Source organism: Syngnathus floridae, unplaced genomic scaffold (genome assembly GCF_059516105.1).
Source record: "Syngnathus floridae isolate MCC-2025c unplaced genomic scaffold, RoL_Sflo_1.0 HiC_scaffold_91, whole genome shotgun sequence".
Lineage (NCBI taxonomy): Eukaryota > Metazoa > Chordata > Actinopteri > Syngnathiformes > Syngnathidae > Syngnathus > Syngnathus floridae.
Genome location: NW_028284119.1, coordinates 1 through 109,642, shown reverse-complemented (window position 1 = coordinate 109,642; position 109,642 = coordinate 1). Strand labels below are relative to the sequence as shown.

Genomic DNA, 109,642 nt, shown 5'->3' with positions numbered 1-109,642 from the left:
AAGGTTTCCTGGCGACAGCGAGCGCGGCGCTGCCGTACGTGCACCGAGTCGCCTGCCTGAATACCTTGGACAAGTCGTCGATGATGTGCCGCTGCTCCACAACTTGAAGGAACTCCATTTCACCGTCCTGCTGGCCGCAACCGCGGTCCAGGTCATTGAGCGAACTAGGCCTTCTCTGTGGAACACAAATGCAGTGGACTCTGTTGGCACGCCGCCGTTGTCCGCGTCGACTTACCAAGCTTGCCATCTCCTCGTTCTCCTGGGTGACAAAGCGCACTTTGTTTTCAAGGCGACACAGCACCAGCGAGAGTTCTTCATTCTTCCTGCTCAGGCGTTTGTTTTTGTACAGGAGTGGCAGAAACTGGCTTTCTGTTTCTCTCAGTCGCTTTAGCTGCAAGCATGAAGTGCGGGATGTGAAAGACGCACAACACGCGGGCCAGAACGTATCCATTCCTTTTGCATCGGTTTGAACGGAATCGTGGCTTTGGCTCCCAATAAAAGACATCTACCAGGCAACCGACTCGCCGCGCCGCTCAACTAATAAGCAAGCGCAATGGGTGCCTCGCTGGATGGCGCGCATCAAACGTAGCGCAAACCTTCAAGCGTGCCGTCAATAAATTACCAGTTCATTGCGCTCTTCAGAAAGCAGGGCGTTTCGATCCTCCAGTTTCCTGATGACTGCGCTGAGCTCAGCGATTTTCAGATGAAACCGTCGCGTGTCCCGATCCTCCTGAGACTGAAAACGCCCCGCAACACACACACACAAGCACTCGTTCAAAGTTCAAAACTGTTTTTGTGCTACCTTCCTCCAGCAACGAACTAAGTCATGCGTACTGCAAGTGTGTGATGAGGTGGCTTACGCAATGAAGAGGATTGCTAGTAGCGGCGTTGACCCCACTTCCAGGGTAGTTTAGGCCCGCCCTTTGGGAATCCCTCAGGGCAGCGATCTGCTGCTCGGCAGCCTGAGTCTGCAGCTGAAGGCGGTGGACGTGGCCGGCCCCAGGGCTTCATCCAAAACACTAACCGCTCTGTCTTTCAGCTTGATCTCATCCGTCTGGATGTACAAACGGGGAGCGCTCAGGCAGGCGGGCAAACTCATTTGCCAGAATTGTGACAAAAACAAAGAGAGCAACCGGCCAATTTTTTTCTTGAATCGACTAGAACACCTTTGCTGTGACAAAAGCGAAGCGAGCAACCGGACATTTTCTTCTTGTGAAATAGAATAGAATAGAATGCCTTAGGTGTCATTGCACTGCAGGTATACAACGAAATTGGGAACATAGCCACGCACCGCGCATCTGATCAGTCCTACCAGTCGGCGGATCTCCCTCTCGCAGTCTCTCTTGGTTCGGCTCAGCTCCTCCCGATGCTGGTGATGAGCCGATCGGAGCTCGGCCGCTCGGGACTGCCAGGCCTGCTGGGCCGCTGCCAGGGCTTCTTCCGCGCTCCTGGTGGAGGCGACACCGCTCGGTCTCCCGACACCGCCGCGTCTCCTCCACCTCCGCCAGCAAAGCGCCCCCCCTCCTCACCTGAGCAGACATTGCGCCACACCGGGCCGTTGAGACCGCAACGGAGCGCCGCGACGCTTACTGGGGACAAGCTACACAATACGGTAGCGGCCGCATCGAAGCCCGACGTGGCGTGCGGATAGTCAGACACGGATAGAGCGGATCACCTTGTCCATGGAGCCGTCCCTCAGGCTGAGGACCAAGGCATTCAGTCGCTGGATCTCTCCATCTTTGATTTTGATCACTCTCATCAGCTCCATTTCATGCTGCCGCAGTAATGTCTCCCTGGTAATGGCTAACTCTTTCTGCTTCTCCTCATGGAGTTTGCTTTTGAGTTCCGTCATGGCGGCGGTGGCACGGTGGTGCTCCGCCCGCAGGTCCTGACTTCTCTCTCTCTCCAGACAGCTGACCTGACATGACTTAGACTTAGACAAACTTTATTGTCATCTTGTCTGCACATGGTGCATACAAAACGAAATTCCGTTGCATACGTCTTACAACAAAGTAGTGATATTGCAGTTGAATAGAAGTAACATACCCTATGAAAATATATATATATACATATATACTATATATATATATATATATATATATATATATATATATTAAAAATAAGTATAAAGTGCAGCAGTGATAATTATGCAATAGTGCAAGTAGGCAAAACAGTATTCAAGAGTGTGCAGAGGAATGCTAAACCATGTATTAAACTTCTATTTAAAGGGTTTATACAAGTTCAGTAAAGTTGGTAGTGCGAGATAGTGCAAGATAGAGGTCCGTAGTGTCATAAAGTACAGTTCTGTGAATGTGTGATGCAGAGTTCAGTTTAGAGCTCAACAGTTCTAGTGTTCAACAGTCTGATGACAGCAGGGAAAAAGCTGTTGCAGAACCTGGTGGACCTGCAGCGGATGCTGCAAACCTCTTCCCAGAGGGCAGCAGGGAGAACAGTCCATGGTGGGGGTGTGATGGGTCATTGATGATGTTACGGGCACGGGACATGCAGCGCTGAGATGAAATGTCCTGAATGGAGGGAAGAGGAGCCCCTATGATCCTCTCTGCTGTCCTCACCACTCTCCTCACGTTCTTCCAATCGGAGGCGGTGCAGCCTCCACACCACACAGAGAGACAGCTTGTCAGAATGCTCTCTATGGTGCTCCTGTAGAACGTCCTCATGATGGGTGGGGGCAGGTGGGCTCTCCTCATCCTCCGCAGGAAGTACAAGCGCTTCTGTGCCCTCTTGACCAGTGCCGTAGTGTTCATAGTCCAGGTGAGGTCTTCTGTGATGTGGACCCCCAGGAATTTGGTGGTGCTGACCACCTCCACAGCTGAGCTGTTGATGATCAGTGGAGCGTGGTGAGGCTGTTTTTTCCTGAAGTCGACGATGATCTCCTTCATCTTCTCCTCATTCAGGATCAGGCTGTTTTCTCTGCACCAGCCCACCAGCTGCTCCACCTCCTCTCTGTAGTCCAGGTCGTTGTTGTCTCTGATGAGCCCCACCACCGTTGTGTCGTCTGCTGACTTCACGATGTGATTGGTGGTGAACCTGAGGACGCAGTCGTGTGTCATCAGGGTGCACAGCAGGGGGCTCAGGACGCAGCCCTGAAGGGAGCCTGTGCTGAGGGTGATGACATCAGAGGTGTTCTGTCCGACCCGGACTGACTGAGGTCTGTTGGTGAGGAAGTCTAGCAGCCAGTTGCGAAGGGGGGTGTTGAAGCCCAGGTGTTCCAATTTTCCTACCAGATGCTGTGGGATGATGGTGTTAAACGCTGAGCTGAAGTCCAGGAACAGCCTCCGCACATGGGTGTTCTTCTCCTCCAGGTGAGCCAGGCTCAGGTGAAGAACGGAGGAGATGGCGTCCTGAGTGGAGCGGTTTTGCCGGTCGGCAAACTGGAACGGGTCAAATAATAGGGGGAGTCTGGAAACGATGTGACCTTTAAGCAGCCTTTCGAAGCACTTCATCATAACCGGAGTCAGTGCAACAGGCCGGTAATCATTAAATGAGGTGATTTGAGGTTTCTTCGGCACCGGAATGATGGAGGCAGTCTTAAAGCACGCCGGCACTGTGGCTTGGCCCAGCGAGGTGTTAAAAATGTCTGTGATGACCCCAGCCAGATGACTTGCACATTCCCTGAACACACGCCCAGGAATGTTGTCGGGGCCAGGGGCCTTACAGGGGTTGACTCTCCTCAGGGTCTTCAACACATCGGCGGAGTCAAGGCAGAGTACCTCCTCTTCCTGATGGGGGACAGTTTTAACTGCTGGAGTGCCGTTTAGTGCCTCGAACCTCCCAAAGAAGTTATTTAGACCATTTAGAAAGTCAGCATCAACTACACCCACCGGGGGGGGGGGAGGGTGAGTTGTAGTCTGTAATCGCCCGTATGCCTTGCCACATACTCCTGATGTTTTTGACGTCGTGGAAACGATCCTGAAATTTTCGACTGCGGTCTCGCTTCGCTATCCTGATGGCACGGTTCAAGTTGGCTCTCGCTGTCCTCAGTGTCTCCTTGTCGCCAGACTTGAAGGCAGAGTTCCGCGCTCGTAGCGTTTGACGTACCTCCTCAGTCATCCAGGGTCGTTGGTTGCCCCGGGTGATGATATTCTTAGTGGTGCTGACGTCCTCGGTGCATTTGTTGATGTAGGCTGACACAGTCATGGCACACGCATGTCTAATCTACATCGGGAAAACTGGGAGGGAGGGAGGCAGGCAGGGAGGCAGGCAGGGAGGCAGGCAGGGAGGCAGGCAGTGTCTGTCTGTTGAGGTTTTCACCTTGTTCTTCTCCTGCTGAAGTTCTAACTGGACGTCCATCAGTTTGGTTCTCAGCTCGTCATTGGCGGCCTGAAGGGCGTCCGTTCGCTCCGCCTTGGCCCGCCCTGCCGGAGCTCGTTTGGACATCTCTTACTCGAGTCTCGCCCGGTCGTCAGTCAGAGATCACAACATTTGTACCTGGAGAGCACAAACGCAGCGCTGTTTTCCACTGGCTTCGAACTCAACTTCAATCGGTACCGTAACTTACAACATCATAAACATAGAACTAGCTTGACTTATTCATTGAATAAATGCATTTGGTTCTTCAAAACTGCATCACGCAACATAGCGTGACCGAGACGGCCGTTATCCACCTGCGTGAAGTTATTTGGTGAAATGAATGAGATGTTTAAGACACCATCGTTCTGTCTCTATGTAGATGAAGGTAAATAATCGATTGCTGAAGGTCCAAAGGTGTTGTGATAAACAAATAAACATATTAGTGATTAGTGACATATTTGTGATAAACATATTAGGCAGGATAATCACATATGTTAACGTGACTGCCCACACTGTATTTATTTATGGTTATTTGTTAAATCGAGTACTGTTAGACATGAAATAGGAAGTGTTTAACATAAATGGAAGACGAAAGGGGTACTCACCATTGTAGCTCCTGCTGGTCAATGATACGAGCCTCTTCTTGCAGTGGAAAACATACAGCCAACAAACACCGTGGAACCTAAAGGAATGAAATTAAACATTAACATTTAGCCTCAACCAACATTCACAGATACAACGCAACGCAAACTACACAAACGTAAATCTTTTTAAACACAATGAGTTGTACTTACCGTGTACGCTCTAGACGGTCCACTTGCAAGCGGAAAATAAAGATATTTCTGTTGATAATCGTCGTGTTTGTATCCGGTGTCTCGCTCAAGGCCATTGCGCCCACAGATTTGAATTTTGGCGAGAGTTCAGCCTATTGACGTCATTTCCGCGGTGTAATACCCGCATATCTGAAACGGCAAAGTTAAGAGTAGAGTTAAATAAAGTTTTTAGTCAACGCAATAATTTACAACCGTTGACCAGTCGAAATAATCGTCGAAATTTGGCGTCTGTGGCTGGAAGCAGACGCCGAGTTCGACATTCCTCCCAAACGCCACACTCCCTCGCTTTTCAGGGCTAAAAAAAAACAGTTGTAATTACCTTGTACGCTCTAGACGGTCAAGTTGCAAGCTGAAAACAAAAATATTTGCCTTGTTAGTCATCGTGTTACTAACAGCTGTGTCTTGTTTGCCAGAACTGCCGCTTTCCTACTTCCTGTTGCAAGCCACGCCCACGGATTATAATTTTGCCGTGAGTTCCGCCTATTGACGTCATGTCCGCGTCACATGACTGCGACGTAATATTATCTAAAACTGTTTGTGCGGTATTGTGTTGTTCTGTGCGGTATTGTGTTATTCTGTGCGGCGTCGTGTTGTTCTGTGCGGCGTCGTGTTGTTCAGTGCGACGTCGTGTTGTTCAGTGCGGCATGGTGTTGTTCAGTGCGGCATGGTGTTGTTCAGTGCGGCATGGTGTTGTTCAGTGCGGCATAATGTTGTTCAGTGCGGCATAATGTTGTTCAGTGCGGCATGGTGTTGTTCAGTGCGGCATGGTGTTGTTCAGTGCGGCATGGTGTTGTTCAGTGCGGCATAGCGTTGTTCAGTGCGCCATAATGTTGTTCAGTGCGGCATGGTGTTGTTCAGTGCGGGATGGTGTTGTTCAGTGCGGGATGGTGTTGTTCAGTGCGGCACGGTGTTGTTCAATGCGGCATGGTGTTGTTCAGTGCGGGATGGTGTTGTTCAGTGCGGCATGGTGTTGTTCAGTGCGGCATAATGTTGTTCAGTGCGGCATGGTGTTGTTCAGTGCGGCATGGTGTTGTTCAGTGCGGCATGGTGTTGTTCAGTGCGGCATGGTGTTGTTCAGTGCGGAATGGTGTTGTTCAGTGCGGCATGGTGTTGTTCAGTCCGGGATGGTGTTGTTCAATGCGGGATCGTGTTGTTCAGTGCGGGGTGGTGTTGTTCAGTGCGGGATGGTGTTGTTCAGTGCGGCATGGTGTTGTTCAATGCGGCATGGTGTTGTTCAGTGCGGGATGGTGTTGTTCATTGCGGCATGGTGTTGTTCAGTGCGGCATGGTGTTGTTCAGTGCGGCATGGTGTTGTTCAGTGCGGCATGGTGTTGTTCAGTGCGGCATAATGTTGTTCAGTGCGGCATGGTGTTGTTCAGTGTGGAAAGGTGTTGTTCAGTGCAGGATGGTGTTGTTCAGTGCGGCATGGTGTTGTTCAATGCAGGATCGTGTTGTTCAGTGCAGCATAATGTTGTTCAGTGCAGCATGGTGTTGTTCAGTGCGGCATGGTGTTGTTCAATGCGGCATGGTGTTGTTCACTGCGGGATGGTGTTGTTCAATGCGGGATCGTGTTGTTCAGTGCGGCATAATGTTGTTCAGTGCAGCATGGTGTTGTTCAGTGCGGCATGGTGTTGTTCAGTGCGACATAATAATGTTTAGTGCGGCATAATGTTGTTCAGTGCGGCATAATGTTGTTCAGTGCGGCATGGTGTTGTTCAGTGCGGCATGGTGTTGTTCAGTGCGGCATGGTGTTGTTCAGTGCAGGATGGTGTTGTTCAGTGCGGCATGGTGTTGTTCAATGCGGCATGGTGTTGTTCAGTGCGGGATGGTGTTGTTCAGTGCAGGATGGTGTTGTTCAGTGCGGCATGGTGTTGTTCAGTGCGGAATGGTGTTGTTCAGTGCGGCATGGTGTTGTTCAGTGCGGCATGGTGTTGTTCAGTGCAGGATGGTGTTGTTCAATGCGGGATCGTGTTGTTCAGTGCGGCATGGTGTTGTTCAGTGCGGCATGGTGTTGTTCAGTGCGGCATAATGTTGTTCAGTGCGGCATGGTGTTGTTCAGTGCGGCATGGTGTTGTTCAGTGCGGCATGGTGTTGTTCAGTGCGGCATGGTGTTGTCCAGTGCGGCATAATGTTGTCCAGTGCGCCATAATGTTGTTCAGTGCGGCATGGTGTTGTTTAGTGCGGGATGGTGTTGTTCAGTGCAGGATGGTGTTGTTCAGTGCGGCATGGTGTTGTTCAATGCGGCATGGTGTTGTTCAGTGCGGGATGGTGTTGTTCAGTGCGGCATGGTGTTGTTCAGTGCGGCATAATGTTGTTCAGTGCGGCATGGTGTTGTTCAGTGCGGCATGGTGTTGTTCAGTGCGGCATGGTGTTGTTCAGTGCGGCATGGTGTTGTTCAGTGCGGAATGGTGTTGTTCAGTGCGGCATGGTGTTGTTCAGTGCGGGATGGTGTTGTTCAATGCGGGATCGTGTTGTTCAGTGCGGGGTGGTGTTGTTCAGTGCAGGATGGTGTTGTTCAGTGCAGGATGGTGTTGTTCAGTGCGGCATGGTGTTGTTCAATGCAGGATCGTGTTGTTCAGTGCAGCATAATGTTGTTCAGTGCAGCATGGTGTTGTTCAGTGCGGCATGGTGTTGTTCAATGCGGCATGGTGTTGTTCAGTGCGGGATGGTGTTGTTCAGTGCGGCATGGTGTTTTTCAGTGCGGCATAATGTTGTTCAGTGCGGCATGGTGTTGTTCAGTGCGGCATGGTGTTGTTCAGTGCAGGATGGTGTTGTTCAGTGCGGCATGGTGTTGTTCAATGCAGGATCGTGTTGTTCAGTGCAGCATAATGTTGTTCAGTGCAGCATGGTGTTGTTCAGTGCGGCATGGTGTTGTTCAATGCGGCATGGTGTTGTTCACTGCGGGATGGTGTTGTTCAATGCGGGATCGTGTTGTTCAGTGCGGCATAATGTTGTTCAGTGCAGCATGGTGTTGTTCAGTGCGGCATGGTGTTGTTCAGTGCGACATAATGTTGTTTAGTGCGGCATAATGTTGTTCAGTGCGGCATAATGTTGTTCAGTGCGGCATGGTGTTGTTCAGTGCGGCATGGTGTTGTTCAGTGCGGCATGGTGTTGTTCAGTGCAGGATGGTGTTGTTCAGTGCGGCATGGTGTTGTTTAATGCGGCATGGTGTTGTTCAGTGCGGGATGGTGTTGTTCAGTGCAGGATGGTGTCGTTCAGTGCGGCATGGTGTTGTTCAGTGCGGAATGGTGTTGTTCAGTGCGGCATGGTGTTGTTCAGTGCGGCATGGTGTTGTTCAGTGCAGGATGGTGTTGTTCAATGCGGGATCGTGTTGTTCAGTGCGGCATGGTGTTGTTCAGTGCGGCATGGTGTTGTTCAGTGCGGCATAATGTTGTTCAGTGCGGCATGGTGTTGTTCAGTGCGGCATGGTGTTGTTCAGTGCGGCATGGTGTTGTTCAGTGCGGCATGGTGTTGTTCAGTGCGGCATAATGTTGTCCAGTGCGCCATAATGTTGTTCAGTGCGGCATGGTGTTGTTTAGTGCGGGATGGTGTTGTTCAGTGCAGGATGGTGTTGTTCAGTGCGGCATGGTGTTGTTCAATGCGGCATGGTGTTGTTCAGTGCGGGATGGTGTTGTTCAGTGCGGCATGGTGTTGTTCAGTGCGGCATAATGTTGTTCAGTTCGGCATGGTGTTGTTCAGTGCGGCATGGTGTTGTTCAGTGCGGCATGGTGTTGTTCAGTGCGGCATGGTGTTGTTCAGTGCGGAATGGTGTTGTTCAGTGCGGCATGGTGTTGTTCAGTGCCGGATGGTGTTCAATGCGGGATCGTGTTGTTCAGTGCGGGGTGGTGTTGTTCAGTGCAGGATGGTGTTGTTCAGTGCAGGATGGTGTTGTTCAGTGCGGCATGGTGTTGTTCAATGCAGGATCGTGTTGTTCAGTGCAGCATAATGTTGTTCAGTGCAGCATGGTGTTGTTCAGTGCGGCATGGTGTTGTTCAATGCGGCATGGTGTTGTTCACTGCGGGATGGTGTTGTTCAATGCGGGATCGTGTTGTTCAGTGCGGCATAATGTTGTTCAGTGCAGCATGGTGTTGTTCAGTGCGGCATGGTGTTGTTCAGTGCGACATAATGTTGTTTAGTGCGGCATAATGTTGTTCAGTGCGGCATAATGTTGTTCAGTGCGGCATGGTGTTGTTCAGTGCGGCATGGTGTTGTTCAGTGCGGCATGGTGTTGTTCAGTGCAGGATGGTGTTGTTCAGTGCGGCATGGTGTTGTTTAATGCGGCATGGTGTTGTTCAGTGCGGGATGGTGTTGTTCAGTGCAGGATGGTGTCGTTCAGTGCGGCATGGTGTTGTTCAGTGCGGAATGGTGTTGTTCAGTGCGGCATGGTGTTGTTCAGTGCGGCATGGTGTTGTTCAGTGCAGGATGGTGTTGTTCAATGCGGGATCGTGTTGTTCAGTGCGGCATGGTGTTGTTCAGTGCGGCATGGTGTTGTTCAGTGCGGCATAATGTTGTTCAGTGCGGCATGGTGTTGTTCAGTGCGGCATGGTGTTGTTCAGTGCGGCATGGTGTTGTTCAGTGCGGCATGGTGTTGTTCAGTGCGGCATAATGTTGTCCAGTGCGCCATAATGTTGTTCAGTGCGGCATGGTGTTGTTTAGTGCGGGATGGTGTTGTTCAGTGCAGGATGGTGTTGTTCAGTGCGGCATGGTGTTGTTCAATGCGGCATGGTGTTGTTCAGTGCGGGATGGTGTTGTTCAGTGCGGCATGGTGTTGTTCAGTGCGGCATAATGTTGTTCAGTGCGGCATGGTGTTGTTCAGTGCGGCATGGTGTTGTTCAGTGCGGCATGGTGTTGTTCAGTGCGGCATGGTGTTGTTCAGTGCGGAATGGTGTTGTTCAGTGCGGCATGGTGTTGTTCAGTGCGGGATGGTGTTCAATGCGGGATCGTGTTGTTCAGTGCGGGGTGGTGTTGTTCAGTGCAGGATGGTGTTGTTCAGTGCAGGATGGTGTTGTTCAGTGCGGCATGGTGTTGTTCAATGCAGGATCGTGTTGTTCAGTGCAGCATAATGTTGTTCAGTGCAGCATGGTGTTGTTCAGTGCGGCATGGTGTTGTTCAATGCGGCATGGTGTTGTTCACTGCGGGATGGTGTTGTTCAATGCGGGATCGTGTTGTTCAGTGCGGCATAATGTTGTTCAGTGCAGCATGGTGTTGTTCAGTGCGGCATGGTGTTGTTCAGTGCGACATAATGTTGTTTAGTGCGGCATAATGTTGTTCAGTGCGGCATAATGTTGTTCAGTGCGGCATGGTGTTGTTCAGTGCGGCATGGTGTTGTTCAGTGCGGCATGGTGTTGTTCAGTGCAGGATGGTGTTGTTCAGTGCGGCATGGTGTTGTTTAATGCGGCATGGTGTTGTTCAGTGCGGGATGGTGTTGTTCAGTGCAGGATGGTGTCGTTCAGTGCGGCATGGTGTTGTTCAGTGCGGAATGGTGTTGTTCAGTGCGGCATGGTGTTGTTCAGTGTGGCATGGTGTTGTTCAGTGCAGGATGGTGTTGTTCAATGCGGGATCGTGTTGTTCAGTGCGGCATGGTGTTGTTCAGTGCGGCATGGTGTTGTTCAGTGCGGCATAATGTTGTTCAGTGCGGCATGGTGTTGTTCAGTGCGGCATGGTGTTGTTCAGTGCGGCATGGTGTTGTTCAGTGCGGCATGGTGTTGTTCAGTGCGGCATAATGTTGTCCAGTGCGCCATAATGTTGTTCAGTGCGGCATGGTGTTGTTTAGTGCGGGATGGTGTTGTTCAGTGCAGGATGGTGTTGTTCAGTGCGGCATGGTGTTGTTCAATTCGGCATGGTGTTGTTCAGTGCGGGATGGTGTTGTTCAGTGCGGCATGGTGTTGTTCAGTGCGGCATAATGTTGTTCAGTGCGGCATGGTGTTGTTCAGTGCGGCATGGTGTTGTTCAGTGCGGCATGGTGTTGTTCAGTGCGGCATGGTGTTGTTCAGTGCGGAATGGTGTTGTTCAGTGCGGCATGGTGTTGTTCAGTGTGGGATGGTGTTCAATGCGGGATCGTGTTGTTCAGTGCGGGGTGGTGTTGTTCAGTGCAGGATGGTGTTGTTCAGTGCAGGATGGTGTTGTTCAGTGCGGCATGGTGTTGTTCAATGCAGGATCGTGTTGTTCAGTGCAGCATAATGTTGTTCAGTGCAGCATGGTGTTGTTCAGTGCGGCATGGTGTTGTTCAGTGCGGCATGGTGTTGTTCAGTGCGGCGTAATGTTGTTCAGTGCGGCATGGTGTTGTTCAGTGCGGAATGGTGTTGTTCAGTGCGGCATGGTGTTGTTCAGTGCAGGATGGTGTTGTTCAGTGCGGCATGGTGTTGCTCAGTGCGGCATGGTGTTGTTCAGTGCGGGATGGTGTTGTTCATTGCGGCATGGTGTTGTTCAGTGCGGCATGGTGTTGTTCAGTGCGGCATGGTGTTGTTCAGTGCGGCATAATGTTGTTCAGTGCGCCATAATGTTGTTCAGTGCGGCATGGTGTTGTTCAGTGCGGGATGGTGTTGTTCAGTGCAGGATGGTGTTGTTCAGTGCGGCATGGTGTTGTTCAGTGCGGCATAATGTTGTTCAGTGCGGCATAATGTTGTTCAGTGCGGCATAATGTTGTTCAGTGCGGGATGGTGTTGTTCATTGCGGCATGGTGTTGTTCAGTGCGGCATGGTGTTGTTCAGTGCGGCATGGTGTTGTTCAGTGCGGGATGGTGTTGTTCAGTGCAGGATGGTGTTGTTCAGTGCGGCATGGTGTTGTTCAGTGCGGCATGGTGTTGTTCATTTCGGCATAATGTTGTTCAGTGCGGCATAATGTTGTTTAGTGCGGCATGGTGTTGTTCAGTGCGGGATGGTGTTGTTCAGTGCGTTATAATGTTGTTCAGTGCGGCATGGTGTTGTTCAGTGCGGCATGGTGTTGTTCAGTGCGGCATGGTGTTGTTCAGTGCGGCATAATGTTGTTCAGTGCGGCATAATGTTGTTCAGTGCGGCATGGTGTTGTTCAGTGCGGGATGGTGTTGTTCAGTGCGGGATGGTGTTGTTCAGTGCGGCATGGTGTTCAATGCGGAATGGTGTTGTTCAGTGCAGGATGGTGTTGTTCAGTGCGGCATGGTGTTGTTCAGTGCGGCATAATGTTGTTCAGTGCGGCATGGTGTTGTTCAGTGCGGCATGGTGTTGTTCAGTGCGGCATGGTGTTGTTCAGTGCGGCATAATGTTGTTCAGTGCGGCATGGTGTTGTTCAGTGCGGCATGGTGTTGTTCAGTGCGGCATAATGTTCAGTGCGGCATAATGTTGTTCAGTGCGGCATGGTGTTGTTCAGTGCGGGATGGTGTTGTTCAGTGCAGGATGGTGTTGTTCAGTGCGGCATGGTGTTCAGTGCGGGATGGTGTCTTTCAGTGCGGCATGGTGTCGTTCAGTGCGGCATGGTGTCGTTCAGTGCGGCATGGTGTCTTTCAGTGCGGCATGGTGTCGTTCAGTGAGGCATGGTGTTGTTCAGTGCGGCATGGTGTTGTTTAGTGCGGCATGGTGTTGTTCAGTGCGGGATGGTGTTGTTCAGTGTGGCATGGTGTTCAGTGCGGCATGGTGTTGTTCAGTGCGGTATCGTGTTGTTCAGTGCGGTATCGTGTTTCTCAGTGCGGTATCGTGTTGTTCAGTGCAGTATCGTTGTGTTGTTCGTATTGTGTTTAACACTTAGCCTCTAACACTTAGCCTCTAACACTTAGCCTCTAGCATCTAGAAGGTAAATAAATAGGAAGGAAGGACTCACCGGTGACGTCTTCGCCCACGTCCAAGCGTTGTACTTTGTATTTTCATCCTTCTGACAGTGGAAAACATAGCCAACAAACACCGTGGAACCTAAACGAATGAAAGAAAACTATCATTTGGCCACAACCAACATTCACAGATACAACACAATGTGACGTGCGGGGTTGAGGTTAAAGGTTGAGTGAAGGGCCCTCGTTTTAAACTACTTTTTTGAAAAGGATTGGGAACAAGTAAGACGTATTTAATTTATTTAATGGGAAGTAGTAAGAGCTATTGAATTTAATCTATGTATTATATTCTATTGTATTGTATTCTGTTGTATTCTTTTGGATTGTATTCACACTAACCCCACTAAAACTTCAGCCCACAAAAACTCGCCTCTGGCGCCTAGCCTCTGGCACTTAGCCTCTAACACTTAGCCTTTAACACTTAGCCTTTAACACTTAGCCTTTAACACTTAGCCTAGAAGGTGAATAAATAGGGTTAAAGGTTGAGTGAAGGGACCTCGTTTTAAACTACTTTTTTGTAAAGGAGTGGGAACAAGTAAGACGTATTTAATTTATTTAATGGGAAGTAGTAAGACTTATTAAATTTATTTAATCTACTTTTCTTCCCAGGCAAAATTTGATGTGCTGCAATTCCAAATTTCCAAAGTGAATGAAGGAATGAAGTCCTTTAAATTATGATTTTGTATAAATACTAGGCATTAACACAAAATCGACGGCACAAAATGGGCAGACTTTACTTGTTTGAAAAGGACTGGTTACAAGACAGACTTTTTTAATTTATTTAATGGGAAGAAGACTTATTTAGTTTAATTGATCTATTTTTGTTCCCTGGCAAAATTCGATTTGCTGCAATTCCAAATTTCCAAAGTGAATGAAGGAAAGAAGTCGTTTAAATTATGATTTTGTTTAAATACTAGGCATAGACACAAAATCTACGGCACAAAATGGGCAGACTTTACTTGTTTGAAGAGGACTGGTTACAAGACAGACTTTTCTGATTTATTTAATGGGAAGAGGACTTATTTAGTTTATTTAATCTATTTTTGTTCCCTGGCAAAATTGGATTTGCTGAAATTGTATTTTGCCAAATCTTGCCTTGAGACCTGATAGGAAGTATTAAACGCTTAGTTAAATCAATACAAGTTGGTAATAAGAGCGAGTAATGTTGGTTGAACCGATGAATGAAGGTTGAAAGCAATTTAAATTATGACTTTGTATAAATACTAGATATTAACAGAACATCTACTGCGCGAAATGGGCAGAGTTTACTTGTTTGAGAAGGAGTGGCTTATTCAAAACTAAGATTTATTTAATCTGTTTGTTCCCAGGCAAAATTGGATGTGATGCAATTCCAAATTTCACCACATGATGGTGCCCAATTTTGACTTCATAGGACATATTAAACACTTAGCTTGTTATTATGTTCAAGGTAATCAGATTTGTTTATTATTCTAATGGCCTCTTCAAAACTATTCTGGATTACTACTTTGGATCTATTCTACATTACTTGGCAACAACATACTCTAACAGATTAGGCAGTATAATCATATCTGTTAACTTGAGAGTGCCCACACTCAATCTACTTATCGTGATGTGTTAAATCAATTACTGTTAGACATTATTTGTCTGATAATCTACCAAATCTTTGAATTGAAGAATTTGTGATTTAATTAATAGCTTGTTGTTATGTTAAGGGTAATCAGACTTGTATATAATTCTAATGGCCTTCTTTTGAAAACTATTCTGAATTACAACTTTGGATCTTATATTACTTTGCAACAATCTACTCCGTGACAGATTAGGCAGTATAATCACATATGTTAACTTCAGTGCCCACACTGTATTTATTTATGGTTATTTGTTAAATCAAGTACTGTTAGACATGAAATAGGAAGTGTTTAACATAAATGTTATGGCTACTCACCATTGTAGCTCGCTCCTGGTCAATGATACGAGCCTCTTCTTGCAGTGGAAAACTTGCAGCCAACAAACACCGTGGAACCTAAAGGAATGAAATTAAACATTAACATTTCGCCTCGACCAATTTTCACACGTACAACTCAACGCGGCTACACTTCTGCTATTACAAACGTAAATCTCCTTAAACACAATGAGTGTTACTTACCGTGTACGCTCTAGACGGTCCAGTTGCAAGCAGAAAATAAAGATATTTCTGTTGATAATCGTCGCTGCTCAGTGGCTCACGGCCATCGCGCCAACAGATTTGAATTTTGGCGGAGGTTCGGGCAATTACGTCATATCCACGGCACATGACTGCGACGTAATACCCGCTTATCTGAAACGGCAGTTAAAAGTAGAGTTACATCAAGTTTTCTTGGAACCTAAACGAATGAAAGAAAACTATCATTTGGCCACAACCAACATTCACAGATACAACACAACGTGCGGGGTTGGGGTTAAAGATTGAGTGAAGGGCCCTCGTTTTAAACTACTGTTTTGAAAAGGAGTGGGAACAAGTAAGACGTATTTAATTTATTTAATGGGAAGTAGTAAGACTTATTAAATTTATTTAATCTACTTTTCTTCCCAGGCAAAATTTGATGTGCTGCAATTCCAAATTTCCAAAGTGAATGAAGGAATGAAGTCCTTTAAATTATGATTTTGTATAAATACTAGGCATTAACACAAAATCGACGGCACAAAATGGGCAGACTTTACTTGTTTGAAAAGGACTGGTTACAAGACAGACTTTTTTAATTTATTTAATGGGAAGAAGACTTATTTAGTTTAATTGATCTATTTTTGTTCCCTGCCAAAATTCGATTTGCTGCAATTCCAAATTTCCAAAGTGAATGAAGGAAAGAAGTCGTTTAAATTATGATTTTGTTTAAATACTAGGCATAGACACAAAATCTACGGCACAAAATGGGCAGACTTTACTTGTTTGAAGAGGACTGGTTACAAGACAGACTTTTCTGATTTATTTAATGGGAAGAGGACTTATTTAGTTTATTTAATCTATTTTTGTTCCCTGGCAAAATTGGATTTGCTGAAATTGTATTTTGCCAAATCTCGATTTGAGACCTGATAGGAAGTATTAAACGCTTAGTTAAATCAATACAAGTTGGTAATAAGAGCGAGTAATGTTGGTTGAACTGATGAATGAAGGTTGAAAGCAATTTAAATTATGACTTTGTATAAATACTAGATATTAACAGAACATCTACTGCGCAAAATGGGCAGAGTTTACTTGTTTGAGAAGGAGTGGCTTATTCAAAACTAAGATTTATGTAATCTGTTTGTTCCCAGGCAAAATTGGATGTGATGCAATTCCAAATTTCACCACATGATGGTGCCCAATTTTGACTTCATAGGACATATTAAACACTTAGCTTGTTATTATGTTCAAGGTAATCAGATTTGTTTATCATTCTAATGGCCTCTTCAAAACTATTCTGGATTACTACTTTGGATCTATTCTACATTACTTGGCAACAACATACTCTGTAACAGATTAGGCAGTATAATCACATATGTTAACTTGAGAGTGCCCACACTCAATCTACTTATCGTGATGTGTTAAATCAATTACTGTTAGACATTATTTGTCTGATAATCTACCAAATCTTTGAATTGAAGAATTTGTGATTTAATTAATAGCTTGTTCAGGGTAATCAGACTTGTATATAATTCTAATGGCCTTCTTTTGAAAACTATTCTGAATTACAACTTTGGATCTTATATTACTTTGCAACAATCTACTCCGTGACAGATTAGGCAGTATAATCACATATGTTAACTTCAGTGCCCACACTGTATTTATTTATGGTTATTTGTTAAATCAAGTACTGTTAGACATGAAATAGGAAGTGTTTAACATAAATGTTATGGCTACTCACCATTGTAGCTCGCTCCTGGTCAATGATACGAGCCTCTTCTTGCAGTGGAAAACTTGCAGCCAACAAACACCGTGGAACCTAAAGGAATGAAATTAAACATTAACATTTCGCCTCGACCAATTTTCACACGTACAACGCAACGCGGCTACACTTCTGCTATTACAAACGTAAATCTCCTTAAACACAATGAGTGTTACTTACCGTGTACGCTCTAGACGGTCCAGTTGCAAGCAGAAAATAAAGATATTTCTGTTGATAATCGTCGCTGCTCAGTGGCTCACGGCCATCGCGCCAACAGATTTGAATTTTGGCGGAGGTTCGGGCAATTACGTCATATCCGCGGCATTTGACTGCGACGTAATACCCGCTTATCTGAAACGGCAGTTAAAAGTAGAGTTACATCAAGTTTTCTTGGAACCTAAACGAATGAAAGAAAACTATCATTTGGCCACAACCAACATTCACAGATACAACACAACGTGCGGGGTTGAGGTTAAAGATTGAGTGAAGGGCCCTCGTTTTAAACTACTGTTTTGAAAAGGAGTGGGAACAAGTAAGACGTATTTAATTTATTTAATGGGAAGTAGTAAGACTTATTAAATTTATTTAATCTACTTTTCTTCCCAGGCAAAATTTGATGTGCTGCAATTCCAAATTTCCAAAGTGAATGAAGGAATGAAGTCCTTTAAATTATGATTTTGTATAAATACTAGGCATTAACACAAAATCGACGGCACAAAATGGGCAGACTTTACTTGTTTGAAAAGGACTGGTTACAAGACAGACTTTTTTAATTTATTTAATGGGAAGAAGACTTATTTAGTTTAATTGATCTATTTTTGTTCCCTGCCAAAATTCGATTTGCTGCAATTCCAAATTTCCAAAGTGAATGAAGGAAAGAAGTCGTTTAAATTATGATTTTGTTTAAATACTAGGCATAGATACAAAATCTACGGCACAAAATGGGCAGACTTTACTTGTTTGAAGAGGACTGGTTACAAGACAGACTTTTCTGATTTATTTAATGGGAAGAGGACTTATTTAGTTTATTTAATCTATTTTTGTTCCCTGGCAAAATTGGATTTGCTGAAATTGTATTTTGCCAAATCTCGATTTGAGACCTGATAGGAAGTATTAAACGCTTAGTTAAATCAATACAAGTTGGTAAGAAGAGCGAGTAATGTTGGTTGAACCGATGAATGAAGGTTGAAAGCAATTTAAATTATGACTTTGTATAAATACTAGATATTAACAGAACATCTACTGCGCAAAATGGGCAGAGTTTACTTGTTTGAGAAGGAGTGGCTTATTCAAAACTAAGATTTATGTAATCTGTTTGTTCCCAGGCAAAATTGGATGTGATGCAATTCCAAATTTCACCACATGATGGTGCCCAATTTTGACTTCATAGGACATATTAAACACTTAGCTTGTTATTATGTTCAAGGTAATCAGATTTGTTTATCATTCTAATGGCCTCTTCAAAACTATTCTGGATTACTACTTTGGATCTATTCTACATTACTTGGCAACAACATACTCTGTAACAGATTAGGCAGTATAATCACATAGGTTAACTTGAGAGTGCCCACACTCAATCTACTTATCGTGATGTGTTAAATCAATTACTGTTAGACATTATTTGTCTGATAATCTACCAAATCTTTGAATTGAAGAATTTGTGATTTAATTAATAGCTTGTTCGGGGTAATCAGACTTGTATATAATTCTAATGGCCTTCTTTTGAAAACTATTCTGAATTACAACTTTGGATCTTATATTACTTTGCAACAATCTACTCGGTGACAGATTAGGCAGTATAATCACATATGTTAACTTCAGTGCCCACACTGTATTTATTTATGGTTATTTGTTAAATCAAGTACTGTTAAACATGAAATAGGAAGTGTTTAACATAAATGTTATGGCTACTCACCATTGTAGCTCGCTCCTGGTCAATGATATGAGCCTCTTCTTGCAGTGGAAAACTTGCAGCCAACAAACACCGTGGAACCTAAAGGAATGAAATTAAACATTAACATTTCGCCCGGACCAACATTCACACGTACAACGCAACGCGGCTACACTTCTGCTATTACAAACGTAAATCTCCTTAAACACAACGAGTGTTACTTACCGTGTACGCTCTAGGCAAAATTGGATGTGATGCAATTCCAAATCTATCTGAAACGGCAGTTAAAAGTAGAGTTACATCAAGTTTTCTTTTTTAATCAACACAATCATTTACAACCGTTGACCAGAAAGAATCGTCGAAATTCGACGTCCCCCACAAACGCCACGCTCACTCGCTTTTCAGGGCAACAAAAGTACTTCTTTTTAAAAACGATGAGTTGTACTTACCGTGTACGCTCTGGACGGTCCAGTTGCAAGCAGAAAATAAAAATATTTCTCTTGTTAGTCGTATGTTACCATCCGCTGTGTCTTTGTCAACATCGCCGCCATTTTCCTACTTCCTGCTGCGAGCCACGCCCACGGATTTAAATTTGGGCGGAAGCTCTTTCCATTGGCGTCGTTTTCGCGTATAGCAAATCCGATTGGTTGGGAAGGGGGCACGGTTATGCAGCCGAGGAGTCCTGTGATCGGTGGGATGTAAAGTAGGCGTCGACGTCACGTCCGCGTCACGTGACCACGACGTGGCAGACGTCAAATAGCAACCGCTGTTTTGTTTAGTAGACTTACAGTTGTTATGCATTGACATAATGGCGCACACACCAAATAGATTTAAATAAATTAAATAATTCTTCTGCCCACTCTCTTTTAAACAAGTTAACTCTCCCCGCGGATTTGAATTCCGGCGAAAGTTACGCCCATCGACGTCACGTATGTCACGTGACCACGACGTGGCAGATGTCATATAGCAACCGCTGTTTTGTTTAGTAGATTTACAGTTGTTATGCATTGGCATAATGGTGTGCACTCAAAATAGATTTAAATAAATTAAATATTTCTTCTGCCCACTCTCTTTTAAACAAGTTAACTCTCCCCGCGGATTTGAATTCCGGCGAAAGTTACGCCCATCGACGTCACGTATGTCACGTGACCACGACGTGGCAGATGTCATATAGCAACCGCTGTTTTGTTTAGTAGATTTACAGTTGTTATGCATTGGCATAATGGTGTGCACTCAAAATAGATTTAAATAAATTAAATATTTCTTCTGCCTACTCCCTTTTAAACAAGTTAACTCTGCCCACGTCCATTGACGTCTTGTCTGCGTCACGTGACCACGACGTAGCGACGTCATATAGTAACCGCTGTTTTGACCAGTAGACTTAGTTATTATGCGTTGACATAATGGCGCACTGGTTAGCATGGCCACCTCTTAAGCATGATGATGCGGGTTCGACGCCTGATCAATGTTAGCATGGAGTGAGCTGAAGTGCATGGCGCTGAAGATTTGAATCTTTGAAATGCGCTGAGGTCTGACATATCAGGCAGAATGGTTTGCCATCACGTTCAACAAAAAATAGAAACTTTCCCACTCTGATTAAAACGTCCTGTGTTCATCTACGTATTTTCGTTTTGCTGTGCATCTTTTCCCTGCCATTTCGAGAGCCCAATTGACACTCATAGTTTAAAGAAATGTGTTTGCCCATCCTACTTTGTGGAATTTCACCACATGCGCTTTTGACCAAAATACCAAATTGAACTCAAGTGAAGCCAACACGCACAACCCCCCCCCCCCCCCCCCACACACACACACTTATTTGCACCTTTGAAAAGACACCGTATTGCCGCAGATGTGGCAAAGAGTACTTTTGGGCATCTGAGACGGAAGGATGTCCAAAGCATCACGTCACCTGCTCTGGTAGGCATGGTGGTGGGACGTTGAGGTCAACCGCTTTGGGGTTGGCTGACTCTTTGATCGCAGGATGCCACACACTTGAAGACAGAAGCAGAAAAGCAGAGCTAAATGCAAAATGTACTCACCGGTGACTCCAATTTTTTTCCCCCCTGAAGAAACAGCTGGACGGGTGGCCCCGGCTGGCCAGTGGGACTCTTGTTATTCTGACCCTTTTTAGTGCGCGTTTGGGGCAACAACCGTTTTTTGTGGCGCTCTCTTCTGGTTCAAAAGTGCCCTGCATGTGAATTTGCTTTTCCTGCCTTCTGATTGGATGAGCGCCGGTGTGACGCGGTGCCTCTGTCACCGTGGCGGGGGGTATACGTTGGCATCGGAGCGTCTGCCAACGTCTGAGACCGGCTGGCAGTGTATCGGAGGTGTCGAGTGCGGTGCCGCTGGAGCTCACTCACCAGCTGGTGTTAGGGCCACAGAATGAAGGCCAAGGAGAAGAATAGAAAGAGAAACAGAAACTTCTCCTCCAATTGTTTGATTTGTCTCTTCTGAGCTTCGATGAATTCTTTCAGCTCTTTGTTCCTCTAGGACGGACAAATGGAAAGTGGCATTCAAAAGCCAGTAAGCGTGCAAGTAAGTGCCGGGCTGGCTTTGGGCCCTTACCTGTTGCGCGCTGTGCAGCAGATCCATTCTCTCTTGGAGGATGCAAGCGTCGCGCTCCCTCAACTCGCACATCAGGGCTCGCTTCCATTGGTCCACGGCGCTCCTAAGCTCTTCTCTCTGATCCGCCGTCAGCACGTCATTCACGCCAGCGTGGCTGGCTTTTTCGCCGTCCGTGGCGGGGCAGTCCCGCTGCGGTAGCGCCTCGTACAACATGGCCTCCAGCTCCAGGATCCTCTGGGCCGCAATCCTCGTCCATCAGTGGTCCGGCGGGAGATTTGAGGGCGGCTTACCTTATGAGCCTGGTCCATGGAACACTTCCTGAAGTCCAACTCTTCATCCAGGTAGCCCTTCTGCTTGCAGAACATATCCTAGCACAGCTCAAGGTCAGAATTGTTGGGGCACATTGCCGGAGTTCCCCTTGGCTGATGTCGCGTGTCTGTCTACCTTCTCACTTTCAATGTCCAACATCTTCTGTTGAAGTGCTGACTTGGTCACTTTGATGTATTCTAACCACTGAGGAAAGGCTGCTGTCACATAAGCAGAATGCGAGAGCGTGCGTGGACGTGCGCGTTACCTTCTCGGCTAGGGTGAGAAGGGTCCTGGCGTGAATCACGACCACCTGCTCCTCGTTGGTGAGATTCTGCAAGAGCCCAAAGGCACAGCGTCAACAAGCTTCTTTCAGCGCAAAGCCTTCCAAAAGTCACATTTGAGCCGCCGAGTCTCGTGGAGTGCGAACATAAGGAGTTCGACATACACTTACGGCGTTATAGCCCAGGATGTCCAGCTTCTTCATCAGATCACTGATGACGATGTCCGGGGGAAAGGCGCAAGGAGCAATGTAAGGTGTTCTGGGACCTCGGGTTAAGGTTAGGGTTGCGAGGGACGCCTTACGTACGCTCACGCCCTCGGCCTCGCAGTAGATCTGCAAAGGGCTGAGGCCGTCTGGGAAACGGACTTGCAGAAACTTCAAGACGGGGGAGCGCCACTCCCTCTCCTGAAAGGCAGAGGCATGCATCCGTCCGTCCGTCCGTCCGTCCGTCCGTCACATCTCTGGCCTCAACACGCTTGTGCGAGTCTTCCCACCTCCAGCTCCAGGATGCGGAACTCAAGCAGTTCGTTTTGGTCTCGGATATCCTGGATGTGCTCTTTCAGACGCGCTTCTTCCGCCTCCATCCGCCTGACCTGAAAAGACAGTCAGACCTCATCTGCGGGGCTTCCCGACAGGTGTGACGCCAAGCGACTCCGCCCAGCGCCTTTCTTTCCGTCACCTTTTCGGCCAACTGCTGATTGCTCTGACGCAGCAGCTGCTTCTCCTCCACCCACTTGACATTCTAGAAGAGACAAACGCGTGGACAGCTTTGGAATGTTGTGTCATTTTCATCCACAAATTCTTTGGTTGACTGGAAAATGACATTTGCTTTTCTCCGCATTTTCCCAGCCACGTTCGGGGGGGGGGGGGGGGGGGGGGTTGGTCCAGTAATGCCAGACGGATGAGTGACTGAAGAATGTAGCTATTTTGTCTGAGAAAAAGGTGTGCTCATTGATGAGCTTACCTGTCCTTGTTGCTTCAGCGCTGACTCCAGATCTGCTACTCTGCTTTGATAGTGACCCATTTCTACCATCAGCTTTTCTCTGGTCTGAAAGGAGGAGGAGGGAGGCTCCTCCTCCTCCTTTCAGACCAGAGAACACCCGAGGCTGGGTGAGAACGGGGAGGCTGCGACCCGGCCGGGGGTTGCGGGAAGGGGCGCCACCTTGATCTCCTTCTCGGCGTCGTAGTCCCCTTTCGCTGGTCTGGGCTAGCAGAGCGTAGGCTCGTTGCAGCGCTTGATATTCTTGCGTCAGCTGGCGGTAGCGAAGCTCCGCCTCTTCATGCACACACCAATGCAACACAGCACTAGTACCAGAATCAGTCAGACCGGCGACAAAGCACCCGCGACGCAAAGACGAGTCCGATTCCAGGCTGAAGAGGAATGTTTGGTGCCAATACGCTGGCAGAAATGGCGGGCTACCTCTTCGGGTTCCGTGTCGGGGGTTCTGTCGGTGTGAAAAGACAAGGACGATCCGTCCGAGTCCACCAACACGTCTTCGTCGTAGCCGTAAAATGTTTCGATGACCTGCGGGCGCGGAAGCGAACATCTCTCTGAACAAACTGAAGCGACACCTCACGATGAATCGACGAGAGGAACGATAGCGAGAAAAAGGCCATTTCATCTTGCGCAACACCAAGCAGCCGCAAACAAACAGACTCACCTTGCAGGACCTCACGCTTTGTTCCTCCTCAGAGATTCTCGACGTCGGTATCGTAGCAGCAAATCTCTCTCCTGTCGACACAAATAATCCGCCTTTGAGATTCTTTGGATGCAAAGGGAACGAACGGCTCCGGCGCAGAAACAAACGCGACTCACAATGACATTTCTGACATGAGCTCCTGTCTCCAGAGCCTGAAAAACACGTCACCGGCGATGATTGGAGGGACGCTCGTCTTTTCCAAAAGTGACAACTACAGGGTGTGTCAGGGTTTTCCAGATTATCTTTATCGTATCATTGTGTTGCTTTGACTTTGACTGCGACCTGTAATAAATAATATTATTTATCCCTTATTTATCCCTATCGCTTATCCCTTCCTACACAAAGTCGTAAAACACCCCTTGCTATGTTTTGACTAGAGGTCAAGGGCTTCCTCTATTCAATCCACTCTTACACCCACCCTGTTTCTCTTAATTAAAATGCTCGTGCAGGAGCCGAGAGTCAGACTTCATTCGTACAACGGATGGACTCTCCACCTGCAGGTGTCCAAAAGAACTTACTTGTCTCCCGTGTGGTTCTTGCAAAATAAGTTGGAGCGAGCGCAACTCTAACAGGGTGCATTTTGCCACTAGCTGCCTACGGACAATGACGTCGCGCTCGCGGCTCATGGTTGACGGGCTGAGCAGCCGGGCAAGTCCGTCGTTTTCAGCGCACAGCGAGTGGCAAAGGCGCTGACAAAACGGGAGCTTTGAGCTGCTGAAAACGGCAAAACAAGTCTAAAGCGTGTTCAAACGCGTGCGCACAATGCTCCTGCTTGAAAGGTCGGAATTTAAGGGGCCAATTTTTTGGATGGCGGCCGCCGGCCAAGCTTTGGACGGAAAAGGTTTCCTGGCGACAGCGAGCGAGCGCGGCGCTGCCGTACGTGCACCGAGTCGCCTGCCTGAAGACCTTGGACAAGTCGTCGATGATGTGCCGCTGCTCCACAACTTGAAGGAACTCCATTTCACCGTCCTGCTGGCCGCAACCGCGGTCCAGGTCATTGAGCGAACTAGGCCTTCTCTGTGGAACACAAATGCAGTGGACTCTGTTGGCACGCCGCCGTTGTCCGCGTCGACTTACCAAGCTTGCCATCTCCTCGTTCTCCTGGGTGACAAAGCGCACTTTGTTTTCAAGGCGACACAGCACCAGCGAGAGTTCTTCATTCTTCCTGCTCAGGCGTTTGTTTTTGTACAGGAGTGGCAGAAACTGGCTTTCTGTTTCTCTCAGTCGCTTTAGCTGCAAGCATGAAGTGCGGGATGTGAAAGACGCACAACACGCGGGCCAGAACGTATCCATTCCTTTTGCATCGGTTTGAACGGAATCGTGGCTTTGGCTCCCAATAAAAGACATCTACCAGGCAACCGACTCGCCGCGCCGCTCAACTAATAAGCAAGCGCAATGGGTGCCTCGCTGGATGGCGCGCATCAAACGTAGCGCAAACCTTCAAGCGTGCCGTCAATAAATTACCAGTTCATTGCGCTCTTCAGAAAGCAGGGCGTTTCGATCCTCCAGTTTCCTGATGACTGCGCTGAGCTCAGCGATTTTCAGATGAAACCGTCGCGTGTCCCGATCCTCCTGAGACTGAAAACGCCCCGCAACACACACACACAAGCACTCGTTCAAAGTTCAAAACTGTTTTTGTGCTACCTTCCTCCAGCAACGAACTAAGTCATGCGTACTGCAAGTGTGTGATGAGGTGGCTTACGCAATGAAGAGGATTGCTAGTAGCGGCGTTGACCCCACTTCCAGGGTAGTTTAGGCCCGCCCTTTGGGAATCCCTCAGGGCAGCGATCTGCTGCTCGGCAGCCTGAGTCTGCAGCTGAAGGCGGTGGACGTGGCCGGCCCCAGGGCTTCATCCAAAACACTAACCGCTCTGTCTTTCAGCTTGATCTCATCCGTCTGGATGTACAAACGGGGAGCGCTCAGGCAGGCGGGCAAACTCATTTGCCAGAATTGTGACAAAAACAAAGAGAGCAACCGGCCAATTTTTTTCTTGAATCGACTAGAACACCTTTGCTGTGACAAAAGCGAAGCGAGCAACCGGACATTTTCTTCTTGTGAAATAGAATAGAATAGAATGCCTTAGGTGTCATTGCACTGCAGGTATACAACGAAATTGGGAACATAGCCACGCACCGCGCATCTGATCAGTCCTACCAGTCGGCGGATCTCCCTCTCGCAGTCTCTCTTGGTTCGGCTCAGCTCCTCCCGATGCTGGTGATGAGCCGATCGGAGCTCGGCCGCTCGGGACTGCCAGGCCTGCTGGGCCGCTGCCAGGGCTTCTTCCGCGCTCCTGGTGGAGGCGACACCGCTCGGTCTCCCGACACCGCCGCGTCTCCTCCACCTCCGCCAGCAAAGCGCCCCCCCTCCTCACCTGAGCAGACATTGCGCCACACCGGGCCGTTGAGACCGCAACGGAGCGCCGCGACGCTTACTGGGGACAAGCTACACAATACGGTAGCGCCGCATCGAAGCCCGACGTGGCGTGCCGATAGTCAGACACGGATAGAGCGGATCACCTTGTCCATGGAGCCGTCCCTCAGGCTGAGGACCAAGGCATTCAGTCGCTGGATCTCTCCATCTTTGATTTTGATCACTCTCATCAGCTCCATTTCATGCTGCCGCAGTAATGTCTCCCTGGTAATGGCTAACTCTTTCTGCTTCTCCTCATGGAGTTTGCTTTTGAGTTCCGTCATGGCGGCGGTGGCACGGTGGTGCTCCGCCCGCAGGTCCTGACTTCTCTCTCTCTCCAGACAGCTGACCTGACATGACTTAGACTTAGACTTAGACAAACTTTATTGTCATCTTGTCTGCACATGGTGCATACAAAACGAAATTCCGTTGCATACGTCTTACAACAAAGTAGTGATATTGCAGTTGAATAGAAGTAACATACCCTATGAAAATATATATATATACATATATACTATATATATATATATATATATATATATATATTAAAAATAAGTATAAAGTGCAGCAGTGATAATTATGCAATAGTGCAAGTAGGCAAAACAGTATTCAAGAGTGTGCAGAGGAATGCTAAACCATGTATTAAACTTCTATTTAAAGGGTTTATACAAGTTCAGTAAAGTTGGTAGTGCGAGATAGTGCAAGATAGAGGTCCGTAGTGTCATAAAGTACAGTTCTGTGAATGTGTGATGCAGAGTTCAGTTTAGAGCTCAACAGTTCTAGTGTTCAACAGTCTGATGACAGCAGGGAAAAAGCTGTTGCAGAACCTGGTGGACCTGCAGCGGATGCTGCAAACCTCTTCCCAGAGGGCAGCAGGGAGAACAGTCCATGGTGGGGGTGTGATGGGTCATTGATGATGTTACGGGCACGGGACATGCAGCGCTGAGATGAAATGTCCTGAATGGAGGGAAGAGGAGCCCCTATGATCCTCTCTGCTGTCCTCACCACTCTCCTCACGTTCTTCCAATCGGAGGCGGTGCAGCCTCCACACCACACAGAGAGACAGCTTGTCAGAATGCTCTCTATGGTGCTCCTGTAGAACGTCCTCATGATGGGTGGGGGCAGGTGGGCTCTCCTCATCCTCCGCAGGAAGTACAAGCGCTTCTGTGCCCTCTTGACCAGTGCCGTAGTGTTCATAGTCCAGGTGAGGTCTTCTGTGATGTGGACCCCCAGGAATTTGGTGGTGCTGACCACCTCCACAGCTGAGCTGTTGATGATCAGTGGAGCGTGGTGAGGCTGTTTTTTCCTGAAGTCGACGATGATCTCCTTCATCTTCTCCTCATTCAGGATCAGGCTGTTTTCTCTGCACCAGCCCACCAGCTGCTCCACCTCCTCTCTGTAGTCCAGGTCGTTGTTGTCTCTGATGAGCCCCACCACCGTTGTGTCGTCTGCTGACTTCACGATGTGATTGGTGGTGAACCTGAGGACGCAGTCGTGTGTCATCAGGGTGCACAGCAGGGGGCTCAGGACGCAGCCCTGAAGGGAGCCTGTGCTGAGGGTGATGACATCAGAGGTGTTCTGTCCGACCCGGACTGACTGAGGTCTGTTGGTGAGGAAGTCTAGCAGCCAGTTGCGAAGGGGGGTGTTGAAGCCCAGGTGTTCCAATTTTCCTACCAGATGCTGTGGGATGATGGTGTTAAACGCTGAGCTGAAGTCCAGGAACAGCCTCCGCACATGGGTGTTCTTCTCCTCCAGGTGAGCCAGGCTCAGGTGAAGAACGGAGGAGATGGCGTCCTGAGTGGAGCGGTTTTGCCGGTCGGCAAACTGGAACGGGTCAAATAATAGGGGGAGTCTGGAAACGATGTGACCTTTAAGCAGCCTTTCGAAGCACTTCATCATAACCGGAGTCAGTGCAACAGGCCGGTAATCATTAAATGAGGTGATTTGAGGTTTCTTCGGCACCGGAATGATGGAGGCAGTCTTAAAGCACGCCGGCACTGTGGCTTGGCCCAGCGAGGTGTTAAAAATGTCTGTGATGACCCCAGCCAGATGACTTGCACATTCCCTGAACACACGCCCAGGAATGTTGTCGGGGCCAGGGGCCTTACAGGGGTTGACTCTCCTCAGGGTCTTCAACACATCGGCGGAGTCAAGGCAGAGTACCTCCTCTTCCTGATGGGGGACAGTTTTAACTGCTGGAGTGCCGTTTAGTGCCTCGAACCTCCCAAAGAAGTTATTTAGACCATTTAGAAAGTCAGCATCAACTACACCCACCGGGGGGGGGGAGGGTGAGTTGTAGTCTGTAATCGCCCGTATGCCTTGCCACATACTCCTGATGTTTTTGACGTCGTGGAAACGATCCTGAAATTTTCGACTGCGGTCTCGCTTCGCTATCCTGATGGCACGGTTCAAGTTGGCTCTCGCTGTCCTCAGTGTCTCCTTGTCGCCAGACTTGAAGGCAGAGTTCCGCGCTCGTAGCGTTTGACGTACCTCCTCAGTCATCCAGGGTCGTTGGTTGCCCCGGGTGATGATATTCTTAGTGGTGCTGACGTCCTCGGTGCATTTGTTGATGTAGGCTGACACAGTCATGGCACACGCATGTCTAATCTACATCGGGAAAACTGGGAGGGAGGGAGGCAGGCAGGGAGGCAGGCAGGGAGGCAGGCAGGGAGGCAGGCAGTGTCTGTCTGTTGAGGTTTTCACCTTGTTCTTCTCCTGCTGAAGTTCTAACTGGACGTCCATCAGTTTGGTTCTCAGCTCGTCATTGGCGGCCTGAAGGGCGTCCGTTCGCTCCGCCTTGGCCCGCCCTGCCGGAGCTCGTTTGGACATCTCTTACTCGAGTCTCGCCCGGTCGTCAGTCAGAGATCACAACATTTGTACCTGGAGAGCACAAACGCAGCGCTGTTTTCCACTGGCTTCGAACTCAACTTCAATCGGTACCGTAACTTACAACATCATAAACATAGAACTAGCTTGACTTATTCATTGAATAAATGCATTTGGTTCTTCAAAACTGCATCACGCAACATAGCGTGACCGAGACGGCCGTTATCCACCTGCGTGAAGTTATTTGGTGAAATGAATGAGATGTTTAAGACACCATCGTTCTGTCTCTATGTAGATGAAGGTAAATAATCGATTGCTGAAGGTCCAAAGGTGTTGTGATAAACAAATAAACATATTAGTGATTAGTGACATATTTGTGATAAACATATTAGGCAGGATAATCACATATGTTAACGTGACTGCCCACACTGTATTTATTTATGGTTATTTGTTAAATCGAGTACTGTTAGACATGAAATAGGAAGTGTTTAACATAAATGGAAGACGAAAGGGGTACTCACCATTGTAGCTCCTGCTGGTCAATGATACGAGCCTCTTCTTGCAGTGGAAAACATACAGCCAACAAACACCGTGGAACCTAAAGGAATGAAATTAAACATTAACATTTAGCCTCAACCAACATTCACAGATACAACGCAACGCAAACTACACAAACGTAAATCTTTTTAAACACAATGAGTTGTACTTACCGTGTACGCTCTAGACGGTCCACTTGCAAGCGGAAAATAAAGATATTTCTGTTGATAATCGTCGTGTTTGTATCCGGTGTCTCGCTCAAGGCCATTGCGCCCACAGATTTGAATTTTGGCGAGAGTTCAGCCTATTGACGTCATTTCCGCGGTGTAATACCCGCATATCTGAAACGGCAAAGTTAAGAGTAGAGTTAAATAAAGTTTTTAGTCAACGCAATAATTTACAACCGTTGACCAGTCGAAATAATCGTCGAAATTTGGCGTCTGTGGCTGGAAGCAGACGCCGAGTTCGACATTCCTCCCAAACGCCACACTCCCTCGCTTTTCAGGGCTAAAAAAAAACAGTTGTAATTACCTTGTACGCTCTAGACGGTCAAGTTGCAAGCTGAAAACAAAAATATTTGCCTTGTTAGTCATCGTGTTACTAACAGCTGTGTCTTGTTTGCCAGAACTGCCGCTTTCCTACTTCCTGTTGCAAGCCACGCCCACGGATTATAATTTTGCCGTGAGTTCCGCCTATTGACGTCATGTCCGCGTCACATGACTGCGACGTAATATTATCTAAAACTGTTTGTGCGGTATTGTGTTGTTCTGTGCGGTATTGTGTTATTCTGTGCGGCGTCGTGTTGTTCTGTGCGGCGTCGTGTTGTTCAGTGCGACGTCGTGTTGTTCAGTGCGGCATGGTGTTGTTCAGTGCGGCATGGTGTTGTTCAGTGCGGCATGGTGTTGTTCAGTGCGGCATAATGTTGTTCAGTGCGGCATAATGTTGTTCAGTGCGGCATGGTGTTGTTCAGTGCGGCATGGTGTTGTTCAGTGCGGCATGGTGTTGTTCAGTGCGGCATAGCGTTGTTCAGTGCGCCATAATGTTGTTCAGTGCGGCATGGTGTTGTTCAGTGCGGGATGGTGTTGTTCAGTGCGGGATGGTGTTGTTCAGTGCGGCACGGTGTTGTTCAATGCGGCATGGTGTTGTTCAGTGCGGGATGGTGTTGTTCAGTGCGGCATGGTGTTGTTCAGTGCGGCATAATGTTGTTCAGTGCGGCATGGTGTTGTTCAGTGCGGCATGGTGTTGTTCAGTGCGGCATGGTGTTGTTCAGTGCGGCATGGTGTTGTTCAGTGCGGAATGGTGTTGTTCAGTGCGGCATGGTGTTGTTCAGTCCGGGATGGTGTTGTTCAATGCGGGATCGTGTTGTTCAGTGCGGGGTGGTGTTGTTCAGTGCGGGATGGTGTTGTTCAGTGCGGCATGGTGTTGTTCAATGCGGCATGGTGTTGTTCAGTGTGGGATGGTGTTGTTCATTGCGGCATGGTGTTGTTCAGTGCGGCATGGTGTTGTTCAGTGCGGCATGGTGTTGTTCAGTGCGGCATGGTGTTGTTCAGTGCGGCATAATGTTGTTCAGTGCGGCATGGTGTTGTTCAGTGTGGAAAGGTGTTGTTCAGTGCAGGATGGTGTTGTTCAGTGCGGCATGGTGTTGTTCAATGCAGGATCGTGTTGTTCAGTGCAGCATAATGTTGTTCAGTGCAGCATGGTGTTGTTCAGTGCGGCATGGTGTTGTTCAATGCGGCATGGTGTTGTTCACTGCGGGATGGTGTTGTTCAATGCGGGATCGTGTTGTTCAGTGCGGCATAATGTTGTTCAGTGCAGCATGGTGTTGTTCAGTGCGGCATGGTGTTGTTCAGTGCGACATAATGTTGTTTAGTGCGGCATAATGTTGTTCAGTGCGGCATAATGTTGTTCAGTGCGGCATGGTGTTGTTCAGTGCGGCATGGTGTTGTTCAGTGCGGCATGGTGTTGTTCAGTGCAGGATGGTGTTGTTCAGTGCGGCATGGTGTTGTTCAATGCGGCATGGTGTTGTTCAGTGCGGGATGGTGTTGTTCAGTGCAGGATGGTGTTGTTCAGTGCGGCATGGTGTTGTTCAGTGCGGAATGGTGTTGTTCAGTGCGGCATGGTGTTGTTCAGTGCGGCATGGTGTTGTTCAGTGCAGGATGGTGTTGTTCAATGCGGGATCGTGTTGTTCAGTGCGGCATGGTGTTGTTCAGTGCGGCATGGTGTTGTTCAGTGCGGCATAATGTTGTTCAGTGCGGCATGGTGTTGTTCAGTGCGGCATGGTGTTGTTCAGTGCGGCATGGTGTTGTTCAGTGCGGCATGGTGTTGTTCAGTGCGGCATAATGTTGTCCAGTGCGCCATAATGTTGTTCAGTGCGGCATGGTGTTGTTTAGTGCGGGATGGTGTTGTTCAGTGCAGGATGGTGTTGTTCAGTGCGGCATGGTGTTGTTCAATGCGGCATGGTGTTGTTCAGTGCGGGATGGTGTTGTTCAGTGCGGCATGGTGTTGTTCAGTGCGGCATAATGTTGTTCAGTGCGGCATGGTGTTGTTCAGTGCGGCATGGTGTTGTTCAGTGCGGCATGGTGTTGTTCAGTGCGGCATGGTGTTGTTCAGTGCGGAATGGTGTTGTTCAGTGCGGCATGGTGTTGTTCAGTGCGGGATGGTGTTGTTCAATGCGGGATCGTGTTGTTCAGTGCGGGGTGGTGTTGTTCAGTGCAGGATGGTGTTGTTCAGTGCAGGATGGTGTTGTTCAGTGCGGCATGGTGTTGTTCAATGCAGGATCGTGTTGTTCAGTGCAGCATAATGTTGTTCAGTGCAGCATGGTGTTGTTCAGTGCGGCATGGTGTTGTTCAATGCGGCATGGTGTTGTTCAGTGCGGGATGGTGTTGTTCAGTGCAGGATGGTGTTGTTCAGTGCGGCATGGTGTTGTTCAATGCAGGATCGTGTTGTTCAGTGCAGCATAATGTTGTTCAGTGCAGCATGGTGTTGTTCAGTGCGGCATGGTGTTGTTCAATGCGGCATGGTGTTGTTCAGTGCGGGATGGTGTTGTTCAATGCGGCATGGTGTTTTTCAGTGCGGCATAATGTTGTTCAGTGCGGCATGGTGTTGTTCAGTGCGGCATGGTGTTGTTCAGTGCGACATAATGTTGTTCAGTGCGGCATAATGTTGTTCAGTGCGGCATGGTGTTGTTCAGTGCGGCATGGTGTTGTTCAGTGCGGCATGGTGTTGTTCAGTGCGGCATGGTGTTGTTCAGTGCAGGATGGTGTTGTTCAGTGCAGGATGGTGTTGTTCAATGCGGCATGGTGTTGTTCAGTGCGGGATGGTGTTGTTCAGTGCAGGATGGTGTTGTGCAGTGCGGCATGGTGTTGTTCAGTGCGGAATGGTGTTGTTCAGTGCGGCATGGTGTTGTTCAGTGCGGCATGGTGTTGTTCAGTGCAGGATGGTGTTGTTCAATGCGGGATGGTGTTGTTCAGTGCGGGATGGTGTTGTTCAGTGCAGGATGGTGTTGTTCAGTGCGGCATGGTGTTGTTCAATGCGGCATGGTGTTGTTCAGTGCAGGATGGTGTTGTTCAGTGCGGCATGGTGTTGTTCAATGCGGCATGGTGTTGTTCGGTGCGGCATGGTGTTGTTCAGTGCGGCATGGTGTTGTTCAGTGCGGCATGGTGTTGTTCAGTGCAGCGTAATGTTGTTCAGTGCGGCATGGTGTTGTTCAGTGCGGAATGGTGTTGTTCAGTGCGGCATGGTGTTGTTCAGTGCAGGATGGTGTTGTTCAGTGCGGCATGGTGTTGCTCAGTGCGGCATGGTGTTGTTCAGTGCGGGATGGTGTTGTTCATTGCGGCATGGTGTTGTTCAGTGCGGCATGGTGTTGTTCAGTGCGGCATGGTGTTGTTCAGTGCGGCATAATGTTGTTCAGTGCGCCATAATGTTGTTCAGTGCGGCATGGTGTTGTTCAGTGCGGGATGGTGTTGTTCAGTGCAGGATGGTGTTGTTCAGTGCGGCATGGTGTTGTTCAGTGCGGCATGGTGTTGTTCAGTGCGGCATAATGTTGTTCAGTGCGGCATAATGTTGTTCAGTGCGGGATGGTGTTGTTCATTGCGGCATGGTGTTGTTCAGTGCGGCATGGTGTTGTTCAGTGCGGCATGGTGTTGTTCAGTGCGGGATGGTGTTGTTCAGTGCAGGATGGTGTTGTTCAGTGCGGCATGGTGTTGTTCAGTGCGGCATGGTGTTGTTCATTTCGGCATAATGTTGTTCAGTGCGGCATAATGTTGTTTAGTGCGGCATGGTGTTGTTCAGTGCGGGATGGTGTTGTTCAGTGCGTTATAATGTTGTTCAGTGCGGCATGGTGTTGTTCAGTGCGGCATGGTGTTGTTCAGTGCGGCATGTTGTTGTTCAGTGCGGCATAATGTTGTTCAGTGCGGCATAATGTTGTTCAGTGCGGCATGGTGTTGTTCAGTGCGGGATGGTGTTGTTCAGTGCGGGATGGTGTTGTTCAGTGCGGCATGGTGTTCAATGCGGAATGGTGTTGTTCAGTGCAGGATGGTGTTGTTCAGTGCGGCATGGTGTTGTTCAGTGCGGCATAATGTTGTTCAGTGCGGCATGGTGTTGTTCAGTGCGGCATGGTGTTGTTCAGTGCGGCATGGTGTTGTTCAGTGCGGCATGGTGTTGTTCAGTGCGGCATGGTGTTGTTCAGTGCGGCATAATGTTCAGTGCGGCATAATGTTGTTCAGTGCGGCATGGTGTTGTTCAGTGCGGGATGGTGTTGTTCAGTGCAGGATGGTGTTGTTCAGTGCGGCATGGTGTTCAGTGCGGGATGGTGTCTTTCAGTGCGGCATGGTGTCGTTCAGTGCGGCATGGTGTCTTTCAGTGCGGCATGGTGTCGTTCAGTGAGGCATGGTGTATTTCAGTGCGGCATGGTGTTGTTTAGTGCGGCATGGTGTTGTTCAGTGCGGGATGGTGTTGTTCAGTGTGGCATGGTGTTCAGTGCGGCATGGTGTTGTTCAGTGCGGTATCGTGTTGTTCAGTGCGGTATCGTGTTTCTCAGTGCGGTATCGTGTTGTTCAGTGCAGTATCGTTGTGTTGTTCGTATTGTGTTTAACACTTAGCCTCTAACACTTAGCCTCTAACACTTAGCCTCTAGCATCTAGAAGGTAAATAAATAGGAAGGAAGGACTCACCGGTGACGTCTTCGCCCACGTCCAAGCGTTGTACTTTGTATTTTCATCCTTCTGACAGTGGAAAACATAGCCAACAAACACCGTGGAACCTAAACGAATGAAAGAAAACTATCATTTGGCCACAACCAACATTCACAGATACAACACAATGTGACGTGCGGGGTTGAGGTTAAAGGTTGAGTGAAGGGCCCTCGTTTTAAACTACTTTTTTGAAAAGGATTGGGAACAAGTAAGACGTATTTAATTTATTTAATGGGAAGTAGTAAGAGCTATTGAATTTAATCTATGTATTATATTCTATTGTATTGTATTCTGTTGTATTCTTTTGGATTGTATTCACACTAACCCCACTAAAACTTCAGCCCACAAAAACTCGCCTCTGGCGCCTAGCCTCTGGCACTTAGCCTCTAACACTTAGCCTTTAACACTTAGCCTTTAACACTTAGCCTTTAACACTTAGCCTAGAAGGTGAATAAATAGGGTTAAAGGTTGAGTGAAGGGACCTCGTTTTAAACTACTTTTTTGTAAAGGAGTGGGAACAAGTAAGACGTATTTAATTTATTTAATGGGAAGTAGTAAGACTTATTAAATTTATTTAATCTACTTTTCTTCCCAGGCAAAATTTGATGTGCTGCAATTCCAAATTTCCAAAGTGAATGAAGGAATGAAGTCCTTTAAATTATGATTTTGTATAAATACTAGGCATTAACACAAAATCGACGGCACAAAATGGGCAGACTTTACTTGTTTGAAAAGGACTGGTTACAAGACAGACTTTTTTAATTTATTTAATGGGAAGAAGACTTATTTAGTTTAATTGATCTATTTTTGTTCCCTGGCAAAATTCGATTTGCTGCAATTCCAAATTTCCAAAGTGAATGAAGGAAAGAAGTCGTTTAAATTATGATTTTGTTTAAATACTAGGCATAGACACAAAATCTACGGCACAAAATGGGCAGACTTTACTTGTTTGAAGAGGACTGGTTACAAGACAGACTTTTCTGATTTATTTAATGGGAAGAGGACTTATTTAGTTTATTTAATCTATTTTTGTTCCCTGGCAAAATTGGATTTGCTGAAATTGTATTTTGCCAAATCTTGCCTTGAGACCTGATAGGAAGTATTAAACGCTTAGTTAAATCAATACAAGTTGGTAATAAGAGCGAGTAATGTTGGTTGAACCGATGAATGAAGGTTGAAAGCAATTTAAATTATGACTTTGTATAAATACTAGATATTAACAGAACATCTACTGCGCGAAATGGGCAGAGTTTACTTGTTTGAGAAGGAGTGGCTTATTCAAAACTAAGATTTATTTAATCTGTTTGTTCCCAGGCAAAATTGGATGTGATGCAATTCCAAATTTCACCACATGATGGTGCCCAATTTTGACTTCATAGGACATATTAAACACTTAGCTTGTTATTATGTTCAAGGTAATCAGATTTGTTTATTATTCTAATGGCCTCTTCAAAACTATTCTGGATTACTACTTTGGATCTATTCTACATTACTTGGCAACAACATACTCTAACAGATTAGGCAGTATAATCATATCTGTTAACTTGAGAGTGCCCACACTCAATCTACTTATCGTGATGTGTTAAATCAATTACTGTTAGACATTATTTGTCTGATAATCTACCAAATCTTTGAATTGAAGAATTTGTGATTTAATTAATAGCTTGTTGTTATGTTAAGGGTAATCAGACTTGTATATAATTCTAATGGCCTTCTTTTGAAAACTATTCTGAATTACAACTTTGGATCTTATATTACTTTGCAACAATCTACTCCGTGACAGATTAGGCAGTATAATCACATATGTTAACTTCAGTGCCCACACTGTATTTATTTATGGTTATTTGTTAAATCAAGTACTGTTAGACATGAAATAGGAAGTGTTTAACATAAATGTTATGGCTACTCACCATTGTAGCTCGCTCCTGGTCAATGATACGAGCCTCTTCTTGCAGTGGAAAACTTGCAGCCAACAAACACCGTGGAACCTAAAGGAATGAAATTAAACATTAACATTTCGCCTCGACCAATTTTCACACGTACAACTCAACGCGGCTACACTTCTGCTATTACAAACGTAAATCTCCTTAAACACAATGAGTGTTACTTACCGTGTACGCTCTAGACGGTCCAGTTGCAAGCAGAAAATAAAGATATTTCTGTTGATAATCGTCGCTGCTCAGTGGCTCACGGCCATCGCGCCAACAGATTTGAATTTTGGCGGAGGTTCGGGCAATTACGTCATACAGTGCCGTGAAAAAGTTTGTGAACCCTTAGGATTTTACAATATATTTGCATTTTTTTAAAGAAATAACGGAGACAAGTTCACAATAGTGTTACAGAATGGTGACACATTGCCATTATGGCTGAATACAAATTAATAGGACTATATTTTAACTATAAACACACAAGAATAACAAAATAATGAAAACGCAGTTGTGAATAAGTTTGTGAACCCTTGCCAACAGTCAGAGTTAATAGCTTGTTGCACCTCCTTTAGCAGCAATGACTTCTTGCAATCTTTTCTTGTAAGTACTGACGAGTCTCTCACATCGAGCTGGGGAGATTTTGGGCCACTCCTCCCTGCAGAACTGCTTCAGTTGTCCAAGGTTTGATGGTTTTCTTTGGTGCACTGCTTTTTTCAGGTCCGACCACAACATTTCTATCGGATTTAAGTCTGGACTTTGACTGGGCCACTCCAGAACATTGAATTTTTTCTTTTTGAGCCATTCCGATGTTGATTTACTTGCATGCTTTGGATCATTGTCCTGTTGCAGCATCCAGTTTCTTCTTAACTTGAGCTTCTTTACAGACGGTTTAACGTTTTCTTCCAGAATATTTTGGTAAACCTCGGAATTCATGATTCCTTCTATGATGGTAAGTTGCCCTGGTCCTGCTGCTGCAAAGCAGCCCCATACGAGTACTCGTCCTCCTCCATGTTTTACAGTTGGGATGAGGTGCTTTTGTTGATAAGCTGTGCTTGGTCGTCTCCAAACAAATCTGTTTTGATTTTGGCCAAAAAGTTCTATTTTAGATTCATCAGTCCATAAAATGTTGTTCCAAAATTCTTGAGGCTTTCCTATGTGCTCTTGAGCAAATTTTAACCGAGCTGCAATATTCTTTTTTGATAGTAATGGCTTCTTCCTTGCTACCCTTCCATGAAGGTTATTCTGAGCCAGTCTTTTTCTGATGGTGCTGTCATGAACTTCAATTCCTTTGCTTGAGAGAGATTTCTGAAGGTCTCTAGAGGTAAGTCTGGGGTTATCAGTGACTTCTCTCACCATCTTTCTTTCTGCTCTGCCTGTTATCTTCCTTGGACGACCAGATCTTCGAAGTGAAGTAGTTACTCCATGTTCTTGGTACTTGTAAATCACTTGTCTTACAGTTGAAACATGTAGCTGCAGATCTTTGGCTATGGTTTTGTAACCTTTTCCAGATTTGTGAGCTGCAATTATTGCTCCTCTGTGGTCTGGAGACAGCTCTTTAGATCTTCCCATTGCTAGATTTGTAATGTTTGTGTCCACGCAGGTATAGCTCTACTAAATGACAAGTACATTCAGGTGAGTATACAACAAGTGTGGCTTTAAGGTCTGTCAAGTCACATGAAATTACCTGAAGTCATCTAGTATTGAAAGACATGTCACACAGTCAGTTTTAACTTCTATAGGTGGAAAGGTTCACAAACTTATTCACACCTGTGTTTTGATTTTTTTGCTATTTTCTTATGCTTCCTGTTAAAACAGGGTTTTGCAGATTTGTGTCAATGCTAACTAGCCTTGTGTCAATATCCTGTAACACTTTTGTAAACTTGTCACCGTCATTTCTTTAAAAAAAGTGCAAATATATTGTAAAATCCTAAGGGTTCACAAACTTTTTCACGGCACTGTATCCACGGCACATGACTGCGACGTAATACCCGCTTATCTGAAACGGCAGTTAAAAGTAGAGTTACATCAAGTTTTCTTGGAACCTAAACGAATGAAAGAAAACTATCATTTGGCCACAACCAACATTCACAGATACAACACAACGTGCGGGGTTGGGGTTAAAGATTGAGTGAAGGGCCCTCGTTTTAAACTACTGTTTTGAAAAGGAGTGGGAACAAGTAAGACGTATTTAATTTATTTAATGGGAAGTAGTAAGACTTATTAAATTTATTTAATCTACTTTTCTTCCCAGGCAAAATTTGATGTGCTGCAATTCCAAATTTCCAAAGTGAATGAAGGAATGAAGTCCTTTAAATTATGATTTTGTATAAATACTAGGCATTAACACAAAATCGACGGCACAAAATGGGCAGACTTTACTTGTTTGAAAAGGACTGGTTACAAGACAGACTTTTTTAATTTATTTAATGGGAAGAAGACTTATTTAGTTTAATTGATCTATTTTTGTTCCCTGCCAAAATTCGATTTGCTGCAATTCCAAATTTCCAAAGTGAATGAAGGAAAGAAGTCGTTTAAATTATGATTTTGTTTAAATACTAGGCATAGACACAAAATCTACGGCACAAAATGGGCAGACTTTACTTGTTTGAAGAGGACTGGTTACAAGACAGACTTTTCTGATTTATTTAATGGGAAGAGGACTTATTTAGTTTATTTAATCTATTTTTGTTCCCTGGCAAAATTGGATTTGCTGAAATTGTATTTTGCCAAATCTCGATTTGAGACCTGATAGGAAGTATTAAACGCTTAGTTAAATCAATACAAGTTGGTAATAAGAGCGAGTAATGTTGGTTGAACTGATGAATGAAGGTTGAAAGCAATTTAAATTATGACTTTGTATAAATACTAGATATTAACAGAACATCTACTGCGCAAAATGGGCAGAGTTTACTTGTTTGAGAAGGAGTGGCTTATTCAAAACTAAGATTTATGTAATCTGTTTGTTCCCAGGCAAAATTGGATGTGATGCAATTCCAAATTTCACCACATGATGGTGCCCAATTTTGACTTCATAGGACATATTAAACACTTAGCTTGTTATTATGTTCAAGGTAATCAGATTTGTTTATCATTCTAATGGCCTCTTCAAAACTATTCTGGATTACTACTTTGGATCTATTCTACATTACTTGGCAACAACATACTCTGTAACAGATTAGGCAGTATAATCACATATGTTAACTTGAGAGTGCCCACACTCAATCTACTTATCGTGATGTGTTAAATCAATTACTGTTAGACATTATTTGTCTGATAATCTACCAAATCTTTGAATTGAAGAATTTGTGATTTAATTAATAGCTTGTTCAGGGTAATCAGACTTGTATATAATTCTAATGGCCTTCTTTTGAAAACTATTCTGAATTACAACTTTGGATCTTATATTACTTTGCAACAATCTACTCCGTGACAGATTAGGCAGTATAATCACATATGTTAACTTCAGTGCCCACACTGTATTTATTTATGGTTATTTGTTAAATCAAGTACTGTTAGACATGAAATAGGAAGTGTTTAACATAAATGTTATGGCTACTCACCATTGTAGCTCGCTCCTGGTCAATGATACGAGCCTCTTCTTGCAGTGGAAAACTTGCAGCCAACAAACACCGTGGAACCTAAAGGAATGAAATTAAACATTAACATTTCGCCTCGACCAATTTTCACACGTACAACGCAACGCGGCTACACTTCTGCTATTACAAACGTAAATCTCCTTAAACACAATGAGTGTTACTTACCGTGTACGCTCTAGACGGTCCAGTTGCAAGCAGAAAATAAAGATATTTCTGTTGATAATCGTCGCTGCTCAGTGGCTCACGGCCATCGCGCCAACAGATTTGAATTTTGGCGGAGGTTCGGGCAATTACGTCATATCCGCGGCATTTGACTGCGACGTAATACCCGCTTATCTGAAACGGCAGTTAAAAGTAGAGTTACATCAAGTTTTCTTGGAACCTAAACGAATGAAAGAAAACTATCATTTGGCCACAACCAACATTCACAGATACAACACAACGTGCGGGGTTGAGGTTAAAGATTGAGTGAAGGGCCCTCGTTTTAAACTACTGTTTTGAAAAGGAGTGGGAACAAGTAAGACGTATTTAATTTATTTAATGGGAAGTAGTAAGACTTATTAAATTTATTTAATCTACTTTTCTTCCCAGGCAAAATTTGATGTGCTGCAATTCCAAATTTCCAAAGTGAATGAAGGAATGAAGTCCTTTAAATTATGATTTTGTATAAATACTAGGCATTAACACAAAATCGACGGCACAAAATGGGCAGACTTTACTTGTTTGAAAAGGACTGGTTACAAGACAGACTTTTTTAATTTATTTAATGGGAAGAAGACTTATTTAGTTTAATTGATCTATTTTTGTTCCCTGCCAAAATTCGATTTGCTGCAATTCCAAATTTCCAAAGTGAATGAAGGAAAGAAGTCGTTTAAATTATGATTTTGTTTAAATACTAGGCATAGATACAAAATCTACGGCACAAAATGGGCAGACTTTACTTGTTTGAAGAGGACTGGTTACAAGACAGACTTTTCTGATTTATTTAATGGGAAGAGGACTTATTTAGTTTATTTAATCTATTTTTGTTCCCTGGCAAAATTGGATTTGCTGAAATTGTATTTTGCCAAATCTCGATTTGAGACCTGATAGGAAGTATTAAACGCTTAGTTAAATCAATACAAGTTGGTAAGAAGAGCGAGTAATGTTGGTTGAACCGATGAATGAAGGTTGAAAGCAATTTAAATTATGACTTTGTATAAATACTAGATATTAACAGAACATCTACTGCGCAAAATGGGCAGAGTTTACTTGTTTGAGAAGGAGTGGCTTATTCAAAACTAAGATTTATGTAATCTGTTTGTTCCCAGGCAAAATTGGATGTGATGCAATTCCAAATTTCACCACATGATGGTGCCCAATTTTGACTTCATAGGACATATTAAACACTTAGCTTGTTATTATGTTCAAGGTAATCAGATTTGTTTATCATTCTAATGGCCTCTTCAAAACTATTCTGGATTACTACTTTGGATCTATTCTACATTACTTGGCAACAACATACTCTGTAACAGATTAGGCAGTATAATCACATAGGTTAACTTGAGAGTGCCCACACTCAATCTACTTATCGTGATGTGTTAAATCAATTACTGTTAGACATTATTTGTCTGATAATCTACCAAATCTTTGAATTGAAGAATTTGTGATTTAATTAATAGCTTGTTCGGGGTAATCAGACTTGTATATAATTCTAATGGCCTTCTTTTGAAAACTATTCTGAATTACAACTTTGGATCTTATATTACTTTGCAACAATCTACTCGGTGACAGATTAGGCAGTATAATCACATATGTTAACTTCAGTGCCCACACTGTATTTATTTATGGTTATTTGTTAAATCAAGTACTGTTAAACATGAAATAGGAAGTGTTTAACATAAATGTTATGGCTACTCACCATTGTAGCTCGCTCCTGGTCAATGATATGAGCCTCTTCTTGCAGTGGAAAACTTGCAGCCAACAAACACCGTGGAACCTAAAGGAATGAAATTAAACATTAACATTTCGCCCGGACCAACATTCACACGTACAACGCAACGCGGCTACACTTCTGCTATTACAAACGTAAATCTCCTTAAACACAACGAGTGTTACTTACCGTGTACGCTCTAGGCAAAATTGGATGTGATGCAATTCCAAATCTATCTGAAACGGCAGTTAAAAGTAGAGTTACATCAAGTTTTCTTTTTTAATCAACACAATCATTTACAACCGTTGACCAGAAAGAATCGTCGAAATTCGACGTCCCCCACAAACGCCACGCTCACTCGCTTTTCAGGGCAACAAAAGTACTTCTTTTTAAAAACGATGAGTTGTACTTACCGTGTACGCTCTGGACGGTCCAGTTGCAAGCAGAAAATAAAAATATTTCTCTTGTTAGTCGTATGTTACCATCCGCTGTGTCTTTGTCAACATCGCCGCCATTTTCCTACTTCCTGCTGCGAGCCACGCCCACGGATTTAAATTTGGGCGGAAGCTCTTTCCATTGGCGTCGTTTTCGCGTATAGCAAATCCGATTGGTTGGGAAGGGGGCACGGTTATGCAGCCGAGGAGTCCTGTGATCGGTGGGATGTAAAGTAGGCGTCGACGTCACGTCCGCGTCACGTGACCACGACGTGGCAGACGTCAAATAGCAACCGCTGTTTTGTTTAGTAGACTTACAGTTGTTATGCATTGACATAATGGCGCACACACCAAATAGATTTAAATAAATTAAATAATTCTTCTGCCCACTCTCTTTTAAACAAGTTAACTCTCCCCGCGGATTTGAATTCCGGCGAAAGTTACGCCCATCGACGTCACGTATGTCACGTGACCACGACGTGGCAGATGTCATATAGCAACCGCTGTTTTGTTTAGTAGATTTACAGTTGTTATGCATTGGCATAATGGTGTGCACTCAAAATAGATTTAAATAAATTAAATATTTCTTCTGCCTACTCCCTTTTAAACAAGTTAACTCTGCCCACGTCCATTGACGTCTTGTCTGCGTCACGTGACCACGACGTAGCGACGTCATATAGTAACCGCTGTTTTGACCAGTAGACTTAGTTATTATGCGTTGACATAATGGCGCACTGGTTAGCATGGCCACCTCTTAAGCATGATGATGCGGGTTCGACGCCTGATCAATGTTAGCATGGAGTGAGCTGAAGTGCATGGCGCTGAAGATTTGAATCTTTGAAATGCGCTGAGGTCTGACATATCAGGCAGAATGGTTTGCCATCACGTTCAACAAAAAATAGAAACTTTCCCACTCTGATTAAAACGTCCTGTGTTCATCTACGTATTTTCGTTTTGCTGTGCATCTTTTCCCTGCCATTTCGAGAGCCCAATTGACACTCATAGTTTAAAGAAATGTGTTTGCCCATCCTACTTTGTGGAATTTCACCACATGCGCTTTTGACCAAAATACCAAATTGAACTCAAGTGAAGCCAACACGCACAACCCCCCCCCCCCCCCCCCCCCCCCACACACACACACACACAAATGTTGATATGAACATAAAAGAGCCGCATGCGGTTCGGGAGTTGCGGCTTGGCCAAACCTGTACTATACAACTTTATTTGTATAAAATTTTCACAACAGCTGTCACACAAACAAAGCGGGAAAAACCGAAGACGTGCGTGTTCCGCCCACGCTGGATTTATTTGCACCTTTGAAAAGACACCGTATTGCCGCAGATGTGGCAAAGAGTACTTTTGGGCATCTGAGACGGAAGGATGTCCAAAGCATCACGTCACCTGCTCTGGTAGGCATGGTGGTGGGACGTTGAGGTCAACCGCTTTGGGGTTGGCTGACTCTTTGATCGCAGGATGCCACACACTTGAAGACAGAAGCAGAAAAGCAGAGCTAAATGCAAAATGTACTCACCGGTGACTCCAATTTTTTTCCCCCCTGAAGAAACAGCTGGACGGGTGGCCCCGGCTGGCCAGTGGGACTCTTGTTATTCTGACCCTTTTTAGTGCGCGTTTGGGGCAACAACCGTTTTTTGTGGCGCTCTCTTCTGGTTCAAAAGTGCCCTGCATGTGAATTTGCTTTTCCTGCCTTCTGATTGGATGAGCGCCGGTGTGACGCGGTGCCTCTGTCACCGTGGCGGGGGGTATACGTTGGCATCGGAGCGTCTGCCAACGTCTGAGACCGGCTGGCAGTGTATCGGAGGTGTCGAGTGCGGTGCCGCTGGAGCTCACTCACCAGCTGGTGTTAGGGCCACAGAATGAAGGCCAAGGAGAAGAATAGAAAGAGAAACAGAAACTTCTCCTCCAATTGTTTGATTTGTCTCTTCTGAGCTTCGATGAATTCTTTCAGCTCTTTGTTCCTCTAGGACGGACAAATGGAAAGTGGCATTCAAAAGCCAGTAAGCGTGCAAGTAAGTGCCGGGCTGGCTTTGGGCCCTTACCTGTTGCGCGCTGTGCAGCAGATCCATTCTCTCTTGGAGGATGCAAGCGTCGCGCTCCCTCAACTCGCACATCAGGGCTCGCTTCCATTGGTCCACGGCGCTCCTAAGCTCTTCTCTCTGATCCGCCGTCAGCACGTCATTCACGCCAGCGTGGCTGGCTTTTTCGCCGTCCGTGGCGGGGCAGTCCCGCTGCGGTAGCGCCTCGTACAACATGGCCTCCAGCTCCAGGATCCTCTGGGCCGCAATCCTCGTCCATCAGTGGTCCGGCGGGAGATTTGAGGGCGGCTTACCTTATGAGCCTGGTCCATGGAACACTTCCTGAAGTCCAACTCTTCATCCAGGTAGCCCTTCTGCTTGCAGAACATATCCTAGCACAGCTCAAGGTCAGAATTGTTGGGGCACATTGCCGGAGTTCCCCTTGGCTGATGTCGCGTGTCTGTCTACCTTCTCACTTTCAATGTCCAACATCTTCTGTTGAAGTGCTGACTTGGTCACTTTGATGTATTCTAACCACTGAGGAAAGGCTGCTGTCACATAAGCAGAATGCGAGAGCGTGCGTGGACGTGCGCGTTACCTTCTCGGCTAGGGTGAGAAGGGTCCTGGCGTGAATCACGACCACCTGCTCCTCGTTGGTGAGATTCTGCAAGAGCCCAAAGGCACAGCGTCAACAAGCTTCTTTCAGCGCAAAGCCTTCCAAAAGTCACATTTGAGCCGCCGAGTCTCGTGGAGTGCGAACATAAGGAGTTCGACATACACTTACGGCGTTATAGCCCAGGATGTCCAGCTTCTTCATCAGATCACTGATGACGATGTCCGGGGGAAAGGCGCAAGGAGCAATGTAAGGTGTTCTGGGACCTCGGGTTAAGGTTAGGGTTGCGAGGGACGCCTTACGTACGCTCACGCCCTCGGCCTCGCAGTAGATCTGCAAAGGGCTGAGGCCGTCTGGGAAACGGACTTGCAGAAACTTCAAGACGGGGGAGCGCCACTCCCTCTCCTGAAAGGCAGAGGCATGCATCCGTCCGTCCGTCCGTCCGTCCGTCCGTCACATCTCTGGCCTCAACACGCTTGTGCGAGTCTTCCCACCTCCAGCTCCAGGATGCGGAACTCAAGCAGTTCGTTTTGGTCTCGGATATCCTGGATGTGCTCTTTCAGACGCGCTTCTTCCGCCTCCATCCGCCTGACCTGAAAAGACAGTCAGACCTCATCTGCGGGGCTTCCCGACAGGTGTGACGCCAAGCGACTCCGCCCAGCGCCTTTCTTTCCGTCACCTTTTCGGCCAACTGCTGATTGCTCTGACGCAGCAGCTGCTTCTCCTCCACCCACTTGACATTCTAGAAGAGACAAACGCGTGGACAGCTTTGGAATGTTGTGTCATTTTCATCCACAAATTCTTTGGTTGACTGGAAAATGACATTTGCTTTTCTCCGCATTTTCCCAGCCACGTTCGGGGGGGGGGGGGGGGGTTGGTCCAGTAATGCCAGACGGATGAGTGACTGAAGAATGTAGCTATTTTGTCTGAGAAAAAGGTGTGCTCATTGATGAGCTTACCTGTCCTTGTTGCTTCAGCGCTGACTCCAGATCTGCTACTCTGCTTTGATAGTGACCCATTTCTACCATCAGCTTTTCTCTGGTCTGAAAGGAGGAGGAGGGAGGCTCCTCCTCCTCCTTTCAGACCAGAGAACACCCGAGGCTGGGTGAGAACGGGGAGGCTGCGACCCGGCCGGGGGTTGCGGGAAGGGGCGCCACCTTGATCTCCTTCTCGGCGTCGTAGTCCCCTTTCGCTGGTCTGGGCTAGCAGAGCGTAGGCTCGTTGCAGCGCTTGATATTCTTGCGTCAGCTGGCGGTAGCGAAGCTCCGCCTCTTCATGCACACACCAATGCAACACAGCACTAGTACCAGAATCAGTCAGACCGGCGACAAAGCACCCGCGACGCAAAGACGAGTCCGATTCCAGGCTGAAGAGGAATGTTTGGTGCCAATACGCTGGCAGAAATGGCGGGCTACCTCTTCGGGTTCCGTGTCGGGGGTTCTGTCGGTGTGAAAAGACAAGGACGATCCGTCCGAGTCCACCAACACGTCTTCGTCGTAGCCGTAAAATGTTTCGATGACCTGCGGGCGCGGAAGCGAACATCTCTCTGAACAAACTGAAGCGACACCTCACGATGAATCGACGAGAGGAACGATAGCGAGAAAAAGGCCATTTCATCTTGCGCAACACCAAGCAGCCGCAAACAAACAGACTCACCTTGCAGGACCTCACGCTTTGTTCCTCCTCAGAGATTCTCGACGTCGGTATCGTAGCAGCAAATCTCTCTCCTGTCGACACAAATAATCCGCCTTTGAGATTCTTTGGATGCAAAGGGAACGAACGGCTCCGGCGCAGAAACAAACGCGACTCACAATGACATTTCTGACATGAGCTCCTGTCTCCAGAGCCTGAAAAACACGTCACCGGCGATGATTGGAGGGACGCTCGTCTTTTCCAAAAGTGACAACTACAGGGTGTGTCAGGGTTTTCCAGATTATCTTTATCGTATCATTGTGTTGCTTTGACTTTGACTGCGACCTGTAATAAATAATATTATTTATCCCTTATTTATCCCTATCGCTTATCCCTTCCTACACAAAGTCGTAAAACACCCCTTGCTATGTTTTGACTAGAGGTCAAGGGCTTCCTCTATTCAATCCACTCTTACACCCACCCTGTTTCTCTTAATTAAAATGCTCGTGCAGGAGCCGAGAGTCAGACTTCATTCGTACAACGGATGGACTCTCCACCTGCAGGTGTCCAAAAGAACTTACTTGTCTCCCGTGTGGTTCTTGCAAAATAAGTTGGAGCGAGCGCAACTCTAACAGGGTGCATTTTGCCACTAGCTGCCTACGGACAATGACGTCGCGCTCGCGGCTCATGGTTGACGGGCTGAGCAGCCGGGCAAGTCCGTCGTTTTCAGCGCACAGCGAGTGGCAAAGGCGCTGACAAAACGGGAGCTTTGAGCTGCTGAAAACGGCAAAACAAGTCTAAAGCGTGTTCAAACGCGTGCGCACAATGCTCCTGCTTGAAAGGTCGGAATTTAAGGGGCCAATTTTTTGGATGGCGGCCGCCGGCCAAGCTTTGGACGGAAAAGGTTTCCTGGCGACAGCGAGCGAGCGCGGCGCTGCCGTACGTGCACCGAGTCGCCTGCCTGAAGACCTTGGACAAGTCGTCGATGATGTGCCGCTGCTCCACAACTTGAAGGAACTCCATTTCACCGTCCTGCTGGCCGCAACCGCGGTCCAGGTCATTGAGCGAACTAGGCCTTCTCTGTGGAACACAAATGCAGTGGACTCTGTTGGCACGCCGCCGTTGTCCGCGTCGACTTACCAAGCTTGCCATCTCCTCGTTCTCCTGGGTGACAAAGCGCACTTTGTTTTCAAGGCGACACAGCACCAGCGAGAGTTCTTCATTCTTCCTGCTCAGGCGTTTGTTTTTGTACAGGAGTGGCAGAAACTGGCTTTCTGTTTCTCTCAGTCGCTTTAGCTGCAAGCATGAAGTGCGGGATGTGAAAGACGCACAACACGCGGGCCAGAACGTATCCATTCCTTTTGCATCGGTTTGAACGGAATCGTGGCTTTGGCTCCCAATAAAAGACATCTACCAGGCAACCGACTCGCCGCGCCGCTCAACTAATAAGCAAGCGCAATGGGTGCCTCGCTGGATGGCGCGCATCAAACGTAGCGCAAACCTTCAAGCGTGCCGTCAATAAATTACCAGTTCATTGCGCTCTTCAGAAAGCAGGGCGTTTCGATCCTCCAGTTTCCTGATGACTGCGCTGAGCTCAGCGATTTTCAGATGAAACCGTCGCGTGTCCCGATCCTCCTGAGACTGAAAACGCCCCGCAACACACACACACAAGCACTCGTTCAAAGTTCAAAACTGTTTTTGTGCTACCTTCCTCCAGCAACGAACTAAGTCATGCGTACTGCAAGTGTGTGATGAGGTGGCTTACGCAATGAAGAGGATTGCTAGTAGCGGCGTTGACCCCACTTCCAGGGTAGTTTAGGCCCGCCCTTTGGGAATCCCTCAGGGCAGCGATCTGCTGCTCGGCAGCCTGAGTCTGCAGCTGAAGGCGGTGGACGTGGCCGGCCCCAGGGCTTCATCCAAAACACTAACCGCTCTGTCTTTCAGCTTGATCTCATCCGTCTGGATGTACAAACGGGGAGCGCTCAGGCAGGCGGGCAAACTCATTTGCCAGAATTGTGACAAAAACAAAGAGAGCAACCGGCCAATTTTTTTCTTGAATCGACTAGAACACCTTTGCTGTGACAAAAGCGAAGCGAGCAACCGGACATTTTCTTCTTGTGAAATAGAATAGAATAGAATGCCTTAGGTGTCATTGCACTGCAGGTATACAACGAAATTGGGAACATAGCCACGCACCGCGCATCTGATCAGTCCTACCAGTCGGCGGATCTCCCTCTCGCAGTCTCTCTTGGTTCGGCTCAGCTCCTCCCGATGCTGGTGATGAGCCGATCGGAGCTTGGCCGCTCGGGACTGCCAGGCCTGCTGGGCCGCTGCCAGGGCTTCTTCCGCGCTCCTGGTGGAGGCGACACCGCTCGGTCTCCCGACACCGCCGCGTCTCCTCCACCTCCGCCAGCAAAGCGCCCCCCCTCCTCACCTGAGCAGACATTGCGCCACACCGGGCCGTTGAGACCGCAACGGAGCGCCGCGACGCTTACTGGGGACAAGCTACACAATACGGTAGCGCCGCATCGAAGCCCGACGTGGCGTGCCGATAGTCAGACACGGATAGAGCGGATCACCTTGTCCATGGAGCCGTCCCTCAGGCTGAGGACCAAGGCATTCAGTCGCTGGATCTCTCCATCTTTGATTTTGATCACTCTCATCAGCTCCATTTCATGCTGCCGCAGTAATGTCTCCCTGGTAATGGCTAACTCTTTCTGCTTCTCCTCATGGAGTTTGCTTTTGAGTTCCGTCATGGCGGCGGTGGCACGGTGGTGCTCCGCCCGCAGGTCCTGACTTCTCTCTCTCTCCAGACAGCTGACCTGACATGACTTAGACTTAGACTTAGACAAACTTTATTGTCATCTTGTCTGCACATGGTGCATACAAAACGAAATTCCGTTGCATACGTCTTACAACAAAGTAGTGATATTGCAGTTGAATAGAAGTAACATACCCTATGAAAATATATATATATACATATATACTATATATATATATATATATATATATATATATATATTAAAAATAAGTATAAAGTGCAGCAGTGATAATTATGCAATAGTGCAAGTAGGCAAAACAGTATTCAAGAGTGTGCAGAGGAATGCTAAACCATGTATTAAACTTCTATTTAAAGGGTTTATACAAGTTCAGTAAAGTTGGTAGTGCGAGATAGTGCAAGATAGAGGTCCGTAGTGTCATAAAGTACAGTTCTGTGAATGTGTGATGCAGAGTTCAGTTTAGAGCTCAACAGTTCTAGTGTTCAACAGTCTGATGACAGCAGGGAAAAAGCTGTTGCAGAACCTGGTGGACCTGCAGCGGATGCTGCAAACCTCTTCCCAGAGGGCAGCAGGGAGAACAGTCCATGGTGGGGGTGTGATGGGTCATTGATGATGTTACGGGCACGGGACATGCAGCGCTGAGATGAAATGTCCTGAATGGAGGGAAGAGGAGCCCCTATGATCCTCTCTGCTGTCCTCACCACTCTCCTCACGTTCTTCCAATCGGAGGCGGTGCAGCCTCCACACCACACAGAGAGACAGCTTGTCAGAATGCTCTCTATGGTGCTCCTGTAGAACGTCCTCATGATGGGTGGGGGCAGGTGGGCTCTCCTCATCCTCCGCAGGAAGTACAAGCGCTTCTGTGCCCTCTTGACCAGTGCCGTAGTGTTCATAGTCCAGGTGAGGTCTTCTGTGATGTGGACCCCCAGGAATTTGGTGGTGCTGACCACCTCCACAGCTGAGCTGTTGATGATCAGTGGAGCGTGGTGAGGCTGTTTTTTCCTGAAGTCGACGATGATCTCCTTCATCTTCTCCTCATTCAGGATCAGGCTGTTTTCTCTGCACCAGCCCACCAGCTGCTCCACCTCCTCTCTGTAGTCCAGGTCGTTGCTGTCTCTGATGAGCCCCACCACCGTTGTGTCGTCTGCTGACTTCACGATGTGATTGGTGGTGAACCTGAGGACGCAGTCGTGTGTCATCAGGGTGCACAGCAGGGGGCTCAGGACGCAGCCCTGAAGGGAGCCTGTGCTGAGGGTGATGACATCAGAGGTGTTCTGTCCGACCCGGACTGACTGAGGTCTGTTGGTGAGGAAGTCTAGCAGCCAGTTGCGAAGGGGGGTGTTGAAGCCCAGGTGTTCCAATTTTCCTACCAGATGCTGTGGGATGATGGTGTTAAACGCTGAGCTGAAGTCCAGGAACAGCCTCCGCACATGGGTGTTCTTCTCCTCCAGGTGAGCCAGGCTCAGGTGAAGAACGGAGGAGATGGCGTCCTGAGTGGAGCGGTTTTGCCGGTCGGCAAACTGGAACGGGTCAAATAATAGGGGGAGTCTGGAAACGATGTGACCTTTAAGCAGCCTTTCGAAGCACTTCATCATAACCGGAGTCAGTGCAACAGGCCGGTAATCATTAAATGAGGTGATTTGAGGTTTCTTCGGCACCGGAATGATGGAGGCAGTCTTAAAGCACGCCGGCACTGTGGCTTGGCCCAGCGAGGTGTTAAAAATGTCTGTGATGACCCCAGCCAGATGACTTGCACATTCCCTGAACACACGCCCAGGAATGTTGTCGGGGCCAGGGGCCTTACAGGGGTTGACTCTCCTCAGGGTCTTCAACACATCGGCGGAGTCAAGGCAGAGTACCTCCTCTTCCTGATGGGGGACAGTTTTAACTGCTGGAGTGCCGTTTAGTGCCTCGAACCTCCCAAAGAAGTTATTTAGACCATTTAGAAAGTCAGCATCAACTACACCCACCGGGGGGGGGGAGGGTGAGTTGTAGTCTGTAATCGCCCGTATGCCTTGCCACATACTCCTGATGTTTTTGACGTCGTGGAAACGATCCTGAAATTTTCGACTGCGGTCTCGCTTCGCTATCCTGATGGCACGGTTCAAGTTGGCTCTCGCTGTCCTCAGTGTCTCCTTGTCGCCAGACTTGAAGGCAGAGTTCCGCGCTCGTAGCGTTTGACGTACCTCCTCAGTCATCCAGGGTCGTTGGTTGCCCCGGGTGATGATATTCTTAGTGGTGCTGACGTCCTCGGTGCATTTGTTGATGTAGGCTGACACAGTCATGGCACACGCATGTCTAATCTACATCGGGAAAACTGGGAGGGAGGGAGGCAGGCAGGGAGGCAGGCAGGGAGGCAGGCAGGGAGGCAGGCAGTGTCTGTCTGTTGAGGTTTTCACCTTGTTCTTCTCCTGCTGAAGTTCTAACTGGACGTCCATCAGTTTGGTTCTCAGCTCGTCATTGGCGGCCTGAAGGGCGTCCGTTCGCTCCGCCTTGGCCCGCCCTGCCGGAGCTCGTTTGGACATCTCTTACTCGAGTCTCGCCCGGTCGTCAGTCAGAGATCACAACATTTGTACCTGGAGAGCACAAACGCAGCGCTGTTTTCCACTGGCTTCGAACTCAACTTCAATCGGTACCGTAACTTACAACATCATAAACATAGAACTAGCTTGACTTATTCATTGAATAAATGCATTTGGTTCTTCAAAACTGCATCACGCAACATAGCGTGACCGAGACGGCCGTTATCCACCTGCGTGAAGTTATTTGGTGAAATGAATGAGATGTTTAAGACACCATCGTTCTGTCTCTATGTAGATGAAGGTAAATAATCGATTGCTGAAGGTCCAAAGGTGTTGTGATAAACAAATAAACATATTAGTGATTAGTGACATATTTGTGATAAACATATTAGGCAGGATAATCACATATGTTAACGTGACTGCCCACACTGTATTTATTTATGGTTATTTGTTAAATCGAGTACTGTTAGACATGAAATAGGAAGTGTTTAACATAAATGGAAGACGAAAGGGGTACTCACCATTGTAGCTCCTGCTGGTCAATGATACGAGCCTCTTCTTGCAGTGGAAAACATACAGCCAACAAACACCGTGGAACCTAAAGGAATGAAATTAAACATTAACATTTAGCCTCAACCAACATTCACAGATACAACGCAACGCAAACTACACAAACGTAAATCTTTTTAAACACAATGAGTTGTACTTACCGTGTACGCTCTAGACGGTCCACTTGCAAGCGGAAAATAAAGATATTTCTGTTGATAATCGTCGTGTTTGTATCCGGTGTCTCGCTCAAGGCCATTGCGCCCACAGATTTGAATTTTGGCGAGAGTTCAGCCTATTGACGTCATTTCCGCGGTGTAATACCCGCATATCTGAAACGGCAAAGTTAAGAGTAGAGTTAAATAAAGTTTTTAGTCAACGCAATAATTTACAACCGTTGACCAGTCGAAATAATCGTCGAAATTTGGCGTCTGTGGCTGGAAGCAGACGCCGAGTTCGACATTCCTCCCAAACGCCACACTCCCTCGCTTTTCAGGGCTAAAAAAAAAACAGTTGTAATTACCTTGTACGCTCTAGACGGTCAAGTTGCAAGCTGAAAACAAAAATATTTGCCTTGTTAGTCATCGTGTTACTAACAGCTGTGTCTTGTTTGCCAGAACTGCCGCTTTCCTACTTCCTGTTGCAAGCCACGCCCACGGATTATAATTTTGCCGTGAGTTCCGCCTATTGACGTCATGTCCGCGTCACATGACTGCGACGTAATATTATCTAAAACTGTTTGTGCGGTATTGTGTTGTTCTGTGCGGTATTGTGTTATTCTGTGCGGCGTCGTGTTGTTCTGTGCGGCGTCGTGTTGTTCAGTGCGACGTCGTGTTGTTCAGTGCGGCATGGTGTTGTTCAGTGCGGCATGGTGTTGTTCAGTGCGGCATGGTGTTGTTCAGTGCGGCATAATGTTGTTCAGTGCGGCATAATGTTGTTCAGTGCGGCATGGTGTTGTTCAGTGCGGCATGGTGTTGTTCAGTGCGGCATGGTGTTGTTCAGTGCGGCATAGCGTTGTTCAGTGCGCCATAATGTTGTTCAGTGCGGCATGGTGTTGTTCAGTGCGGGATGGTGTTGTTCAGTGCGGGATGGTGTTGTTCAGTGCGGCACGGTGTTGTTCAATGCGGCATGGTGTTGTTCAGTGCGGGATGGTGTTGTTCAGTGTGGCATGGTGTTGTTCAGTGCGGCATAATGTTGTTCAGTGCGGCATGGTGTTGTTCAGTGCGGCATGGTGTTGTTCAGTGCGGCATGGTGTTGTTCAGTGCGGAATGGTGTTGTTCAGTGCGGCATGGTGTTGTTCAGTCCGGGATGGTGTTGTTCAATGCGGGATCGTGTTGTTCAGTGCGGGGTGGTGTTGTTCAGTGCGGGATGGTGTTGTTCAGTGCGGCATGGTGTTGTTCAATGCGGCATGGTGTTGTTCAGTGTGGGATGGTGTTGTTCATTGCGGCATGGTGTTGTTCAGTGCGGCATGGTGTTGTTCAGTGCGGCATGGTGTTGTTCAGTGCGGCATGGTGTTGTTCAGTGCGGCATAATGTTGTTCAGTGCGGCATGGTGTTGTTCAGTGTGGAAAGGTGTTGTTCAGTGCAGGATGGTGTTGTTCAGTGCGGCATGGTGTTGTTCAATGCAGGATCGTGTTGTTCAGTGCAGCATAATGTTGTTCAGTGCAGCATGGTGTTGTTCAGTGCGGCATGGTGTTGTTCAATGCGGCATGGTGTTGTTCACTGCGGGATGGTGTTGTTCAATGCGGGATCGTGTTGTTCAGTGCGGCATAATGTTGTTCAGTGCAGCATGGTGTTGTTCAGTGCGGCATGGTGTTGTTCAGTGCGACATAATGTTGTTTAGTGCGGCATAATGTTGTTCAGTGCGGCATAATGTTGTTCAGTGCGGCATGGTGTTGTTCAGTGCGGCATGGTGTTGTTCAGTGCGGCATGGTGTTGTTCAGTGCGGCATGGTGTTGTTCAGTGCGGCATAATGTTGTCCAGTGCGCCATAATGTTGTTCAGTGCGGCATGGTGTTGTTTAGTGCGGGATGGTGTTGTTCAGTGCAGGATGGTGTTGTTCAGTGCGGCATGGTGTTGTTCAATGCGGCATGGTGTTGTTCAGTGCGGGATGGTGTTGTTCAGTGCGGCATGGTGTTGTTCAGTGCGGCATAATGTTGTTCAGTGCGGCATGGTGTTGTTCAGTGCGGCATGGTGTTGTTCAGTGCGGCATGGTGTTGTTCAGTGCGGCATGGTGTTGTTCAGTGCGGAATGGTGTTGTTCAGTGCGGCATGGTGTTGTTCAGTGCGGGATGGTGTTGTTCAATGCGGGATCGTGTTGTTCAGTGCGGGGTGGTGTTGTTCAGTGCAGGATGGTGTTGTTCAGTGCAGGATGGTGTTGTTCAGTGCGGCATGGTGTTGTTCAATGCAGGATCGTGTTGTTCAGTGCAGCATAATGTTGTTCAGTGCAGCATGGTGTTGTTCAGTGCGGCATGGTGTTGTTCAATGCGGCATGGTGTTGTTCAGTGCGGGATGGTGTTGTTCAGTGCGGCATGGTGTTTTTCAGTGCGGCATAATGTTGTTCAGTGCGGCATGGTGTTGTTCAGTGCGGCATGGTGTTGTTCAGTGCAGGATGGTGTTGTTCAGTGCGGCATGGTGTTGTTCAATGCAGGATCGTGTTGTTCAGTGCAGCATAATGTTGTTCAGTGCAGCATGGTGTTGTTCAGTGCGGCATGGTGTTGTTCAATGCGGCATGGTGTTGTTCAGTGCGGGATGGTGTTGTTCAGTGCGGCATGGTGTTTTTCAGTGCGGCATAATGTTGTTCAGTGCGGCATGGTGTTGTTCAGTGCGGCATGGTGTTGTTCAGTGCGACATAATGTTGTTCAGTGCGGCATAATGTTGTTCAGTGCGGCATGGTGTTGTTCAGTGCGGCATGGTGTTGTTCAGTGCGGCATGGTGTTGTTCAGTGCGGCATGGTGTTGTTCAGTGCAGGATGGTGTTGTTCAGTGCAGGATGGTGTTGTTCAATGCGGCATGGTGTTGTTCAGTGCGGGATGGTGTTGTTCAGTGCAGGATGGTGTTGTGCAGTGCGGCATGGTGTTGTTCAGTGCGGAATGGTGTTGTTCAGTGCGGCATGGTGTTGTTCAGTGCGGCATGGTGTTGTTCAGTGCAGGATGGTGTTGTTCAATGCGGGATGGTGTTGTTCAGTGCGGGATGGTGTTGTTCAGTGCAGGATGGTGTTGTTCAGTGCGGCATGGTGTTGTTCAATGCGGCATGGTGTTGTTCAGTGCAGGATGGTGTTGTTCAGTGCGGCATGGTGTTGTTCAATGCGGCATGGTGTTGTTCGGTGCGGCATGGTGTTGTTCAGTGCGGCATGGTGTTGTTCAGTGCGGCATGGTGTTGTTCAGTGCAGCGTAATGTTGTTCAGTGCGGCATGGTGTTGTTCAGTGCGGAATGGTGTTGTTCAGTGCGGCATGGTGTTGTTCAGTGCAGGATGGTGTTGTTCAGTGCGGCATGGTGTTGCTCAGTGCGGCATGGTGTTGTTCAGTGCGGGATGGTGTTGTTCATTGCGGCATGGTGTTGTTCAGTGCGGCATGGTGTTGTTCAGTGCGGCATGGTGTTGTTCAGTGCGGCATAATGTTGTTCAGTGCGCCATAATGTTGTTCAGTGCGGCATGGTGTTGTTCAGTGCGGGATGGTGTTGTTCAGTGCAGGATGGTGTTGTTCAGTGCGGCATGGTGTTGTTCAGTGCGGCATGGTGTTGTTCAGTGCGGCATAATGTTGTTCAGTGCGGCATAATGTTGTTCAGTGCGGGATGGTGTTGTTCATTGCGGCATGGTGTTGTTCAGTGCGGCATGGTGTTGTTCAGTGCGGCATGGTGTTGTTCAGTGCGGGATGGTGTTGTTCAGTGCAGGATGGTGTTGTTCAGTGCGGCATGGTGTTGTTCAGTGCGGCATGGTGTTGTTCATTTCGGCATAATGTTGTTCAGTGCGGCATAATGTTGTTTAGTGCGGCATGGTGTTGTTCAGTGCGGGATGGTGTTGTTCAGTGCGTTATAATGTTGTTCAGTGCGGCATGGTGTTGTTCAGTGCGGCATGGTGTTGTTCAGTGCGGCATGTTGTTGTTCAGTGCGGCATAATGTTGTTCAGTGCGGCATAATGTTGTTCAGTGCGGCATGGTGTTGTTCAGTGCGGGATGGTGTTGTTCAGTGCGGGATGGTGTTGTTCAGTGCGGCATGGTGTTCAATGCGGAATGGTGTTGTTCAGTGCAGGATGGTGTTGTTCAGTGCGGCATGGTGTTGTTCAGTGCGGCATAATGTTGTTCAGTGCGGCATGGTGTTGTTCAGTGCGGCATGGTGTTGTTCAGTGCGGCATGGTGTTGTTCAGTGCGGCATAATGTTGTTCAGTGCGGCATGGTGTTGTTCAGTGCGGCATGGTGTTGTTCAGTGCGGCATAATGTTCAGTGCGGCATAATGTTGTTCAGTGCGGCATGGTGTTGTTCAGTGCGGGATGGTGTTGTTCAGTGCAGGATGGTGTTGTTCAGTGCGGCATGGTGTTCAGTGCGGGATGGTGTCTTTCAGTGCGGCATGGTGTCGTTCAGTGCGGCATGGTGTCTTTCAGTGCGGCATGGTGTCGTTCAGTGAGGCATGGTGTATTTCAGTGCGGCATGGTGTTGTTTAGTGCGGCATGGTGTTGTTCAGTGCGGGATGGTGTTGTTCAGTGTGGCATGGTGTTCAGTGCGGCATGGTGTTGTTCAGTGCGGTATCGTGTTGTTCAGTGCGGTATCGTGTTTCTCAGTGCGGTATCGTGTTGTTCAGTGCAGTATCGTTGTGTTGTTCGTATTGTGTTTAACACTTAGCCTCTAACACTTAGCCTCTAACACTTAGCCTCTAGCATCTAGAAGGTAAATAAATAGGAAGGAAGGACTCACCGGTGACGTCTTCGCCCACGTCCAAGCGTTGTACTTTGTATTTTCATCCTTCTGACAGTGGAAAACATAGCCAACAAACACCGTGGAACCTAAACGAATGAAAGAAAACTATCATTTGGCCACAACCAACATTCACAGATACAACACAATGTGACGTGCGGGGTTGAGGTTAAAGGTTGAGTGAAGGGCCCTCGTTTTAAACTACTTTTTTGAAAAGGATTGGGAACAAGTAAGACGTATTTAATTTATTTAATGGGAAGTAGTAAGAGCTATTGAATTTAATCTATGTATTATATTCTATTGTATTGTATTCTGTTGTATTCTTTTGGATTGTATTCACACTAACCCCACTAAAACTTCAGCCCACAAAAACTCGCCTCTGGCGCCTAGCCTCTGGCACTTAGCCTCTAACACTTAGCCTTTAACACTTAGCCTTTAACACTTAGCCTTTAACACTTAGCCTAGAAGGTGAATAAATAGGGTTAAAGGTTGAGTGAAGGGACCTCGTTTTAAACTACTTTTTTGTAAAGGAGTGGGAACAAGTAAGACGTATTTAATTTATTTAATGGGAAGTAGTAAGACTTATTAAATTTATTTAATCTACTTTTCTTCCCAGGCAAAATTTGATGTGCTGCAATTCCAAATTTCCAAAGTGAATGAAGGAATGAAGTCCTTTAAATTATGATTTTGTATAAATACTAGGCATTAACACAAAATCGACGGCACAAAATGGGCAGACTTTACTTGTTTGAAAAGGACTGGTTACAAGACAGACTTTTTTAATTTATTTAATGGGAAGAAGACTTATTTAGTTTAATTGATCTATTTTTGTTCCCTGGCAAAATTCGATTTGCTGCAATTCCAAATTTCCAAAGTGAATGAAGGAAAGAAGTCGTTTAAATTATGATTTTGTTTAAATACTAGGCATAGACACAAAATCTACGGCACAAAATGGGCAGACTTTACTTGTTTGAAGAGGACTGGTTACAAGACAGACTTTTCTGATTTATTTAATGGGAAGAGGACTTATTTAGTTTATTTAATCTATTTTTGTTCCCTGGCAAAATTGGATTTGCTGAAATTGTATTTTGCCAAATCTTGCCTTGAGACCTGATAGGAAGTATTAAACGCTTAGTTAAATCAATACAAGTTGGTAATAAGAGCGAGTAATGTTGGTTGAACCGATGAATGAAGGTTGAAAGCAATTTAAATTATGACTTTGTATAAATACTAGATATTAACAGAACATCTACTGCGCGAAATGGGCAGAGTTTACTTGTTTGAGAAGGAGTGGCTTATTCAAAACTAAGATTTATTTAATCTGTTTGTTCCCAGGCAAAATTGGATGTGATGCAATTCCAAATTTCACCACATGATGGTGCCCAATTTTGACTTCATAGGACATATTAAACACTTAGCTTGTTATTATGTTCAAGGTAATCAGATTTGTTTATTATTCTAATGGCCTCTTCAAAACTATTCTGGATTACTACTTTGGATCTATTCTACATTACTTGGCAACAACATACTCTAACAGATTAGGCAGTATAATCATATCTGTTAACTTGAGAGTGCCCACACTCAATCTACTTATCGTGATGTGTTAAATCAATTACTGTTAGACATTATTTGTCTGATAATCTACCAAATCTTTGAATTGAAGAATTTGTGATTTAATTAATAGCTTGTTGTTATGTTAAGGGTAATCAGACTTGTATATAATTCTAATGGCCTTCTTTTGAAAACTATTCTGAATTACAACTTTGGATCTTATATTACTTTGCAACAATCTACTCCGTGACAGATTAGGCAGTATAATCACATATGTTAACTTCAGTGCCCACACTGTATTTATTTATGGTTATTTGTTAAATCAAGTACTGTTAGACATGAAATAGGAAGTGTTTAACATAAATGTTATGGCTACTCACCATTGTAGCTCGCTCCTGGTCAATGATACGAGCCTCTTCTTGCAGTGGAAAACTTGCAGCCAACAAACACCGTGGAACCTAAAGGAATGAAATTAAACATTAACATTTCGCCTCGACCAATTTTCACACGTACAACTCAACGCGGCTACACTTCTGCTATTACAAACGTAAATCTCCTTAAACACAATGAGTGTTACTTACCGTGTACGCTCTAGACGGTCCAGTTGCAAGCAGAAAATAAAGATATTTCTGTTGATAATCGTCGCTGCTCAGTGGCTCACGGCCATCGCGCCAACAGATTTGAATTTTGGCGGAGGTTCGGGCAATTACGTCATATCCACGGCACATGACTGCGACGTAATACCCGCTTATCTGAAACGGCAGTTAAAAGTAGAGTTACATCAAGTTTTCTTGGAACCTAAACGAATGAAAGAAAACTATCATTTGGCCACAACCAACATTCACAGATACAACACAACGTGCGGGGTTGGGGTTAAAGATTGAGTGAAGGGCCCTCGTTTTAAACTACTGTTTTGAAAAGGAGTGGGAACAAGTAAGACGTATTTAATTTATTTAATGGGAAGTAGTAAGACTTATTAAATTTATTTAATCTACTTTTCTTCCCAGGCAAAATTTGATGTGCTGCAATTCCAAATTTCCAAAGTGAATGAAGGAATGAAGTCCTTTAAATTATGATTTTGTATAAATACTAGGCATTAACACAAAATCGACGGCACAAAATGGGCAGACTTTACTTGTTTGAAAAGGACTGGTTACAAGACAGACTTTTTTAATTTATTTAATGGGAAGAAGACTTATTTAGTTTAATTGATCTATTTTTGTTCCCTGCCAAAATTCGATTTGCTGCAATTCCAAATTTCCAAAGTGAATGAAGGAAAGAAGTCGTTTAAATTATGATTTTGTTTAAATACTAGGCATAGACACAAAATCTACGGCACAAAATGGGCAGACTTTACTTGTTTGAAGAGGACTGGTTACAAGACAGACTTTTCTGATTTATTTAATGGGAAGAGGACTTATTTAGTTTATTTAATCTATTTTTGTTCCCTGGCAAAATTGGATTTGCTGAAATTGTATTTTGCCAAATCTCGATTTGAGACCTGATAGGAAGTATTAAACGCTTAGTTAAATCAATACAAGTTGGTAATAAGAGCGAGTAATGTTGGTTGAACTGATGAATGAAGGTTGAAAGCAATTTAAATTATGACTTTGTATAAATACTAGATATTAACAGAACATCTACTGCGCAAAATGGGCAGAGTTTACTTGTTTGAGAAGGAGTGGCTTATTCAAAACTAAGATTTATGTAATCTGTTTGTTCCCAGGCAAAATTGGATGTGATGCAATTCCAAATTTCACCACATGATGGTGCCCAATTTTGACTTCATAGGACATATTAAACACTTAGCTTGTTATTATGTTCAAGGTAATCAGATTTGTTTATCATTCTAATGGCCTCTTCAAAACTATTCTGGATTACTACTTTGGATCTATTCTACATTACTTGGCAACAACATACTCTGTAACAGATTAGGCAGTATAATCACATATGTTAACTTGAGAGTGCCCACACTCAATCTACTTATCGTGATGTGTTAAATCAATTACTGTTAGACATTATTTGTCTGATAATCTACCAAATCTTTGAATTGAAGAATTTGTGATTTAATTAATAGCTTGTTCAGGGTAATCAGACTTGTATATAATTCTAATGGCCTTCTTTTGAAAACTATTCTGAATTACAACTTTGGATCTTATATTACTTTGCAACAATCTACTCCGTGACAGATTAGGCAGTATAATCACATATGTTAACTTCAGTGCCCACACTGTATTTATTTATGGTTATTTGTTAAATCAAGTACTGTTAGACATGAAATAGGAAGTGTTTAACATAAATGTTATGGCTACTCACCATTGTAGCTCGCTCCTGGTCAATGATACGAGCCTCTTCTTGCAGTGGAAAACTTGCAGCCAACAAACACCGTGGAACCTAAAGGAATGAAATTAAACATTAACATTTCGCCTCGACCAATTTTCACACGTACAACGCAACGCGGCTACACTTCTGCTATTACAAACGTAAATCTCCTTAAACACAATGAGTGTTACTTACCGTGTACGCTCTAGACGGTCCAGTTGCAAGCAGAAAATAAAGATATTTCTGTTGATAATCGTCGCTGCTCAGTGGCTCACGGCCATCGCGCCAACAGATTTGAATTTTGGCGGAGGTTCGGGCAATTACGTCATATCCGCGGCATTTGACTGCGACGTAATACCCGCTTATCTGAAACGGCAGTTAAAAGTAGAGTTACATCAAGTTTTCTTGGAACCTAAACGAATGAAAGAAAACTATCATTTGGCCACAACCAACATTCACAGATACAACACAACGTGCGGGGTTGAGGTTAAAGATTGAGTGAAGGGCCCTCGTTTTAAACTACTGTTTTGAAAAGGAGTGGGAACAAGTAAGACGTATTTAATTTATTTAATGGGAAGTAGTAAGACTTATTAAATTTATTTAATCTACTTTTCTTCCCAGGCAAAATTTGATGTGCTGCAATTCCAAATTTCCAAAGTGAATGAAGGAATGAAGTCCTTTAAATTATGATTTTGTATAAATACTAGGCATTAACACAAAATCGACGGCACAAAATGGGCAGACTTTACTTGTTTGAAAAGGACTGGTTACAAGACAGACTTTTTTAATTTATTTAATGGGAAGAAGACTTATTTAGTTTAATTGATCTATTTTTGTTCCCTGCCAAAATTCGATTTGCTGCAATTCCAAATTTCCAAAGTGAATGAAGGAAAGAAGTCGTTTAAATTATGATTTTGTTTAAATACTAGGCATAGACACAAAATCTACGGCACAAAATGGGCAGACTTTACTTGTTTGAAGAGGACTGGTTACAAGACAGACTTTTCTGATTTATTTAATGGGAAGAGGACTTATTTAGTTTATTTAATCTATTTTTGTTCCCTGGCAAAATTGGATTTGCTGAAATTGTATTTTGCCAAATCTCGATTTGAGACCTGATAGGAAGTATTAAACGCTTAGTTAAATCAATACAAGTTGGTAAGAAGAGCGAGTAATGTTGGTTGAACCGATGAATGAAGGTTGAAAGCAATTTAAATTATGACTTTGTATAAATACTAGATATTAACAGAACATCTACTGCGCAAAATGGGCAGAGTTTACTTGTTTGAGAAGGAGTGGCTTATTCAAAACTAAGATTTATGTAATCTGTTTGTTCCCAGGCAAAATTGGATGTGATGCAATTCCAAATTTCACCACATGATGGTGTCACCACATGATGGTGCCCAATTTTGACTTCATAGGACATATTAAACACTTAGCTTGTTATTATGTTCAAGGTAATCAGATTTGTTTATCATTCTAATGGCCTCTTCAAAACTATTCTGGATTACTACTTTGGATCTATTCTACATTACTTGGCAACAACATACTCTGTAACAGATTAGGCAGTATAATCACATAGGTTAACTTGAGAGTGCCCACACTCAATCTACTTATCGTGATGTGTTAAATCAATTACTGTTAGACATTATTTGTCTGATAATCTACCAAATCTTTGAATTGAAGAATTTGTGATTTAATTAATAGCTTGTTCGGGGTAATCAGACTTGTATATAATTCTAATGGCCTTCTTTTGAAAACTATTCTGAATTACAACTTTGGATCTTATATTACTTTGCAACAATCTACTCGGTGACAGATTAGGCAGTATAATCACATATGTTAACTTCAGTGCCCACACTGTATTTATTTATGGTTATTTGTTAAATCAAGTACTGTTAGACATGAAATAGGAAGTGTTTAACATAAATGTTATGGCTACTCACCATTGTAGCTCGCTCCTGGTCAATGATATGAGCCTCTTCTTGCAGTGGAAAACTTGCAGCCAACAAACACCGTGGAACCTAAAGGAATGAAATTAAACATTAACATTTCGCCCGGACCAACATTCACACGTACAACGCAACGCGGCTACACTTCTGCTATTACAAACGTAAATCTCCTTAAACACAACGAGTGTTACTTACCGTGTACGCTCTAGGCAAAATTGGATGTGATGCAATTCCAAATCTATCTGAAACGGCAGTTAAAAGTAGAGTTACATCAAGTTTTCTTTTTTAATCAACACAATCATTTACAACCGTTGACCAGAAAGAATCGTCGAAATTCGACGTCCCCCACAAACGCCACGCTCACTCGCTTTTCAGGGCAACAAAAGTACTTCTTTTTAAAAACGATGAGTTGTACTTACCGTGTACGCTCTGGACGGTCCAGTTGCAAGCAGAAAATAAAAATATTTCTCTTGTTAGTCGTATGTTACCATCCGCTGTGTCTTTGTCAACATCGCCGCCATTTTCCTACTTCCTGCTGCGAGCCACGCCCACGGATTTAAATTTGGGCGGAAGCTCTTTCCATTGGCGTCGTTTTCGCGTATAGCAAATCCGATTGGTTGGGAAGGGGGCACGGTTATGCAGCCGAGGAGTCCTGTGATCGGTGGGATGTAAAGTAGGCGTCGACGTCACGTCCGCGTCACGTGACCACGACGTGGCAGACGTCAAATAGCAACCGCTGTTTTGTTTAGTAGACTTACAGTTGTTATGCATTGACATAATGGCGCACACACCAAATAGATTTAAATAAATTAAATAATTCTTCTGCCCACTCTCTTTTAAACAAGTTAACTCTCCCCGCGGATTTGAATTCCGGCGAAAGTTACGCCCATCGACGTCACGTATGTCACGTGACCACGACGTGGCAGATGTCATATAGCAACCGCTGTTTTGTTTAGTAGATTTACAGTTGTTATGCATTGGCATAATGGTGTGCACTCAAAATAGATTTAAATAAATTAAATATTTCTTCTGCCTACTCCCTTTTAAACAAGTTAACTCTGCCCACGTCCATTGACGTCTTGTCTGCGTCACGTGACCACGACGTAGCGACGTCATATAGTAACCGCTGTTTTGACCAGTAGACTTAGTTATTATGCGTTGACATAATGGCGCACTGGTTAGCATGGCCACCTCTTAAGCATGATGATGCGGGTTCGACGCCTGATCAATGTTAGCATGGAGTGAGCTGAAGTGCATGGCGCTGAAGATTTGAATCTTTGAAATGCGCTGAGGTCTGACATATCAGGCAGAATGGTTTGCCATCACGTTCAACAAAAAATAGAAACTTTCCCACTCTGATTAAAACGTCCTGTGTTCATCTACGTATTTTCGTTTTGCTGTGCATCTTTTCCCTGCCATTTCGAGAGCCCAATTGACACTCATAGTTTAAAGAAATGTGTTTGCCCATCCTACTTTGTGGAATTTCACCACATGCGCTTTTGACCAAAATACCAAATTGAACTCAAGTGAAGCCAACACGCACAACCCCCCCCCCCCCCACACACACACACACAAATGTTGATATGAACATAAAAGAGCCGCATGCGGTTCGGGAGTTGCGGCTTGGCCAAACCTGTACTATACAACTTTATTTGTATAAAATTTTCACAACAGCTGTCACACAAACAAAGCGGGAAAAACCGAAGACGTGCGTGTTCCGCCCACGCTGGATTTATTTGCACCTTTGAAAAGACACCGTATTGCCGCAGATGTGGCAAAGAGTACTTTTGGGCATCTGAGACGGAAGGATGTCCAAAGCATCACGTCACCTGCTCTGGTAGGCATGGTGGTGGGACGTTGAGGTCAACCGCTTTGGGGTTGGCTGACTCTTTGATCGCAGGATGCCACACACTTGAAGACAGAAGCAGAAAAGCAGAGCTAAATGCAAAATGTACTCACCGGTGACTCCAATTTTTTTCCCCCCTGAAGAAACAGCTGGACGGGTGGCCCCGGCTGGCCAGTGGGACTCTTGTTATTCTGACCCTTTTTAGTGCGCGTTTGGGGCAACAACCGTTTTTTGTGGCGCTCTCTTCTGGTTCAAAAGTGCCCTGCATGTGAATTTGCTTTTCCTGCCTTCTGATTGGATGAGCGCCGGTGTGACGCGGTGCCTCTGTCACCGTGGCGGGGGGTATACGTTGGCATCGGAGCGTCTGCCAACGTCTGAGACCGGCTGGCAGTGTATCGGAGGTGTCGAGTGCGGTGCCGCTGGAGCTCACTCACCAGCTGGTGTTAGGGCCACAGAATGAAGGCCAAGGAGAAGAATAGAAAGAGAAACAGAAACTTCTCCTCCAATTGTTTGATTTGTCTCTTCTGAGCTTCGATGAATTCTTTCAGCTCTTTGTTCCTCTAGGACGGACAAATGGAAAGTGGCATTCAAAAGCCAGTAAGCGTGCAAGTAAGTGCCGGGCTGGCTTTGGGCCCTTACCTGTTGCGCGCTGTGCAGCAGATCCATTCTCTCTTGGAGGATGCAAGCGTCGCGCTCCCTCAACTCGCACATCAGGGCTCGCTTCCATTGGTCCACGGCGCTCCTAAGCTCTTCTCTCTGATCCGCCGTCAGCACGTCATTCACGCCAGCGTGGCTGGCTTTTTCGCCGTCCGTGGCGGGGCAGTCCCGCTGCGGTAGCGCCTCGTACAACATGGCCTCCAGCTCCAGGATCCTCTGGGCCGCAATCCTCGTCCATCAGTGGTCCGGCGGGAGATTTGAGGGCGGCTTACCTTATGAGCCTGGTCCATGGAACACTTCCTGAAGTCCAACTCTTCATCCAGGTAGCCCTTCTGCTTGCAGAACATATCCTAGCACAGCTCAAGGTCAGAATTGTTGGGGCACATTGCCGGAGTTCCCCTTGGCTGATGTCGCGTGTCTGTCTACCTTCTCACTTTCAATGTCCAACATCTTCTGTTGAAGTGCTGACTTGGTCACTTTGATGTATTCTAACCACTGAGGAAAGGCTGCTGTCACATAAGCAGAATGCGAGAGCGTGCGTGGACGTGCGCGTTACCTTCTCGGCTAGGGTGAGAAGGGTCCTGGCGTGAATCACGACCACCTGCTCCTCGTTGGTGAGATTCTGCAAGAGCCCAAAGGCACAGCGTCAACAAGCTTCTTTCAGCGCAAAGCCTTCCAAAAGTCACATTTGAGCCGCCGAGTCTCGTGGAGTGCGAACATAAGGAGTTCGACATACACTTACGGCGTTATAGCCCAGGATGTCCAGCTTCTTCATCAGATCACTGATGACGATGTCCGGGGGAAAGGCGCAAGGAGCAATGTAAGGTGTTCTGGGACCTCGGGTTAAGGTTAGGGTTGCGAGGGACGCCTTACGTACGCTCACGCCCTCGGCCTCGCAGTAGATCTGCAAAGGGCTGAGGCCGTCTGGGAAACGGACTTGCAGAAACTTCAAGACGGGGGAGCGCCACTCCCTCTCCTGAAAGGCAGAGGCATGCATCCGTCCGTCCGTCCGTCCGTCCGTCCGTCACATCTCTGGCCTCAACACGCTTGTGCGAGTCTTCCCACCTCCAGCTCCAGGATGCGGAACTCAAGCAGTTCGTTTTGGTCTCGGATATCCTGGATGTGCTCTTTCAGACGCGCTTCTTCCGCCTCCATCCGCCTGACCTGAAAAGACAGTCAGACCTCATCTGCGGGGCTTCCCGACAGGTGTGACGCCAAGCGACTCCGCCCAGCGCCTTTCTTTCCGTCACCTTTTCGGCCAACTGCTGATTGCTCTGACGCAGCAGCTGCTTCTCCTCCACCCACTTGACATTCTAGAAGAGACAAACGCGTGGACAGCTTTGGAATGTTGTGTCATTTTCATCCACAAATTCTTTGGTTGACTGGAAAATGACATTTGCTTTTCTCCGCATTTTCCCAGCCACGTTCGGGGGGGGGGGGGGGGGGGGGGTTGGTCCAGTAATGCCAGACGGATGAGTGACTGAAGAATGTAGCTATTTTGTCTGAGAAAAAGGTGTGCTCATTGATGAGCTTACCTGTCCTTGTTGCTTCAGCGCTGACTCCAGATCTGCTACTCTGCTTTGATAGTGACCCATTTCTACCATCAGCTTTTCTCTGGTCTGAAAGGAGGAGGAGGGAGGCTCCTCCTCCTCCTTTCAGACCAGAGAACACCCGAGGCTGGGTGAGAACGGGGAGGCTGCGACCCGGCCGGGGGTTGCGGGAAGGGGCGCCACCTTGATCTCCTTCTCGGCGTCGTAGTCCCCTTTCGCTGGTCTGGGCTAGCAGAGCGTAGGCTCGTTGCAGCGCTTGATATTCTTGCGTCAGCTGGCGGTAGCGAAGCTCCGCCTCTTCATGCACACACCAATGCAACACAGCACTCGTACCAGAATCAGTCAGACCGGCGACAAAGCACCCGCGACGCAAAGACGAGTCCGATTCCAGGCTGAAGAGGAATGTTTGGTGCCAATACGCTGGCAGAAATGGCGGGCTACCTCTTCGGGTTCCGTGTCGGGGGTTCTGTCGGTGTGAAAAGACAAGGACGATCCGTCCGAGTCCACCAACACGTCTTCGTCGTAGCCGTAAAATGTTTCGATGACCTGCGGGCGCGGAAGCAAACATCTCTCTGAACAAACTGAAGCGACACCTCACGATGAATCGACGAGAGGAACGATAGCGAGAAAAAGGCCATTTCATCTTGCGCAACACCAAGCAGCCGCAAACAAACAGACTCACCTTGCAGGACCTCACGCTTTGTTCCTCCTCAGAGATTCTCGACGTCGGTATCGTAGCAGCAAATCTCTCTCCTGTCGACACAAATAATCCGCCTTTGAGATTCTTTGGATGCAAAGGGAACGAACGGCTCCGGCGCAGAAACAAACGCGACTCACAATGACATTTCTGACATGAGCTCCTGTCTCCAGAGCCTGAAAAACACGTCACCGGCGATGATTGGAGGGACGCTCGTCTTTTCCAAAAGTGACAACTACAGGGTGTGTCAGGGTTTTCCAGATTATCTTTATCGTATCATTGTGTTGCTTTGACTTTGACTGCGACCTGTAATAAATAATATTATTTATCCCTTATTTATCCCTATCGCTTATCCCTTCCTACACAAAGTCGTAAAACACCCCTTGCTATGTTTTGACTAGAGGTCAAGGGCTTCCTCTATTCAATCCACTCTTACACCCACCCTGTTTCTCTTAATTAAAATGCTCGTGCAGGAGCCGAGAGTCAGACTTCATTCGTACAACGGATGGACTCTCCACCTGCAGGTGTCCAAAAGAACTTACTTGTCTCCCGTGTGGTTCTTGCAAAATAAGTTGGAGCGAGCGCAACTCTAACAGGGTGCATTTTGCCACTAGCTGCCTACGGACAATGACGTCGCGCTCGCGGCTCATGGTTGACGGGCTGAGCAGCCGGGCAAGTCCGTCGTTTTCAGCGCACAGCGAGTGGCAAAGGCGCTGACAAAACGGGAGCTTTGAGCTGCTGAAAACGGCAAAACAAGTCTAAAGCGTGTTCAAACGCGTGCGCACAATGCTCCTGCTTGAAAGGTCGGAATTTAAGGGGCCAATTTTTTGGATGGCGGCCGCCGGCCAAGCTTTGGACGGAAAAGGTTTCCTGGCGACAGCGAGCGCGGCGCTGCCGTACGTGCACCGAGTCGCCTGCCTGAATACCTTGGACAAGTCGTCGATGATGTGCCGCTGCTCCACAACTTGAAGGAACTCCATTTCACCGTCCTGCTGGCCGCAACCGCGGTCCAGGTCATTGAGCGAACTAGGCCTTCTCTGTGGAACACAAATGCAGTGGACTCTGTTGGCACGCCGCCGTTGTCCGCGTCGACTTACCAAGCTTGCCATCTCCTCGTTCTCCTGGGTGACAAAGCGCACTTTGTTTTCAAGGCGACACAGCACCAGCGAGAGTTCTTCATTCTTCCTGCTCAGGCGTTTGTTTTTGTACAGGAGTGGCAGAAACTGGCTTTCTGTTTCTCTCAGTCGCTTTAGCTGCAAGCATGAAGTGCGGGATGTGAAAGACGCACAACACGCGGGCCAGAACGTATCCATTCCTTTTGCATCGGTTTGAACGGAATCGTGGCTTTGGCTCCCAATAAAAGACATCTACCAGGCAACCGACTCGCCGCGCCGCTCAACTAATAAGCAAGCGCAATGGGTGCCTCGCTGGATGGCGCGCATCAAACGTAGCGCAAACCTTCAAGCGTGCCGTCAATAAATTACCAGTTCATTGCGCTCTTCAGAAAGCAGGGCGTTTCGATCCTCCAGTTTCCTGATGACTGCGCTGAGCTCAGCGATTTTCAGATGAAACCGTCGCGTGTCCCGATCCTCCTGAGACTGAAAACGCCCCGCAACACACACACACAAGCACTCGTTCAAAGTTCAAAACTGTTTTTGTGCTACCTTCCTCCAGCAACGAACTAAGTCATGCGTACTGCAAGTGTGTGATGAGGTGGCTTACGCAATGAAGAGGATTGCTAGTAGCGGCGTTGACCCCACTTCCAGGGTAGTTTAGGCCCGCCCTTTGGGAATCCCTCAGGGCAGCGATCTGCTGCTCGGCAGCCTGAGTCTGCAGCTGAAGGCGGTGGACGTGGCCGGCCCCAGGGCTTCATCCAAAACACTAACCGCTCTGTCTTTCAGCTTGATCTCATCCGTCTGGATGTACAAACGGGGAGCGCTCAGGCAGGCGGGCAAACTCATTTGCCAGAATTGTGACAAAAACAAAGAGAGCAACCGGCCAATTTTTTTCTTGAATCGACTAGAACACCTTTGCTGTGACAAAAGCGAAGCGAGCAACCGGACATTTTCTTCTTGTGAAATAGAATAGAATAGAATGCCTTAGGTGTCATTGCACTGCAGGTATACAACGAAATTGGGAACATAGCCACGCACCGCGCATCTGATCAGTCCTACCAGTCGGCGGATCTCCCTCTCGCAGTCTCTCTTGGTTCGGCTCAGCTCCTCCCGATGCTGGTGATGAGCCGATCGGAGCTCGGCCGCTCGGGACTGCCAGGCCTGCTGGGCCGCTGCCAGGGCTTCTTCCGCGCTCCTGGTGGAGGCGACACCGCTCGGTCTCCCGACACCGCCGCGTCTCCTCCACCTCCGCCAGCAAAGCGCCCCCCCTCCTCACCTGAGCAGACATTGCGCCACACCGGGCCGTTGAGACCGCAACGGAGCGCCGCGACGCTTACTGGGGACAAGCTACACAATACGGTAGCGGCCGCATCGAAGCCCGACGTGGCGTGCGGATAGTCAGACACGGATAGAGCGGATCACCTTGTCCATGGAGCCGTCCCTCAGGCTGAGGACCAAGGCATTCAGTCGCTGGATCTCTCCATCTTTGATTTTGATCACTCTCATCAGCTCCATTTCATGCTGCCGCAGTAATGTCTCCCTGGTAATGGCTAACTCTTTCTGCTTCTCCTCATGGAGTTTGCTTTTGAGTTCCGTCATGGCGGCGGTGGCACGGTGGTGCTCCGCCCGCAGGTCCTGACTTCTCTCTCTCTCCAGACAGCTGACCTGACATGACTTAGACTTAGACTTAGACAAACTTTATTGTCATCTTGTCTGCACATGGTGCATACAAAACGAAATTCCGTTGCATACGTCTTACAACAAAGTAGTGATATTGCAGTTGAATAGAAGTAACATACCCTATGAAAATATATATATATACATATATACTATATATATATATATATATATATATATATATTAAAAATAAGTATAAAGTGCAGCAGTGATAATTATGCAATAGTGCAAGTAGGCAAAACAGTATTCAAGAGTGTGCAGAGGAATGCTAAACCATGTATTAAACTTCTATTTAAAGGGTTTATACAAGTTCAGTAAAGTTGGTAGTGCGAGATAGTGCAAGATAGAGGTCCGTAGTGTCATAAAGTACAGTTCTGTGAATGTGTGATGCAGAGTTCAGTTTAGAGCTCAACAGTTCTAGTGTTCAACAGTCTGATGACAGCAGGGAAAAAGCTGTTGCAGAACCTGGTGGACCTGCAGCGGATGCTGCAAACCTCTTCCCAGAGGGCAGCAGGGAGAACAGTCCATGGTGGGGGTGTGATGGGTCATTGATGATGTTACGGGCACGGGACATGCAGCGCTGAGATGAAATGTCCTGAATGGAGGGAAGAGGAGCCCCTATGATCCTCTCTGCTGTCCTCACCACTCTCCTCACGTTCTTCCAATCGGAGGCGGTGCAGCCTCCACACCACACAGAGAGACAGCTTGTCAGAATGCTCTCTATGGTGCTCCTGTAGAACGTCCTCATGATGGGTGGGGGCAGGTGGGCTCTCCTCATCCTCCGCAGGAAGTACAAGCGCTTCTGTGCCCTCTTGACCAGTGCCGTAGTGTTCATAGTCCAGGTGAGGTCTTCTGTGATGTGGACCCCCAGGAATTTGGTGGTGCTGACCACCTCCACAGCTGAGCTGTTGATGATCAGTGGAGCGTGGTGAGGCTGTTTTTTCCTGAAGTCGACGATGATCTCCTTCATCTTCTCCTCATTCAGGATCAGGCTGTTTTCTCTGCACCAGCCCACCAGCTGCTCCACCTCCTCTCTGTAGTCCAGGTCGTTGTTGTCTCTGATGAGCCCCACCACCGTTGTGTCGTCTGCTGACTTCACGATGTGATTGGTGGTGAACCTGAGGACGCAGTCGTGTGTCATCAGGGTGCACAGCAGGGGGCTCAGGACGCAGCCCTGAAGGGAGCCTGTGCTGAGGGTGATGACATCAGAGGTGTTCTGTCCGACCCGGACTGACTGAGGTCTGTTGGTGAGGAAGTCTAGCAGCCAGTTGCGAAGGGGGGTGTTGAAGCCCAGGTGTTCCAATTTTCCTACCAGATGCTGTGGGATGATGGTGTTAAACGCTGAGCTGAAGTCCAGGAACAGCCTCCGCACATGGGTGTTCTTCTCCTCCAGGTGAGCCAGGCTCAGGTGAAGAACGGAGGAGATGGCGTCCTGAGTGGAGCGGTTTTGCCGGTCGGCAAACTGGAACGGGTCAAATAATAGGGGGAGTCTGGAAACGATGTGACCTTTAAGCAGCCTTTCGAAGCACTTCATCATAACCGGAGTCAGTGCAACAGGCCGGTAATCATTAAATGAGGTGATTTGAGGTTTCTTCGGCACCGGAATGATGGAGGCAGTCTTAAAGCACGCCGGCACTGTGGCTTGGCCCAGCGAGGTGTTAAAAATGTCTGTGATGACCCCAGCCAGATGACTTGCACATTCCCTGAACACACGCCCAGGAATGTTGTCGGGGCCAGGGGCCTTACAGGGGTTGACTCTCCTCAGGGTCTTCAACACATCGGCGGAGTCAAGGCAGAGTACCTCCTCTTCCTGATGGGGGACAGTTTTAACTGCTGGAGTGCCGTTTAGTGCCTCGAACCTCCCAAAGAAGTTATTTAGACCATTTAGAAAGTCAGCATCAACTACACCCACCGGGGGGGGGGAGGGTGAGTTGTAGTCTGTAATCGCCCGTATGCCTTGCCACATACTCCTGATGTTTTTGACGTCGTGGAAACGATCCTGAAATTTTCGACTGCGGTCTCGCTTCGCTATCCTGATGGCACGGTTCAAGTTGGCTCTCGCTGTCCTCAGTGTCTCCTTGTCGCCAGACTTGAAGGCAGAATTCCGCGCTCGTAGCGTTTGACGTACCTCCTCAGTCATCCAGGGTCGTTGGTTGCCCCGGGTGATGATATTCTTAGTGGTGCTGACGTCCTCGGTGCATTTGTTGATGTAGGCTGACACAGTCATGGCACACGCATGTCTAATCTACATCGGGAAAACTGGGAGGGAGGGAGGCAGGCAGGGAGGCAGGCAGGGAGGCAGGCAGGGAGGCAGGCAGTGTCTGTCTGTTGAGGTTTTCACCTTGTTCTTCTCCTGCTGAAGTTCTAACTGGACGTCCATCAGTTTGGTTCTCAGCTCGTCATTGGCGGCCTGAAGGGCGTCCGTTCGCTCCGCCTTGGCCCGCCCTGCCGGAGCTCGTTTGGACATCTCTTACTCGAGTCTCGCCCGGTCGTCAGTCAGAGATCACAACATTTGTACCTGGAGAGCACAAACGCAGCGCTGTTTTCCACTGGCTTCGAACTCAACTTCAATCGGTACCGTAACTTACAACATCATAAACATAGAACTAGCTTGACTTATTCATTGAATAAATGCATTTGGTTCTTCAAAACTGCATCACGCAACATAGCGTGACCGAGACGGCCGTTATCCACCTGCGTGAAGTTATTTGGTGAAATGAATGAGATGTTTAAGACACCATCGTTCTGTCTCTATGTAGATGAAGGTAAATAATCGATTGCTGAAGGTCCAAAGGTGTTGTGATAAACAAATAAACATATTAGTGATTAGTGACATATTTGTGATAAACATATTAGGCAGGATAATCACATATGTTAACGTGACTGCCCACACTGTATTTATTTATGGTTATTTGTTAAATCGAGTACTGTTAGACATGAAATAGGAAGTGTTTAACATAAATGGAAGACGAAAGGGGTACTCACCATTGTAGCTCCTGCTGGTCAATGATACGAGCCTCTTCTTGCAGTGGAAAACATACAGCCAACAAACACCGTGGAACCTAAAGGAATGAAATTAAACATTAACATTTAGCCTCAACCAACATTCACAGATACAACGCAACGCAAACTACACAAACGTAAATCTTTTTAAACACAATGAGTTGTACTTACCGTGTACGCTCTAGACGGTCCACTTGCAAGCGGAAAATAAAGATATTTCTGTTGATAATCGTCGTGTTTGTATCCGGTGTCTCGCTCAAGGCCATTGCGCCCACAGATTTGAATTTTGGCGAGAGTTCAGCCTATTGACGTCATTTCCGCGGTGTAATACCCGCATATCTGAAACGGCAAAGTTAAGAGTAGAGTTAAATAAAGTTTTTAGTCAACGCAATAATTTACAACCGTTGACCAGTCGAAATAATCGTCGAAATTTGGCGTCTGTGGCTGGAAGCAGACGCCGAGTTCGACATTCCTCCCAAACGCCACACTCCCTCGCTTTTCAGGGCTAAAAAAAAACAGTTGTAATTACCTTGTACGCTCTAGACGGTCAAGTTGCAAGCTGAAAACAAAAATATTTGCCTTGTTAGTCATCGTGTTACTAACAGCTGTGTCTTGTTTGCCAGAACTGCCGCTTTCCTACTTCCTGTTGCAAGCCACGCCCACGGATTATAATTTTGCCGTGAGTTCCGCCTATTGACGTCATGTCCGCGTCACATGACTGCGACGTAATATTATCTAAAACTGTTTGTGCGGTATTGTGTTGTTCTGTGCGGTATTGTGTTATTCTGTGCGGCGTCGTGTTGTTCTGTGCGGCGTCGTGTTGTTCAGTGCGACGTCGTGTTGTTCAGTGCGGCATGGTGTTGTTCAGTGCGGCATGGTGTTGTTCAGTGCGGCATGGTGTTGTTCAGTGCGGCATAATGTTGTTCAGTGCGGCATAATGTTGTTCAGTGCGGCATGGTGTTGTTCAGTGCGGCATGGTGTTGTTCAGTGCGGCATGGTGTTGTTCAGTGCGGCATAGTGTTGTTCAGTGCGCCATAATGTTGTTCAGTGCGGTATGGTGTTGTTCAGTGCGGGATGGTGTTGTTCAGTGCGGGATGGTGTTGTTCAGTGCGGCACGGTGTTGTTCAATGCGGCATGGTGTTGTTCAGTGCGGGATGGTGTTGTTCAGTGCGGCATGGTGTTGTTCAGTGCGGCATAATGTTGTTCAGTGCGGCATGGTGTTGTTCAGTGCGGCATGGTGTTGTTCAGTGCGGCATGGTGTTGTTCAGTGCGGCATGGTGTTGTTCAGTGCGGAATGGTGTTGTTCAGTGCGGCATGGTGTTGTTCAGTCCGGGATGGTGTTGTTCAATGCGGGATCGTGTTGTTCAGTGCGGGGTGGTGTTGTTCAGTGCGGGATGGTGTTGTTCAGTGCGGCATGGTGTTGTTCAATGCGGCATGGTGTTGTTCAGTGCGGGATGGTGTTGTTCATTGCGGCATGGTGTTGTTCAGTGCGGCATGGTGTTGTTCAGTGCGGCATGGTGTTGTTCAGTGCGGCATGGTGTTGTTCAGTGCGGCATAATGTTGTTCAGTGCGGCATGGTGTTGTTCAGTGTGGAAAGGTGTTGTTCAGTGCAGGATGGTGTTGTTCAGTGCGGCATGGTGTTGTTCAATGCAGGATCGTGTTGTTCAGTGCAGCATAATGTTGTTCAGTGCAGCATGGTGTTGTTCAGTGCGGCATGGTGTTGTTCAATGCGGCATGGTGTTGTTCACTGCGGGATGGTGTTGTTCAATGCGGGATCGTGTTGTTCAGTGCGGCATAATGTTGTTCAGTGCAGCATGGTGTTGTTCAGTGCGGCATGGTGTTGTTCAGTGCGACATAATGTTGTTTAGTGCGGCATAATGTTGTTCAGTGCGGCATAATGTTGTTCAGTGCGGCATGGTGTTGTTCAGTGCGGCATGGTGTTGTTCAGTGCGGCATGGTGTTGTTCAGTGCAGGATGGTGTTGTTCAGTGCGGCATGGTGTTGTTCAATGCGGCATGGTGTTGTTCAGTGCGGGATGGTGTTGTTCAGTGCAGGATGGTGTTGTTCAGTGCGGCATGGTGTTGTTCAGTGCGGAATGGTGTTGTTCAGTGCGGCATGGTGTTGTTCAGTGCGGCATGGTGTTCAGTGCAGGATGGTGTTGTTCAATGCGGGATCGTGTTGTTCAGTGCGGCATGGTGTTGTTCGGTGCGGCATGGTGTTGTTCAGTGCGGCATAATGTTGTTCAGTGCGGCATGGTGTTGTTCAGTGCGGCATGGTGTTGTTCAGTGCGGCATGGTGTTGTTCAGTGCGGCATGGTGTTGTTCAGTGCGGCATAATGTTGTCCAGTGCGCCATAATGTTGTTCAGTGCGGCATGGTGTTGTTTAGTGCGGGATGGTGTTGTTCAGTGCAGGATGGTGTTGTTCAGTGCGGCATGGTGTTGTTCAATGCGGCATGGTGTTGTTCAGTGCGGGATGGTGTTGTTCAGTGCGGCATGGTGTTGTTCAGTGCGGCATAATGTTGTTCAGTGCGGCATGGTGTTGTTCAGTGCGGCATGGTGTTGTTCAGTGCGGCATGGTGTTGTTCAGTGCGGCATGGTGTTGTTCAGTGCGGAATGGTGTTGTTCAGTGCGGCATGGTGTTGTTCAGTGCGGGATGGTGTTGTTCAATGCGGGATCGTGTTGTTCAGTGCGGGGTGGTGTTGTTCAGTGCGGGATGGTGTTGTTCAGTGCAGGATGGTGTTGTTCAGTGCGGCATGGTGTTGTTCAATGCAGGATCGTGTTGTTCAGTGCAGCATAATGTTGTTCAGTGCAGCATGGTGTTGTTCAGTGCGGCATGGTGTTGTTCAATGCGGCATGGTGTTGTTCAGTGCGGGATGGTGTTGTTCAGTGCGGCATGGTGTTTTTCAGTGCGGCATAATGTTGTTCAGTGCGGCATGGTGTTGTTCAGTGCGGCATGGTGTTGTTCAGTGCAGGATGGTGTTGTTCAGTGCGGCATGGTGTTGTTCAATGCAGGATCGTGTTGTTCAGTGCAGCATAATGTTGTTCAGTGCAGCATGGTGTTGTTCAGTGCGGCATGGTGTTGTTCAATGCGGCATGGTGTTGTTCACTGCGGGATGGTGTTGTTCAATGCGGGATCGTGTTGTTCAGTGCGGCATAATGTTGTTCAGTGCAGCATGGTGTTGTTCAGTGCGGCATGGTGTTGTTCAGTGCGACATAATGTTGTTTAGTGCGGCATAATGTTGTTCAGTGCGGCATAATGTTGTTCAGTGCGGCATGGTGTTGTTCAGTGCGGCATGGTGTTGTTCAGTGCGGCATGGTGTTGTTCAGTGCAGGATGGTGTTGTTCAGTGCGGCATGGTGTTGTTTAATGCGGCATGGTGTTGTTCAGTGCGGGATGGTGTTGTTCAGTGCAGGATGGTGTCGTTCAGTGCGGCATGGTGTTGTTCAGTGCGGAATGGTGTTGTTCAGTGCGGCATGGTGTTGTTCAGTGCGGCATGGTGTTGTTCAGTGCAGGATGGTGTTGTTCAATGCGGGATCGTGTTGTTCAGTGCGGCATGGTGTTGTTCAGTGCGGCATGGTGTTGTTCAGTGCGGCATAATGTTGTTCAGTGCGGCATGGTGTTGTTCAGTGCGGCATGGTGTTGTTCAGTGCGGCATGGTGTTGTTCAGTGCGGCATGGTGTTGTTCAGTGCGGCATAATGTTGTCCAGTGCGCCATAATGTTGTTCAGTGCGGCATGGTGTTGTTTAGTGCGGGATGGTGTTGTTCAGTGCAGGATGGTGTTGTTCAGTGCGGCATGGTGTTGTTCAATGCGGCATGGTGTTGTTCAGTGCGGGATGGTGTTGTTCAGTGCGGCATGGTGTTGTTCAGTGCGGCATAATGTTGTTCAGTGCGGCATGGTGTTGTTCAGTGCGGCATGGTGTTGTTCAGTGCGGCATGGTGTTGTTCAGTGCGGCATGGTGTTGTTCAGTGCGGAATGGTGTTGTTCAGTGCGGCATGGTGTTGTTCAGTGCGGGATGGTGTTCAATGCGGGATCGTGTTGTTCAGTGCGGGGTGGTGTTGTTCAGTGCAGGATGGTGTTGTTCAGTGCAGGATGGTGTTGTTCAGTGCGGCATGGTGTTGTTCAATGCAGGATCGTGTTGTTCAGTGCAGCATAATGTTGTTCAGTGCAGCATGGTGTTGTTCAGTGCGGCATGGTGTTGTTCAATGCGGCATGGTGTTGTTCAGTGCGGGATGGTGTTGTTCAGTGCGGCATGGTGTTTTTCAGTGCGGCATAATGTTGTTCAGTGCGGCATGGTGTTGTTCAGTGCGGCATGGTGTTGTTCAGTGCGACATAATGTTGTTCAGTGCGGCATAATGTTGTTCAGTGCGGCATGGTGTTGTTCAGTGCGGCATGGTGTTGTTCAGTGCGGCATGGTGTTGTTCAGTGCGGCATGGTGTTGTTCAGTGCAGGATGGTGTTGTTCAGTGCAGGATGGTGTTGTTCAATGCGGCATGGTGTTGTTCAGTGCGGGATGGTGTTGTTCAGTGCAGGATGGTGTTGTGCAGTGCGGCATGGTGTTGTTCAGTGCGGAATGGTGTTGTTCAGTGCGGCATGGTGTTGTTCAGTGCGGCATGGTGTTGTTCAGTGCAGGATGGTGTTGTTCAATGCGGGATGGTGTTGTTCAGTGCGGGATGGTGTTGTTCAGTGCAGGATGGTGTTGTTCAGTGCGGCATGGTGTTGTTCAATGCGGCATGGTGTTGTTCAGTGCAGGATGGTGTTGTTCAGTGCGGCATGGTGTTGTTCAATGCGGCATGGTGTTGTTCGGTGCGGCATGGTGTTGTTCAGTGCGGCATGGTGTTGTTCAGTGCGGCATGGTGTTGTTCAGTGCAGCGTAATGTTGTTCAGTGCGGCATGGTGTTGTTCAGTGCGGAATGGTGTTGTTCAGTGCGGCATGGTGTTGTTCAGTGCGGCATGGTGTTGTTCAGTGCGGAATGGTGTTGTTCAGTGCGGCATGGTGTTGTTCAGTGCGGGATGGTGTTGTTCATTGCGGCATGGTGTTGTTCAGTGCGGCATGGTGTTGTTCAGTGCGGCATGGTGTTGTTCAGTGCGGCATAATGTTGTTCAGTGCGCCATAATGTTGTTCAGTGCGGCATGGTGTTGTTCAGTGCGGGATGGTGTTGTTCAGTGCAGGATGGTGTTGTTCAGTGCGGCATGGTGTTGTTCAGTGCGGCATGGTGTTGTTCAGTGCGGCATAATGTTGTTCAGTGCGGCATAATGTTGTTCAGTGCGGGATGGTGTTGTTCATTGCGGCATGGTGTTGTTCAGTGCAGCATGGTGTTGTTCAGTGCGGCATGGTGTTGTTCAGTGCGGGATGGTGTTGTTCAGTGCAGGATGGTGTTGTTCAGTGCGGCATGGTGTTGTTCAGTGCGGCATGGTGTTGTTCATTTCGGCATAATGTTGTTCAGTGCGGCATAATGTTGTTTAGTGCGGCATGGTGTTGTTCAGTGCGGGATGGTGTTGTTCAGTGCGTTATAATGTTGTTCAGTGCGGCATGGTGTTGTTCAGTGCGGCATGGTGTTGTTCAGTGCGGCATGTTGTTGTTCAGTGCGGCATAATGTTGTTCAGTGCGGCATAATGTTGTTCAGTGCGGGATGGTGTTGTTCAGTGCGGGATGGTGTTGTTCAGTGCGGCATGGTGTTCAATGCGGAATGGTGTTGTTCAGTGCAGGATGGTGTTGTTCAGTGCGGCATGGTGTTGTTCAGTGCGGCATAATGTTGTTCAGTGCGGCATGGTGTTGTTCAGTGCGGCATGGTGTTGTTCAGTGCGGCATGGTGTTGTTCAGTGCGGCATCATGTTGTTCAGTGCGGCATGGTGTTGTTCAGTGCGGCATGGTGTTGTTCAGTGCGGCATAATGTTCAGTGCGGCATAATGTTGTTCAGTGCGGCATGGTGTTGTTCAGTGCGGGATGGTGTTGTTCAGTGCAGGATGGTGTTGTTCAGTGCGGCATGGTGTTCAGTGCGGGATGGTGTCTTTCAGTGCGGCATGGTGTCGTTCAGTGCGGCATGGTGTCTTTCAGTGCGGCATGGTGTCGTTCAGTGAGGCATGGTGTATTTCAGTGCGGCATGGTGTTGTTTAGTGCGGCATGGTGTTGTTCAGTGCGGGATGGTGTTGTTCAGTGTGGCATGGTGTTCAGTGCGGCATGGTGTTGTTCAGTGCGGTATCGTGTTGTTCAGTGCGGTATCGTGTTTCTCAGTGCGGTATCGTGTTGTTCAGTGCAGTATCGTTGTGTTGTTCGTATTGTGTTTAACACTTAGCCTCTAACACTTAGCCTCTAACACTTAGCCTCTAGCATCTAGAAGGTAAATAAATAGGAAGGAAGGACTCACCGGTGACGTCTTCGCCCACGTCCAAGCGTTGTACTTTGTATTTTCATCCTTCTGACAGTGGAAAACATAGCCAACAAACACCGTGGAACCTAAACGAATGAAAGAAAACTATCATTTGGCCACAACCAACATTCACAGATACAACACAATGTGACGTGCGGGGTTGAGGTTAAAGGTTGAGTGAAGGGCCCTCGTTTTAAACTACTTTTTTGAAAAGGATTGGGAACAAGTAAGACGTATTTAATTTATTTAATGGGAAGTAGTAAGAGCTATTGAATTTAATCTATGTATTATATTCTATTGTATTGTATTCTGTTGTATTCTTTTGGATTGTATTCACACTAACCCCACTAAAACTTCAGCCCACAAAAACTCGCCTCTGGCGCCTAGCCTCTGGCACTTAGCCTCTAACACTTAGCCTTTAACACTTAGCCTTTAACACTTAGCCTTTAACACTTAGCCTAGAAGGTGAATAAATAGGGTTAAAGGTTGAGTGAAGGGACCTCGTTTTAAACTACTTTTTTGTAAAGGAGTGGGAACAAGTAAGACGTATTTAATTTATTTAATGGGAAGTAGTAAGACTTATTAAATTTATTTAATCTACTTTTCTTCCCAGGCAAAATTTGATGTGCTGCAATTCCAAATTTCCAAAGTGAATGAAGGAATGAAGTCCTTTAAATTATGATTTTGTATAAATACTAGGCATTAACACAAAATCGACGGCACAAAATGGGCAGACTTTACTTGTTTGAAAAGGACTGGTTACAAGACAGACTTTTTTAATTTATTTAATGGGAAGAAGACTTATTTAGTTTAATTGATCTATTTTTGTTCCCTGGCAAAATTCGATTTGCTGCAATTCCAAATTTCCAAAGTGAATGAAGGAAAGAAGTCGTTTAAATTATGATTTTGTTTAAATACTAGGCATAGACACAAAATCTACGGCACAAAATGGGCAGACTTTACTTGTTTGAAGAGGACTGGTTACAAGACAGACTTTTCTGATTTATTTAATGGGAAGAGGACTTATTTAGTTTATTTAATCTATTTTTGTTCCCTGGCAAAATTGGATTTGCTGAAATTGTATTTTGCCAAATCTCGATTTGAGACCTGATAGGAAGTATTAAACGCTTAGTTAAATCAATACAAGTTGGTAAGAAGAGCGAGTAATGTTGGTTGAACCGATGAATGAAGGTTGAAAGCAATTTAAATTATGACTTTGTATAAATACTAGATATTAACAGAACATCTACTGCGCAAAATGGGCAGAGTTTACTTGTTTGAGAAGGAGTGGCTTATTCAAAACTAAGATTTATGTAATCTGTTTGTTCCCAGGCAAAATTGGATGTGATGCAATTCCAAATTTCACCACATGATGGTGCCCAATTTTGACTTCATAGGACATATTAAACACTTAGCTTGTTATTATGTTCAAGGTAATCAGATTTGTTTATCATTCTAATGGCCTCTTCAAAACTATTCTGGATTACTACTTTGGATCTATTCTACATTACTTGGCAACAACATACTCTGTAACAGATTAGGCAGTATAATCACATATGTTAACTTGAGAGTGCCCACACTCAATCTACTTATCGTGATGTGTTAAATCAATTACTGTTAGACATTATTTGTCTGATAATCTACCAAATCTTTGAATTGAAGAATTTGTGATTTAATTAATAGCTTGTTCGGGGTAATCAGACTTGTATATAATTCTAATGGCCTTCTTTTGAAAACTATTCTGAATTACAACTTTGGATCTTATATTACTTTGCAACAATCTACTCGGTGACAGATTAGGCAGTATAATCACATATGTTAACTTCAGTGCCCACACTGTATTTATTTATGGTTATTTGTTAAATCAAGTACTGTTAGACATGAAATAGGAAGTGTTTAACATAAATGTTATGGCTACTCACCATTGTAGCTCGCTCCTGGTCAATGATACGAGCCTCTTCTTGCAGTGGAAAACTTGCAGCCAACAAACACCGTGGAACCTAAAGGAATGAAATTAAACATTAACATTTCGCCTCGACCAATTTTCACACGTACAACGCAACGCGGCTACACTTCTGCTATTACAAACGTAAATCTCCTTAAACACAATGAGTGTTACTTACCGTGTACGCTCTAGACGGTCCAGTTGCAAGCAGAAAATAAAGATATTTCTGTTGATAATCGTCGCTGCTCAGTGGCTCACGGCCATCGCGCCAACAGATTTGAATTTTGGCGGGGGTTCGGGCAATTACGTCATATCCACGGCACATGACTGCGACGTAATACCCGCTTATCTGAAACGGCAGTTAAAAGTAGAGTTACATCAAGTTTTCTTGGAACCTAAACGAATGAAAGAAAACTATCATTTGGCCACAACCAACATTCACAGATACAACACAACGTGCGGGGTTGGGGTTAAAGATTGAGTGAAGGGCCATCGTTTTAAACTACTGTTTTGAAAAGGAGTGGGAACAAGTAAGACGTATTTAATTTATTTAATGGGAAGTAGTAAGACTTATTAAATTTATTTAATCTACTTTTCTTCCCAGGCAAAATTTGATGTGCTGCAATTCCAAATTTCCAAAGTGAATGAAGGAATGAAGTCCTTTAAATTATGATTTTGTATAAATACTAGGCATTAACACAAAATCGACGGCACAAAATGGGCAGACTTTACTTGTTTGAAAAGGACTGGTTACAAGACAGACTTTTTTAATTTATTTAATGGGAAGAAGACTTATTTAGTTTAATTGATCTATTTTTGTTCCCTGCCAAAATTCGATTTGCTGCAATTCCAAATTTCCAAAGTGAATGAAGGAAAGAAGTCGTTTAAATTATGATTTTGTTTAAATACTAGGCATAGACACAAAATCTACGGCACAAAATGGGCAGACTTTACTTGTTTGAAGAGGACTGGTTACAAGACAGACTTTTCTGATTTATTTAATGGGAAGAGGACTTATTTAGTTTATTTAATCTATTTTTGTTCCCTGGCAAAATTGGATTTGCTGAAATTGTATTTTGCCAAATCTCGATTTGAGACCTGATAGGAAGTATTAAACGCTTAGTTAAATCAATACAAGTTGGTAATAAGAGCGAGTAATGTTGGTTGAACCGATGAATGAAGGTTGAAAGCAATTTAAATTATGACTTTGTATAAATACTAGATATTAACAGAACATCTACTGCGCAAAATGGGCAGAGTTTACTTGTTTGAGAAGGAGTGGCTTATTCAAAACTAAGATTTATGTAATCTGTTTGTTCCCAGGCAAAATTGGATGTGATGGAATTCCAAATTTCACCACATGATGGTGCCCAATTTTGACTTCATAGGACATATTAAACACTTAGCTTGTTATTATGTTCAAGGTAATCAGATTTGTTTATCATTCTAATGGCCTCTTCAAAACTATTCTGGATTACTACTTTGGATCTATTCTACATTACTTGGCAACAACATACTCTGTAACAGATTAGGCAGTATAATCACATATGTTAACTTGAGAGTGCCCACACTCAATCTACTTATCGTGATGTGTTAAATCAATTACTGTTAGACATTATTTGTCTGATAATCTACCAAATCTTTGAATTGAAGAATTTGTGATTTAATTAATAGCTTGCTCAGGGTAATCAGACTTGTATATAATTCTAATGGCCTTCTTTTGAAAACTATTCTGAATTACAACTTTGGATCTTATATTACTTTGCAACAATCTACTCCGTGACAGATTAGGCAGTATAATCACATATGTTAACTTCAGTGCCCACACTGTATTTATTTATGGTTATTTGTTAAATCAAGTACTGTTAGACATGAAATAGGAAGTGTTTAACATAAATGTTATGGCTACTCACCATTGTAGCTCGCTCCTGGTCAATGATACGAGCCTCTTCTTGCAGTGGAAAACTTGCAGCCAACAAACACCGTGGAACCTAAAGGAATGAAATTAAACATTAACATTTCGCCTCGACCAATTTTCACACGTACAACGCAACGCGGCTACACTTCTGCTATTACAAACGTAAATCTCCTTAAACACAATGAGTGTTACTTACCGTGTACGCTCTAGACGGTCCAGTTGCAAGCAGAAAATAAAGATATTTCTGTTGATAATCGTCGCTGCTCAGTGGCTCACGGCCATCGCGCCAACAGATTTGAATTTTGGCGGGGGTTCGGGCAATTACGTCATATCCACGGCACATGACTGCGACGTAATACCCGCTTATCTGAAACGGCAGTTAAAAGTAGAGTTACATCAAGTTTTCTTGGAACCTAAACGAATGAAAGAAAACTATCATTTGGCCACAACCAACATTCACAGATACAACACAACGTGCGGGGTTGGGGTTAAAGATTGAGTGAAGGGCCCTCGTTTTAAACTACTGTTTTGAAAAGGAGTGGGAACAAGTAAGACGTATTTAATTTATTTAATGGGAAGTAGTAAGACTTATTAAATTTATTTAATCTACTTTTCTTCCCAGGCAAAATTTGATGTGCTGCAATTCCAAATTTCCAAAGTGAATGAAGGAATGAAGTCCTTTAAATTATGATTTTGTATAAATACTAGGCATTAACACAAAATCGACGGCACAAAATGGGCAGACTTTACTTGTTTGAAAAGGACTGGTTACAAGACAGACTTTTTTAATTTATTTAATGGGAAGAAGACTTATTTAGTTTAATTGATCTATTTTTGTTCCCTGCCAAAATTCGATTTGCTGCAATTCCAAATTTCCAAAGTGAATGAAGGAAAGAAGTCGTTTAAATTATGATTTTGTTTAAATACTAGGCATAGACACAAAATCTACGGCACAAAATGGGCAGACTTTACTTGTTTGAAGAGGACTGGTTACAAGACAGACTTTTCTGATTTATTTAATGGGAAGAGGACTTATTTAGTTTATTTAATCTATTTTTGTTCCCTGGCAAAATTGGATTTGCTGAAATTGTATTTTGCCAAATCTCGATTTGAGACCTGATAGGAAGTATTAAACGCTTAGTTAAATCAATACAAGTTGGTAATAAGAGCGAGTAATGTTGGTTGAACCGATGAATGAAGGTTGAAAGCAATTTAAATTATGACTTTGTATAAATACTAGATATTAACAGAACATCTACTGCGCAAAATGGGCAGAGTTTACTTGTTTGAGAAGGAGTGGCTTATTCAAAACTAAGATTTATGTAATCTGTTTGTTCCCAGGCAAAATTGGATGTGATGGAATTCCAAATTTCACCACATGATGGTGCCCAATTTTGACTTCATAGGACATATTAAACACTTAGCTTGTTATTATGTTCAAGGTAATCAGATTTGTTTATCATTCTAATGGCCTCTTCAAAACTATTCTGGATTACTACTTTGGATCTATTCTACATTACTTGGCAACAACATACTCTGTAACAGATTAGGCAGTATAATCACATATGTTAACTTGAGAGTGCCCACACTCAATCTACTTATCGTGATGTGTTAAATCAATTACTGTTAGACATTATTTGTCTGATAATCTACCAAATCTTTGAATTGAAGAATTTGTGATTTAATTAATAGCTTGCTCAGGGTAATCAGACTTGTATATAATTCTAATGGCCTTCTTTTGAAAACTATTCTGAATTACAACTTTGGATCTTATATTACTTTGCAACAATCTACTCCGTGACAGATTAGGCAGTATAATCACATATGTTAACTTCAGTGCCCACACTGTATTTATTTATGGTTATTTGTTAAATCAAGTACTGTTAGACATGAAATAGGAAGTGTTTAACATAAATGTTATGGCTACTCACCATTGTAGCTCGCTCCTGGTCAATGATACGAGCCTCTTCTTGCAGTGGAAAACTTGCAGCCAACAAACACCGTGGAACCTAAAGGAATGAAATTAAACATTAACATTTCGCCTCGACCAATTTTCACACGTACAACGCAACGCGGCTACACTTCTGCTATTACAAACGTAAATCTCCTTAAACACAATGAGTGTTACTTACCGTGTACGCTCTAGACGGTCCAGTTGCAAGCAGAAAATAAAGATATTTCTGTTGATAATCGTCGCTGCTCAGTGGCTCACGGCCATCGCGCCAACAGATTTGAATTTTGGCGGGGGTTCGGGCAATTACGTCATATCCACGGCACATGACTGCGACGTAATACCCGCTTATCTGAAACGGCAGTTAAAAGTAGAGTTACATCAAGTTTTCTTGGAACCTAAACGAATGAAAGAAAACTATCATTTGGCCACAACCAACATTCACAGATACAACACAACGTGCGGGGTTGGGGTTAAAGATTGAGTGAAGGGCCCTCGTTTTAAACTACTGTTTTGAAAAGGAGTGGGAACAAGTAAGACGTATTTAATTTATTTAATGGGAAGTAGTAAGACTTATTAAATTTATTTAATCTACTTTTCTTCCCAGGCAAAATTTGATGTGCTGCAATTCCAAATTTCCAAAGTGAATGAAGGAATGAAGTCCTTTAAATTATGATTTTGTATAAATACTAGGCATTAACACAAAATCGACGGCACAAAATGGGCAGACTTTACTTGTTTGAAAAGGACTGGTTACAAGACAGACTTTTTTAATTTATTTAATGGGAAGAAGACTTATTTAGTTTGATTGATCTATTTTTGTTCCCTGCCAAAATTCGATTTGCTGCAATTCCAAATTTCCAAAGTGAATGAAGGAAAGAAGTCGTTTAAATTATGATTTTGTTTAAATACTAGGCATAGACACAAAATCTACGGCACAAAATGGGCAGACTTTACTTGTTTGAAGAGGACTGGTTACAAGACAGACTTTTCTGATTTATTTAATGGGAAGAGGACTTATTTAGTTTATTTAATCTATTTTTGTTCCCTGGCAAAATTGGATTTGCTGAAATTGTATTTTGCCAAATCTCGATTTGAGACCTGATAGGAAGTATTAAACGCTTAGTTAAATCAATACAAGTTGGTAATAAGAGCGAGTAATGTTGGTTGAACCGATGAATGAAGGTTGAAAGCAATTTAAATTATGACTTTGTATAAATACTAGATATTAACAGAACATCTACTGCGCAAAATGGGCAGAGTTTACTTGTTTGAGAAGGAGTGGCTTATTCAAAACTAAGATTTATGTAATCTGTTTGTTCCCAGGCAAAATTGGATGTGATGGAATTCCAAATTTCACCACATGATGGTGCCCAATTTTGACTTCATAGGACATATTAAACACTTAGCTTGTTATTATGTTCAAGGTAATCAGATTTGTTTATCATTCTAATGGCCTCTTCAAAACTATTCTGGATTACTACTTTGGATCTATTCTACATTACTTGGCAACAACATACTCTGTAACAGATTAGGCAGTATAATCACATATGTTAACTTGAGAGTGCCCACACTCAATCTACTTATCGTGATGTGTTAAATCAATTACTGTTAGACATTATTTGTCTGATAATCTACCAAATCTTTGAATTGAAGAATTTGTGATTTAATTAATAGCTTGCTCAGGGTAATCAGACTTGTATATAATTCTAATGGCCTTCTTTTGAAAACTATTCTGAATTACAACTTTGGATCTTATATTACTTTGCAACAATCTACTCCGTGACAGATTAGGCAGTATAATCACATATGTTAACTTCAGTGCCCACACTGTATTTATTTATGGTTATTTGTTAAATCAAGTACTGTTAGACATGAAATAGGAAGTGTTTAACATAAATGTTATGGCTACTCACCATTGTAGCTCGCTCCTGGTCAATGATACGAGCCTCTTCTTGCAGTGGAAAACTTGCAGCCAACAAACACCGTGGAACCTAAAGGAATGAAATTAAACATTAACATTTCGCCTCGACCAATTTTCACACGTACAACGCAACGCGGCTACACTTCTGCTATTACAAACGTAAATCTCCTTAAACACAATGAGTGTTACTTACCGTGTACGCTCTAGACGGTCCAGTTGCAAGCAGAAAATAAAGATATTTCTGTTGATAATCGTCGCTGCTCAGTGGCTCACGGCCATCGCGCCAACAGATTTGAATTTTGGCGGAGGTTCGGGCAATTACGTCATATCCGCGGCATTTGACTGCGACGTAATACCCGCTTATCTGAAACGGCAGTTAAAAGTAGAGTTACATCAAGTTTTCTTGGAAACTTAACGAATGAAAGAAAACTATCATTTGGCCACAACCAACATTCACAGATACAACACAACGTGCGGGGTTGAGGTTAAAGATTGAGTGAAGGGCCCTCGTTTTAAACTACTGTTTTGAAAAGGAGTGGGAACAAGTAAGACGTATTTAATTTATTTAATGGGAAGTAGTAAGACTTATTAAATTTATTTAATCTACTTTTCTTCCCAGGCAAAATTTGATGTGCTGCAATTCCAAATTTCCAAAGTGAATGAAGGAATGAAGTCCTTTAAATTATGATTTTGTATAAATACTAGGCATAGACACAAAATCGACGGCACAAAATGGGCAGACTTTACTTGTTTGAAAAGGACTGGTTACAAGACAGACTTTTTTAATTTATTTAATGGGAAGAAGACTTATTTAGTTTAATTGATCTATTTTTGTTCCCTGCCAAAATTCGATTTGCTGCAATTCCAAATTTCCAAAGTGAATGAAGGAAAGAAGTCGTTTAAATTATGATTTTGTTTAAATACTAGGCATAGACACAAAATCTACGGCACAAAATGGGCAGACTTTACTTGTTTGAAGAGGACTGGTTACAAGACAGACTTTTCTGATTTATTTAATGGGAAGAGGACTTATTTAGTTTATTTAATCTATTTTTGTTCCCTGGCAAAATTGGATTTGCTGAAATTGTATTTTGCCAAATCTCGATTTGAGACCTGATAGGAAGTATTAAACGCTTAGTTAAATCAATACAAGTTGGTAAGAAGAGCGAGTAATGTTGGTTGAACCGATGAATGAAGGTTGAAAGCAATTTAAATTATGACTTTGTATAAATACTAGATATTAACAGAACATCTACTGCGCAAAATGGGCAGAGTTTACTTGTTTGAGAAGGAGTGGCTTATTCAAAACTAAGATTTATGTAATCTGTTTGTTCCCAGGCAAAATTGGATGTGATGCAATTCCAAATTTCACCACATGATGGTGCCCAATTTTGACTTCATAGGACATATTAAACACTTAGCTTGTTATTATGTTCAAGGTAATCAGATTTGTTTATCATTCTAATGGCCTCTTCAAAACTATTCTGGATTACTACTTTGGATCTATTCTACATTACTTGGCAACAACATACTCTGTAACAGATTAGGCAGTATAATCACATATGTTAACTTGAGAGTGCCCACACTCAATCTACTTATCGTGATGTGTTAAATCAATTACTGTTAGACATTATTTGTCTGATAATCTACCAAATCTTTGAATTGAAGAATTTGTGATTTAATTAATAGCTTGTTCAGGGTAATCAGACTTGTATATAATTCTAATGGCCTTCTTTTGAAAACTATTCTGAATTACAACTTTGGATCTTATATTACTTTGCAACAATCTACTCGGTGACAGATTAGGCAGTATAATCACATATGTTAACTTCAGTGCCCACACTGTATTTATTTATGGTTATTTGTTAAATCAAGTACTGTTAGACATGAAATAGGAAGTGTTTAACATAAATGTTATGGCTACTCACCATTGTAGCTCGCTCCTGGTCAATGATATGAGCCTCTTCTTGCAGTGGAAAACTTGCAGCCAACAAACACCGTGGAACCTAAAGGAATGAAATTAAACATTAACATTTCGCCCGGACCAACATTCACACGTACAACGCAACGCGGCTACACTTCTGCTATTACAAACGTAAATCTCCTTAAACACAACGAGTGTTACTTACCGTGTACGCTCTAGGCAAAATTGGATGTGATGCAATTCCAAATCTATCTGAAACGGCAGTTAAAAGTAGAGTTACATCAAGTTTTCTTTTTTAATCAACACAATCATTTACAACCGTTGACCAGAAAGAATCGTCGAAATTCGACGTCCCCCACAAACGCCACGCTCACTCGCTTTTCAGGGCAACAAAAGTACTTCTTTTTAAAAACGATGAGTTGTACTTACCGTGTACGCTCTGGACGGTCCAGTTGCAAGCAGAAAATAAAAATATTTCTCTTGTTAGTCGTATGTTACCATCCGCTGTGTCTTTGTCAACATCGCCGCCATTTTCCTACTTCCTGCTGCGAGCCACGCCCACGGATTTAAATTTGGGCGGAAGCTCTTTCCATTGGCGTCGTTTTCGCGTATAGCAAATCCGATTGGTTGGGAAGGGGGCACGGTTATGCAGCCGAGGAGTCCTGTGATCGGTGGGATGTAAAGTAGGCGTCGACGTCACGTCCGCGTCACGTGACCACGACGTGGCAGACGTCAAATAGCAACCGCTGTTTTGTTTAGTAGACTTACAGTTGTTATGCATTGACATAATGGCGCACACACCAAATAGATTTAAATAAATTAAATAATTCTTCTGCCCACTCTCTTTTAAACAAGTTAACTCTCCCCGCGGATTTGAATTCCGGCGAAAGTTACGCCCATCGACGTCACGTATGTCACGTGACCACGACGTGGCAGATGTCATATAGCAACCGCTGTTTTGTTTAGTAGATTTACAGTTGTTATGCATTGGCATAATGGTGTGCACTCAAAATAGATTTAAATAAATTAAATATTTCTTCTGCCTACTCCCTTTTAAACAAGTTAACTCTGCCCACGTCCATTGACGTCTTGTCTGCGTCACGTGACCACGACGTAGCGACGTCATATAGTAACCGCTGTTTTGACCAGTAGACTTAGTTATTATGCGTTGACATAATGGCGCACTGGTTAGCATGGCCACCTCTTAAGCATGATGATGCGGGTTCGACGCCTGATCAATGTTAGCATGGAGTGAGCTGAAGTGCATGGCGCTGAAGATTTGAATCTTTGAAATGCGCTGAGGTCTGACATATCAGGCAGAATGGTTTGCCATCACGTTCAACAAAAAATAGAAACTTTCCCACTCTGATTAAAACGTCCTGTGTTCATCTACGTATTTTCGTTTTGCTGTGCATCTTTTCCCTGCCATTTCGAGAGCCCAATTGACACTCATAGTTTAAAGAAATGTGTTTGCCCATCCTACTTTGTGGAATTTCACCACATGCGCTTTTGACCAAAATACCAAATTGAACTCAAGTGAAGCCAACACGCACAACCCCCCCCCCCCCCCCCCCCCCCCCCACACACACACACACACAAATGTTGATATGAACATAAAAGAGCCGCATGCGGTTCGGGAGTTGCGGCTTGGCCAAACCTGTACTATACAACTTTATTTGTATAAAATTTTCACAACAGCTGTCACACAAACAAAGCGGGAAAAACCGAAGACGTGCGTGTTCCGCCCACGCTGGATTTATTTGCACCTTTGAAAAGACACCGTATTGCCGCAGATGTGGCAAAGAGTACTTTTGGGCATCTGAGACGGAAGGATGTCCAAAGCATCACGTCACCTGCTCTGGTAGGCATGGTGGTGGGACGTTGAGGTCAACCGCTTTGGGGTTGGCTGACTCTTTGATCGCAGGATGCCACACACTTGAAGACAGAAGCAGAAAAGCAGAGCTAAATGCAAAATGTACTCACCGGTGACTCCAATTTTTTTCCCCCCTGAAGAAACAGCTGGACGGGTGGCCCCGGCTGGCCAGTGGGACTCTTGTTATTCTGACCCTTTTTAGTGCGCGTTTGGGGCAACAACCGTTTTTTGTGGCGCTCTCTTCTGGTTCAAAAGTGCCCTGCATGTGAATTTGCTTTTCCTGCCTTCTGATTGGATGAGCGCCGGTGTGACGCGGTGCCTCTGTCACCGTGGCGGGGGGTATACGTTGGCATCGGAGCGTCTGCCAACGTCTGAGACCGGCTGGCAGTGTATCGGAGGTGTCGAGTGCGGTGCCGCTGGAGCTCACTCACCAGCTGGTGTTAGGGCCACAGAATGAAGGCCAAGGAGAAGAATAGAAAGAGAAACAGAAACTTCTCCTCCAATTGTTTGATTTGTCTCTTCTGAGCTTCGATGAATTCTTTCAGCTCTTTGTTCCTCTAGGACGGACAAATGGAAAGTGGCATTCAAAAGCCAGTAAGCGTGCAAGTAAGTGCCGGGCTGGCTTTGGGCCCTTACCTGTTGCGCGCTGTGCAGCAGATCCATTCTCTCTTGGAGGATGCAAGCGTCGCGCTCCCTCAACTCGCACATCAGGGCTCGCTTCCATTGGTCCACGGCGCTCCTAAGCTCTTCTCTCTGATCCGCCGTCAGCACGTCATTCACGCCAGCGTGGCTGGCTTTTTCGCCGTCCGTGGCGGGGCAGTCCCGCTGCGGTAGCGCCTCGTACAACATGGCCTCCAGCTCCAGGATCCTCTGGGCCGCAATCCTCGTCCATCAGTGGTCCGGCGGGAGATTTGAGGGCGGCTTACCTTATGAGCCTGGTCCATGGAACACTTCCTGAAGTCCAACTCTTCATCCAGGTAGCCCTTCTGCTTGCAGAACATATCCTAGCACAGCTCAAGGTCAGAATTGTTGGGGCACATTGCCGGAGTTCCCCTTGGCTGATGTCGCGTGTCTGTCTACCTTCTCACTTTCAATGTCCAACATCTTCTGTTGAAGTGCTGACTTGGTCACTTTGATGTATTCTAACCACTGAGGAAAGGCTGCTGTCACATAAGCAGAATGCGAGAGCGTGCGTGGACGTGCGCGTTACCTTCTCGGCTAGGGTGAGAAGGGTCCTGGCGTGAATCACGACCACCTGCTCCTCGTTGGTGAGATTCTGCAAGAGCCCAAAGGCACAGCGTCAACAAGCTTCTTTCAGCGCAAAGCCTTCCAAAAGTCACATTTGAGCCGCCGAGTCTCGTGGAGTGCGAACATAAGGAGTTCGACATACACTTACGGCGTTATAGCCCAGGATGTCCAGCTTCTTCATCAGATCACTGATGACGATGTCCGGGGGAAAGGCGCAAGGAGCAATGTAAGGTGTTCTGGGACCTCGGGTTAAGGTTAGGGTTGCGAGGGACGCCTTACGTACGCTCACGCCCTCGGCCTCGCAGTAGATCTGCAAAGGGCTGAGGCCGTCTGGGAAACGGACTTGCAGAAACTTCAAGACGGGGGAGCGCCACTCCCTCTCCTGAAAGGCAGAGGCATGCATCCGTCCGTCCGTCCGTCCGTCCGTCCGTCACATCTCTGGCCTCAACACGCTTGTGCGAGTCTTCCCACCTCCAGCTCCAGGATGCGGAACTCAAGCAGTTCGTTTTGGTCTCGGATATCCTGGATGTGCTCTTTCAGACGCGCTTCTTCCGCCTCCATCCGCCTGACCTGAAAAGACAGTCAGACCTCATCTGCGGGGCTTCCCGACAGGTGTGACGCCAAGCGACTCCGCCCAGCGCCTTTCTTTCCGTCACCTTTTCGGCCAACTGCTGATTGCTCTGACGCAGCAGCTGCTTCTCCTCCACCCACTTGACATTCTAGAAGAGACAAACGCGTGGACAGCTTTGGAATGTTGTGTCATTTTCATCCACAAATTCTTTGGTTGACTGGAAAATGACATTTGCTTTTCTCCGCATTTTCCCAGCCACGTTCGGGGGGGGGGGGGGGGGGGGGGGGTTGGTCCAGTAATGCCAGACGGATGAGTGACTGAAGAATGTAGCTATTTTGTCTGAGAAAAAGGTGTGCTCATTGATGAGCTTACCTGTCCTTGTTGCTTCAGCGCTGACTCCAGATCTGCTACTCTGCTTTGATAGTGACCCATTTCTACCATCAGCTTTTCTCTGGTCTGAAAGGAGGAGGAGGGAGGCTCCTCCTCCTCCTTTCAGACCAGAGAACACCCGAGGCTGGGTGAGAACGGGGAGGCTGCGACCCGGCCGGGGGTTGCGGGAAGGGGCGCCACCTTGATCTCCTTCTCGGCGTCGTAGTCCCCTTTCGCTGGTCTGGGCTAGCAGAGCGTAGGCTCGTTGCAGCGCTTGATATTCTTGCGTCAGCTGGCGGTAGCGAAGCTCCGCCTCTTCATGCACACACCAATGCAACACAGCACTCGTACCAGAATCAGTCAGACCGGCGACAAAGCACCCGCGACGCAAAGACGAGTCCGATTCCAGGCTGAAGAGGAATGTTTGGTGCCAATACGCTGGCAGAAATGGCGGGCTACCTCTTCGGGTTCCGTGTCGGGGGTTCTGTCGGTGTGAAAAGACAAGGACGATCCGTCCGAGTCCACCAACACGTCTTCGTCGTAGCCGTAAAATGTTTCGATGACCTGCGGGCGCGGAAGCTAACATCTCTCTGAACAAACTGAAGCGACACCTCACGATGAATCGACGAGAGGAACGATAGCGAGAAAAAGGCCATTTCATCTTGCGCAACACCAAGCAGCCGCAAACAAACAGACTCACCTTGCAGGACCTCACGCTTTGTTCCTCCTCAGAGATTCTCGACGTCGGTATCGTAGCAGCAAATCTCTCTCCTGTCGACACAAATAATCCGCCTTTGAGATTCTTTGGATGCAAAGGGAACGAACGGCTCCGGCGCAGAAACAAACGCGACTCACAATGACATTTCTGACATGAGCTCCTGTCTCCAGAGCCTGAAAAACACGTCACCGGCGATGATTGGAGGGACGCTCGTCTTTTCCAAAAGTGACAACTACAGGGTGTGTCAGGGTTTTCCAGATTATCTTTATCGTATCATTGTGTTGCTTTGACTTTGACTGCGACCTGTAATAAATAATATTATTTATCCCTTATTTATCCCTATCGCTTATCCCTTCCTACACAAAGTCGTAAAACACCCCTTGCTATGTTTTGACTAGAGGTCAAGGGCTTCCTCTATTCAATCCACTCTTACACCCACCCTGTTTCTCTTAATTAAAATGCTCGTGCAGGAGCCGAGAGTCAGACTTCATTCGTACAACGGATGGACTCTCCACCTGCAGGTGTCCAAAAGAACTTACTTGTCTCCCGTGTGGTTCTTGCAAAATAAGTTGGAGCGAGCGCAACTCTAACAGGGTGCATTTTGCCACTAGCTGCCTACGGACAATGACGTCGCGCTCGCGGCTCATGGTTGACGGGCTGAGCAGCCGGGCAAGTCCGTCGTTTTCAGCGCACAGCGAGTGGCAAAGGCGCTGACAAAACGGGAGCTTTGAGCTGCTGAAAACGGCAAAACAAGTCTAAAGCGTGTTCAAACGCGTGCGCACAATGCTCCTGCTTGAAAGGTCGGAATTTAAGGGGCCAATTTTTTGGATGGCGGCCGCCGGCCAAGCTTTGGACGGAAAAGGTTTCCTGGCGACAGCGAGCGCGGCGCTGCCGTACGTGCACCGAGTCGCCTGCCTGAATACCTTGGACAAGTCGTCGATGATGTGCCGCTGCTCCACAACTTGAAGGAACTCCATTTCACCGTCCTGCTGGCCGCAACCGCGGTCCAGGTCATTGAGCGAACTAGGCCTTCTCTGTGGAACACAAATGCAGTGGACTCTGTTGGCACGCCGCCGTTGTCCGCGTCGACTTACCAAGCTTGCCATCTCCTCGTTCTCCTGGGTGACAAAGCGCACTTTGTTTTCAAGGCGACACAGCACCAGCGAGAGTTCTTCATTCTTCCTGCTCAGGCGTTTGTTTTTGTACAGGAGTGGCAGAAACTGGCTTTCTGTTTCTCTCAGTCGCTTTAGCTGCAAGCATGAAGTGCGGGATGTGAAAGACGCACAACACGCGGGCCAGAACGTATCCATTCCTTTTGCATCGGTTTGAACGGAATCGTGGCTTTGGCTCCCAATAAAAGACATCTACCAGGCAACCGACTCGCCGCGCCGCTCAACTAATAAGCAAGCGCAATGGGTGCCTCGCTGGATGGCGCGCATCAAACGTAGCGCAAACCTTCAAGCGTGCCGTCAATAAATTACCAGTTCATTGCGCTCTTCAGAAAGCAGGGCGTTTCGATCCTCCAGTTTCCTGATGACTGCGCTGAGCTCAGCGATTTTCAGATGAAACCGTCGCGTGTCCCGATCCTCCTGAGACTGAAAACGCCCCGCAACACACACACACAAGCACTCGTTCAAAGTTCAAAACTGTTTTTGTGCTACCTTCCTCCAGCAACGAACTAAGTCATGCGTACTGCAAGTGTGTGATGAGGTGGCTTACGCAATGAAGAGGATTGCTAGTAGCGGCGTTGACCCCACTTCCAGGGTAGTTTAGGCCCGCCCTTTGGGAATCCCTCAGGGCAGCGATCTGCTGCTCGGCAGCCTGAGTCTGCAGCTGAAGGCGGTGGACGTGGCCGGCCCCAGGGCTTCATCCAAAACACTAACCGCTCTGTCTTTCAGCTTGATCTCATCCGTCTGGATGTACAAACGGGGAGCGCTCAGGCAGGCGGGCAAACTCATTTGCCAGAATTGTGACAAAAACAAAGAGAGCAACCGGCCAATTTTTTTCTTGAATCGACTAGAACACCTTTGCTGTGACAAAAGCGAAGCGAGCAACCGGACATTTTCTTCTTGTGAAATAGAATAGAATAGAATGCCTTAGGTGTCATTGCACTGCAGGTATACAACGAAATTGGGAACATAGCCACGCACCGCGCATCTGATCAGTCCTACCAGTCGGCGGATCTCTCTCTCGCAGTCTCTCTTGGTTCGGCTCAGCTCCTCCCGATGCTGGTGATGAGCCGATCGGAGCTCGGCCGCTCGGGACTGCCAGGCCTGCTGGGCCGCTGCCAGGGCTTCTTCCGCGCTCCTGGTGGAGGCGACACCGCTCGGTCTCCCGACACCGCCGCGTCTCCTCCACCTCCGCCAGCAAAGCGCCCCCCCTCCTCACCTGAGCAGACATTGCGCCACACCGGGCCGTTGAGACCGCAACGGAGCGCCGCGACGCTTACTGGGGACAAGCTACACAATACGGTAGCGGCCGCATCGAAGCCCGACGTGGCGTGCGGATAGTCAGACACGGATAGAGCGGATCACCTTGTCCATGGAGCCGTCCCTCAGGCTGAGGACCAAGGCATTCAGTCGCTGGATCTCTCCATCTTTGATTTTGATCACTCTCATCAGCTCCATTTCATGCTGCCGCAGTAATGTCTCCCTGGTAATGGCTAACTCTTTCTGCTTCTCCTCATGGAGTTTGCTTTTGAGTTCCGTCATGGCGGCGGTGGCACGGTGGTGCTCCGCCCGCAGGTCCTGACTTCTCTCTCTCTCCAGACAGCTGACCTGACATGACTTAGACTTAGACTTAGACAAACTTTATTGTCATCTTGTCTGCACATGGTGCATACAAAACGAAATTCCGTTGCATACGTCTTACAACAAAGTAGTGATATTGCAGTTGAATAGAAGTAACATACCCTATGAAAATATATATATATACATATATACTATATATATATATATATATATATATATATTAAAAATAAGTATAAAGTGCAGCAGTGATAATTATGCAATAGTGCAAGTAGGCAAAACAGTATTCAAGAGTGTGCAGAGGAATGCTAAACCATGTATTAAACTTCTATTTAAAGGGTTTATACAAGTTCAGTAAAGTTGGTAGTGCGAGATAGTGCAAGATAGAGGTCCGTAGTGTCATAAAGTACAGTTCTGTGAATGTGTGATGCAGAGTTCAGTTTAGAGCTCAACAGTTCTAGTGTTCAACAGTCTGATGACAGCAGGGAAAAAGCTGTTGCAGAACCTGGTGGACCTGCAGCGGATGCTGCAAACCTCTTCCCAGAGGGCAGCAGGGAGAACAGTCCATGGTGGGGGTGTGATGGGTCATTGATGATGTTACGGGCACGGGACATGCAGCGCTGAGATGAAATGTCCTGAATGGAGGGAAGAGGAGCCCCTATGATCCTCTCTGCTGTCCTCACCACTCTCCTCACGTTCTTCCAATCGGAGGCGGTGCAGCCTCCACACCACACAGAGAGACAGCTTGTCAGAATGCTCTCTATGGTGCTCCTGTAGAACGTCCTCATGATGGGTGGGGGCAGGTGGGCTCTCCTCATCCTCCGCAGGAAGTACAAGCGCTTCTGTGCCCTCTTGACCAGTGCCGTAGTGTTCATAGTCCAGGTGAGGTCTTCTGTGATGTGGACCCCCAGGAATTTGGTGGTGCTGACCACCTCCACAGCTGAGCTGTTGATGATCAGTGGAGCGTGGTGAGGCTGTTTTTTCCTGAAGTCGACGATGATCTCCTTCATCTTCTCCTCATTCAGGATCAGGCTGTTTTCTCTGCACCAGCCCACCAGCTGCTCCACCTCCTCTCTGTAGTCCAGGTCGTTGTTGTCTCTGATGAGCCCCACCACCGTTGTGTCGTCTGCTGACTTCACGATGTGATTGGTGGTGAACCTGAGGACGCAGTCGTGTGTCATCAGGGTGCACAGCAGGGGGCTCAGGACGCAGCCCTGAAGGGAGCCTGTGCTGAGGGTGATGACATCAGAGGTGTTCTGTCCGACCCGGACTGACTGAGGTCTGTTGGTGAGGAAGTCTAGCAGCCAGTTGCGAAGGGGGGTGTTGAAGCCCAGGTGTTCCAATTTTCCTACCAGATGCTGTGGGATGATGGTGTTAAACGCTGAGCTGAAGTCCAGGAACAGCCTCCGCACATGGGTGTTCTTCTCCTCCAGGTGAGCCAGGCTCAGGTGAAGAACGGAGGAGATGGCGTCCTGAGTGGAGCGGTTTTGCCGGTCGGCAAACTGGAACGGGTCAAATAATAGGGGGAGTCTGGAAACGATGTGACCTTTAAGCAGCCTTTCGAAGCACTTCATCATAACCGGAGTCAGTGCAACAGGCCGGTAATCATTAAATGAGGTGATTTGAGGTTTCTTCGGCACCGGAATGATGGAGGCAGTCTTAAAGCACGCCGGCACTGTGGCTTGGCCCAGCGAGGTGTTAAAAATGTCTGTGATGACCCCAGCCAGATGACTTGCACATTCCCTGAACACACGCCCAGGAATGTTGTCGGGGCCAGGGGCCTTACAGGGGTTGACTCTCCTCAGGGTCTTCAACACATCGGCGGAGTCAAGGCAGAGTACCTCCTCTTCCTGATGGGGGACAGTTTTAACTGCTGGAGTGCCGTTTAGTGCCTCGAACCTCCCAAAGAAGTTATTTAGACCATTTAGAAAGTCAGCATCAACTACACCCACCGGGGGGGGGGAGGGTGAGTTGTAGTCTGTAATCGCCCGTATGCCTTGCCACATACTCCTGATGTTTTTGACGTCGTGGAAACGATCCTGAAATTTTCGACTGCGGTCTCGCTTCGCTATCCTGATGGCACGGTTCAAGTTGGCTCTCGCTGTCCTCAGTGTCTCCTTGTCGCCAGACTTGAAGGCAGAATTCCGCGCTCGTAGCGTTTGACGTACCTCCTCAGTCATCCAGGGTCGTTGGTTGCCCCGGGTGATGATATTCTTAGTGGTGCTGACGTCCTCGGTGCATTTGTTGATGTAGGCTGACACAGTCATGGCACACGCATGTCTAATCTACATCGGGAAAACTGGGAGGGAGGGAGGCAGGCAGGGAGGCAGGCAGGGAGGCAGGCAGGGAGGCAGGCAGTGTCTGTCTGTTGAGGTTTTCACCTTGTTCTTCTCCTGCTGAAGTTCTAACTGGACGTCCATCAGTTTGGTTCTCAGCTCGTCATTGGCGGCCTGAAGGGCGTCCGTTCGCTCCGCCTTGGCCCGCCCTGCCGGAGCTCGTTTGGACATCTCTTACTCGAGTCTCGCCCGGTCGTCAGTCAGAGATCACAACATTTGTACCTGGAGAGCACAAACGCAGCGCTGTTTTCCACTGGCTTCGAACTCAACTTCAATCGGTACCGTAACTTACAACATCATAAACATAGAACTAGCTTGACTTATTCATTGAATAAATGCATTTGGTTCTTCAAAACTGCATCACGCAACATAGCGTGACCGAGACGGCCGTTATCCACCTGCGTGAAGTTATTTGGTGAAATGAATGAGATGTTTAAGACACCATCGTTCTGTCTCTATGTAGATGAAGGTAAATAATCGATTGCTGAAGGTCCAAAGGTGTTGTGATAAACAAATAAACATATTAGTGATTAGTGACATATTTGTGATAAACACATTAGGCAGGATAATCACATATGTTAACGTGACTGCCCACACTGTATTTATTTATGGTTATTTGTTAAATCGAGTACTGTTAGACATGAAATAGGAAGTGTTTAACATAAATGGAAGACGAAAGGGGTACTCACCATTGTAGCTCCTGCTGGTCAATGATACGAGCCTCTTCTTGCAGTGGAAAACATACAGCCAACAAACACCGTGGAACCTAAAGGAATGAAATTAAACATTAACATTTAGCCTCAACCAACATTCACAGATACAACGCAACGCAAACTACACAAACGTAAATCTTTTTAAACACAATGAGTTGTACTTACCGTGTACGCTCTAGACGGTCCACTTGCAAGCGGAAAATAAAGATATTTCTGTTGATAATCGTCGTGTTTGTATCCGGTGTCTCGCTCAAGGCCATTGCGCCCACAGATTTGAATTTTGGCGAGAGTTCAGCCTATTGACGTCATTTCCGCGGTGTAATACCCGCATATCTGAAACGGCAAAGTTAAGAGTAGAGTTAAATAAAGTTTTTAGTCAACGCAATAATTTACAACCGTTGACCAGTCGAAATAATCGTCGAAATTTGGCGTCTGTGGCTGGAAGCAGACGCCGAGTTCGACATTCCTCCCAAACGCCACACTCCCTCGCTTTTCAGGGCTAAAAAAAAACAGTTGTAATTACCTTGTACGCTCTAGACGGTCAAGTTGCAAGCTGAAAACAAAAATATTTGCCTTGTTAGTCATCGTGTTACTAACAGCTGTGTCTTGTTTGCCAGAACTGCCGCTTTCCTACTTCCTGTTGCAAGCCACGCCCACGGATTATAATTTTGCCGTGAGTTCCGCCTATTGACGTCATGTCCGCGTCACATGACTGCGACGTAATATTATCTAAAACTGTTTGTGCGGTATTGTGTTGTTCTGTGCGGTATTGTGTTATTCTGTGCGGCGTCGTGTTGTTCTGTGCGGCGTCGTGTTGTTCAGTGCGACGTCGTGTTGTTCAGTGCGGCATGGTGTTGTTCAGTGCGGCATGGTGTTGTTCAGTGCGGCATGGTGTTGTTCAGTGCGGCATAATGTTGTTCAGTGCGGCATAATGTTGTTCAGTGCGGCATGGTGTTGTTCAGTGCGGCATGGTGTTGTTCAGTGCGGCATGGTGTTGTTCAGTGCGGCATAGTGTTGTTCAGTGCGCCATAATGTTGTTCAGTGCGGCATGGTGTTGTTCAGTGCGGGATGGTGTTGTTCAGTGCGGGATGGTGTTGTTCAGTGCGGCACGGTGTTGTTCAATGCGGCATGGTGTTGTTCAGTGCGGGATGGTGTTGTTCAGTGCGGCATGGTGTTGTTCAGTGCGGCATAATGTTGTTCAGTGCGGCATGGTGTTGTTCAGTGCGGCATGGTGTTGTTCAGTGCGGCATGGTGTTGTTCAGTGCGGCATGGTGTTGTTCAGTGCGGAATGGTGTTGTTCAGTGCGGCATGGTGTTGTTCAGTCCGGGATGGTGTTGTTCAATGCGGGATCGTGTTGTTCAGTGCGGGGTGGTGTTGTTCAGTGCGGGATGGTGTTGTTCAGTGCGGCATGGTGTTGTTCAATGCGGCATGGTGTTGTTCAGTGCGGGATGGTGTTGTTCATTGCGGCATGGTGTTGTTCAGTGCGGCATGGTGTTGTTCAGTGCGGCATGGTGTTGTTCAGTGCGGCATGGTGTTGTTCAGTGCGGCATAATGTTGTTCAGTGCGGCATGGTGTTGTTCAGTGTGGAAAGGTGTTGTTCAGTGCAGGATGGTGTTGTTCAGTGCGGCATGGTGTTGTTCAATGCAGGATCGTGTTGTTCAGTGCAGCATAATGTTGTTCAGTGCAGCATGGTGTTGTTCAGTGCGGCATGGTGTTGTTCAATGCGGCATGGTGTTGTTCACTGCGGGATGGTGTTGTTCAATGCGGGATCGTGTTGTTCAGTGCGGCATAATGTTGTTCAGTGCAGCATGGTGTTGTTCAGTGCGGCATGGTGTTGTTCAGTGCGACATAATGTTGTTTAGTGCGGCATAATGTTGTTCAGTGCGGCATAATGTTGTTCAGTGCGGCATGGTGTTGTTCAGTGCGGCATGGTGTTGTTCAGTGCGGCATGGTGTTGTTCAGTGCAGGATGGTGTTGTTCAGTGCGGCATGGTGTTGTTCAATGCGGCATGGTGTTGTTCAGTGCGGGATGGTGTTGTTCAGTGCAGGATGGTGTTGTTCAGTGCGGCATGGTGTTGTTCAGTGCGGAATGGTGTTGTTCAGTGCGGCATGGTGTTGTTCAGTGCGGCATGGTGTTGTTCAGTGCAGGATGGTGTTGTTCAATGCGGGATCGTGTTGTTCAGTGCGGCATGGTGTTGTTCGGTGCGGCATGGTGTTGTTCAGTGCGGCATAATGTTGTTCAGTGCGGCATGGTGTTGTTCAGTGCGGCATGGTGTTGTTCAGTGCGGCATGGTGTTGTTCAGTGCGGCATGGTGTTGTTCAGTGCGGCATAATGTTGTCCAGTGCGCCATAATGTTGTTCAGTGCGGCATGGTGTTGTTTAGTGCGGGATGGTGTTGTTCAGTGCAGGATGGTGTTGTTCAGTGCGGCATGGTGTTGTTCAATGCGGCATGGTGTTGTTCAGTGCGGGATGGTGTTGTTCAGTGCGGCATGGTGTTGTTCAGTGCGGCATAATGTTGTTCAGTGCGGCATGGTGTTGTTCAGTGCGGCATGGTGTTGTTCAGTGCGGCATGGTGTTGTTCAGTGCGGCATGGTGTTGTTCAGTGCGGAATGGTGTTGTTCAGTGCGGCATGGTGTTGTTCAGTGCGGGATGGTGTTGTTCAATGCGGGATCGTGTTGTTCAGTGCGGGGTGGTGTTGTTCAGTGCAGGATGGTGTTGTTCAGTGCAGGATGGTGTTGTTCAGTGCGGCATGGTGTTGTTCAATGCAGGATCGTGTTGTTCAGTGCAGCATAATGTTGTTCAGTGCAGCATGGTGTTGTTCAGTGCGGCATGGTGTTGTTCAATGCGGCATGGTGTTGTTCAGTGCGGGATGGTGTTGTTCAGTGCGGCATGGTGTTTTTCAGTGCGGCATAATGTTGTTCAGTGCGGCATGGTGTTGTTCAGTGCGGCATGGTGTTGTTCAGTGCAGGATGGTGTTGTTCAGTGCGGCATGGTGTTGTTCAATGCAGGATCGTGTTGTTCAGTGCAGCATAATGTTGTTCAGTGCAGCATGGTGTTGTTCAGTGCGGCATGGTGTTGTTCAATGCGGCATGGTGTTGTTCACTGCGGGATGGTGTTGTTCAATGCGGGATCGTGTTGTTCAGTGCGGCATAATGTTGTTCAGTGCAGCATGGTGTTGTTCAGTGCGGCATGGTGTTGTTCAGTGCGACATAATGTTGTTTAGTGCGGCATAATGTTGTTCAGTGCGGCATAATGTTCAGTGCGGCATGGTGTTGTTCAGTGCGGCATGGTGTTGTTCAGTGCGGCATGGTGTTGTTCAGTGCAGGATGGTGTTGTTCAGTGCGGCATGGTGTTGTTTAATGCGGCATGGTGTTGTTCAGTGCGGGATGGTGTTGTTCAGTGCAGGATGGTGTCGTTCAGTGCGGCATGGTGTTGTTCAGTGCGGAATGGTGTTGTTCAGTGCGGCATGGTGTTGTTCAGTGCAGGATGGTGTTGTTCAATGCGGGATCGTGTTGTTCAGTGCGGCATGGTGTTGTTCAGTGCGGCATGGTGTTGTTCAGTGCGGCATAATGTTGTTCAGTGCGGCATGGTGTTGTTCAGTGCGGCATGGTGTTGTTCAGTGCGGCATGGTGTTGTTCAGTGCGGCATGGTGTTGTTCAGTGCGGCATAATGTTGTCCAGTGCGCCATAATGTTGTTCAGTGCGGCATGGTGTTGTTTAGTGCGGGATGGTGTTGTTCAGTGCAGGATGGTGTTGTTCAGTGCGGCATGGTGTTGTTCAATGCGGCATGGTGTTGTTCAGTGCGGGATGGTGTTGTTCAGTGCGGCATGGTGTTGTTCAGTGCGGCATAATGTTGTTCAGTGCGGCATGGTGTTGTTCAGTGCGGCATGGTGTTGTTCAGTGCGGCATGGTGTTGTTCAGTGCGGCATGGTGTTGTTCAGTGCGGAATGGTGTTGTTCAGTGCGGCATGGTGTTGTTCAGTGCGGGATGGTGTTCAATGCGGGATCGTGTTGTTCAGTGCGGGGTGGTGTTGTTCAGTGCAGGATGGTGTTGTTCAGTGCAGGATGGTGTTGTTCAGTGCGGCATGGTGTTGTTCAATGCAGGATCGTGTTGTTCAGTGCAGCATAATGTTGTTCAGTGCAGCATGGTGTTGTTCAGTGCGGCATGGTGTTGTTCAATGCGGCATGGTGTTGTTCAGTGCGGGATGGTGTTGTTCAGTGCGGCATGGTGTTTTTCAGTGCGGCATAATGTTGTTCAGTGCGGCATGGTGTTGTTCAGTGCGGCATGGTGTTGTTCAGTGCGACATAATGTTGTTCAGTGCGGCATAATGTTGTTCAGTGCGGCATGGTGTTGTTCAGTGCGGCATGGTGTTGTTCAGTGCGGCATGGTGTTGTTCAGTGCGGCATGGTGTTGTTCAGTGCAGGATGGTGTTGTTCAGTGCAGGATGGTGTTGTTCAATGCGGCATGGTGTTGTTCAGTGCGGGATGGTGTTGTTCAGTGCAGGATGGTGTTGTGCAGTGCGGCATGGTGTTGTTCAGTGCGGAATGGTGTTGTTCAGTGCGGCATGGTGTTGTTCAGTGCGGCATGGTGTTGTTCAGTGCAGGATGGTGTTGTTCAATGCGGGATGGTGTTGTTCAGTGCGGGATGGTGTTGTTCAGTGCAGGATGGTGTTGTTCAGTGCGGCATGGTGTTGTTCAATGCGGCATGGTGTTGTTCAGTGCAGGATGGTGTTGTTCAGTGCGGCATGGTGTTGTTCAATGCGGCATGGTGTTGTTCGGTGCGGCATGGTGTTGTTCAGTGCGGCATGGTGTTGTTCAGTGCGGCATGGTGTTGTTCAGTGCAGCGTAATGTTGTTCAGTGCGGCATGGTGTTGTTCAGTGCGGAATGGTGTTGTTCAGTGCGGCATGGTGTTGTTCAGTGCAGGATGGTGTTGTTCAGTGCGGCATGGTGTTGCTCAGTGCGGCATGGTGTTGTTCAGTGCGGGATGGTGTTGTTCATTGCGGCATGGTGTTGTTCAGTGCGGCATGGTGTTGTTCAGTGCGGCATGGTGTTGTTCAGTGCGGCATAATGTTGTTCAGTGCGCCATAATGTTGTTCAGTGCGGCATGGTGTTGTTCAGTGCGGGATGGTGTTGTTCAGTGCAGGATGGTGTTGTTCAGTGCGGCATGGTGTTGTTCAGTGCGGCATGGTGTTGTTCAGTGCGGCATAATATTGTTCAGTGCGGCATAATGTTGTTCAGTGCGGGATGGTGTTGTTCATTGCGGCATGGTGTTGTTCAGTGCGGCATGGTGTTGTTCAGTGCGGCATGGTGTTGTTCAGTGCGGGATGGTGTTGTTCAGTGCAGGATGGTGTTGTTCAGTGCGGCATGGTGTTGTTCAGTGCGGCATGGTGTTGTTCATTTCGGCATAATGTTGTTCAGTGCGGCATAATGTTGTTTAGTGCGGCATGGTGTTATTCAGTGCGGGATGGTGTTGTTCAGTGCGTTATAATGTTGTTCAGTGCGGCATGGTGTTGTTCAGTGCGGCATGGTGTTGTTCAGTGCGGCATGTTGTTGTTCAGTGCGGCATAATGTTGTTCAGTGCGGCATAATGTTGTTCAGTGCGGGATGGTGTTGTTCAGTGCGGGATGGTGTTGTTCAGTGCGGCATGGTGTTCAATGCGGAATGGTGTTGTTCAGTGCAGGATGGTGTTGTTCAGTGCGGCATGGTGTTGTTCAGTGCGGCATAATGTTGTTCAGTGCGGCATGGTGTTGTTCAGTGCGGCATGGTGTTGTTCAGTGCGGCATGGTGTTGTTCAGTGCGGCATCATGTTGTTCAGTGCGGCATGGTGTTGTTCAGTGCGGCATGGTGTTGTTCAGTGCGGCATAATGTTCAGTGCGGCATAATGTTGTTCAGTGCGGCATGGTGTTGTTCAGTGCGGGATGGTGTTGTTCAGTGCAGGATGGTGTTGTTCAGTGCGGCATGGTGTTCAGTGCGGGATGGTGTCTTTCAGTGCGGCATGGTGTCGTTCAGTGCGGCATGGTGTCTTTCAGTGCGGCATGGTGTCGTTCAGTGAGGCATGGTGTATTTCAGTGCGGCATGGTGTTGTTTAGTGCGGCATGGTGTTGTTCAGTGCGGGATGGTGTTGTTCAGTGTGGCATGGTGTTCAGTGCGGCATGGTGTTGTTCAGTGCGGTATCGTGTTGTTCAGTGCGGTATCGTGTTTCTCAGTGCGGTATCGTGTTGTTCAGTGCAGTATCGTTGTGTTGTTCGTATTGTGTTTAACACTTAGCCTCTAACACTTAGCCTCTAACACTTAGCCTCTAGCATCTAGAAGGTAAATAAATAGGAAGGAAGGACTCACCGGTGACGTCTTCGCCCACGTCCAAGCGTTGTACTTTGTATTTTCATCCTTCTGACAGTGGAAAACATAGCCAACAAACACCGTGGAACCTAAACGAATGAAAGAAAACTATCATTTGGCCACAACCAACATTCACAGATACAACACAATGTGACGTGCGGGGTTGAGGTTAAAGGTTGAGTGAAGGGCCCTCGTTTTAAACTACTTTTTTGAAAAGGATTGGGAACAAGTAAGACGTATTTAATTTATTTAATGGGAAGTAGTAAGAGCTATTGAATTTAATCTATGTATTATATTCTATTGTATTGTATTCTGTTGTATTCTTTTGGATTGTATTCACACTAACCCCACTAAAACTTCAGCCCACAAAAACTCGCCTCTGGCGCCTAGCCTCTGGCACTTAGCCTCTAACACTTAGCCTTTAACACTTAGCCTTTAACACTTAGCCTTTAACACTTAGCCTAGAAGGTGAATAAATAGGGTTAAAGGTTGAGTGAAGGGACCTCGTTTTAAACTACTTTTTTGTAAAGGAGTGGGAACAAGTAAGACGTATTTAATTTATTTAATGGGAAGTAGTAAGACTTATTAAATTTATTTAATCTACTTTTCTTCCCAGGCAAAATTTGATGTGCTGCAATTCCAAATTTCCAAAGTGAATGAAGGAATGAAGTCCTTTAAATTATGATTTTGTATAAATACTAGGCATTAACACAAAATCGACGGCACAAAATGGGCAGACTTTACTTGTTTGAAAAGGACTGGTTACAAGACAGACTTTTTTAATTTATTTAATGGGAAGAAGACTTATTTAGTTTAATTGATCTATTTTTGTTCCCTGGCAAAATTCGATTTGCTGCAATTCCAAATTTCCAAAGTGAATGAAGGAAAGAAGTCGTTTAAATTATGATTTTGTTTAAATACTAGGCATAGACACAAAATCTACGGCACAAAATGGGCAGACTTTACTTGTTTGAAGAGGACTGGTTACAAGACAGACTTTTCTGATTTATTTAATGGGAAGAGGACTTATTTAGTTTATTTAATCTATTTTTGTTCCCTGGCAAAATTGGATTTGCTGAAATTGTATTTTGCCAAATCTCGATTTGAGACCTGATAGGAAGTATTAAACGCTTAGTTAAATCAATACAAGTTGGTAAGAAGAGCGAGTAATGTTGGTTGAACCGATGAATGAAGGTTGAAAGCAATTTAAATTATGACTTTGTATAAATACTAGATATTAACAGAACATCTACTGCGCAAAATGGGCAGAGTTTACTTGTTTGAGAAGGAGTGGCTTATTCAAAACTAAGATTTATGTAATCTGTTTGTTCCCAGGCAAAATTGGATGTGATGCAATTCCAAATTTCACCACATGATGGTGCCCAATTTTGACTTCATAGGACATATTAAACACTTAGCTTGTTATTATGTTCAAGGTAATCAGATTTGTTTATCATTCTAATGGCCTCTTCAAAACTATTCTGGATTACTACTTTGGATCTATTCTACATTACTTGGCAACAACATACTCTGTAACAGATTAGGCAGTATAATCACATATGTTAACTTGAGAGTGCCCACACTCAATCTACTTATCGTGATGTGTTAAATCAATTACTGTTAGACATTATTTGTCTGATAATCTACCAAATCTTTGAATTGAAGAATTTGTGATTTAATTAATAGCTTGTTCGGGGTAATCAGACTTGTATATAATTCTAATGGCCTTCTTTTGAAAACTATTCTGAATTACAACTTTGGATCTTATATTACTTTGCAACAATCTACTCGGTGACAGATTAGGCAGTATAATCACATATGTTAACTTCAGTGCCCACACTGTATTTATTTATGGTTATTTGTTAAATCAAGTACTGTTAGACATGAAATAGGAAGTGTTTAACATAAATGTTATGGCTACTCACCATTGTAGCTCGCTCCTGGTCAATGATACGAGCCTCTTCTTGCAGTGGAAAACTTGCAGCCAACAAACACCGTGGAACCTAAAGGAATGAAATTAAACATTAACATTTCGCCTCGACCAATTTTCACACGTACAACGCAACGCGGCTACACTTCTGCTATTACAAACGTAAATCTCCTTAAACACAATGAGTGTTACTTACCGTGTACGCTCTAGACGGTCCAGTTGCAAGCAGAAAATAAAGATATTTCTGTTGATAATCGTCGCTGCTCAGTGGCTCACGGCCATCGCGCCAACAGATTTGAATTTTGGCGGAGGTTCGGGCAATTACGTCATATCCACGGCACATGACTGCGACGTAATACCCGCTTATCTGAAACGGCAGTTAAAAGTAGAGTTACATCAAGTTTTCTTGGAACCTAAACGAATGAAAGAAAACTATCATTTGGCCACAACCAACATTCACAGATACAACACAACGTGCGGGGTTGGGGTTAAAGATTGAGTGAAGGGCCCTCGTTTTAAACTACTGTTTTGAAAAGGAGTGGGAACAAGTAAGACGTATTTAATTTATTTAATGGGAAGTAGTAAGACTTATTAAATTTATTTAATCTACTTTTCTTCCCAGGCAAAATTTGATGTGCTGCAATTCCAAATTTCCAAAGTGAATGAAGGAATGAAGTCCTTTAAATTATGATTTTGTATAAATACTAGGCATTAACACAAAATCGACGGCACAAAATGGGCAGACTTTACTTGTTTGAAAAGGACTGGTTACAAGACAGACTTTTTTAATTTATTTAATGGGAAGAAGACTTATTTAGTTTAATTGATCTATTTTTGTTCCCTGCCAAAATTCGATTTGCTGCAATTCCAAATTTCCAAAGTGAATGAAGGAAAGAAGTCGTTTAAATTATGATTTTGTTTAAATACTAGGCATAGACACAAAATCTACGGCACAAAATGGGCAGACTTTAC

General features: G+C 46.3%; 2 protein-coding genes and 5 long non-coding RNA genes across 9 annotated transcripts; all 7 read right to left on the bottom strand.

The window, feature by feature from the left end:
- Nucleotides 1-5,157: 5,157 nt before the first annotated feature.
- LOC148377778 (uncharacterized) lies at nucleotides 5,158-19,267 on the bottom strand. The gene is made up of 10 exons (XM_088368136.1): nucleotides 19,163-19,267; nucleotides 18,939-18,985; nucleotides 18,738-18,815; nucleotides 17,003-17,173; nucleotides 16,802-16,879; nucleotides 15,067-15,237; nucleotides 14,866-14,943; nucleotides 12,935-13,023; nucleotides 5,464-5,493; nucleotides 5,158-5,273 (listed from the first exon to the last, which is right to left on the bottom strand). Exons 3-10 carry the CDS (start codon nucleotides 18,738-18,740, stop codon nucleotides 5,246-5,248), a joined length of 648 nt encoding a protein of 215 aa, XP_088224262.1. The 5' UTR covers nucleotides 18,741-18,815; nucleotides 18,939-18,985; nucleotides 19,163-19,267; the 3' UTR covers nucleotides 5,158-5,245.
- Nucleotides 19,268-22,361: 3,094 nt separating this feature from the next.
- On the bottom strand, nucleotides 22,362-23,759 carry LOC148377777 (uncharacterized). The gene is made up of 7 exons (XR_015856443.1): nucleotides 23,684-23,759; nucleotides 23,529-23,599; nucleotides 23,288-23,392; nucleotides 23,030-23,172; nucleotides 22,832-22,871; nucleotides 22,547-22,609; nucleotides 22,362-22,460 (listed from the first exon to the last, which is right to left on the bottom strand). It is a non-coding gene; the product is annotated as an uncharacterized LOC148377777 (long non-coding RNA).
- Nucleotides 23,760-37,662: 13,903 nt separating this feature from the next.
- On the bottom strand, nucleotides 37,663-109,032 carry LOC148377772 (uncharacterized). 3 transcript variants are annotated; one of them, XM_088368135.1, is made up of 18 exons: nucleotides 90,258-90,405; nucleotides 90,034-90,076; nucleotides 89,833-89,910; nucleotides 88,098-88,268; nucleotides 87,897-87,974; nucleotides 86,162-86,332; nucleotides 85,961-86,038; nucleotides 84,226-84,396; nucleotides 84,025-84,102; nucleotides 82,290-82,460; nucleotides 82,089-82,166; nucleotides 61,499-61,669; nucleotides 61,298-61,375; nucleotides 59,563-59,733; nucleotides 59,362-59,439; nucleotides 40,221-40,391; nucleotides 40,020-40,097; nucleotides 37,663-38,455 (listed from the first exon to the last, which is right to left on the bottom strand). In XM_088368135.1, exons 3-18 carry the CDS (start codon nucleotides 89,833-89,835, stop codon nucleotides 38,387-38,389), a joined length of 1,815 nt encoding a protein of 604 aa, XP_088224261.1. In that variant the 5' UTR covers nucleotides 89,836-89,910; nucleotides 90,034-90,076; nucleotides 90,258-90,405; the 3' UTR covers nucleotides 37,663-38,386. The 3 variants fall into 3 exon arrangements, with proteins under 3 accessions (XP_088224261.1, XP_088224259.1, XP_088224260.1); XM_088368133.1 differs by lacking the exons at nucleotides 89,833-89,910; nucleotides 90,034-90,076; nucleotides 90,258-90,405 and adding exons at nucleotides 108,666-108,743; nucleotides 108,867-109,032; XM_088368134.1 differs by lacking the exons at nucleotides 37,663-38,455; nucleotides 40,020-40,097; nucleotides 40,221-40,391; ... (1 more) ...; nucleotides 90,034-90,076; nucleotides 90,258-90,405 and adding exons at nucleotides 52,744-52,859; nucleotides 53,051-53,080; nucleotides 57,431-57,519; nucleotides 108,666-108,743; nucleotides 108,867-109,032.
- On the bottom strand, nucleotides 45,542-46,934 carry LOC148377776 (uncharacterized). The gene is made up of 7 exons (XR_015856444.1): nucleotides 46,859-46,934; nucleotides 46,704-46,774; nucleotides 46,463-46,567; nucleotides 46,205-46,347; nucleotides 46,007-46,046; nucleotides 45,727-45,789; nucleotides 45,542-45,640 (listed from the first exon to the last, which is right to left on the bottom strand). It is a non-coding gene; the product is annotated as an uncharacterized LOC148377776 (long non-coding RNA).
- On the bottom strand, nucleotides 66,842-68,224 carry LOC148377775 (uncharacterized). The gene is made up of 7 exons (XR_015856447.1): nucleotides 68,146-68,224; nucleotides 67,991-68,061; nucleotides 67,750-67,854; nucleotides 67,492-67,634; nucleotides 67,294-67,333; nucleotides 67,009-67,071; nucleotides 66,842-66,922 (listed from the first exon to the last, which is right to left on the bottom strand). It is a non-coding gene; the product is annotated as an uncharacterized LOC148377775 (long non-coding RNA).
- LOC148377774 (uncharacterized) lies at nucleotides 74,024-80,256 on the bottom strand. Its single transcript, XR_015856445.1, has 3 exons — nucleotides 80,164-80,256; nucleotides 74,330-74,359; nucleotides 74,024-74,139 (listed from the first exon to the last, which is right to left on the bottom strand). It is a non-coding gene; the product is annotated as an uncharacterized LOC148377774 (long non-coding RNA).
- LOC148377773 (uncharacterized) lies at nucleotides 93,439-94,941 on the bottom strand. Its single transcript, XR_015856446.1, has 7 exons — nucleotides 94,745-94,941; nucleotides 94,590-94,660; nucleotides 94,349-94,453; nucleotides 94,091-94,233; nucleotides 93,893-93,932; nucleotides 93,606-93,668; nucleotides 93,439-93,519 (listed from the first exon to the last, which is right to left on the bottom strand). It is a non-coding gene; the product is annotated as an uncharacterized LOC148377773 (long non-coding RNA).
- Nucleotides 109,033-109,642: the final 610 nt, after the last annotated feature.

Coding starts and splice junctions, on each gene's coding strand:
- LOC148377778 (XM_088368136.1), bottom strand. Junction 14,944..15,066: donor GACCGTCTAGAGCGTACACG/GTAAGTAACACT, acceptor TCATTCCTTTAG/GTTCCACGGTGTTTGTTGGC. Junction 13,024..14,865: donor ACCAGGAGCGAGCTACAATG/GTGAGTAGCCAT, acceptor TCATTCGTTTAG/GTTCCACGGTGTTTGTTGGC.
- LOC148377772 (XM_088368133.1), bottom strand. CDS start 109,013: ATGTGCCGTGGATATGACGTAATTGCCCGAACCTCCGCCAAAATTCAA. Junction 59,734..61,297: donor ACCAGGAGCGAGCTACAATG/GTGAGTAGCCAT, acceptor CTGCCGTTTCAG/ATAAGCGGGTATTACGTCGC. Junction 59,440..59,562: donor GACCGTCTAGAGCGTACACG/GTAAGTAACACT, acceptor TCATTCCTTTAG/GTTCCACGGTGTTTGTTGGC.